The 144,179-nt window shown below is 41.3% G+C and overlaps 1 protein-coding gene across 2 annotated transcripts; it reads left to right on the forward strand.

Annotated features, from left to right (window-relative positions):
• Positions 1-1,168: 1,168 nt before the first annotated feature.
• On the forward strand, positions 1,169-82,007 carry LOC135556279 (BMP/retinoic acid-inducible neural-specific protein 3-like). Of its 2 annotated transcripts, XM_064989352.1 has the most exons (13): positions 1,169-1,624; positions 15,795-15,837; positions 16,057-16,121; positions 16,854-16,925; positions 17,125-17,205; positions 49,270-49,625; positions 62,014-62,204; positions 66,156-66,346; positions 75,567-75,672; positions 76,057-76,293; positions 78,471-78,693; positions 79,622-79,964; positions 80,688-82,007. In XM_064989352.1, the coding sequence occupies exons 6-13, from the start codon at positions 49,414-49,416 to the stop codon at positions 81,474-81,476; spliced, it is 2,292 nt and encodes a 763-aa protein (XP_064845424.1). In that variant the 5' UTR covers positions 1,169-1,624; positions 15,795-15,837; positions 16,057-16,121; positions 16,854-16,925; positions 17,125-17,205; positions 49,270-49,413; the 3' UTR covers positions 81,477-82,007. The 2 variants fall into 2 exon arrangements, with proteins under 2 accessions (XP_064845424.1, XP_064845425.1); XM_064989353.1 differs by lacking the exon at positions 16,854-16,925.
• The last annotated feature ends 62,172 nt before the right edge of the window (positions 82,008-144,179 follow it).

The raw sequence follows: 144,179 nt of genomic DNA on the forward strand, positions 1-144,179 counted from the left end.
ATTGAAGACACCACAAAGCTGACCATATTGGGTGGAGATGGAGACCTTATTATAATAATGTAAGCCATTTAGCAGACGCTTTTATCCAAAACGACTTAGTCATGCTTGCATACATATTACATTTGGGTGGCCCTGGGAATCGAACCCACAACCCTGGCGGTGCAAGCACCTTGCTCTACCAACTGAACGTTGGTATGTTAATTATTCCAACAAGGTTCATGTTGATTGTAGTTGGCATACTATTGCACACAAAGGAAATAATATATATGGACCAAGGGATAGGATGCAGATGAGTTTAGGTTCTTAAACTCAGGTCTCTAAGCTTAGGTTAGAACCTTAATTTAGAGAAGATGCAGTTGCATATGATCACTTCTAACTGAAATGCTGATGCATGTGTGTTGATGTATTCCTTCACATTCACTGTTAAATGCCAGCATTCATTCGTTGTCTGGAGTCTCATTTGGTGCTGTTAGCTGCCTTTGCAGTGCTGTGATGCATGGCTTATGCACAGACATATGGGGACTGAAGACAAGGGAGAAGAGAAGCAGTCACTGAACCGTCCTCAGCTCCCATCCCCTGCTCAGACAGATAGAGCTAAGTATGACACTAAGACAGGTATGAAGACTAAACTAATGGCTGGCTCACAGACAGTGTGCTTTAGCCTACAGGTATTTATTTTGGTGAGATACATTCGCTTATTCATCAAATGTTGCCTATTCATCTGCCCTTCCTGAAAGAGATCACATCAGTAAAATGAATAATAGATTTAAAACGTAATGAGAAAATAAAGACTTAAATATCCTCAGACAATAAATCTAGGAATCCATAGCTGTAGGCTATTTCACTGTGATAAGGGAGCCGCTGTCTCCAACGTGCTTGTTACCATTCGCGCCACGTCAACGGTGACGGTCATAAGTATATCCTCCTTTCGTAGCTATTACAGAGGGTTACTTGTGTTTTAAACATGTGACTGGGTGAGAAAGGGGGAAAAAGGGAGAGAGGAGAGCTAAAAAAGACCGTGTCTGCTGTTTCACCTATTGAAATTTGGCTCTCCCTTTCTCTGACAGCGCTGCGGAGTAGGCGGGTCAAGCAGAGCCCGGTGCTGGCGTGGACTTTATTAAAATAATATTTAACCACTGGCCAGAGATACTTAAACATCCGGTGAAGCAATACCCACCTGCATTCCTCCGTAGTTGCCTTCCTGCCAGTCGCCCACTGGTGTTTCTAACCCAAGGCGCGCACGCATTCCCCCACCAAGCGGAATTGCGCCCGCTCTCTCCGTGGATACTTTAATTTAGTAATTATCCCCGGAAAGGTCAAAAACTCTGCTTCCAGGAAGGTTAAAGTATTCCCGGATAATCGTACCTCTATGAAAAGCTTTTTTCTACCGAACTTCCTCAGTGGGCCGGAGCGATAGGAAGGATTGCTAAGGCGCAGCGCAGCCCGACTTGTCGAATCGTTTTCCTTCTATTGTTCATCGGATGTTGTGGAGTTTTGTGGGTCTCGTCCAATTCATAACTCACTCACACCGATGAACGTTTTGGCAGTTCTATGGGCATATCCGCTGATTCAGCAAGATAATGGGAGACGCTGAGTTTAACTTTGTCTGCTGTTCTGAATCGCGGTGAGTTGACATATGCATCTTTCATAAGACCTATTGTTAGTAAGCCTGGAAAGAGCTTAGTTTTTTGTTACGTAATGGTTTGCATTTTCCTAAAATTGCATGAACACTGTCACGCAATGTAGGGACAGATTGGTTAGACCTATAACTGAATTTCAGAGGGAGCCAAACCTTGAAAATAGCATGATGTCCCCTCTCTTACACACACACACACACACAAACAGTGCCACCTCTGCCTATAGCCAGACTACGTGCTGCACTTAGGGCCCGGGTGGCAATAGTTGGCCACCCACTAAAGCATTCATAAAAAGAAACTTACCGTTGAGAGATAGCATAGCAGAATACACAACGTGCCATTTCAAAAGTTTTTTTTTACCTTGTCAGTCACTGACATAAGGAGGTGGCTAGAGATGGTTCTACTCACACACTCTCTGTCTCCTTGCGCACACGCTGACATACACAACATTGGTATGCACCTTTACATGCATGCACACTGATTCACCCCCCCACCACCACCACCACCACCTTCTCTTTTTTCTCTCCCTCCTTGGCACCAAGTCTATATCCCTGAGGGTGTATTGGCTTGTCTGCAGAGCAGAGCAAAGCAGAGCTGGGGATCAGATCTCTAACACTGATGTGGGGTGAGCAAGTCTACCAAGTGCTAGCCAGTCAGTCAGGCAGAACCAGCAGCTTCCAGACATCCACAAACAATTTTCCCTCTGATTTCATAATTATACACTTCACCCTCAAGCTTTTCAAAACCTGCATTGATTCCCATGGCTTTGAAAGCAGGGAAAGAATGTCATGAAAGCCAAGCACCCTCAATCCACAAACACCACTGTAAATGTAGCTCCTAAATCAAAATATAATAACTTGGCATTGATAAATTGAATGAACCCAGTAAAACACAATGACATAACATTATACATTTGTGCTGCTCTTGAATAGGGGATATTGTGGTCATTGTGGATTTAGAGTATTTCGATGTATTGAAATGGTTTATATAGTCAATTTGATCCCTTTCAAATAATTATACTAAATACTGCATACCAAATACATTATACTATTGCATATCCATCTTGCGCTAATCCTGACTTGACGTAACATAAATCAATGTTTGGTAAATATACCAAAATAATAGACATTCACTCATCTGGCAGTTGTCAAACAGACAATGGTCGACGAATCTTGTTTCAAAGAAATTAAATGGTGTATCTTTGCCTATGGAGAGTCTATGAAAGTGATGAGTGAACTTGGTTAATACAGGAGTCATATCTGAAGATATTGTAGCGATAGATCTATATGATGGAGATGTAGTGATGTCTCTGGTTAAGGCTCCATTGGGTGAACTTATGTCAGCTTTGGTTTATCACTACAATTGGAGGGAGTCAGTACTGTCATAGTCTATGAGTCTCTCACATTAGCTGTTAGCTCAGAGAGCCCCAGAGTCAAATCATTGGATGATTTTTAGCACTGAGTGCTAAAGCCTCTGTATGTACAGTATGTGACCTGCAAGGGAATGGGCTCTATGAACCATCTTCAGGACGTACCACGTTAAAGTGTTTGTGTGTGTGACTGCGTATGAATATGTGTTCATGTAACTTCTCCATAGAATTGGTGCAGGCCCAGCTCCATAAAGGGTTCAATCTCTTGTTCCTTTGTGGAGGCCATGGGGTAATTTATCTCCAGAGACTGTATAAAGAGTGAGTCCATTGCCACGGCCAGACTTAAGAGCTGAATGCTGCATTCATGTCCTGTGGTGTATAGTGAGAGAGCTTGGTGGCTCAGCTGTACCCCGTCAACATTATATACAGTGCCTTGCAAAAGTATTCATCCCCCTTGGCGTTTTTCTTATTTTGTTGCATTACAACCTGTAATTTAAATGTATTGTTTTGGGTGGGATTTCATGTAATGGACATACTCAAAATAGTCCAAATTGGTGAAGTGAAATGAGAAAAAAAAACAGAAGAGTAGTGCGTGCATGTGGTGTAACCACACCAGCCCAGGACCTCAACATCCAGCTTCTTCACGTGGGGGATCATCTGAGGGAGGGTGCTGGGGAGTATTTCTGTCTGTAATAAAGCCCTTTTGTGCGGAAAAACTCATTCTGATTGGCTGGGCCTGGCTTCCTAGTGGTTGGGCCTGGTTCCCAAGTGGTTGAGCCTATAACCTCACAGGCTCACCTATGGCTGCACCCCTGCACAGCCATGTGCAATCCATAGATCAGGGCCTCCTGAATTTAATTAAATTGGCTGATTTCCTTATATGAACTGTAACTAAGTAAAAATCTTTTAAATTGTTGCATGTTCATGTTTTTAATTTATGTTTTTGTTCAGTATAGCATTAGCAAAATCAACAGCTATTGTTTCAATTCAACCTCTGGTTCATCTCAAATGTAATGATATTTAGTGATATTGATTTGTGTTTGGTTGCCAACACAACCAAATATCAACATTTGAAGTGGATGTACAGTTGAAGTCGGAAGTTTACATACACCTTAGCCAAATACATTTAAACTCAGTTTTTCTCAATTCTTGACATTTAATTATAGTAAAAATTCCCTGTCTTAGGTCAGTTAGGATAACCACTTTATTTTAAGGACGTGAATTGTCAGGATGATAGTAGAGTGATTTATTTCAGCTTTTATATCTTTCATCACATTCCCTGTGGGTCAGAAGTTTACATACACTCAATTAGTATTTGGTAGCATTGCCTTTAAATTGTTTACCTTGGGTCAAACGTTTCGGGTAGCCTTCCACAAGCTTTCCACAATAAGTTAGGTAAAATTTGGCCCATTCCTCCTGACAGAGCTGGTGTAACTGAGTCAGGTTTGTAGGCCTCATTGCTTGCACATGCTTTTTAAGTTCTGCACACAAATGTTCTATAGGGTTGAGGTCAGGGCTTTGATGACCACTCCAATACCTTGACTTTGTTGTCCTTAAGCTATTTTGCCACAACTTTGGAAGTATGCTTGGGGTCATTGTTCATATGGAAGACCCATTGCAACCAAGCTTTAACTTCCTGACTGATGTTTTGAGATGTTGCTTCAAAATATTCACATAATTTTCCCACTTCATGATGCCATCTATTTTGTGTAGTGCACCAGTCCCTCCTGCAACAAAGCACTCCCCACAACATGATGCTGACACTCCCGTGCTTCACGGTTGGGATGGTGTTGTTTGGCTTGCAAGCCTCCCCCTTTTTTCCTCCAAACATAACGATGGTCATTATGGCCAAACAGTTCTGTTTTTGTTTCATCAGACCAGAGGACATATCTCCCAAAAGTAAGATTTTTGTCCCCCATGTGAGTTGCAAACACGTAGTCTGGCTTTCATCTCTAGGAGACAGAACACATTCCTTCCTGAGCGGTATGACAGCTGTGTGGTCCCATGGTGTTTATACTTGCGCACTATTGTTTGTACAAATGAACGTGGTACCTTCAAGGGTTTGGAAATTGCTCTCAAGGATGAACCAGGCTTGTGGAGGGCTACAATGTTTTTTCTGAGGTCTTGGCTGATTTCCTTTGATTTTCCCATGATTTCAAGCAAAGAAGCACTGGGTGTGAAGGTAGGCTTTGAAATACATCCACAGGTACACCTCCAATTGACTCAAATGTTGTCAATTAGCCTACTACAAGCTTCTAAAGCCATGACATCATTTTCTGGAATTTTCCAAGCTGTTTAAATGTACAGCCAATTTAGTGTATGTAAACTTCTGACCCACTGGAATTGTGATTCAATGAATTATAAGTGAAATAATCTGTCTAAACAATTATTGGAAAAATTACTAGTCATACACACAGTCGATGTCCTAACTGAGTTGCCAAAACTATAGTGTGTTAACAAGAAATTTGTGGAGTGGTTGAAAAACAAGTTTTAATGACTCCAACCTAAGTGTATGTTAACTTCCGACTTCTTCAACTGTATTCACCCCATTTCCTATGAAGCCCAAAAATAAGATCTGGTTTACCTTCCAAAGTCACATAATTAGTTAGATTGCACACAGGTGGACATTATTTAAGTGTCCCGTGATCTCAGTATATATACACCTGTTCTGAAAGGCCCCAGAGTCTGCAACACCACTAAGCAAGGGGCACCACCAAGCAAGCAGCACCATGAAGACCAAGCAGCTCTCAAACAGGTCAGGGACAAAGTTGTGGAGAAGTACAGATCGGGGTACTAAAATCCAGACTGCATCATATCCGGCCGTGATTGGGAGTCCCATAGGGCAGCACACAATTGGCCCAGCGTCATTGGCCGGGGTAGGCCGTCATTGTAAATAAGAATTTGGTCTTAACTGACTTGCCTAGTTAAATAAAATAGTTGGGTTATAAAACAATATCTGAAAAAATGTAAAGAATATGGCACCACAACAAACCTGCCAAGAGAGAGCCGCTCACCAAAACTCACGGACCAGGCAAGGAGGGTATTTATATCTAACACTGAAGGAGCTGCAAAGCTCTACAGCGGAGAAGGGCATATCTGTCCATAGGACTACTTTAAACCGTACACTCCACAGAGCTGGGCTTTATGGAAGAGTGGCCAGAAAAAAAGCCATTGCTTAAAGAAAAAAAAGCAAACACATTTGGTGTTCTACAAAAGGCATGTGGGAGACTGCCCAAACATATAAAAGAAGGTACTCAGGTCAGACAAAAATTGAGCTTTTTGGCCATCAAGGAATACACTATGTCTGGTGTAAACCCAACACCTCTCATCACCCCGAGAATACCATCCCTACAGTGAAGCATGGTTGTGGTAGCATCTTGCCGTGGGGATGTTTTTCATTGGCAGGGCCTGGGAAACTGGTCAGAATTGAAGGAATGATGGATGATATACAGGGATATTCTTAAGGGAAACCTGTTGAAGTCTTCCAGAGATTTGAGACTGGGATGGAGGTTCACCTTCCAGCAGGAAAATGACCCTAAGCATACTGCTAAAGCAACACTCGAGTGGTTCAAGGGGAAACATTTAAATGTCTTGGAATGGCCTCGTCAAAGCCCAGACCTCAATCCAAGTAAGAATCTGTGGTATGACTTACAGATTGCTGTATACCATCAGGAACCTATCCAACTTGAAGGAGCTGGAGAAATTTTGCCTTGAAGAATGGGCAAAAATCTCAGTGACTAGATGTTCCAAGCTTATAGAGACATACCTCATGAAACTTGCAGCTGTAATTGCTGCAAAAGGTTGCTCTACAAAATATTGACTTGGGTGGGGGGGTGAATAGTTATGCACCCTTAAGTTCAGTTTTTGGCCTATTTCTTGTTTGTTTCACAATAAAACAATATTTTGCATCTTCAAAGTGGTAGGCATGTTGTGCAAATCAAATTATTCAACCCCCCCCCCCAAAAAAATACATTTTAATTCCAGGTTGTAAGGCAACAAAATTGGAAAAATGCCAAGGGGGTGAATACTTTCGCAAGCCACTGTAGACTAGTCTGACTGTCTCCTCGCTATTTAGAGGCCTATAATAGAACAATGCAGATTGGAGAGAGCATAATAAAGCTCACACACACGTAATCCCACAAACCCGTACACAGATTTGCACAGACACGCGCACGCACACACACACACACAAACAAGACATCAATAACTGATGCGGATTTCTCAATGGTCTGTTCATCTGCTCCTGAGATATTTTCATAGATCAGATGAGACATGTGAGTTGGCACCGTGTTCAAATGACCGTGTGATGCTTCAAGGGTGTGTCTTCCTTAAAGAACCCACATCTTCTTTTCTGTACAGCACTTTGATATATCAGCTGATGTATACTATATACTATATACTGTAAATACATTTGATTTGATTTCTTTAAGGCCTGCTGCTAACAAGCACACAAATTAATTAATGAATCACACGTGAAACACTGCTGAATCAATTTTATCACATCAAATATCCACAGTGGAGATAAAAAAGAGAAGATGGAAACAGGAGAAGGAAGAGAGAATCAAAGAGACTTAAAGAGAGAGAGAGATACAGGAAGAAACAGTGGACAAACAGGCAGCAGGCAGGCAGGTTTTGGCAAGAACATGGGGTTTTGTCAGGGTTGGGTAGGTTACTTTCTAAATATAATCTGTTACAGTTACTAACTGTAATCAGTAACGTAACATTTGGATTAACCAAACTCAGTAACATAGTCTGATTTATTTTTTTGATTTCTCTTAAGAGGCATCAAAAGGCACATTTATATTACCAATTCAATAATATCTATTGCAGGATAAATCAATGCATAGCTGGCCATAAATGGATTTGCATTTTACTTTATGGGTTGGTTATGTATATGCTTCTTCAAACCCATTTGTTTTCTACTACTAAATCTGTCAGATTGTCAGTCATTCCATTTAATTGAATAGCCATTGATCTTCAAGAATATAATTTGGAAATATCGATCAGACAAATTATTTTACATGAGCATATCCCAAAAACGAAGGATTTATTAGCCTACTCTGTTGTTTATTCTGTCATAGAGGACTGATTAGCCTCATTGCTGCAAGATGAAAAATAAATGCTGCTCTCATAGAATGTCATGCTTTGAGCCCTTCCGAAAAGTGCTATTTGCATGTGCAGAATGTATGCCATGTGCTGCATTTGTTAAAGGCATATTGTTTGCGTTTTTGTTGGTGACACTTTGATATTTCAATAATTTGCAGCTGTTGAAGTCTATCAAAGTGGGCGAGTTTGAACATGTGTCCGTTTGGCCTATTGAAACACTTTTTTATCAGCACAAATTAGATTGAGCACTAAAAGCCCTACTCATGCTCTTCTTAAATTAAACTTGCTTTTGACAGTATGGAGCACAATACAACGGATGAGTTTAGATGGGAGGAACGTCCTCAAACTTTTATTCCATAGGCATGAATCCGCACTATGCAGCTGTTGCAAAAGCTCATTTTTCACTGACTGTCCACTGGTTGAAAAAATGATTGATAGGCAGCTTAAACTTCTTTAAATTCAACCATATATATAGGATTAAAATACACATAAACATTTGTGAACAGCCATCCACAACAGCCACAATCCATAAAGCCAAAATAGCCAAATGAGAGAGCAGCAGTGTGATTCACATCAATGCGCTATGTAGATCAATCTGATTGTGGACTTCAGGAAACAGCAGAGGGAGCACACCTGACCTCCAGGACAACTACAGCACCCAATGTCACAGGAATGCCAAAAAGATCATCCAAGGACAATAACAATCTAAGCCACGGCCCGTTCACCCTCCTGTCATCCAGAAGGTGAGGTCAGTACAGGTGCATCAAAGCTGGGACCGAGAGACTGAAAAACAGTTATCTTAAGGCCATCAGACTGTTAAATAACCATCACTAGCCGGCTTCCACCCTGTTACGCAATCATGCACCTTAGAGGCTGCTGTCCTATATACATAGACTTGGAATCACTTGCCACTATAATAATGGAACATTAGTCATTTTTTAATAATGTTTGCATACTGCATTACTCATCTCATATGTATATACCGTATTCTATTCCACTGTATTTATTCAATGCCACTCCGACATTGCTCGATCTAATATTGATATATTTCTTAATTCAATTATTTTACTTTTGATGTGTGTGTATTTGTTGTGAATTGTTTTTTTAGATACTACTGCACTGTTGCAGCTAGGAACACAAGCATGTCACTACACCTGCAATAAAATCAGTTAAATATGTGTATGTGACCAATACAATTTTATTTGATTTAGACAACAATAATAAGTGATATCTGTATCACTTGTTGACTACACCACTGCTGTCGTCCTTACGTCCAAGCGTTTATTCAAGTTGGATAATCTTTGGATGTCGACAGCGGTCACACAGTTGGAATATATACAGTAGCTTGTACTGTAGCCTACAAAAACCTATCCTGCTCTTTTCCTGCCATTCATCAAACACATTTGATTTCAGTCGTCTTTGACATGTGGTCAGACTCTCTCTGGTAGAAAAAACGTAAACCTACGCCTTTTTCAATGCTGATTTGAATGTCATTGAGAAAACAATGATGTGACAGTTTTTTCATAAACATTGTTTCTGAATTTAAAAGTAATCCTAGAAGTAATCATTTTATTTGAAAGTAATCTGTAATCTGAGTACAATATTTTTGCTGGAAAAGGGTTACAGTTTACATATAAATCGGTTACTCCCCAACCCTTGGCTTTGTGGTGTATACCCACGGCCCATTATTTTATTATAATGAGCTAACTGGTGGATCAGTGGTGTAGCGGCCCTAACTCGTATCCGAGCCTGACGGAGAGAGAGGACAACAGAGAGAAAGGAAGACAATGGGAAAGATAGAGAAAATGTGAAGTGGGGAGAGAAGGTAGGAAAGAAGAGAGGAGAGCAGGGCACAGAGCGATTGACTGATTAGGGCATTAAAACAAAGACGCCTCCAAGAATGCTTGGTAATTGAAAAGATATATGATTCCAGGCAATGATGGGACATGTACAGTCACAAACCTTGCCTCAATAACACAAACAAAATTATATTAGAAACGGGTGAAAAAGACAGGTAGCATGTGTTCTTGTAAATGCTGACGTTACTGGTCAATCCCCAAATATGTTATTCTCCCTCTCTGACCTTCTCATTTTACATTTACAGTTTATATACACCTTAGCCAACTACATTTAAACTCAGTTTTTCACAATTCCTGACATTTAATCTAAGTAAAAAATCCCTGTTTTAGGTCAGTTAGGATCACTACTTTATTTAAAGAATGTGAAATGTCAGGATAAGAGTAGAGAGAATGATTTATTTCAGCTTTTATTTCTTTCATCACATTCCCAGTGGGTCAGAAGTTTACATGCACTCAATTAGTATTTCATAGCATTGCCTTTTAAATTGTTTAACTTGGGTCAAACATTTATGGTAGCCTTCCACAACCTTTCCACAATAAGTTGGGCGACTTTTGGCCCATTCTTCCTGACAGAGCTGATGTAACTGAGTCAGGTTTTAAGGCCTCCTTGCTCGCACATGCTTTTTAAGTTCTGCCTACACATTTTCTATGGGATTGAGGTCAGGGCTTTGTGATGGCCACTCCAATACCTTGACTGTGTTGTCCTTTAAGCCATTTTGCCACAACTTTGAAAGTATGCTTGGGGTCAATGTCCGTTTGGAAGACCCATTTGCAACAAAGCTTCAACTTCCTGACTGATATCTTGATGTTGCTTCAATATATCCACATAACTGTCTTTTCTCATGATGCCAACTATTTTGTGAAGTACACCAGTCCCTCCTGCAGCAAAGCACCCTCACAACATGATGCTGCCACCCCCGTGCTTCACGGTTGGGATGGTTGCCAGCCTCCCCCTTTTTCCTCCAAACATAACGATGGTTATCAGTTCTACAATATCAGTTCTACGATGGCCAAACAGTTCTATTTTTGTTTCATCAGACCAGAGGACATTTCTCCAAAAATAACAATCTTTGTCACCATGTGCAGTTGCAAACTGTAGTCTGGCTTTTTTATGGCGGTTTTGGAGCAGTGGCTTCTTCCTTGCTGAGCAGCCTTTCAGGTTCTGTCGAAATAGGACTCATTTTACTGTGGATATAGATACTTTTGTATCTGTTTCCTCCAGCATCTTCACAAGGTCCTTTGCTGTTGTTCTGGAATTGATTTGCACTTTTCGCACCAAAGTACGTTCCTCTCTAGGAGACCGAACGTGTCTCCTTCCTGAGCGGTATGACGACTGCGTGGTCCCATGGTGTATATATTTGTGTACTATTGTTTGAACAAATGAACATGGTACCTTCAGACGTTTGGACATTGCTCCCAAGGATGAACCAGGTCTTGGCTGAGGTCCATGAGGTCTTGGCTGATTTCTTTTGATTTTCCCATGATGTCAAGCAGAGGCACTACATTTGAAGGTCGGCCTTGAAATGCATCCACATGTAGATCTCCAATCGACTCAAATGATGTCAATTAGCCTATCTGAAGCTTTTCTGGAATTTTACAAACTGTTTAAAGGCACATTCAACTTCGTGTTTGTCAAATTCTGACAGACTGGAATTGTGATACAGTGAATTAGTTAAATAATCTATCTGTAAACAATTGTTGGAAAAATTACTTGTCATGCACAGAGTAGATGTCCTAACCGACTTGCCAAAACTCTAGTTTGTTAACAAAAAAATTGGGGAGTGGTTGAAAAACGAGTTTTAATAACTCCAAATTAAGTCTATTTAAACTTCCAACTTCAACTTGACATTTTGGTCAATTAGCGGACTCTCTTATTCAGAGCAACTAGGGTTAAGTGCATTGCTCAAGGACACATTGTCAGATTCTATACCTAGTTGGCTAGGGTATTCGAACCACACACACATACAGTGGCCCAAGTCTGTCGCCCTCAACCATACCAAGTATTGTAAAGGGAATACCTATTAGCCCAGTTTCATCGGTTATTTTTACAGCTATTCACTTAGCAGAAATAATGCTTTTATTTAGGAGGAACCTTTTGGGCCTGCTTGTACCCGGCCACTGGCTCTCTTTTCAGAAGAGGCCTGTGTGCTTTACTGAGATTTATAGATGCTTTTGCCCACTCTTCTCCCAGCCTCCCAGTGATATGCAACCAATTGAGCACTTACGAGCTGGATAGCCACAATTAAGATTGTAACCCTCGGTGTAAAATAGTAAATAATGGCTACTTCTCAGAAAGTATTAAACTGTCAAGAGTAGTAAAAGAAGGCTGTCCACTATTGGCACGTCTATTAATTATCAAAATGTTATCTACTAAAATCAGATCCAACAATAATATCAAGGGCCTAGAAATCCAGGGCTTAAAAACAAAAGTGTCATTGTACACGGATGATTCATGTTTTCTTCTCTGGATTACAACCAAATTATGATGAAAGTACTATATTACATATTAAATTACAAGAAAATAAAATGTTATATTATCGTGTAGTTTAACAATAAAATGGTCTGAAGTTTTTTGTTGTTGTTGTTTTTTTACCTTTATTTAACCAGGTAGGCATGTTGAGATTTTTTTTTCTCATTTTGTCTGTCATAGTTGAAGTGTACCTATGATGATAATTACAGGCCTCACTCATCTTTTTAAGTGGGAGAACTTGCACAATTGGTGGCTGACTAAATACTTGTTTGCCCCACTGTACCTGCTGGAGCGTGTACTGCTATGGTGACCAGAAATATATACCTGCTGGAGCTGCTATGGTGACCAGTGAGCTGAGATAAGGGGGGACTTTACATAGCAGGGTCTTGTAGATGACCTGGAGCCAGTGGGTTTGGCGCCGAGTATGAAGCGAGGGCCAACCAATGAGAGCGTACAGGTCGCAGTGGTGGTTAGTATATGGGGCTTTGCTGACAAAACGGATGGCACTGTCATAGACTGCATCCAATTTATTGAGTAGGGTATTGGAGGCTATCTTGTAAATGACATCGCCAAAGTCGAGGATCGGTAGGATGGTCAGTTTTACAAGGGTATGTTTGGCAGCATGAATGAAGGATGCTTTGTTGCGAAATAGAAAGCCAATTCTAGATTTAACTTTGGATTGGAAAAACATTAATTGACATTATTTTAACATATTCTATCAGAAGAGGTATAACTAATAAAAGACGTATAACTAATAACAAATGTATAATGGTCTCATACCATATCCATAGAGCGCCAGTTCTTGAATCCGTACATTTTCAGCCCTGTAGCCCTTCTTGTGCCGGGTTGATTCTGCGTAATGCACTTGGGTCACAGTTGTGCGTTGGTTGTTGGGGCATGGAATGTGTAGCGAGTGGGTTGAGGTTCCCAGGGGAGTTCTCGGGACGTTTCAATTCTCTGTTCTTGGAGTGTTTGGAAAACCTTTCAAACAAAAAAGGCAGAATACTGTCTGTTTCATCGGTTCCTCCGATGTCGTTCAGAGTGCCTAATGCATCCAAGTCACCCGTTGTGTCAGTTGTCCATCATACCTAAAAAAAATTCATTGTACCCCGTTTAAAACACAAATAACTCGTGTTTAATATTACAATAATATCACGATAATATTCAAACAAAACTTAAAATATATTTTTCACTTACTCACCTCCAGAAATATCCATTAGGAGGGCTTCACAGACTATGTTATCTGTCCTGGAACTGCTGCCTGGTGTCTTACCAAGTTGTTCAGAGTGCACACTTTTCGTTTTTTAACTTCATGCGACGAGCAATCCCGGATCCGGGATCCTATTTATAGCCTCAAGCTCATTAGCATAACGCAACGTTAACTATTCATGAAAATCGCAAATGAAATGAAATAAATATATTTGCTCTCAAGCTTAGACTTTTGTTAACAACACTTTCATCTCAGATTTTCAAAATATGCTTTTCAACCATAGCAAAACAAGCATTTGTGTAAGAGTATTGATAGCTAGAATAGCTATAAGCCTAGAATTCAGCCAGCAACATTTTCACAAAAACAAGAAAAGCATTCAAATAAAATAATTTACCTTTGAAGAACTTCAGATGTTTTCAATGAGGAGACTCTCAGTTAGATAGCAAATGTTCAGTTTTTCAAAAAATATTTTTTGTGTAGGACAAATCGCTCCGTTTTGTTCACGTTTGGCTACGAACAAAATCTGTATCCAGTTATAGCCTCAAGCTCATTAGCATAACGTAACGCTAACTATTTATAAAAATCGTAAATGAAATGAAATAAATATGCTCGCTCTCAAGCTTAGCCTTTTCTTAACAACACTGTCATCTCAGATTTTCAAAATATGCTTTTCAACCATAGCAAAACAAGCATTTGTGTAAGAGTATTGATAGCTAGCGTGCATTTAGCGGGCAACATTTTCACAAAAACCAGAAAAGCATTCAAATAAAATCATTTACCTTTAAAGAACTTCGGATGTTTTCAATGAGGAGACTCTCAGTTAGATGGCAAGTGTTCAGTTTTTCCTGAAAGATTCTTTGTGTAGTAGAAATCGCTCCGTTTTGTACATCACTTTTGGCTACCAAAAAAAAAACGAAAATTCAGTCACCAAAACGCCAAACTTTTTTCCAAATTAACTCCATAATATCGACTGAAACATGGCAAACGTTGTTTAGAATCAATCCTCAAGGTGTTTTTTCACATATCTCTTCATTGATATATCATTCGTGGAAGTCTGCTTTCTTCTCTGAATTAAATGGAAAAATACTTGCAGCTGAGGTTTACGCACCAATTTCGACGCAGGACACCGGGCGGACATATGGTAAATGTGGTCTCTTATGGCCAATCTTCCAATGATATGCCTACAAATACGTCACAATGCTGCAGACACCTTGGGGAAACAGCAGAAATTGTGGGCTCTCTCCTTGCGCATTCACAGCCATATAAGGAGACATTGGAAAACAGAGCTTCAAAAATTTTGCTCATTTCCTGTTTGAAGTTTCATCTTGATTTCGCCTGTAGCATCAGTTCTGTGGCACTCACAGATAATATCTTTGCAGTTTTGGAAACGTCAGAGTGTTTTCTTTCCAAAGCTGTCAATTATATGCATAGTCGAGCATATTTTCGTGACAAAATATCTTGTTTAAAACGGGAACGTTTTTAATCCAAAAATGAAATTCTGCCCCTAGAGTTCAAAGAGGTTAATGTATAAATATTCTTTGGTATGTGATTATTTGGACTTACGCCGAAAATTGATCGCTTCCCAATCACTTATGTCCAGTAGCCTTCAGAAATATCCATTAGGAGGGATTCACTTATTCACATCTCTTTTTTAATCTGTCCTGGCAGCTAAATATTCGGGCCTGTTTGTTTGCGCTCAAGCAAAGGTAACATAGTGTTAAAGTATATGCTCCACGTTCTGTCCCTAACTAGCGAAAGTACGGAATGAGTTTATAGGGCCGTGGTGCCATTTCTTCGGGAGATATCATGTATGCAACACCCTGTATATTTGGCGGTGAATTCAAACAACATGAGGGGATGTCGAGACATTCAGTCTACAACCGGGGTGGGGGGCACCGGGCGCTGATTAGAGATATCAATGTTTAACCCCGGCGGGGTCGGCAGATATCTGGTCATGCCGTATGCATGATAGTGCAAACATTTTGTTTCAAACGATTCTGGCGCTACATGGTTGGGCCCTGTTGAACACACACACACACACACCCCCTTTTGTTTTTGAAACGCACACACACTCCTGCTGCTCCGTCACACGCACACTCACTCACTCACCCTGATTTTCCGTGTCTTTTTTTGTTTGTGACAGACCGGGGTGATGGCTGGAAAGGACATTTTCCCATCGTTAAAGGGTGAGATACTGTTTTAAAACCATTGATTTAATTCCAAAATATATAGTACAAACATTTTTAAAGACATGTTACAATTAATTACCAAATTGTACTACAATTTAAACATGCATCATTAGTGTTTTTATGTAAAAACATTGGAGGCCTACAGTTGTACATTATTACAAACTTTATAACATACCATTGTAGGAAAGACTATAAAATAATACATGTTTTTTTCAGACATTACATTTCTTCGTGACAGACCGTGGTGATGGATGGAAAGGACATTTTCCTGTCATTAAAGGGTGAGATATTGTTTATTCTATAATAATTTAAGGTCCATAAATATTTGATGCAAAATAATGAAAGCTTAATGTAGTTCAGATAGAGCACGTTCGGCAGGGCTGGCGATAGAGTACACAACTGTATCAACGGCTTGAATTTCTGACTAAATAATATTATCAATGTATACAATATATTTGTTTATTAGACCTACCAACATATAACACAATATTGAGATACTAAAAAATGTATATGCAACCTGTGGACTGATCTAGACTTTGTTGAAATAATCGAAATGAATGCAGCGACCACTTAATTAAAAACTATAGATGCATTTGACCGTAGACCATTTTGTTTTATGATGGTTACATGTTCAGTACACACCCCTGCATTCTATATTATAAAGTAGGCTGTTGGTCTTTGAGGTCCGTTATGTCAATTTGCCTTTATACATCTCATTGACATACTGTCAACTCCCTCAGTTGTAAACATCTACAATAATCATTAGACGTACGCGTCAGTCATCATACCCCGTGTTGGGGTTTGTACAGAGTTGGGTAAATCCATTCTTTGCTCCCCACTGACATGGGTAATAATCTCCAAGCTGCTCTAAACGTTGATGTTTTGGTGTCTCTAGGTTCATCTCTAGACTGTTGAATGAGGCCTGTTACAACTTTCTTACAAAACCTTTAAAGGGAGTTTGTGAAACCATTCAGTCGTGGATGTATATAAAACATATTTAACACGTATTGCAGGTTACAGAAGACTCCTGTTGTACTATGAATCACCACTCATCCCTGTCAGATCTTGATGTGTTGGCTCTCTATGTATGTACATGTTTATAATCCACATAGTGTGAATATTGTTTTCCATAAAGTTAATAACCCCCTAAACCAAAATATGAAATAATCGCTTCCCCTATCGTTAAAGTGTGAGATACATTTTTAAAAACAGTGATTTAATTCAAAATATTTAGTACATACATTTTAACACGTTATAATTCAAAATGTTTACTATTTCTTACAGATAAAGGGTCCGGTTAGCCCTGACCATTATCCGTTTCGAATTCACCATCGCAAAGACGGTTGCCCGCTCCATCAAAACTCCGTAAGTTTTCCCTCCATGTGTAGATCAACCGTCCTGCATGTAAATCCTCGGTATGCCCACATCATTAATTAATAAGATGTGTAGAAAACTGTTTAGCCATAAGTAAAGGCCTTTCATAAAGAGGCTGTCATGATTGCCTGTGCCACATATTTAACACGTATTGCTTGTTACAGAATACTACTGTTGTACATTTAATATCCACTAGCAGATTTCGTCGCATTTGCACAAATTCTGTCATGTTACTGTGGTCTTTTTAAAAGTTAATAAATGTGTGTAAAGTGTACATGTTTGTTTCACTGTAGATTTGTTTAAGCCCTCCTAGAAATACCTAATTTTATCCCACAGCATTAATTAATAAGCTGTGTAGAAGCTGTTTAGCCATAAGTAAAGGCCTTTCATAAAGAGGCTGTCATGATAAACCTGAATCTGAAATTACCTTTGGGATCTTTTCTTTGGGGTTCTAATCTCCCCAGGTGTACATGCACTGAAAATCCATAGGCTGGAGCCATCTGGAAGCTGTGCATGTACAGTGCCTTGAGAAAGTATTCGGCCCCCTTGAACTTTGCGACCTTTTGCCACATTTCAGGCTTCAAACATAAAGATATAAAACTTTATTTTTTTGTGAAGAATCAACAACAAGTGGGACACAATCATGAAGTGGAATGACATTTATTGGATATTTCAAACTTTTTTAACAAATCAAAAACTGAAAAAATGGGCGTGCAAAATTATTCAGCCCCCTTAAGTTAATACTTGTAGCGCCACCTTTTGCTGTGATTACAGCTGTAAGTCGCTTGGGGTATGTCTCTATCAGTTTTGCACATCGAGAGACTGAAATTTTTTCCCATTCCTCCTTGCAAAACAGCTCGAGCTCAGTGAGGTTGGATGGAGAGCATTTGTGAACAGCAGTTTTCAGTTCTTTCCACAGATTCTCGATTGGACTCAGGTCTGGACTTTGACTTGGCCATTCTAACACCTGGATATGTTTATTTTTGAACCATTCCATTGTAGATTTTGCTTTATGTTTTGGATCATTGTCTTGTTGGAAGAAAAATCTCTGTCCCAGTCTCAGGTCTTTTGCAGACTCCATCAGGTTTTCTTCCAGAATGGTCCTGTATTTGGGTCCAACCATCTTCCCATCAATTTTAACCATCTTCCCTGTCCCTGCTGAAGAAAAGCAGGCCCAAACCATGATGCTGCCACCACCATGTTTGACAGTGGGGATGGTGTGGTCAGGGTGATGAGCTGTGTTGCTTTTACGCCAAACATAACGTTTTGCATTGTTGCCAAAAAGTTCAATTTTGGTTTCATCTGACCAGAGCACCTTCTTCCACATGTTTGGTGTGTCTCCCAGGTGGCTTGTGGCAAACTTTAAACAACACTTTTTATGGATATCTTTAAGAAATGGCTTTCTTCTTGCCACTCTTCCATAAAGGCCAGATTTGTGCAATATACGACTGATTGTTGTCCTATGGACAGAGTCTCCCACCTCAGCTGTAGATCTCTGCAGTTCATCCAGAGTGATCATGGGCCTCTTGGCTGCATCTCTGATCAGTCTTCTCCTTGTATGAGCTGAAAGTTTAGAGGGATGGCCAGGTCTTGGTAGATTTGCAGTGGTCTGATACTCCTTCCATTTCAATATTATCGCTTGCACAGTGCTCCTTGGGATGTTTAAAGCTTGGGAAATCTTTTTGTATCCAAATCCGGCTTTAAACTTCTTCACAACAGTATCGGACCTGCCTGGTGTGTTCCTTGCTCTTCATGATGCTCTCTGCGCTTTTAACGGACCTCTGAGACTATCACAGTGCAGGTGCATTTGTACGGAGACTTGATTACACACAGGTGGATTGTATTTATCATCATTAGTCATTTAGGTCAACATTGGATCATTCAGAGATCCTCACTGAACTTCTGGAGAGAGTTTGCTGCACTGACAGTAAAGGGGCTGAATAATTTTGCACGCCCAATTTTTCAGTTTTTGATTTGTTAAAAAAGTTTGAAATATCCAATAAATGTCGTTCCACTTCATGATTGTGTCCCACTTGTTGATTCTTCACAAAAAAATACAGTTTTATATCTTTATGTTTGAAGCCTGAAATGTGGCAAAAGGTCGCAAAGTTCAAGGGGGCCGAATACTTTCGCAAGGCACTGTACATATAAAGAGAACTAAATAGGAAACTAGGCTGAGAAACATTATTTAGATGGCTGTTTAATTGATGTTGAAAGCTTGAAATGGACACAATGCCAAGGGACCTTGTTTCTAACACACACACACACACACACACATTCCTGCTTCATAGATTGCAACCATAAGGGCAATAAAACTGGGGGGTGGGGGGCCATACACTTTCAAAAGTTCAAACACAGAACCCCCCCAGTTCAACCAGGTCCCTAGACATCAATCAGCATGACAACTTCAAAGGATGCAATATAGATATAAAATAACACACCTTCTAACACGTGACCACAGGAACAGGATGGCCTGGCCGGAGGCCCATATTTGGATATGTACACGTCATCATGGACACAGGGTCATAAATCTAAATTTTGACCCGTGCCGTCTACTTTATTCTCTCTCTGGTTGCAATTTCAGTTTAATCCACAAGAAAGAACAGAACAAATATTACAAAAAATATTACGGTTAAACTAAAATATACTAATTGATTAAAAAAAAATGTTTGAAAAAATGTGTAAACGGTATCTTTGCAAATATCATTAATAGGACTGTTGGAATTATGTCACACATTGCAGCTATAAAAATATTTGGAAATGTCTGCTCTATTCAACATTACCTCACGAATGGAAGAGGCAAGTGGAAGGGGGAGAAAGGAAGGAACTTGTCAGTCGGCCCTGCGTTAAAGACCAGAATTGGTTAAAGAAAATTGAGATAATTAAAAAAGTAAGTAAAAAAACAGTTTCATTTCAGGACCCCAAAAATGGCAGTGGTGCCATACAAATACATTTTCTATGTACTGATTCCATGGCACATGGTTTATGAACTGATTCAAAAAACAACGCTATAGTCAAAATGTAGGGTTTTTCAATGTAAATTATCATTCAAAATTCTTGCAACCAATAGATTGTAATAATATAATAACACTCTTAGCAAAGATCTTTAATTTACAATATGTATGAGTCTATGAGAATAGAAATGTTAAGAACTTTTATGAAATATCCCAGCACACTTGAAAAATATATGGTAAATATAAATCAAAACTGGATGGTGTTCAGAGATCGATGGGAAGGGTTGTGTGAAGCAGAAGGATGGGACTGAAAACAAACAAAATATAATTATTTTAAAATATGCTGTGTCTGTAAAATATATAAGCTCGAAATAGAAGCCTAAGTGTTGTTTATTAGTGTACTCCAATTAGGTGAGAGGTGGTAGGGTTAAGCAAAAATAATGAAGGAACATTTATTTAAAAATATACAGTACCAGTCAAAAGTTTGGACACACTTACTCATGGTTTTTCTTTAATTTTACTATTTTTCACATTTGTATAATAATAGTGAAGACATCAAAATTAAATAACACATATGGAATCGTGTAGTAACCAAAAAGTGTTAAACAAAACAAAATATATTTTAGATTCATCAAAGTATTCACCCTTTGCCTTGATGACGGCTTTGCACACTCTTGGCATTCTCTCAACCAGCTTCATGAGGTAGCCACCTGGAATGCATTTAAATTAACAGGTGTGCTTAATTTGTTGAATTCATTTCCTTCTTAATGCGTTTGAGCCAATCAGTTGTGTTGAGACAAGGTAGTGTTGGTATACAGAAGATAGCCCTATTTGGTAAAAGACCAAGTCCATATTATGGCAAGAACCGCGCAATTAAGCAAAGAGAAACGACAGTCCAACATTACCTTAAGAAATGAATGTTTTCCAATGTGAAAAATGTCAAGAACTTTGGAAGTGTCTTCAAGTGCAGTCACAAAACCGCTATGAGGAAACTGGCTCTCATGAGGACCGCCACAGGAAAGGAAGACCCAGAGTTACCTCTGCTACAGAGGATAAGTTCATTAGATTTACCAGCCTCAGATATTGCAAATAAATGCTTCACAAATCTCAACATCAACTGTTCAGAGGAGACTGTGTGAATCAGGCCTTAATAGTAGAAGATCTCTGCATGTGTGGTTCCCACGGTGTTATTTAATAGTTTTGATGTCTTCACTATTATTCTACAATGTAGACAATAGTAAATATAAATTAAAACCATTGAATGAGTAGGTGTGTCCAAACTTTTGACTGGTACTGTATTTCCCTACAAAATATATGGGTGATTGGAAATTATGCAGACAATTACATTGATGGAAGCCACAATCTATCTGCAAATTTTAAAGGTGATCTACCCTCTAAAAAAAATCTAATGTATCCCATAACTGCCTATTCAAGTGGGCTTTTTATGTGGGTTTTAAATCAATTTGGTGGTGTTGTTTTTTCAACGTGGAAAGGAAAAGCGCTCTACCTCAAACCTTTCAGTAGAATACACACACACACACACACACACACACACACACACACACACACACACACACACTGAGTACACAAAACATTAATCATTCCATGACATAGAATGACCAGGTCAAACCAGTTGAAAGTTAAGATCCCTTATTGATGTCACTTGTTAAATCCACTTCAATCCTTGTAAATGAAGGGGAGGAGACAGGTTAAAGGAGGATTTTTTTAAGCCTTGAGATAATTGAAGATCTATTGTTTGTGCCATTCAGAGGGTGACTGGGCAATACAAAATATCTAAGTGCCTTTGAATGAGGTATGGTAGTAGGTGCCAGGCGCACTGGTTTTTGTGAAGAACTGCAATGCTGCTGGGTTTTTCAAACTCAACAGTTTCCCATGTGTATCAAGAATGGTCAACCACCCAAAGGACTTCCAGCCAATTTGACACAACTGTGGGAAGTATTGGAGTCAACATGGGCCAGCATCCCTGTGGAATGCTTTCGACACCTTGTAGAGTCCATGCCCTGACACATTGAGGCTGTTCTGAGGGCAAAAGGGCTGGGTGGTGCATCTCAATATTAGGAAGGCGTTCCTAATGATTGATATCTCATTTTATACACACACACACAAACCTGCCACCATATCAAGTATCTAAAAGGAAATAGCTGTTAGCCCAGTTTTTACTTTTATATATATGACTATTCACTCAGCAGAACTAATGCTCTTTATTTAGGAGGGACCTTTTGGGCCTGCTTGTACCCGGCCACTGTCTCTCATTTTCAGAAGAGGCCTATGTGTGCTTTACTGAGATTTATAGAAGCATTTGCCCGCTCTGCACCCAGCCTCCCAGTGATATGCAGGTAAATCAAGTGAGAACTTTACAAGCTGAATAGCCATAATCAAGACTGTTTTTTTATCATTCCTTTCCAGAATTGACTATTCAAGTGGGATTTTTGTGGTTTTACATCGATTTGGTGATTTTTATTCAACGTAGAAAGGAAAAGTACTCTACTTCAATGAACCCTTCAGCAGAACACTCACTGACTCACTCACTCACTCACTCACTCACTCACTCACTCACTCACTCACTCACTCACTCACTCACTCACTCACTCACTCCACTAATTGATTAGATCCAATTGAAATCTTTAAGCCCCCACACACACACTTCTGCATAATACCTCCTGTTGAGCCAATTAAAACTGATGCTCATTTCAAATTGATTTGGGGCTGTAAGAACTGGGAAAAAAGCATATTTTAACAGCACTCAGGTTTTTCCTTTTCCAGTGAGTTGTGCCTAATGTTTCAAACAGAAAGATAAATCAGTCATGTGATGTGTAACATACAAGCTAAAGCACTGACCAACATAATGTAACTTCACATGTTTGTTCAGTTAATGAATTATTCCTTCAAAGCAGTAAATAACAAGCTGTAGTCCATGTTAGCTTACATGTAATAGCATCCACTAGCCTACATGGTGCTCTGATTTCATACTGTATTAGACCGCTGGCCAGGCAGTCATCTATCGTCCCCTAAAGCATCAGTCTATACTCAAACAGTCCATTACTCAAAGTGACAGCCATATTAGAAAGGATATTTCATTCTGTCTTCCACCACCTGACACTGTCTGCCACTGTTTCTAACACCCCAACTGAATCTCTTCTTTTTAATATTGGGTTTGAAATGCTTTCAATGGGAAACCTTCTCTTTGATGCTCTCCCACACCCAGAACCGCCTCTTCCTATACGCTGCACGTAGTAGTAATGCACGGGTTTATTCACCCGCACTCACCCGCAATTGCCAATAGCTCATCCGCGACCGCCCGACTATGTGATAAAGTGAAAATCTGTGGCCTGCACCCAACCCTAACCCGCAAAAACAGAAGATGCGCTTTATTTTACACAATTTTTAACGTCTAATTTAGATATGTTTCTGCTTATAATTTCTGACATTTTGGTAGGCTATTTGTTAGTCAACTTATTTTGTAGTCTATAATTAGAAACATGCAGTTTCTCTTCCGTCATTACTTGTCACCCTAGGCTAAATAAACCCTTGTTCACCAGGATAATGTCATAAATCAATAGAATGAATTCTTCAATCTAGTTGACTTTGGTAAACTTTTCTCTTTTGTCTCTGCTTACATTTTTTTTTAAATCATTTTGATCCGTTTTAAGGAAATTAAAAGCTGAGACTACCCAACATATTTCTGATGAGATTTCAGTTCTGCTTGGATGCATATTTTATGTGGTCGTTAAAATACTATCAGCTTTTATGATGCTAATAAAGATAGAACTTTTTACAGTCCCTAACTGCGCATTCACATTCTCTCAAGATGCTAAAAGAAAAAAATCATGTTTCTCCACTTCTCCACTCATTTTACTCCACTCATTTTGCCTTAGACCACTGTGCCACTCGCTGTGTCACTTGTGAGACTTTGAGGAACAATTGCAAAGCAGATCATGCAGACCAGGCTGGGGTTTGGGATTAGATAAGTCAATGAGAGAAATAAGAGATTCATACACACTTGGTTTTCTTGGTTTTCTTGAATTGGTTTTCTTGAATTAGGTATCTCCAAAATGCAGGTGTTTAGCCTAGCTCAGTGCTTTATGTGGTGGTGGGGCAGCCAGCAGAATGTGTAATGGTAATGTTCTCTAGTTGCGCTGTGATTGGCTCAGTGTTCTGTCACTAATGGGGTCACTACATCACCGCGAAATCTACAGGTCGAGCTAGAAAATTCAAGCCCCTTGGGTGCTGCCATAGAGTTACATTAAAAGTGCCTATCCATGAAGGCTCAAGGTCATTGGCCACAGGTAATATGAGGTAAAATAACAAATCTACAGTAGCTTTGATTGGACTTTCAAAATCTTAGTTAGCAATCTACCAGCTCAATTCAGTCTCATGTAGCAACATATGAAATTGTGTTTTTTACATTGAATGAAAATGCAGACTCCGAGCTAGAAACTGGCATATCATTCACTACAGTTCAGGAACAATGGGAAAGTAATTTTGAAAGTTGATAAACTTGTAAACTCACTTGAGAAAATGTCCTTAGATTTTTTAATACTACTACTTTAGAGCCCTTCTTTGTCTACATCCATTCAGCATTGTTCACGGTATCCCGTCCGCGGGATGGTTGAGCTAACGTAGGCAAGTGTGATTAGCATGAGGTTGTAAGTAACAAGAACATTTCCCAGGACATAAACATATCTGATATTGGCAGAAAGCTTACATTCTTGTTAATCTAACTGCACTGTCCAATTTACAGTAGCTATTACAGTGAAATAATACCATGCTATTGTTTAAGGAGAGTGCACAATTTTGAACATAAAACGTTATTAATAAACAAATTAGGCACATTTGGGCAGTCTTGATACAAAAATGCAATGGTTCATTTGGATCAGTCTAAACCTTTGCACATACACTGCCATCTAGTGGCCAAAATATAAATTGCACCTGGCCTGGAATAATGGCCTTTCTCTTGCGTTTCAAAGATGATGGTACAAGAAAAATACAAAAGAACAGTTGGTTTTTCTTTTCTATTATCTTTTACCAGATCTATTGTGTTATATTCTCCTACATTACTTTCAATTTCCACAAACCTCAAAGTTTTTCCTTTCAAATGGTACCAAGAATATGCATGTCCTTGCTTCAGGGCCTGAGCTACAGGTAGTTAGATTTGGGTATGTCATTTTAAGCGAAAACTTTTAAAAAGGGGCCGATCCTAAAGCTTTATCCCCACCCATCTCTTTAAGGGTTGATCTGAGAATTCTGTACTAACAGCAGTCAATCACCCAAGCTAACTTGCTAACTATTTCCAGAAACAAGTGAGAGAACAGCTCACTGAACATTACTCTCTCTAGCAGAACTGGTTAGGCTGTTATGTTATCCAGAGCATTGGTGACTGCAACTATGCTGTCAGATTGTCCATTCGTATATTCAGAGCATTTCACTCTCGGAGCATTCAGAGTGTACACTGGATGCTCTGGCTGAGGAGTAGAGTTGATCCGAACATTCTGACCTCACAACGGCAGTCAAGCACCCAAGCTAACTGGCAAACATTGGCTAGCATGCTAGCTACTTCCAGACACAAATGACAGAACACCCAACTCTGACCATTTTCCTCGCCTTAGCAGAGCTGCATAGGCTGTTTTAATGTTATCCAGAGCGTTGGTGACTAACTGTGCTGCTGGCAACAATTTAATTATGCTAGCTAGCTAGGTAAATAATGAAAGCTAGCTAACATTAGGCTAAACTAGTCAACCAAATGGCTCTGCAATACGAATAATAAGATCACACACTTTACGTTAGCTAGCGAGCCTGCCAGCTAACATTAGCTATCTAACAATACACTTTAACTTGAAATTAAACCACTTTCTGTCAATTAGGAACGTGTAATATCTGAAAATGTAGCTAGTTAGACTATCTTACCCGTATACATCATGGATGGACGTGTCTCCTGTCGGATGCCATGGTTTCCCTTAGTTTGAAGATGTAATACAGAGACAGGTGTTGTTTTCCATCTCCTTAGCTATCATACTCGAATTCCACTGATTTCAAAACTCGGCCCTCCAGAAAGTGGAGAGCATCAATTCTGCAATTTTACTATGCAATACATTATTTATAAAAGCCGCGTTAGGAAGGATTACCTGGACATAATGACCAGCTCAAATAGACAGAAGTGTGCTATATGGCAGACCAAAACAAACTCATCCCTCGGCATGTCCAGCCCACTCATTATCTCAGCCACTCATGGCTAGCGGGAAGGTTACTCACTTTTTCTCTGGCTAAATCAACTTGGCTCGTAATTTTAATAATTTTAATAATTTTACTTTTAAAGTGAAAGTTCACATTCGAGAAGGCATTTCTGCCAACAAACGCATTTTGATAAAATGTGAATTAGTGACCCGCAACATTTACGCATAATTTCCTGAAATGGGTCACACACATATCCTAAAAATCCAAAACAAATAGCTAAATGATCCATAGTATGACCATAGTGCATATATAATAAATCACCGTGTTCATTTAATGAAAATATTTGCCTCTTTTGGGTCTTGAAATGTCTGGTCAATGATATTTACATACACAGCCCCGAATGGCTGATAAGACAGTCTAGAGCCCACCCCCTTCTACTATTATAATCAGATTACATTGTGACATCATGATGTCGGCCAAAGGCTGAAATTCCAGGATTTCTTTTCAAACTGCTCATACACAAAAATGGTATTAACTTTTTCACCATTTCGGAGTGTTATTTCAACTTCATATTGTGGAAATATCATTAAACAAACAGCAACATCAGGCTCTTAGCTGCCAAATGGGTGACACTAAAACATTTTTCAAGCAAGGTCGGGTGTCCCCCCAACCAAATCTCGCCCACACCTCTTACTATTCCTTTGCATAACATAGCAGCTTTTCTTTGGGTGTTGATGTGTAAGACATCTGAATAGCAGAGCTGTAGATCTGCAGACATATTATTATTTCACAATGGCTTTGCGTCCCCCCAGCGCCTGTATGAAAGCCATTGTTGACAGTCATACCCGTAGGAGGGGCGATAGTGTATGTGGGTTAATTAGGGCCAAAAACCTTTTTTAGTCAGCACCCAAGGGGAGATTGTAAAGTTTATCACTTCGTGCTTTCACACTTTGAAGATGCTTTCGGGGATGGCTCGCAGACAAGTTTCAAAGTGGACCAGTTACTTCCTCCCCTCCTCCTCTCTCCCTCCTTCCCTCACTCCCTCTGCCTTCAAGTGTATTCAAAGTTGGGAGATATCACAAAGTGAGGGCCATCCCCACATTAGCATAGTTGCAGTGCCAGCGAAGGGAAGGCGCATCATCTCTATGGCTCCGGTGTCCTAATGGGCATAGTGGCTGAACAGATGTTCTGAGAAACACTACTCTCTCTCTTTTCGCACTCACTCACTCACTTACTTACTCTCCCCCCCGATCCCTCTCTCTCCTCTGAATGGGACTGGTGGAATGTTTTAGACAGATTAGGTTGGGGAGTTCCCAAACCTCATCAAGCATACAACAGTACAGTATCTCCTCTGAGCCGAGAGCCGGGAGAGTGAAGAGACTGTCTAAACACTGCGGTAGGTCTGACACTGTAGGCTAAACAGTCTCTGGATGTGTCACTCAAAAAGACCGGTGTAATCGAGACAGCCCTTTAGATCTTTAGAAGTAGCTGTAGTAGTAGTTGCATAGTAATGTCACACTTAGGGCTGGGCGATATATCAAATTAATTATGTACATTCGATTGTATGTTAACACAATATTCCAAATGCCTGTATTGCAAGAATCAAGGTTTATTTTAGTTTTAGTTTATGGCCGCTTGTTCTCATGTTGTCTTTTGGTCTCATCTCCTTCACTCCTTTTGTTGTGACTGTGCACCCTCCCATTTAGTCTCACACACCAAGTTCCTCCTCCTGCCACTCAGAATATTCACAAATTAAATGTCTCTTCTTTCTCTCTTTCAACTCACTATTTGCATTTGAGGTTTGGTCCAACAGCTCATAAGGACACAAAAACACACTGAGATGTTATTTTACTGTAATAGAGGAGAACCGACATTGTGTGAAGAGCAGACCCTACTGAAACGGGAGTATCAATTAACATTGATTCTGGAAAATGAATGATCAGTTTCTGTTGAGCGCAGCATTGTGGTACCATGTACCCCTTGCAGCATTTTAGCCACAGACTGTTATACTAGCTGTATAGTCTGTGTTTGTTAAATGTGCAAAGACCTTAAAAAAAACTATTATATAAGGATTTGGCAACTCATTCTCATTCTGAGAAATAAGTTGGGCCACTTGATATAAACATCTGAACAAAGTGGCCAGGCTAGCATACTGTTCAAACAGTTGGAGACAGACAGAAGGGTGTGTTCATAACAATTTAACTTTTATACCTAGGTCTATAACAGGTGACTGTAAAAACTCTCGAGTGTGCATAAAGGAAATATATAAAACATGAGCTCTTTGAGAAATGTTCTGTGAGAACGGAGTAGAGATTACGTGAATGAATGGCATTATTAATAATCAATATGATTATTTAGCATGGATTTAGGGCAATCCTCTGTGGGACATCTAAATGGGTCACAGAGCTATAGAACCAACCATCCCTGGCCCCTTTTCAAGGCTTTCAGCACTAGCTACTAGTCCAATCTGCTGAATGAACAATGAGAATGAAGACAATCGCAGGGTATTATAGTTTCAATATATTATAATAATGTAAAACTGAACATAATAAAACCTAATCAAACTCAAAAAAAAATACAAAAAAATGTCATTTGATTTTATATTAAAATCTGTACTTCTGTGCTGATTGGTCTATCCAGTCAGTGTAACTAGGGCTGGGTGATATGGCCTAAAAATCATATAAAAAAGTTTCTAATGAATGGGTGATTCACGATATATTGTATATGGACTTTTTAAATGTTTTCTCTAAGTCAGCTTTCCTAAAGCAAAACAACGGGCATGTTCATGACAGTCTCACCTTTCCATAGAGGGGTCATATTAGTGTGAAGCCCAAAGTGTTCGGATGCTACAGAGGTTGGCAGATCGGCAGTACCGTGTTCGTGAGAGTCTTTCCTTAAAGTGGTCATGTTTATTGGCCATATTGTAGGCCAAACAGTTCGGCTACTACAGACATTTTCATGAAAAATACTCGTCGCCAAACCCACTGGCTTCAGGTCATCTACAACATCCTGCTAGGTAAAGTCCCCCATTATCTCAGCTCGCTGGTCACCGTAACAGCACCCACCTGTAGCACGCGCTCCAGCAGGTATATCTCTCTGGTCACCCCCAAAACCAATTCTTCCTTTGGCCGCCTCTCCTGCCAATGATTGGGAACAAACTACAAAAATCTCTGAAACTGGAAACACTTATCTCCCTCACTAGCTTTAAGCACCATCTGTACATAGCCCATCTATAATTTAGCCCAAACAACTACCTCTCCCCTACTGTATTTATTTATTTTGCTCCTTTGCACCCCATTATTTCTATCTCTACCTTGCACATTCTTCCACTGCAAATCTACCATTCCAGTGCTATATTGTATTTACTTCGCCACCATGGCCTTTTTTTTGTTCCTTACCTCCCTTATCTCACCTCATTTGCCCACATTGTATATAGACTTATTTTTCTACTGTATTATTGACTGTACGTTTGTTTTACTCCATGTGTAACTCTGTGTTGTTGTATGTCGAACTGCTTTGCTTTATCTTGGCCAGGTCGCAATTGTAAATGAGAACTTGTTCTCAACTTGCCTACCTGGTTAAATGAAGGTGACATTAAAATATTAAAAGGCCGATTTCTAGGATGTCTCATGGTCTGACAAACATCGCTGTAGCTCTAGATATCTCTAGATTAAACAGACTGATTTTGATGGGAATGTTTGTATTATGCTAATTTGATTGTGGAAACACCTACTTGTTGAATGAGTAGGTGTGTCCAAACTTTTGACTGGTACTGTATGTGACTCGTTTCAGGAAACGAGCTGTATGTCACGTGTCATTACTTCACAGGATAGCTATTTGAACAAACTTAAAATATATATATATATATATATATATATGTTTTTAGACAGAAATGCCTTTTGGAACATGTGAATTTTCATGTGCCTTAATAAGAAATGTTTAGGCCATCTGTAAATACTCATACAATTGTTAAATTACGAGCCTAGTTGGTCTAGCCATGGAAAAAGACAGCAATCTTCTCGCTAGCCATAATTGGCTGAGATAATGAGTGGGCTGGATATGCTGAGAGATTAGTTCGGATCGGTCTGCCAGGTAGCACGCTTCTGTCTATAACATGAGCTGGTCAGTATGTGTGGGTAATAATTTCTAACATATTTTGAAAGATATCACATAGTAGAACTGCATAAGTGTTGCCCTCCACTTTCTGGTGGACCGAGTTTTGAAATCAGTGGATTTAGATTATGATAGCTAAGGAGATGGAGAAAATTCTGGTGTTTGATTGAAAATATGCAGACAGATTTGGAAAGAAAATGCACGCAAGGCTGTTGTATAGAACAGCTGTCTCCAGACTACTGTTACATTTTCAAACAAAGGGCAAGCATGGCATCCATATGACAAAGAGGGAGAAGCGTCCACCCATGTATACTGGTAAGATAGTCTAGCTAGCTACATTTTTTGATTTTACATATTCCTAATTTTGTCAAGGTTGTTTTCATTTCAAGTTAGTTTACTATTAGCTAGCTAGCTAACGTTAGCTTGCTGGCTCGCTAGCTAACGTTATGTGTATGATCTGTGTGGTAATATTATTCCTATCTCCATCATTTACATTGCTAGTTATAGGCTAATGTTAGCTAGCTAACATTGAACCTGGTTGGCTACCAGCCGATTCATGCAGGGTAGTAACATTATGAGTTGGGATTATGGTTCATTGTTTACCTAGCTAGATACATGTCTAAACAAAAGACTCCACTATGCAAGTAACCATTTCAATAGAATGTTCATGATGTTACTGCGACAACTGTCGATAGCCAGAGTGAATTTACCACCTACGTCTATCTACTCCGATTTGAAAGCACTCTTGTCTGAGTGTGCCAGAGTGCAGAATAACTGACCAAATTACGAACGCTCAACACCCGTTGAATGTGGCCGGCGTCAGTAAACATGAGCAAAAAAGCATAATTAAATTGTTGCCAGCAGCACAGTTCCAGTCACCACACTCCGGAAAACATAAAAACAGCCTAACAAGTTCTGCTATTCTGAGTAAAATGGTCAGAGTGAGCATTTCTCTCATTTGTGTTTCTAAGTACTTAGCAAGCTAGCCAACATTAGCCAGTTAGCTTGGGTGCTTGACTGCAGTTGTTAGGTCAAAACGCTCGGATCAACCCTACTCCTCGGCCAGAGCATCCAGTGTGGGCTCTGAACACTCTGAGAGCGAAACACTCTGAATTTACAAATGGACAATCTGACATCTTTATGAACACCCAGAGCACACTCTGGCATTCCAGATTGAATTTACAAACACACTTGTAGTATAAACCAGCCTTTAGCCTTGAATTCTTTGGTTGTTTAGTATATGGCCTCATGTGAATCCTTAAAGAGATGGGTGGGGCTAAAGCTTAAGAGGGTGTGAAGATGCTGAGTGGGTGTAGACAAAGAGCTCTCCAGTAGGTGTACCAAAACATTCAAGGACCATTTTCTCAAAAGTGAGGTTACAAGTTTATCAACATTCAAATAATTACTTTCCCATTGTTCCTCAACTGTAGTGTATGATATACCCCTTTCTAGCTCTGAGGCTCTACTTTTAGCCAATGTAAAAAAAAAAACAATTTCAAATTTTGCTACGTGAGACCAAATCGAGCCAGTCTGCCACAGATCATTCACATTCTATCCCAAAAGTTGGATTCCATAAGATAATACATCTGATAATAAGTTCTTGTAGAAATTTTTGAGAATTTTAAGTCGTCGACTTCAAGTTGTTTTTGCAAATAACTAAATAAACCTGACACGAGTCGAATTAAATGCAAAATGCTTTGAAAATAAATAAAAATCTTGCTCAGTGTTCTATTGACATTTCACAGATAAGCTGGTTTGTGTTTCGAAATCTTTGAAAAATAACAGGAACTTTACATTTACATGTCATATCTCAAAATCGAAATCTATCATACCTCTGTTTAATGTCCTCCGGATTTGAGAAGAGAGATGACGAGTTCAGTGATAAGCCTGTGAGGTATTCTTAATTCTCGCACAGCATCCAGTCTTGCATGTGCAATGCTATTTTCCAGATTTTTAACCACTTTTTTTTTCTCTGGCCATTGGTTTAGTTGCCCTATTTGTTTTACCATCCTACAAGGGTTAATAACTACAATAAGTTTTGAACGGATTATGATAGAGACATGAGGTTGGACCATTTGTTTTCTCAGAGGACTATCTACACAAGTAACATATTTATTATTTTACCCATTGGTCAAAAGATGCGTTTTTGATTGGACACCCTAATCATAGGCATTCTTATCACCCAGAGCACTTCACACATACATTGCCTAACAAACATACACCCATCTCTGGCCTTTGTGCGGTGGCTACAAACAGCCCTGGGTTAATAGCTGGCCCACATTGTGTACTGTATAATAGTATTTGAGTGGCTATATAATAATATTTCAGTGGAGCCACCAGGGCCTTTGTTCTCTCTCTTACGGCTGGTAATAATTAAACTGGCTTTCACGCCACAGCCACGGCCTTGGCTACGACAATCCTTGTTGTTTCTATATATATATGGTGGTGTTCCAGGTCACCTACATTGCAGTCACGCTGTGCAGAGCAGTAGATTGCTATATTGATGTTGTTCCTTGGATAAATACTTCTCCAGGCATTATGACATCCCAAACAGGGAGTATTCTTGCAGGCCTAGTATCTACATAATATAAAGAATGTGAACAACAATCTCACTTCCTATTGAATGCAGAACGAGGGAGAGCTGTTTGTTGTTTTGAAAGTCTCTAAAAAAGTGTTTTATTGAAAAGGTTTGGTAACTAGTTACCTTTTTGAGTTTGGTTCCAGCAACATGGTTGGCATCAGTTGCTGGGACCACTGCCACATGTCCAGGGATCCTGCTGACTAAGGCTCCGATGAGCTGCTTGCAATAGCAGATAGGCAGCTTACAGTGGCAGCTAGGCTATCAAGCTGGTGGGGTTTCCTTGAGGGCTTGAACGCAGCTTGTCTCGGACTTGTGACTGTCTATATCCCTGCTGTTTGTTGCTGTTTCTATCTTCCTTGCTACTTGCCCTGTCTGGAACTGTGAGGAGTAACAGCATAGCTTACATTTTTAACATGACAAATACCATGGTAAAGGACAGTGGTGTCTCTCTATCACATTTGAAGGATCTTTTAAATAAACAAAAATAGTTCTACAAGAAGTTGTTACAACAACAACAAGAAAATAGCTTCAAGTGTTTTGTCCAAATACTGGTGGAATCATCTAATAAAATAATAGATTACATGACCAGAGAGATCCAGGACCCAAAGAACAGTTTGCAGTTCTCCCGGGGTCAACTCGATTTAGTGTCAGCAGGAAAACGCCAAGATGACAGCAATCTGTAAGTCACTCACTGAGGACATAAGTTCTGTATGTGAAAGCATGATAACAATGACAGAGAAATCAGACTCAAGTGACAATTAAATGTGGAAAAACATTGTTTTGGATGAAATTGAATAATCTCCACATGAAACCTGGACCAAAACTGAGGACAACATGAGGGAAATGATCTTAGAGAAACTGAAGATGGACCACAGGAAGATGTAGGTGGAGCACTCCCACAGGATTGGGAAAACCCACCACTGGCCCAGATGACCGGCCCAGGCCGATCGTGCTCAGGTTCAAGGACAAGGTAGCTGTTCTGGAAAGAGCCAAGAACTTGAGAGGAACAAGGACTATCCTGAAGTTGTGCACCCGAAGAGAAAATAACTTATCCCAGCCATGAAAGCTGCCAGAGTGCTTGGGGACATGGCTTACATCCACTATGACAGGCTCATTACCCACCCTCCCTCCCAAAAGCCTGGAAGGAATGAGAGAGGCAAGCCTATGGGTTCAAAGCTTCAACCCCGCAGCGGCGCACACACACACACACCAACTGATTAATGGACTGCTGAATGTTTTTTTCCCCTCATGCTTTGTTTTTTCTTTTCCATACGTGACTGTCCATCTTCTTATGTAGAAACATTTGAGATTGTGTTTTTTACATTGGATTAAAGCAGAGAAACATAAATACAAAATGGTATATCATACACTGCATTTGAGGAACAATGGGAAAGTAATTCTGCTTTGAAAGTTGATAGTTTAAAGTAACCTCAGTTTTGAGAAAATGGCCTTTGAATGTTTTGGTACCTCCTGGAGAGCTCTTCTTTGTCTACACCCATTCAGGATTGTTCACACCCTCTTAAGCCAACCCCACCCATCTCTTTAAGGATTCACATGTGAGGTCATGTTTATTTTATTTCTTTATTTTTCACCTTTATTTCACCAGGTAGGCTAGTTGAGAACAAGTTCTCATTTACAACTGCGACCTGGCGGTCAGCTAATTAGGCTGTTTTGTGCTAAACAGTGAGTAGTATAGTAAAGGTTAAGACTAAAAGTGGTAAACGTAGTAGCCTAAAATAAGAACAAGTTCCAGGTAAACAAAATATCCAGATAAAAATATGTTATAAATATTAGATGACGCTTACCCAGACACACTTGATTGATGGGTCATGTGAAATAAATGCTATAACCTCCAGCCACATCTTGCTAAGTGGATGGGTCTCTACAGAAAGTTTAAACGGTATAGTGAAATTATTACTTGCATAGTACCAATATCAAAAACAAGTCGGAGCATACAATCAGGGGGTCAAACGGCTGAGCAGCAGAATAAAAAAAAATATCAGCAACATATGGTGTGTGTGTTAGGAAAGAGTCATTTGAATAGAGGCACTGCAGAGAGTGCTGATGACTGGGAACTCACCCCCGGTGATGAACTGGTCCGTCCGAACCACGCATAAACAAGATAATATATAATCGGAGAGCCTGTTTCTGTCCTGCACTGGACTTTGGTGCAGGGCATGTGACGTCCATAGCCTCTTCGTCGCAAAATTCCCTGATCTTCTCAAAGATATTTGTCTAGCTGTGTCCAGTCCAGGTGATGCTTGTACAGAAAGACCATCTTTGGGAGAAAGGATTTCAGTGTTGCGCACCAGCTGAAACCTGGTTCCGACTTGAGTCCAAATGCTCCTTGTCGACAATGACACCAGATTCCAGAGCATCGAAGTTGTAAAACAGAAAATTACAAAAGAAATTATGCGAGATCAATAAAAGGAGCGCCACTCATGTTGGAGGTAAATTAAATAATCAAAATGTGTTTATGCTTTACATACCAAGTTTTGTCATCGATTCCTTGTAGAGACTCCACACCGCTGCTTTTTTCATATGGGATGGTGGCAGCTTTCCATCAAGTGTTTGTGTCCTGGGTGGCATCCTCGTAATACCATTGCATTATCCTTTGCATAGTTGTTGATGAAGTTCACAACTTGCTGCAAGTCCTCATGCTTCAGGTGTAACCTGTGCCTGCTTGGGCCAGCTCTCTTTTTGACTGGAGGCATTTGACCATTCTCCTTGTGTGACTGGTGAAGGAGTGTCCTACTGATGCTGAAAGAGAAATTCCAGATACAAATATTTTGGCATTATTATACAATAGATAGCCGTCAGATAGACCTGGCTAACTTGATGGGTCATGTAATCATCTGGTGAAGTGGAGTCTTTTGTTTAGACATGCTAGCTAAACAACAAACCATAATCCTAATGCATAAAGTACTAGCAATACAAACCGATTTTTCATATCTAGCTAGAGTTCACCAAATAGGTTCGATGTTAGGTAGTTAGCTAGCTAACATTAGGCTATAACTGGCAATGCGAAATTGTATTCTGAGAACATTACTACACACAGATCATAAACGTAATGTTAGCTAGCGAGCCAGCCAGCTAACATCCGCTAGCTAGCTAATAGTAACCTTTTAACTTCTCTAGGGTAGGGGGCAGCATTCAGAATTTTGGATGAAAAGCATGCCCAAATTAAACGGCCTGCTACTCGAGCCCAGAAGATATGATATGCATATAACTGGTAGATTTGGATAGAAAACACTCTAAAGTTTATGTGAGTATAACAGAACTGATTTGGCAGGCGAAAACCTGAGAAAAATCTATTCAGGAAGTATTTTTTTGGGGTTTTGTAGTTTTCTATTCAATGCCATTACAGTATCCATTGATTTATGACTCAATTTGCAGTTCCTATGCCTTCCACTAGATGTCAACAGTCTTTAGAAAAGTTTTCAGGCTTGTATTCTTATAAATGAGGGAGTAAGAGCAGTCTGAATGAGTGGACCCTGACGTGTCACAGAGCTTTTTCATGCGCAATCCCGAGAGAGTGCATTTCTTGTTTACCTTTTATATTGACAACGTTATTGTCCGGTTGAAATATTATAGATCATTGAGGCTAAAAACAATCTGAGGATTGAATATAAACATTGTTTGACATGATTCTATGAACTTTACGGATACAATTTGGATTTTATTCTGCCTGTTTTGACTGCGTTTAAGCCTGTGGATTAGTGAAGAAAACGCGCACACAAAACAGAGGTTTTTGGATATAAAGAGTCTTTATCGAACAAAAGGAACATTTATTAAGTAAATGAATGTCTTCTGAGTGCAACCATATGAAGATCATCAAAGTTAAGGGATTCATTTTATCTCTATTTCTGAGTTTTGTAACACTTCTGCTTGGCTGGTTACTGTTTGTAATAATTTCTCAACTGGGCTATGTTCTCAAATAATCGTAAGGTATGCTTTCGCCGTAAAGCATTTTAAAAATCTGACACCGTTGTTCGATTCACAAGAAGTTAATCTTTAAACCTATTTCACAAGAAGTTAATCTTTAAACCTATGTAAAATATGTTTTTGTTTTCTGAATTTTTATAATGAGTATTTCTGTATTTGAATTTGGCTCTCTGCAATCTCACTGGATGTTGGCCAGATGGGACGCTAACATCCCATATACCCTAAAGAGGTTTTAACTTAAAATTAAAACAACTTTCTGACAAAATTAGAAAGGTATAGTATATGAAAATGTAGCTAGACACTTACACTTACTCCACTTCATACATGGAGGAATGCTTCACGGCAGACTGCAATCCCTTTCATTAAATAAGACGTCCTGTGTTGTTTCCGTTTTGTTTGTACAGCTTGCTTGGCCCGTTATGTCAAGGCAATCTGGTTCACACTGACCGTGTACAATGCCATAAGAATCATCTTAAGCTTGAGCTCCGACCCAAACTTTGACCATTTTACTCTCTCTAGCAGAGTTGATTAGGATGTTTTCATATTATCCAGAGCATTGGTGACTGTAACTGTGCTCCTGGCAACAATTGAATTATGCTTTTTTGCCAACATTTACTGACACCAGCCATATTCAACCGGTGTTGAACGTTTGTAAATTCATCATTTATTCTGCGATACAGCAATAGCAATACAAGGATATAACATCTATAGAAGAGACAGGAACGCTTAAATGGGAGGTGTTGCTACAGTGTACATTTCTAGTACCAGTCAAAAGTTTGGACACACCTACTCATTAACCTTTTCTTAATTTGTACTATTTTCTACATTGTAGAATAACAGTGAAGACATTACAACTATGAAGTAACAAATATGGATTAATGTAGTAACCCAACAAATCAAAATATATTTGAGATTCTTCAAAGTAGCCACACTTTGCCTTGACAGCTTTGCCCACTCTTGGCAATCTAATTCATGTTAATAACAAAAAAATCCATCCTCAAACTTATCCACTTTTGATAGACTTAATGGGGCAATCTGTAGTTGCTACATCCATTTTTAGACCTATAAATATTTTCATTGATTCTTGAAGAATATGATATAATAAATGCCTCATGAGCTTAGTTCAACTGTCACACTTTATGAGAACCCAAACATAAGGATCGTCAGTCCATGTATCCATTGCTATGTCTATTAATCTGAGAGTGGTTACATTTCACCAAGCCCATCCCTCAGCTTTTTGTCAAAACAGAGGCAGGGTGGCCATTATTATTTAATCTGTGGATTTGCCCTTTAAACAGCTGCATATTATTGAAATATCAGTGTCACCAACAAAAAGGTATACAATAGGCCTATAGCAAATGCAGCATATGGCATTCATTTTACACATGTAAATAGCACTTTTCAGTTGTGCTCAAAGCATGCCATTCCGTGATGAACTCGAATCCATGAGCCCAATCAGTTACCCATGACAACAGTGTAGGGCTGGCTAATAAGTCCTTAGTTTTGGGGTCATGCTCAGGTAAAATAATTAGGCTAATCTATATTTCCATATCTCCAAGTCCTATTCTTAATTGTCAAAGTGGGCAAACTTAGGCAGGAAATGCCAACAGCGAACAGTGAGCCATCGTATTCATGCATCAAAACAAATTAAATAATGAAAGAAAGGCATTGTAAGTTTCAATTATTTAAAGTTAGTGTGGGAGAGGTGGATCTTTTTTGTTGTTGTTCAATGATGACAAACCTTCTGGCATTGACGACTTAGATGGAAAGCTACTGAGGATGATAGGAGTGGCCATAGTCATCTATCTGTCATATATTTAATCTGAGTCCAGAGGAAGGTGTTTGTCCTCAGGCCTGGAGGGAAGCCAAAGTCATGCTGCTACCCAAGAGTGGTTGATCAGACCTTGCCAGCTCTTAGTAAGCTGTTGTAAAAAATGGTGTTTGACCAAATGCAATGCTATTTCTCTGTAAACAAATTGACAACAGAAGACAATCTGTAACCGGAAAAATGGCGGGCGGAAGACAGGGTGGTGCGGCAGGTGCCGCTTCTCATTCGAATGCTGTAATTTTATCTAAACCATCAGGTGTACGCCGATCCCAGCTAAGTAACTCATGCAAAGAGTTAAAGCGCAATTATGTGTTTTATCTCCAGTACTCTGCCATGATTGTCAGTTATGTAGCTGCTCTACTGATAATCTCAGTGCGTCCTTGCTGGGATGACACAATCAGTCTACTACCGGAGAATATCAACACCAAACACATTGGTTCACCGTTCCACGTGAGCGGACAGTACACAGCATACCATAATGTTCTGAATAATGGCCAAGTCTACCTCGCTCCTTATCCTACTGAACCGCTTAGGCGTAACAAACACAAGTCCAACATTTATCGGAAACTGTTAAACTACCTGTTCACTACCCTCCTGCTCTCCGGGGATGTACAACTCAATCCTGGGCCCAATATCAACGAGCCAGTGATACGCACCGGAGTGGAGAGCGGTGGATGGCCTCGTCCGCTGGTCGTCGCCGCTGTGGAGGTGGGTGAGTGCTATGGTCCTATGGTTTCTCTCGACTCACCCGACTCCAGGATAGATTTTGACTCTTCAAACATACCAGAGTCGCAATATGCAATCCCTGACTCTGCTTCTGGTACGCAAGCTATTTTAATTAGTTTCCCGCATCCAGTGCAGGCGGGAGGGATTGTTAATTGCGCTACCGAACTGCCCCTAATCAAAACGAAACAAAACGGCCTAAACCCAGCCGTCAGAAAACACAGAAAATTTAACTTTTTTCAGTGTGTCAATCACTCTCGAGTCATCTGGGACCCACGAGCTAAGCCCAAGGGACTACTAGGGGGGCACTTGAATATTCGTAGTGTCATTCCAAAAAGTGGTCAAATTCAACATCTACTCACAGACTCCAACCTTGACTTTCTCTGCCTCTCAGAGACATGGCTCCATAAACACTCTCCATATGCTGCTTTGATTGTGCCTGGCTACAATGTTTTCAGGAGAGACAGGATTGAAGGAAGAGGAGGGGGTGTGATGATTTACATTAAAGAACATATCCGATGTAAACAAATTGAGTGGTCATGTGATAATGAACTAGAATGTATCGGCCTGAAAGTTACACTCTCTCCCCAAATGTCTTTTACCCTCATTGGAATGTATAGGCCACCTTCCACCAAAAGTGTGTTTTTTGATCAGTTTAAATACCATGCTTAGGGAATGTGATTTTGGGAAAGAGGTCATCTTAATGGGAGATTTTAACATTAATTATGAAGACAAGTGTTGTAGGAAAACCCTCAAACGGATCACTAATACCTTTGACCTTACACAGCTAGTTAAAGAGCCAACCAGGGTGACTTGTTGCTCTAAAACACAGATTGATTTGGTGTTCAGTAATAAACCAGAGAGAGTGACTAAATCATTTGATGTGGTTACTGGGCTGTCTGATCATAATCTGACACTTATAGCCAGAAAGCTGTCTAAGAGCAGGTTTAACCTCTCTACTGTTAGAAAGCCAGATCAACTCAGAATACCTAAGAGTGAATTAAACTATTTTGAAAAAGCAATTAAGGGAATAAACTGGAATGATCTCTTGTCCTATACAGACGTGGAAGCTGATAGTCAGGTTTTTCTATCCACAATCCAGACTACAATAAATGGCTTCCTAAAGAAAATCAAATCCAAACCTGGCCAAAAGAGCACTCTTCCTTGGCTAAATGGAGAAATCTGGAAATTGATGAAAGAACGAGATTATGCTCTAAAAATAACACTAAAATCTAAATTAGAGCATGACAGACGTAGGTTTACCATGTTGAGAAATAAGGTGATGAAAGAAATCAGACAGGCCAAGGCAAACTTTTGTATTAACATAATTGGTGAAGCAAAGGGAAATTCTAAATTGATATGGGAGAATCTAAAAAAGTTAACAGGGAAAGACCATAGTAACACTGCAAAAAGACTAGAAATCATGGTGAATAACAATCTAACACAGGATGCAGTCGAAATAGCAATAGCCTTCAATTCCTACTTTATTGACTCTGTCAGGGCACTGACACAGAACCCCTCCACCGGTTTCTTGGGCTCAGTGCTAGTGAATGACACTCAACCTGTCTTCATCATAAGGGAGGTTTCTGAGTCAAAGGTGAACAAGGTGATTAGCTCACTAAAGAACTCTAAAGCCAAAGATGTGTTTGAGATGGACTCTACCTTTCTTAAAAACTACAAAGAGTCACTCATTGGCCCCATTACTAAGGTCACCAACACATCTATTGGTCTCGGTGTGTTTCCAAGGGTATGGAAGTCGGCCATAATAACCGCCATCTTTAAATCAGGCGACCCTGCTGACGTAAGTAACTACAGGCCCATTAGTATACTACCTGTGGTGTCAAAGGTTGTTGAAAAGTGTGTAGCAGAACATCTGATTGCCCACCTCAACAACAGCCCCTTCACATTACACTCCATGCAGTTTGGCTTCAGAGCGAAACACTCTACAGAAACGGCCAACTGCTTTCTTCTGGAAAATGTGAAGTCCAAGATGGACAAAGGGGGTGTTGTTGGGGCTGTGTTTCTGGACCTAAGGAAGGCTTTTGATACTGTCAACCATGAGATTCTCATCACAAAATTGTCAAAGTTCAACTTTTCCCCTGATGCCTTGAGATGGATGAAATCATACCTTGAAGGCAGAACTCAGTGTGTCAGAGTGAGCAATGAGCTGTCGCCCTATCATAGCTATGATGTGGGCGTGCCCCAAGGGTCAATACTGGGGCCCCTCCTGTTCAGCCTGTACATTAATGATCTGCCTTCTGTCTGTACTGGGTCTGAAGTTCAAATGTATGCAGATGATACAGTGATATATGTGCATGCATAGATCAAACAACAAGCTGCACAAGAACTCACTACTGTAATGGTCCAGGTTACAAAGTGGCTCAGTGACTCGTGTTTGCATCTCAATGTGAAAAAACTGTTTGCATGTTCTTCACAAAGAGGGCAACAGATGCTACTGAGCCAGATGTATATGTGTCAGAGGAGAAGCTCCAGGTGGTATCCGATTTTAAGTACCTTGGCATCATACTTGATTCCAACCTCTCTTTTAAAAAGCATGTGAAAAAGGTAATTCAAATAACTAAATTCAACCTAGCTAATTTCGGATTTATACGAAATTGTTTGACTACAGAGGAAGCAAAACTGTACTTCAACTCTATGATACTCCCCCACTTAACATACTGCTTGACTAGTTGGGCCCAAGCTTGCTGTACAACATTAAAACCTATTCAGTCTGTCTACAAACAGGCTCTCAAAGTGCTTGATAGGAAGCCCAATAGCCATCATCATTGTCACATCCTTAGAAAGCATGAGCTCTTGAGTTGGGAAAATCTTGTGCAATACACCAACGCATGTCTTGTATTCAAGATCCTTAATGGCCTGGCTCCCCCTCCACTCAATATTTTTGTTAAACAGAAAACCCAGACATATGGCAGCAGATCCACAAGGTCTGCCATGAGAGGTGACTGTATAGTTCCCCTAAGGAAAAGCACCTTTAGTAAATCTGCATTCTCTGTGAGAGCTTCCAATGTCTGGAATACACTGCCATCAGACACACATAACTGCACCACATATCACACTTTCACAAAATGCTTGAAGACATGGCTAAAGGTCAATCAGATTTGTGAACATGGTCCCTAGCTGTGTGTTGCCGCTTTCCATGTTGTCTGTTGTCTGTAGCTTGTGAGGTGTGGACACACTTTGTTGCTTTTATGAATTTTATCTTGCTGCTTTTTGCTCTATGTTGCTCTGTCTGTATGCTACGTCTTGCTTGTCCTATGTTGCTATGTCTTGCTTGTTCTATGTTGCTGTTGTCTATATTGTAATTGTTTTTAATAACCTGCCCAGGGACTGCGGTTGAAAATTAGCCGGCTGGCTAAAACCGGCACTTTTACTGAAACGTTGATTAATGTGCACTGTCCCTGTAAAAAAAAGACTTTCAGCATGCTTATAGAGAAGGGCACTCAACATGTAGTGCACTGACAAAAAGGACTGATGATTGGTTGAAATAAATTGATAATAAGATGATTGTGGGTGCTGTACTGTTATATTTCAGTGCAGCCTTTGATATTATTAACCATAAACTGTTGCTGAGAACTTACATCTTATGTCTTTTCAAACTCTGCCATATTGTTGATTCAGAGCTATCTATCGAAAATAACTCAGGCTTCTATGAAAGCAAACCCATCTAATGTTAAACATATAGGGTGTGGTGTGCTGGAGGGCAGCTCTCTAGGCCCTCTATTCTTATTTTATATTTACCAATGACTTGCCACTAGCATTAAACAAAGCCTGTGTGTCCATGTATGCAGATGATTCAACCATATTCAGTTGAAGTCGGAAGTTTACATACACTTAGGTTGGAGCCATTAAAGCTAATTTTTCAACCACTCCACAAATTTCTTGTTAACAAACTATAGCTAGAGCAAGTCGGTTAGGACATCTGCTTTGTGCATGACACAACATTTTTCCAACAATTGTTTACAGACAGATTATTTCACTTATAATTCACTGTATAACAATTCCCGTGGGTCAGAAGTTTACATACACTAAGTTGACTGTGCCTTTAAACAGCTTGGAAAATTCCAGACAATGATGTCATGGCTTTAAAAGCTTCTGATAGGCTGATTGACATAATTTGAGTCAATTGGAGGTGTACCTGTGGATGTATTTCAAGGCCAACCTTCAAACTCTGCCTCTTTGCTTGACATCATGTGAAAATTAAAAGAAATCAGCCAAAACCCCAGAAAAAAAATTGTAGACCTCCACAAGTCTGGTTCATCATTGGGAGCAATTTCCAAACGGCTGAAGGCGGGACCATGCACAATGGGACCACGCAGCCGTCAGACTGCTCAGGAAGGAGCCGCGTTCTGTCTCCTAGTGATGAACGTACTTTTGTGCGAAAAGTACAAATCAATCCCAGAACAACAGCAACAGACCTTGTGAAGATGCTGGAGGAAACAGGTACACAAGTATCTATATCCACAATAAAACAAGTCCTATAGCAACATAAACTGAAAGGCCACTCAGCAAAGAAGAAGCCACTGCTCCAAAACCGCCATAAAAAAGCCAGACTCCGGTTTGCAACAGCACATGGAGACATAGATCATACTTTTTGGAGAAATGACCTCTGGTCTGATGAAACAAAAATATAACTGTTTGGCCATAATGACCATCGTTATGTTTGGAGGAAAAAGGGGGAGGCTTGCAAGCTGAAGAACACCATCCCAACCGTGAAGCACGGGGGTTGCAGCATCATGTTGTGGGGTAGCATTGCTGAAGGAGGGACTGGTGCACTTCACAAAATAGATGGCATAATGAGGCAGGAAAATTATGTGGATATATTGAAGCAACATCTCAAGACATCAGTCAGGAAGTTAAAGCTTGGTTGCAAATGGGTCTTCTAAATGGTCCATGACCCCAAGCATACTTCCAAAGTTGTGGCAAGACAACAAAGTCAAGGACAACAAAGGCAAGGTATTGGAGTGGCCATCACAAAGCCCTGACCTCAATTCTATAGAAAATGTGTGGGCAGAACGGAAAAAGTGTGTGCGAGCAAGGAGGCCTTACAATCCTGACTCAGTTACACCAGCTCTGTCAGGCGGAATGGGCCAAAATTCACCCAACTTATTGTGAGAAGTTTGTGGAAGGCTACCCAACACGTTTGACCCAAGTTAAACAATTTAAAGGCAATGCTACCAATACTAATTGAGTGTATGTAAACTTCTTACCCACTTTGAATGTGATAAAATAAATAATGGATTCTAAAATGGATTTAAAAATAAATAATCTCACACAATACCCCATAATGACAAAGCAAAAACAGTTTTCTTTAAAACATTTTTGCAAATGTATTAAAAAATAGACTGAAATGCCTTAATTACATAAGTATTAAGTAAGTACATCAGTAAGACCCTTTGCTCTGAGACTCGAAATTGAGCTCAGGTGCATCCTGTTTCCATTGATCATCCTTGAGATGTTTCTACAACTTGATTGGAGTCCATCTGTGGTAAATGTAATTGATTGGACATGTTTTGGAAAGGCACAGACCTGTCTATATAAGGTTCCACAGTTGACAGTGCAAAGGCATTATCATGTGCCCCACTAAGGATATTTATCTTACAACTTGTCCTTGTGATAAAAAATGATGTGGGTAAAACAAAGTGCAAATTAAACGTACAAATCTTGGAGCATTATAACACCATTCGGGTGCAAAAACTCAACTTACCCAGTTGCGGCCCACTTTGTGCAAACAAACCACTCGATTTCATCCCTACTTTATATCGGCATCTACCATGTCACCCTCGCAAGGAGAGGGGGTGACCTCAACAATTTGTTAAAATGAGAGGCTGCCTGGATCTTTAATTTAAAGACCCTCACTCCCTTCGGTCTCGACATAGACTTCGATCTGAAGCCATTCTTGTGATTTTGCTATTGTAAATGTTTGTATCTACGATCGTATGCTATCCTTTAATGTTTTTGGTATGTTATTTTTTATATCTGAGAATTAACCAATGATATCAGGCCACACCCAGCCATGATTACAGACACACGTGTGTTCTTTGACACTATAAACTAGTCACCCTGTAGTGTTTGTCATTATACCCTGATGAAGACAGCTTGTCTGTTGAAACGTTGGTTATTAGGTTATTCAATTATTGCATTGGACCTCCTAGAGTGTGCAGCTCCTCCTTTAATTTTTCATGTGTTCTATTCCGCTAGCCTGCACCTCGCCTAAATAGTTGTCTATTTATTCCTCCTCTAGTGCAATAACCAAGCCATGAGGTCGAAGGAATTGTATGTTGAGCTCCGAGACAGGATTGTGTCGAGGCACAGATCTGGGAAGGGTACCAAAAAATGTCTGCAGCATTAAAGGTCCCCAAGAACACAGTGGCCAACAAAATTTTAAATGGAAGAAATTTGACACCACCAAGACTATTCCTGGAGCTGCCTGCCTAGCCAAACTCAGCAATTGGGGAAGAAGGACCTTGGTCAGGGAGGTTACCAAGAACCCAATGGTCACTCTGACAGACCTCCGGAATTCCTCTGTTGAGATGGGAGAACCTTCCAGAAGGACAAACATCTCTGCATCATCCCACTAATCAGGCCTTTATGGTAGAGTGGCCAGACAGAAGCCACTCCTCAGTAAAAGGCACATGATAGCCCGCTTGGAGATTGCCAAAAGGAACCTAAAGGACTCTCAGACCATAAGAAACAAGATTTTCTGGTCTGATGAAAACAAGATTGAACTCTTTGGCCTGAATGCCAAGCATCACGTCTGGAGGAAACTTGGCACCATCCCTACGGTAAAGCATGGTGGGGGCAGCATCATGCTGTGGGGATGTTTTTCAGCGGCAGGGACTGGGAGACTAGGCAGAATCGAGGGAAAGATGAGCGGAGAAAAGTACAGAGAGATCCTTGATGAAAACCTGCTCCAGATCGCTCAGGACCTCAGACTTGGGGCGAATTTTCACCTTCCAACAGGACAATGACCCTAAGCACACAGCCAACACAGTGCAGGAGTGGCTTTGGGACAAGTCTCTGAATGTCCTTGAGTGGACCGGCTAGAGCCCGGACTTGAACCCGATCAAACATCTCTGGAGAGACCTGTCCATCGACACTCCACATCCAACCTGAGAGCTTGAGAGGATCACCAAGCTTGTAGCGTCATACCCACAAAGAGACAAGGCTGTAATCGCTGCCAAAGATGCTTCAACAAAGTAAAGGTCTGAATACTTATGTAAATGTGATATTTACGTTTTATTGCAAAACATTTTAAAACCTGTTTTTGCTTTGTCATCATGGGTTATTGTGTGTAAATTGATGAGGGAAAAAATCTATTTAGTCCATTTTAGAATAAGACTAATGTAACAAAGTGGAAAAGGTGAAGGGGTCTGAATACTTTCCGAATGCACTGTAAATGAAAATATCAATGAAAATATTGTATTTCTACCGGTAAATGTGCGCGTATCACATGATGTTGGTGGCACCTTAATTGGGGAGTACAGGCTTGTGTTAAAAGCACATTGGTTCCATTTGTTTGATGACATTCCATTCACTCCTTCCCAGCCATTATGAGCAGTTCTCCCCTCAGCAGCTTTCAATGGAGCTTATAGTATTATTTTCTTTGGCAACTCTGGTATAAGCAGGATAAACAGTTTATACATACACAACAAAATAAAATGTGTGACCGTGTAGCAATAGTTAGTTGGTTAGCTGGCAGCAAGGAATGGATAAGAACGTTGCCACTGAGCATGGCAATGGAACATAAAGGACGAACGACTGGGTCGTGTCCATAAATATGGAACTAATTGAACGAACAATTAGTTCTATGGCAACCAAAAGGTGAGAAAGTATGAATTTGCTCATACATTTTTCAAATATTAATGTAGAAAAAGGTATTTATACCACTAAATGTGTACTTTCATATTGTTTATTTGGCCATGGTGGTATAAGTGGGATAAATGCCTCTGTATGTTACCTTGGAAAAATGAACTCCGCAAAGGGACTCGGCTCTGCCTCATCCTGCGCCATCGTCCATTATTTCCAAGGTAATGTACCTAAAATCAGAGTTTATTCCTTATGTATCATGTCATGTTATGTGTGGACCCCAGGAAGAGAAGCTGCTGCTTTCGCAACAGCAAATATGTATCCTAATAAATTACCAAAATAAGATATTTATTGCAGCTCAAGGATGGCATTTTAACCATGTTTGAAAATGTAATGTTTATGTTTGCGTATGCAAGCACATATGTGATCCAGTAATGCCCTTGTAAAGTGGTAATGGTGTGTACCGGATATGATTCAGACAGATAATAATCTGGTTAGTTGGGTCTGTGTTGTCTGTTAATGTGATTATAGAGCTGTTGTTGTCTGAATCTGTGGACAGATACATGTTTACATACTGGACTTTTACATTGAGCAGGTAGAGAGAATAGAGATGATGATGATGATGAGTGAGAGAGAAAGTCAGCTAGAAAGAGAGAGAGAGACTAAATAGTTTCTCTTCCTGCATCAGTGTTTGTTTTTGTCCTATGCCTGTTGGATGATAAAATAAAGCGTCTTTTAACATGACCCCTGTACTCTTTTCTAATATTAACAGGTTAGACAGTCCCCTCACTGTAAGCGAAGGTCACTTTTACACAATGTTTACAAAAAGCCATGTAAACCCTACGTGCTGCAGGGGGTCCAATTGACTTGGTGGAAATAGTGTTGCATGAATGTTGTAAAAGCTGAAAGGCTAACTCCCTGTTTAACATTAACAACAGCCACAAAAACAAAGTTACTGAGGATAGCAATGGTTGCAGTGTTTCATGGCTTCCCTACCTCCCTCACTATGTGGAACACCACTGTGCTAAAATGAACTGCTCTCCATTGTTGGCTCCCTGCTGTGTACTTACTCAGATCCAACCACCCCACCCCTAACACACACACACACACACACACACGGATACGGACATGCACATACACATCTCATCAATATGTATTGCCATACACAGATGTCTGCAGTGAGGAATTAAATGTCAGGCAGCAAAACCGGAGCTTTTGAATCTGGTGTGATCACATTGTGAACCAGATAAAGCCTCTGTTTGCATTGGTGAGGGATATTCACTTTTCTGTGAATAACACCCAGTCTGCAATTCATTATAATCACAAACATGATGCGTGCACACACCTTCTCTCACACTTCTCTCTTTTTCTCTCTCTGCTCTCTTTCTAGCTCTCATTTTCTCCATATTTCACTCTTTCTCCCAGTCTCTCTCTCTTTCTCTCTCTCTCATCTCTTTTTCTCTCTCCATACCGCTCTTTCTCTCATCTCCTAGCACCTGCTCCCATGTCCACCCCCCACCCCCTGGTGTCTTGTGCTATTGTTTGAGAATAATGATTTCTGAAACACTCCCACACACATGGTCACATGGCTGAGTTCACTTGACAGATTGTCATCAGAATACAGTAATGGGACTTAATAAAAAAACAAGCATCTGGTTTGGTCACGGCTGCAGGGAGCATTGACAACTCTTAGGAGGAAGATGGGAGGCTTGGTCTAGAGATGGAACAGCAGGCTAGTCTTAAAACAGATGTCTAGTGACTTAATCCATAAGAGCTAAAGAGATCAGATTTTTTTTGTTACTTGTCAGTATGGGATCTCTAAAATTATGAAGGTTCTTGATGATTATAAGAGCATTCATTTCTCACGTGACAATAATGTCTCTCACTCCCAGGTCATCCGGGGGAGGTGAGGGAATGCAGATCCACCTGTCATCCCAGAGGAGGTGTAAGCTCACGTGTGGGAATCCCTTCCACTGCTGATCCCTTCCCTTCCCTCTTTCCCTCCCTCCCTCCCTACCTCCCTCCCTCAACCTCTGATGGCTCTATGGGGCTTTCTGATCCTGCACTGCTGGGTCTGGTTCTGGCTCTTGACCGGGGCCCCTGCATTGGCCAGCCTGCCCCAAGACCGCCCTGGGGGGCCCCTGGACTGGCTGCTGTCCGACAAGGGCCCCTTCCACCACTCCCAGGAATACACAGACTTCGTTGAGAGGAACCGGCAGGGCTTCTCCACCCGCTACAAGATATACAGGTTAGTCTCATATCAGGGTTTATACGTAGGGGGTTTACAGTTAAAGGGGTGAGTCTCCATAGCAGAGTTCTCTTACATACAGGAGAGTCAGACCACAGGTAGTCTGACGGGGTGATGGGAGAATCTAAAGTTAAATCAAATTGTATCAGTCGCATATTTGGTATAATGAAATGCTTGTGTTCCTAGCTCCAACAATGCAGTAATATCTAACAATACACCACAATAAACACATCTAAAAAGTAAAATAATGGAATTAAGAAATTTAGAAATATTGTATGTTTTTTAAATTAATATATATATGAAATGTGTTTGTGATGGTACAGTATGTAGATAGAATATGTAGTATATCTGAATAATACTATATGTACAGCAATGGTTAAACAGGATAGGTCTTGGCTAGAATGCAGTATATACAGTGCATTCAGAAAGGATTCAGACCCCTTTACTTTATCCACATCTTGTTAAGTTACAACTTTATTCTAATTTTGATTAAATCGTTTTTCCCCCCTCCTCAATCTACACACAATACCCCATAATGACAAAGCAGAAACTGGTTTATAGAAATATTTGCACATTTATTCAAAATAAAAAACTGATATCACATTCACGTAAGTATTCAGACAATTTACTCAGTACTTTGTTGAAGCACCTTTGGTAGCGATTACAACCTCGAGTTTTCTTAGGTATGATGCTACAAGCTTGGCACACCTGTATTTGTGGAGTATCTCCCATTCTTCTCTGCAGATCATCTCAAGCTCTGTCAGGTTGGATGGAGAGCATTGCTGCTCAGCTATATTCAGGTCTCTCCAGAGATGTTCAATCGGGATCAAGTCCGGCTCTGGCTGGGCCACTCAAGGACATTCAAAGATTTTTCCCGAAGCCACTCTTGTGTTGTCTTGACTGTATGGTTAAGGTCATTGTCCTGTTGGAAGGTGAACCTTTTCCCCAGTTTGGGGTCCTGAGCACTCTGGAGCAACGTTTTCATCAAGGATCTCTCTGTACTTTGCTCTGTTCCTCTTTCCCTCGATCCTTACTCGGGTCCCAGTCCCTGCCGCTGAAAGACACCCCCACAGAATGATGTTGCCACCATGCTTCACCGTAGGGATGGTGCCAGCTTTCCTCCAGACATGACGCTTTGCATTTAGGCCAAATAGTTCAAACTTGGTTTCATCAGACCAGAGAATCTCGAGTCCTTTAGGTGCCTTTTGGCAAACTTAAAGTAGGCTATCATGTGCCTTTTACTGAGGAGTGGCTTCCGTCTGGCCAATCTACCATAAAGGCCTGATTGGTGGAGTGCTGCAGAGATGGTTGTCCTTCTAGAAGGTTCTCCCATCTCCACAGAGGAACTCTGGAGCTCTGTTAGAGTGACCACCGGGTTCTTGGTCACCTAACTTACCAAGGCCCTTCTCCCCAGATTGCTCAGTTTGGCCAGGCACCCAGCTCTAGGAAGAGTCTTGGTTGTCCCAAACTTCTACCATGTTCTTGGGGAACTTCAATGCTGCAGAAATGTTTTTGTACCCTTCCCCAGATCTGTGCCTCGGCACAATCCTGTCTTGGAGTTCTGCAAACATTTCTTTCGACTTCATGGCTTGGTTTTTGTTCTGACATGCACTGTCAACTATGGGACCTTATAAATCATGTCCAATCAATTAAATTTACCACCGGTGGACTCCAATCAAGTTGTAGAAAGATCTCAAGGATAATCAATGAAAACAGAGGCTACTTAGGTAAATAAGGTATATCTGTTTTTATTTTGCAAAAATTCTCAAAACATGTTTTCACTTCGTCATTATCTGGTATTGTGTGTGGATATTGTTTTTATTTAATCAATTTTAGAATAAGGCTGTAACGTAACAAAATGTGGAAAAAGGGAAGGGGTCTGAATACTTTCCGAATGCACTGTAGATATGAATGGGTAAAACAGTGTGTAAACATTATTAGTGACCAGTGTTCCTTGACTATAGGGCAGAATACTCTAAGGTGCATGGTAGAGTAACCGGGTACTAGCCGGCTAGTGACAATGACCAAAGTTCAGTGCAGGGTACTGAGCGGAGGCTGGCAAGTATTGACTATTTTACAGTCTGATGGGCTTGAGATAGAAGCTGTTTTTCAGTCTCTTGGCCCCAGCGTTGATGCACCTGTACCGACCTTCTGGTTGGTAGCAGGGTTAAAAGGGTGTGGCTTAGGTGGCTGAGGTTCTTGATGATCTTCTTGGCCTTCCTGTGATAACGGGTGCTGTAGATGTCCTGGAGGGCAAAAAGTGTGCCACCGGTGATGCGTTAGGCAGACCGCACCACCCTCTGGAGAGTCCTGCGGTTGTTGACGGTGCAGTTGCCCTAGCAGGCGCTGGTACAGCCTGACAGGGTGCTCTGAATGGTACAGTTTGAGGGTCTTAGGGGCCAAGCCGAATTTCTTCAACCTCCTGAAGTTGAAAATGTGCTGTGGGGCCCCTATGTTGAGGATCAGCGTAGTGGGGGTGTCAGTGTCTACCTTCACAACCTAGGAGCGGCCCATCAGGAAGTCCAGGACCCAGTTGCACAGGGCAGCGTTCAGACCCAGGCTTAGTCCGAGCTTAATGATGAGCTTGGAGGGGACCATGGTTGAAGGCTGAGCTGTAGTCAATTAAATGCATTCTTACATATTCCTTTTACATATTCCTCTTGTCCAGATGGGTTGGGCCAGTGCGATGGCAATTGCGTCATCCCATGGATCTATTGAGGCAGTATGCAAGTTGCAATGGGTATAGTGTCGGGTAAAGTTTAGGTGATATGATCCCTCACTAGCCTCTCAAAGCACTTCATGATGACTAAAGTGAGTGCTACGGGGCAATAGTAATTTAGTTCAGGTACCTAAGCTTTTTTGTTTGGGTACAGGAACAATGGTGGACATCTTGAAGTAAGTGGGGGCAAAAGACTGGGATAGGGAGAAATGGAATATGTCCTTAAACATTCCAGCCAGCTGGTGGTCTGTGCATGCTCTAAGGATTCGGCTAGGGATCCCGTCTGGGCCGGCAGCCTTGTGAGGGTTAACACACTTAAATGTCTCTCACGTTGGCTACGGAGAACGACAGCTCACATTCAACAGGAGCAGTGTTTTCCTCGATGCGTGCAAAGGAAAGTTGTTTCTCTTGTCTGGGAGCAAGACTTCTGTGTCCGCGGCGTGGCTGGTTTGCCCTTTATAATCCGTGATTGTCTGGAGTCCCTGCCACATACGTCTTGTGTCTGAGCCGTTGATTTGCGACTCCACTTTGTCTCTGTACTGACGTTTTGCTTGCCTTACGAAGTGCATAATTGCACTGTTTGTTCTCAATCATATTCCCAGTCATCTTGCCGTGGTTCGCACTTTCAGTTTTCTACGAATGCCGCCATCTATCCACGGTCTTTGGTTTGGATAGGTTTTAATCGTCACAGTGGGAACAACATCTCCTATGCACTTCATGATAAATTTAGTCACTGTGTCAGTGTATAGATCAATGTTATTCCCAGAGACAACCCGAAACATATCCCAGTCCGTGTGATCAAAACAATCTTGAAGCATGGATTCCGATTTGTCAGACCAGCGTTGAACAGTCCTTACCATGAGTTCTTCCTGTTTGAGTTTCTGCCTATAGGAAGGGAGGAGCAGATTAGAGGTGTGATCTGATTTGCCTAAGGGAGGGCAGGGGAGGGCATAGATGGACAGAGTGGACCACAAGAGCCATATGCATATTCTGAAATGCATCAAAGCCAGATGAATGTTTTATCCACTTAAGTATGTTCAGTCTCATGTGGGGTTTAACCTCTAGCGTCGAGCAATCCCGTATCCGGGAGCGTAATCATAGCCTCAAGCTCATTACCATAACGCAACGTTTCCTATTCATGAAAATCGCAAATGAAATGAAATAAATATATTGAAACACAAGCTTAGCCTTTTGTTAACAACACTGTCATCTCAGATTTTCAAAATATGCATTAACCAAAGCTACACAAGCATTTGTGTAAGAGTATTGATAGCCTAGCATAGCATTAAGCAGGCAACATTTTCACAAAAACAAGAAAAGCATTCAAATAAAATAATTTACCTTTGAAGAACTTTGGATGTTTTCAATGACGAGACTCAGTTAGATAGCAAATGTTCATTTTTTCCAAAAAGATTATTTGTGTAAGAGAAGTAGCTCCGTTTTGTTCACCACGTTTGGCTAAGAAAAAAAGCGAAAATGCAGTCACTTACAACGCCAAACTTTTTTCCAAATTAGCTCCATAATATTGACAGAACATGGCAAACGTTGTTTAGAATCAATCCTCAAGGTGTTTTTCACATATCTATTCGTGGTGGCAGCTGGCTTCTCATCAGAAGAAAACGGAAAAATACTGCAGCTGGAGATTACTCAATAATTGCGACGGAGGACACCAAGCGACCACCTGGTAAATGTAGTCTCTTATGGTCAATCTTCCAATGATATGCCTACAAATACGTCACAATGCTGCAGACACGGAAACATGGCTCACTGGAGAGACGCTATCTGAAGCGGTGCAGCCAACGGGTTTCTCCACGCATCGCGCCGACAGAAACAAACACCTTTCTGGTAAGAAGAGGGGTGGGGGTGTATGCCTTATGGCTAACGAGGCATGGTGCGATGAAAGAAACATACAGGAACTCAAATCCTTCTGTTCACCTGACTTAGAATTCCTCACAATCAAATGTAGACCGCATTATCTACCAAGAGAATTCTCTTCGATTATAATCACAGCCGTATATACCCCCCCCCCCCAAGCAGACACATCGATGGCTCTGAACAAACTTTATTTAACTCTTTGCCAACTGGAAACCATTTATCCGGAGGCTCCATTCATTGTTGCTGGGGATTTTAACAAGGCTAATCTGAAAACAAGACTCCCTAAATTTTATCAGCATATTGATTGCGCAACCAGGAGCGGAAAAACCTTGGATCACTGTTACTCTAACTTCCGCGACGCATATAAGGCCCTGCCCCGCCCCCCTTTCGGAAAAGCTGACCACGACTCCATTTTGCTGATACCTGCCTAGAGACAAAAGCTAAAAAAATAAGCTCCCACCCTGAGGTCTGTCCAACGCTGGTCCGACCAAGCTGACTCCACACTCCAAGACTGCTTCCATCACGTGGACTGGGACATGTTTCGTATTGCGTCAGATAACAACATTGACGAATACGCTGATTCGGTGTGCGAGTTCATTAGAACGTGCGTTGAAGATGTCGTTCCCATAGCAACAATTAAAACATTCCCTATCCAGAGACCGTGGATTGATGGCAGCATTTGCGTGAAACTGAAAGCGCGAACCACTGCTTTCAATCAGGGCAAGGTGTCTGGTAACATGACTGAATACAAACAGTGCAGCTATTCCCTCCGTAAGGCTATCAAACAAGCTAAGCGTCAGTACAGAGACAAAGTAGAATCTCAATTCAACGGCTCAGACACAAGAGGCATGTGGCAGGGTCTACAGTCAATCACGGACTACAGGAAGAAATCCAGCCCAGTCACGGACCAGGATGTCTTGCTCCCAGGCAGACTAAATAACTTTTTTGCCCGCTTTGAGGACAATACAGTGCCACTGACACGGCCTGCAATGGAAACATGCGGTCTCTCCTTCACTGCAGCCGAGGTGAGTAAAACATTTAAACGTGTTAACCCTCGCAAGGCTGCAGGCCCAGACGGCATCCCCAGCCGCGCCCTCAGAGCATGCGCAGACCAGCTGGCTGGTGTGTTTACGGACATATTCAATCAATCCCTATACCAGTCTGCTGTTCCCACATGCCATTGTTCCTGTTCCCAAGAAAGCTAAGGTAACTGAGCTAAACGACTACCGCCCCGTAGCACTCACTTCCGTCATCATGAAGTGCTTTGAGAGACTAGTCAAGGACCATATCACCTCCACCCTACCTGACACCCTAGACCCACTCCAATTTGCTTACCGCTCAAATAGGTCCACAGACGATGCAATCTCAACCACACTGCACACTGCCCTAACCCATCTGGACAAGAGGAATACCTATGTGAGAATGCTGTTCATCGACTACAGCTCCGCCCAGCTCGGCATTCAACACCATAGTACCCTCCAAGCTCGTCATCAAGCTCGAGACCCTGGGTCTCGACCCCGCCCTGTGCAACTGGGTACTGGACTTCCTGACGGGCCGCCCCCAGGTGGTGAGGGTAGGTAACAACATCTCCTCCCCGCTGATCCTCAACACTGGGGCCCCACAAGGGTGCGTTCTGAGCCCTCTCCTGTACTCCCTGTTCACCCACGACTGCGTGGCCACGCACGCCTCCAACTCAGTCATCAAGTTTGCGGACGACACAACAGTGGTAGGCTTGATTACCAACAACGACGAGACGGCCTACAGGGAGGAGGTGAGGACCCTCGGAGTGTGGTGTCAGGAAAAAACCTCACACTCAACGTCAACAAAACTAAGGAGATGATTGTGGACTTCAGGAAACAGCAGAGGGAACACCCCCCTATCCACATCGATGGAACAGTAGTGGAGAGAGTAGCACGTTTTAAGTTCCTCTGCATACACATCACAGACAAACTGAATTGGTCCACTCACACAGACAGCATCGTGAAGAAGGCGCAGCAGCGCCTCTTCAACCTCAGGAGGCTGAAGAAATTCGGCTTGTCACCAAAAGCACTCACAAACTTCTACAGATGCACAATCGAGAGCATCCTGGCGGGCTGTATCACCGCCTGGTACGGCAACTGCTCCGCCCTCAACCATAAGGCTCTCCAGAGGGTAGTGAGGTCTGCACAACGCATCACCGGGGCAAACTACCTGCCCTCCAGGACACCTACACCACCCGATGTTACAGGAAGGCCATAAAGATCATCAAGGACATCAACCACCCGAGCCACTGCCTGTTCACCCCGCTATCATCCAGAAGGCGAGGTCAGTACAGGTGCATCAAAGCTGGGACCGAGAGACTGAAAAACAGCTTCTATCTCAAGGCCATCAGACTGTTAAACAGCCACCACTAACATTGAGTGGCTGCTGCCAACACACTGACACTGACTCAACTCCAGCCACTTTAATAATGGGAATTGATGGTAAATGATGTAAATATATCACTAGCCACTTTAAACAATGCTACCTTATATAATGTTACTTACCCTACATTATTAATCTCATATGCATACTTATATACTGTACTCTATATCATCGACTGCATCCTTATGTAATACATGTATCACTAGCCACTTTAACTATGCCACTTTGTTTACATACTCATCTCATATGTATATACTGTACTCGATACCATCTACTGTATCTTGCCTATGCTGCTCTGTACCATCACTCATTCATATATCCTTATGTACATATTCTTTATCCCCTTACACTGTGTATAAGACAGTAGTTTAGGAATTGTTAGTTAGATTACTTGTTGGTTATTACTGCATTGTCGGAACTAGAAGCACAAGCATTTCGCTACACTCGCATTAACATCTGCTAACCATGTGTATGTGACAAATAAAATTTGATTTGATTTGACACCTTGGGGAAAACGTGGAAAAGGTAAGCTGACTCCTAACTCCTCCACAGCCATATAAGGAGTCATTGCCATGAGGCGGTTTCAAAAAATGCGGCACTTTTTTTTATCTGGGTTTTTTCTGTAACATCAGTTCTGTGGCACTCACAGACAATATCTTTGCAGTTTTGGAAACGTCAGTGTTTTCTTTCCAAAGCTGTCAATTATATGCATAGTCGAGCATCTTTTCGTGACAAAATATCTTGTTTAAAACGGGAACGTTTTTCATCCAAAAATTAAAAGAGTGCCCCCTATATCGAAGAAGTTAAAGGTGTGAAGTAAATACCACTGGAAGGAAGGCCTTGAACACTTATGTGGAAAGACCTCACCTCACCCCTTTTATAATGATCTAGTGGAAACATTATTCACTTTACCTCGTTTGACTTCATTGCGGTTCCTTCAGTTCAATAAAGGCCCTTGGAGAGGAGTGAAGAACTTTCCTTTCTCTAGCAAGTAAACTAGAATGACAAAATGGCACCTACTTGTGTAGCAATTGTGGAAATGTTCTTATCTATGTAAATACATTTTTTTAAATCTATGCACCTAGACACCTACATTAATATAGCTATTGTGGGTGATTTAAAAAAAAATATATATATTTTTTAAGTAGATCAAGGTTATTACAAGCAAGGGCCCATATGCATATTCTGAAATCTGATCAGGTAAAATATGTTGATTACTTTAGTGCAGGGAAAGTAACTGATGATTTGTCACGCTAAACACAATTTCATATATTGGCTTGTTATATGAAATTAGTGGCAATTATGCCATAAATACCATTCATCATGGCTTGGAAGGGTATTGAACATGCACCAGGAAACTGCAGACGGGACTATGAAATCTATGGATTTGTTTTGGGTGTTTAATGCGCTATGGTGATCGGCTTCCCGCGTTGAAGTTTTTTAAAATATATTTCTCCCCTGGCTAGTGCGGCCCAACCTAGCTCTGTGGCCTGAGCTTCATGGGTGGTAAGATTAATAGTCTTATTATGTGGCCAAGTGATTAGTAGGCTCTTAATACTTATTACTCTGCATTATCAGACAGTCCCCTGAGAGGCTACTGTCAGCCTCAAGGTTGTGTCTGAGGCACGCTAAATTACAACCAGTCCGTGTTTAATGGGGGGAATTTCCTGTAATTCTACAGCAAAATCTGTAGAATTACAGGAAATGAGCATTAAAACTGCCACATTTCCTCTCTGCCAAAAAAAAAAAGGAGTGTGAACAGTTTGGGATCACATGGGATGCGAGGTGGGGGTTTGTTACTACGCAGATAAGTGATAATATCCATTTGGACCAATGTCACCTAGGAGATTTTGTGTGACCGGACCTTCTCAAATAGTACTTGACTAGACTACCCCTGCCGTGTAGACATTGCTTTGCCGACTTTGCCAGACAACTTTTGGTTTTATTGTGGAATTGTGTGGTGGCCATTTTGTATTAAAGTGCATGCAGGTTGTACTAATTGCCTCTGTTAATATGTGGCATGCTGACAAGCATACATCCAATATGTCCACTCTGTTGCCAATTCCCAGAGATTGCAGCATAGCCAAACAGTCCACCACACTGTTTGTTGGTTTTCAAATGACCTCTCATATCTGACAATCTATTCCCTGGCCCATAACAGATAATTTCACAGCAAAAGAGACTTGAGGAGATGGAAAGTGACAATATTATTTTCCTGCCCAGTTCTGCTCCTGCAGAGTTTTGGATCTCTGCTAAATTATCATAATCCTCACTGACAGAGAGAAGATGAATTACCACAACTGGGTACTTCTAGTTACAGTGGTGGCGTGTTTCTACACTGCAGTAATGAAATCGCACCATCTCCTCCTGATTGAATTTGAAATAATTTTAATGAGTCCTATAACAGGTAAATGAAGGCTGTTTTCCTGTTTGGGGAATCACTCAGTGATTTAGCGAGTGAAACAGTGTTTCCCTCAGTCAACATGAGTAGAGACGGGGTTCCGCTGCACCACCTGTCCTAGACATCCATTGCCAAGTGACAGTTGCCATAGACAACAGGGTGTAGGCAACCGTAGGCTATGTGTGTGTATCTCCTTGTTTTTGACATATTGCATTTGAATAACATAAGTGGGTGTGTTGGTGCCAAATTGCATAGAGAAAGTCACAGGGTGAAGGACATATTTAGTTAAGGCTGCAATGCGTCAAATTTTAAACTGTCTTTTGGAAACCTGAAAAAGACCTTGGTTTTGATTTCATACCCATACACTCTTACAAAAAGGGGTTTCCAAAAGGGTTCTTTGGCTGTCCCCATATGAGAACCCTTTTTGGTTTCAGGTAGAACCCTCTGTGGAAAGGGTTCTTCATGGAACCCAAAAGGGTTATACCTGGAACCAAAAAGGGTTGTTCAAAGGGTTCTACTATGGGGACAGTTGAAGAACCATTTTAGGTTCTAGATAACACCTTTTTGTCTAACGGTGTTAGTGAGAAGGCTCAGTGCATATGTGTTGCTTTTAAATGAAAACCAAGGTAGATTCAGTATGCAGGCCAAGATACAGTATCCCAGTTCTCAGAAATCTCAGCTCTTATAATCTCCACTCCCAGAAATAGTCCAACAATGAGATGTGTGAAAATGAATTAACGGTATCGCAAATGAAACCAGTGTAGCTACGTACAGTACAGTGATGAGAGAAAGATATAAATAATAACTGCATGGTCTAGTATAAGGAAAGACAGCAGAACGCCGAAAACTGCACCTTGGTGAAATCCATTTCATCTCACTTCCCGGTGGACATGCCATTAGGTCTATGGGGGGTTAAGATAAGACAAAGGGGACAGAGGGGATTTGAGGCTACACTTTCCTTACCTGTTCCTTTGCTCCCTCTCTTTTCTCACTCCTCTCTCTCTCTCCTCACTCTTTTCTCACTACTCTCTCTCTCTCGCATCTCTTTTCTCACTCCTCTCTCTCACGCGTCTCTTTTCTCACTCCTCTCTCTCGCTCCCCTCTCTTTTCTCACTCCTCTCTCTCACGTGTCTCTTTTCTCACTCCTCTCTCTCCCCTCTTTTCTCACTCCTCTCTCTCTCTCTCTCCCCTCTTTTCTCTCTCTCCCCTCTCTTTTCTCACTCCTCTCTCTCCCCTCTTTTCTCACTTCTCTCTCTCTCTCTCTCCCCTCTTTTCTCTCTCTCCCCTCTTTTCTCACTCCTCTCTCTCCCCCTCTTTTCTCACTCCTCTCTCTCTTTTCTCTCTTTTCTCTCTCCCCTCTTTTCTCTCTCTCCCCTCTCTTTTCTCACTCCTCTCTCTCCCCTCTTTTCTCACTCCTCTCTCTCTCTCCCCTCTCTTTTCTCACTCCTCTCTCTCTCCCCCCTCTCTTGCGTCTTACGTGCAATACCTTTGAACTGGCGAGTTGGTGAGGGATACAATAGTATGCCAGTTGAAGAGGAATTTATATGTATGGAGTGAAAAGAGGTCAGGATTAATGGTTATGCTAGGTGTAACTGACTGACAAATTACTCAAGGGCCATGTCTAAAATTAGAAGTATATGCGTATATACTGTATATTTATTACACTGGATGTTTCATGTATGTATTTCAGAAAGCTTTTCCATAAATGGACACATGCAAATTTATATTATACAAAGTAAATGTATTGCTACATTACTGACTATACAAGAGCAGCTTGAAATTATTTGACATAATTCCACATTGCCCCATAAGAAGCAGGTTGCACTCAGGGTTTTTACCATGATTGAATCCATCAAACATCTGGGTGTGATGCTTTCCCTCATTACTCTTGCTTTAATGTGATATATCTTCCATCAAAAGGCCATCCTCCCTCCATCCATCACCTACAGCCCAGGATGTCCAACCTATTCTGATTATAGCAGACAAGCCTCCACTTCACACGGCAGTGCATCATTTAGTGCTAACCCGTACCTGTGAGAGTAGTTAGGGAGTGTGTGTATGTGTGTATTTTTTGTGTGTGTGGTGGAGGAGGAGAGAGAAATACATTGAAGTATAGCAATTCAAGACAGAGGGATGGACAGAAGAGGAAAAATAACTGTCAATAAGGCCTATGCTTTCCTACATGACATAACTTCTACTGTAGCCTCCAGCTAACTGACACAGCTGCATGTTCATTTCAACCTGACTCACGGAAATATTATCTGAACCTGTCAGAGCCAATTAAAATACTAGATACTAAGATTATTTAAACACAGCAGATTACTGCAAACAAAGTCTGTCAAGGCGTAACGGCATACGAAGCTCCCATCTCTAAGGTTGCATTCAGAATAATTTAGTAATGTTTGTCAATGTAAACAGAGGAGGATGTCACATCTACAGACAAATATTTCATGAGAAATATTTTGTTCAGCCGGCTTTCAGAACTTTACAGCCGCCTCCAGCATTTCCTTTGCTGCGCTTTTCTTTCTTCCCTCATTATGAGTTGTATTGAGTGTTAGAGATGGGCCGATGTCTATGGGTTTCACTGTCACTACACATTTCTGTCATGATGTGGTTATTAAGGAGAGCACCTGACAGCTGCTCGCTTTGAGAGCAGTCTCCTCCCCAGCAACATTCATCTTCCAAATGGTACCTGTTTTGGAATAACTCTCTATTCTCTCTCTCGCTCTCTTTTGCTCTCTCCTTTCTCTCTCTCTCTCTCTCTCTCTCTCTCCCCCCATCTCTCTGTCAGAACTTAAAGCTAATGATGCAGTGAGGCGAGGCAATGTGGTTGATGGCTGCCCCCGTAGATTCACCTCTCCCCTACTCTTCTGCCAGACAGACAGGACAGACTGACAGAAAATCATTAATACCATCACGTAATTAGTGAGTCTTATTTACCAAACAGCATCTTCAATGGCGTCTTATCCTCCCTGTCATCTCCTTTCCAGGGAGTTTGGGAGGTGGAAGGTGAACAACCTGGCTGTGGAGAGGAGAGACTTCCTGGAGTCGCCGTTGCCCCTGACACCAGAGTTCATCCGTAACATCCGTCTACTGGGGCGGAGACCCACCACCCAGCTTATCACTGACAACCTGATCAGGAAGTATGGGACTCACTTTCTGCTGTCGGCCACACTGGGAGGTAAACAAACCACTGTGGGAATTCTGTGGAAATGCAGGAGGAGGTATAGCTGTAAAAGTTGACCCCTATTAACTGATACAGTGTCATCTTTTTTCATCCCCCTAATGGTTAGGATAGGGGGTACGGTAATCTGATAATCTTTGTGTAATCTGTGAGTAAATTCCCAGAACCACAAAAATGCTGATGTTTAACAGATCTGTATCTAGATCAATTCCACTGACGGCAGGACATGCACAATATTGGTACAGCAGCCTATACGAATTCAGAAGAAGACCTTTCAAGAATGTGTTATCTACATCAATAAAGCCCATTTTAAAAACCTCAATACATGTACACTATAACCCTCAGCGACACTGCATTGTTGTGCTTTGATAGACATGTGGACAATGCCGTGAGGGTGGTTGCTCTTTACAGGAGAACAGCTTATTTCAGCTACAAAGCAATGGGGATGTCGGGGCAGCCAAGGGAATGGGTTTCCTGTTGGAAAGCAACACTTGTCGATTACCTCAGCCGGGCTCCTGGAAAGGTCGTAGTTATGAGTGGCTCCGTAAAATGCCCACACACACAAACACATACACTGCTGTGCTGGCTGATGCAATGTAACCTCCATGCTCTGGCACACAACCAAGTCAGACTAGTATGAGGAGAGGAAGATGAGTGCTTGGCCATGAGCCAGAGATGTGCTGCTCGCTGCTGACTGGGGTTATAAATTGATTGCCTGTCCGTGTTCTGGAACATGGGATATTAAGGGCACCTTTCTGCAACGGAGGAAGAAGAACACATAATACGGATTACGCCCTGCCTTTTCTCTGAATCTGAATGTATATTTAAGCAATAAGGCCAGAGGGGGTGTGGTATATTTAAGTAATTAGGCACGAAGGGGTGTGGTGTATATGGCCAATATACCACAGCTTAGGGCTGTTCTTAAGAATGATGAAACAATATACCACAGCGCTTAGCCGTGGTATATTGGCCATATACCACAAACCTCCGAGGGACCTTATTGCTATTTTAAACTGGTTACCAACGTAATTGGAAAAGTAAAAATAAACATTTTGTCATATCCGTTGCATTCAGAGCTTGAACCACCCAGTTTATAATTTACTACTATTCCACAGCATTGTTGAATAATAGTTTCTGATTGGCTAGAAGGGCACTCTAGAGTGGGCATTAAAACCAGATACTGTATACGCAACAGTTAGAAAAGATAGGAAAAGAAAAGATAGGACACCTGTCACTTATGCTCCCTCTCCGACCTCTAGGTCACCAGGCTGCTCGTTATGGCGCACACTTGTCACCATCGTTACGCGCACCTGCAGTTCATTAGACTCACCTGAACTCCATCACTTCTCTGATTACCTTCCCTATATGTCACTCCCTTTGTTTCCTTCCCTAGGCATCATTGTTTCCATTCCTGTGTCAGTTCTGTAACGTTGTACGTGTTTCTGATTATGTTGTGTTTATTTATTTACCCTGAGCTTGCTTCCTGACTCTCAGCGCACATCTTTACAACACCTCTGAAGTAGTTCCAACAATAGGCGCCTTTTTATCTTTCTTAAGCACTACACCATGCAGACCATACTTGCTACAAAGTTACAGAAAGCTAAACTAACAACCACACATACTGAAATTAGATCAAATCAAATGTATTTATATAGCCCTTCGTACATCAGCTGATATCTCAAAGCGCTGTACAGAAACCCAGCCTAAAACCCAAAACAGCAAGCAATGCAGGTGTTGAAGCACGTTGGCTAGGAAAAACTCCCTAGAAAGGCCAAAACCTAGGAAGAAACCTAGAGAGGAACCAGGCTATGAGAGGTGGCCAGTCCTCTTCTGGCTGTGCCGGGTGGAGATTATAACAGAACATGGCCAAGATGTTCAAATGTTCATAAATGACCAGCATGGTCAAATAATAGGTCTGGGACAGGTAGCACATCCGGTGAACAGGTCAGGATTCCATAGACGCAGGCAGAACAGTTGAAACTGGAGCAGCAGCATGGCCAGGTGGACTGGGGACAGCAAGGAGTCATCATGCCAGGTAGTCCTTGGGCTCAGGTCCTCTGAGAGAGAGAAAGAAAGAGAGAAAGAAAGAGAGAATTAGAGAGAGCATACTTAAATTCACAAAGGACACCGGATAAGACAGGAGAAGTACTCCAGATATAACAAACTGACCCTAGCCCCCCGACACATAAACTACTGCAGCATAAATACTGGAGGCTGAGACAGGAGGGGTCAGGAGATACATTGTCAATGCAGGTCCAATAAGGACAAATCAAGCTAAATAGCAATAATTTGTTTCTGCAGAGACTTATGATGTGTTTGTAAATTTCCACCAGTGTGTCAGAATGTGTTCTGGGTTGTTTGTTAATTCAGAGTGTTGTCAGATTGTCTGTTCGTAAATCCGGAGCATTCAGAGCACACACTGACCCTCTGGCTGAGGTGAAGGGTTGATCCGAGCGTTCTGACCTTGCAACGGCAGTCAAACACTCAAGCTAACTGGCTAAAGTTGGCAAGCTCGCTAGCTACTTCCAGACACAAATAAGAGAACACCCCACTCTGATAATTTTACTTACCCTAGCATAGCTTGTTTGCTTGTTAGCTTAATTTATATAGAGCCTAAGTGACTTTAACTGTGGTGCTGGCAACAATTTTATTAAATGTTTTTTTTCCTACATTTATTTACACTGGTGATATTCAACGAGGGTTGCGTGTTAGTATTTTTTGTATTTATTCTGCGCTCTGGCACACAGACGAGAGTCTCTGAGAATAGAGTAGATGGCCATAGTGCATTTACGAACGCACTGTTATTATTTTGCAGCAACTTCTGATGACTTAACGTGGCGAGTGATGAACCTGTATTTCTCCGGACCTTCAATGTTACAGTCATGACGCAAGTGGCGCTATGCTATCAATTCCTCTCATTTCTCTAGTTTGACCAGCTTTTTTCGGCAACTGTTGTTGAATTGGGTTGTTTTTCTATGCCAGGCGAAATTGTTATGGATCTATCCAAATAAATGCCAGTAGAAAACAGCCTAAACTAACGCAAATGCTACTTTGCTGATATTGTGGCTGTATTGTTTGTTAGCCATAGGCATTGTTTAACGTGACTGTGTTAGCCATAGTTAGCTAGCAAGCAAGGGAAAATAACATTGCCAACCAGCATGGCAATAGAATTAAAAAAAATGACCAACTGGGCAACAGACTAACAAGCAGGGTTTGTGGGAGGATGAAAAAGTATGAATTTATATAAATGGCATTTCTATTCTATACCAGTAAATATTTGCTTTAGTATTGTTTTCCTTGACTGTGGTATAAGCGGGATAAATGCTTCCACTCTGTACATTACCTTGGAACGAATGAAGTCTGCAGAGGGACTCTGCTTATGCATCGGCCGTCCGACTGAGTTTCCAAGGTAATGTACAGATCGGGAGCCTTTATCCCTTATATATACCACGGCTAAGGGCTGTGATGTGAAGCAGGGTGCCTGTATGCAGTTCTTAGCCGTGGTACAGTATATTGTCTATATTTCACAAACCCTTGAGGTGCCTTATTGCTATTATTAACTGGTTACTAACAGAAAAAGATCAGGAAACAAGTGTTTTTGAATCGTACTTGTGGTATATTGTCTGATATACACACTGCTGAAATGTTATTTCTCCCAATCAACATCCAGGACCCAAACTTCCTGGTTTATAATTGTTCATATACTACCAAATAGCACCTGGTAAATAGTCATAATCACTGGCAGTGAATAATACATTGATATTACATTTTATTGCCATTATTACTAACAGTTGGTTATGTAGTTCAGACTGTCTAAATAACACCAGCTGACATTTGTATAAACTGTTTCAATCATGTTAGCCATCAAACTTTTTCCCAACCTTTGTAACAAAGCCTGTTTAAACACCGTCAGCAAACATTGTCCCAACGCTGTCTTTCTGTTTGCAGGGGAAGAGGCCTTAGCGATATTTGTGGACAAGAGGAAGCTGAGTAAGAAGCCCGAGGTGAGCGACTACTCTGGCAACTCGTCTAGTGTTACTCTGGAGGTTCTGCACCAGTTGGCTGCCTCCTACTTCATCGACAGAGAGAGCACTTTGCGCAAGCTGCACCACATCCAGATAGCATCCACAGCCATCAAGGTAATCCTACAAGTTGCACTACATGCAGATCACATCAGACATACACACACAAACATACAGTACACACCCTGATTTTCAGACAGATTCACAACTGCAATCAGACTTCTGCAATCAGCTATTTCCCAACAATGCAGTAATATGCAGTAATTATAATAATATAGATAATAAATAAATCAAAAATAATAAAATAAAATATATGTTAAACAAATCAAAAACACAAATATGGGTTGAAAAACACGAGAATGTGGGTATTAGAAACACTGCTTATTAGAAACATTAGGAACACCTTCCTAATATTGAGTTGCACACCCCCTTTTTTCCCTCAGAACAGCCTCAATTCGTCAGGGCAGGGACTCAAGGTGTTGAAAGCATTCCACAGGGATGCTGGCCCCTGTTGAATCCAATACTTCCCACAGTTGTCAAGTTGGCTAGATGTCCTTTGGGTGGTGGACCATTCTTGATACAGACGGGAAAATGTTGAGCGTGAAAAACCCAGCAGCGTTGCAGTTCTTGACTCAAACCAGTACACCTGGCACCTACTTCCATACCTAGTTCAAAGGCACATTCTTTGTCAAAATGCCACACCTACACAATCCATGTCAACTATCTCAAGGCTTAAACATCCTTCTTTAACCTGTCTCTTCCCCTTCATCTACACTGATTAAAGTGGATTTAACAAGTAACCTCAGTCAGGGATCATATCTTTCACCTGAATTCACCTGGTCAGTCTGTGTCACGGAAAGAGCAGATGTTCTTGATGTTTTGTATACAGGTCAGTACCAGTACCTTAGTGCAGTGGTTGAGATAGGTTAATACATAATAACTGACTGGTAGTAGGATATACATGTAAAGAGGGCTGAAAAGTGACTGGTAACAGGAATGTATCAATACTACTGTTAATACATACAGTACCAGTCAAAAGTTTGGACACCTACTCATTCAATGGTTTTCCTTGCTATTTTCTACATTATTACTTTACAGAATAATAGTGAAGACATCAAAACTATGAAATAATACATATGGAATCATATATTGACCCCAAAAAAAGTGTTAATTAAAGTAGCCACTCTTTTCTAGATGACAGCTTTAAACACTCTTGGCATTCTCTCAACCAGCTTTTCCTTCACTCTGCGGTCCAACTAATCCCAAACCATCTCAATTGGGTTGAGGTCAGGTGATTGTGGAGGCCAGGTCATCTGATGCAGCACTTCATCACTCTCCTTCTTGGTCAAATAGCCCTTAAACAGCCTGGAGATGTGTTGGGTCATTGTCTTGTTGAAAAACAAATGATAGTCTCACTAAGCGCAAATCAAATGGGATGGCGTATCGCTGCAGAGTGCTGTGGTAGCCATGCTGTTTGTGTGTCTTGAATTCTAAATAATTCACAGACAGTCACCAGCAAAGCACCCCAACACCATCACACCTCCTCCTCCATACTTCACAGTGGGAACCACACGTGTGGAGATCATCCGTTCACCTTACTGCGTCTCACAACGACACAGAGGTTGGAACCAAAAATCGGATATCTGGACTCATCAGACCAAAGGACAAATTTTCACCGGTCTAATGCCCAATGCGTATGTTTCTTGGCCCAAGCAAGTCTCTTCTTCTTATTGGTGTCTTTTAGTAGTCATTTGATACTACCCATCCCGGATCCGGGATCGTGAATACAGCCTCAGGCTCATTAGCATAACGCAACGTTAACGATTTCTGAAAATCGCAAATGAAATGAAAATAATATGCCTGCTCTCAAGCTTAGCCTTTTCTTAACAACACTGTCATCTCAGATTTTCAAAATATGCTTTTGAACCATAGCAAATCAAGCATTTGTGTAAGAGTATTGCAAGCTAGCTTAGCATTTTGCGTAGCATTTAGCACGCACCATTTTCACAAAAACCAGAATCTTTGTGTAGGAGAAATCGCTCCGTTTTGTATATCACATTTGGCTACCGAAACGAACCGAAAATTCAGTCACCAAAACGTCAAACTTTTTCCGAATTAACTCCATAATATCGACCGAAACATGGCAAACGTTGTTTAGAATCAATCCTCAAGGTGTTTTTTCACATATCTCTTCATTGATATGCCGTTCGTGGAAGCCTGTTTTCCCCTCAGAATCCCATGGAAAAATACCAGCAGCTGAAAATGAAGCACCAATTTCGACGGAGGACACCGGGCGGACACCTGGAAAATGTAGTCTCTTATGGTCAATCTTCCAATGATATGCCTACAAATACTTCACAATGCTGCAGACACCTTGGGGAAACGATAGATAGGGCAGGCTCATTCCTGTCACATTCACAGCCATATCAGGAGACAATGGAAAACAGAGCCTCAAAAATCCTGCTCATTTCCTGGTTGCCATTTCATCTTGGTTTTGGCTGTAGCTCCTTTTCTAGGGCACTCACAGACAATATCTTTGCAGTTCTGGAAAATTCAGAGTGTTTTCTTTCCAAAGCTATTAATTATATGCATACTCAAACATCTTTTTGTGACAAAATATCTTGTTTAAACCGGAATGTTTTTCATCCAAAAATGAAATAGCGCCCCCAGAGTTTCAAGAGGTTAAGGCCTGATTCATGCAGTCTCTTCTGAGCAGTTGATGTTGTGATGTGTCTGTTACTTGAACTCTGTGAAGCATTTATTTGGGATACAATTTCTGAGGCTGCTAAGTCTCGTCTTATTATGGATAGTCTGTGGGAAAAGGAGAGGAGTTGTTAGGCATTAAACAGTCTTATGGCCAGGGGATAGAAGCTGTTTAGGAGTTCAGGAGCCTTGATGTGCCAGTACCGCCTGCTAGACGGGAGCATGGAGAACAGTCCATATCTCGGGTGACTGGATTCTTTGGCAATTTTCCGGGCCTTTCTCAGATACCGCCTGGCATGTACGTCCTGGATGGCTAGAAGCTTGCAGAATGTTGATCAGTAGGTGATGTTGAACTCATCTGAACTGAGTAGCTGATGAGATGAATGTTGTGACATGCATGCCATACCGGTAGATCACTGAAAAGGTATTCTGTTGCTACCTTGCTTTCCAACCAAGGTACATGAATAGACATATGAAAGATATTCAGGCACAATAGAAAAAATACACAAAAAACAAAACCTGATATGGAGGTACTGTATATACAGTGGGGCAAAAAAGTATTTAGTCAGCCACCAATTGTGCAAGTTCTCCCACTTAAAAAGATGAGAGAGGCCTGTAATTTTCATCAGGTACACTTCAACTATGACAGAAAAAATGAGAGAAATCTAGAAAATCACATTGTAGGATTTGTAATGAATTGATTTGCTAATTATGGTGGAAAATAAGTATTAGTAGTCTTTCGGTATTGACGCTTTGCCTTTTTAATTGTTCGTTTGAGGACAGCGGGATTTCTTATAAGTGTCCGGATTAGTGTCCCTATCCTTGAAACTAGTGAGGACGTTGCCTCTAATCCATGGCTTCTGGTTGGGATATACAGTTGAAGTTGGACGTTTACATACACCTTAGCCAAATACATTTAAACTGTTTTTCACAATTCCTGACATTTTAATCCAATTAAAAATTCCATGTCTTAGGTCAGTTAGGATCACCAATTTATTTTAAGAATGTGAAATGTCAGAATAATATTAGAGAGAGTGATTAATTTCAGCATTTATTTATTTCCTCACATTCCCGGTGGGTCAGAAGTTTAAATAGACTCAATTAGTATTTGGTAGCATTGCTTAACTTGGGTCAAATGTTTCCACAAGTTTCCCACAATAAGTTGGGTGAATGTTCAATTTTCAAATGTTCCATTCCTCCTGGCAGATCTGAGGTAACTGAGTCAGGTTTGAGGCTTCCTTGCTCGCACACGCTTTTTCAGTTCTGTCCACACAATTTCTACAGGATTGAAGTTAGGGCTTTGTGATGGCCACTCCAATACCTTGATTTTGTTGTCCTTAAAGGCACAGTCAACTTAGTGTATGTTAACTTCTGATCAACTGGAATTGTGCTACATGGAATTATAAGTGAAATAATCTGTTTGTAAACAACTGTTTGAAAGATTACTTGCCATGAACAAAGTAGATGTCCTAACCGACTTGCCAAAACTATATTTGTTAACAGGACATTTGTGGAGTGGTTGAAAAACGAGCTGACGATTAATGATTCCAACCTAAGTGTATGCAAATTTGCGACTTCAACTGTTTATGTACGCTCGTTGTGGGGACGACGTCATTGATGCAATTATTGAGAAAGCCGTTGACTGTGGTGGTATACTCCTCAATGCCATTGGATGAATCCCAGAACATATTCCAGTCTGTGCTAGCAAAACTGCCCTGTAGCGTAGCATCCCCGTCATCTGACCACTTCCATATTGAGTTAGTCACTGACACTTCCTGCTTTAGTTTTTGCTTGTAAGCAGGAATCAGGAGGATATAATTATGGCCAGCTTTTCCAAATGGAGGGCGAGGGAGAGCTTTGGAGACGTCTCTGTGTGGAGTAGAGGTGGTCTAGAGTTTATTTCCCTCGTGACAGAAATTCGGTGAAATTGATTTAAGTTTGTCTGCATTAAAGTCCCCGGCCACGAGGAGCGCCGCTTCTGGAGTAGCATTTTCTTGTTTGGTTATGGCCTTGTACAGCTCGTTGATTGTGGTCTTAGTGCCAGCATCGGTTTGTGGTGGTAAATAGATGGCTACAAAAAATATATATGAAAAGTCTCTAGGTTGATGGTCTGTCTACACTTTTTCATGAAGTACAAAGTGCGAGCAAGACATCGCGCACCAGCTGTTATTGACAAATAGACACACCCCCACCCCAGACATAGCTTACCAGACATAGCTTACCGGACATAGCTGTTCTGTCCTGCCGATGCATGGAAAACCCAGCCAAATGTATATTATGTGTCGTCGTACAGCCACAACTCTGTGTAACGTAAGATATTGTAGTTTTTAATGTCCCATTGGTAGGATAGTCTCGAACGGAGATCATCCAGTTTATTTTTCAGTGATTGCAGGTTGGCCAATAGAACAGATGGTAGAGGAAGTTTACACACTAGCCAATGAATTCTAGCCAGGCACCCCAATCTCCGCCCCCTGTATTTCCGTCTTTTGTTCACGGAAATGACGGGGATTTGGGCCTGGTCTACCCTTCGCGTTAGACTCGTGAAAGAAAAATCTTTGGAGTTGGATGTGGGTAATCGCTGTATTGATATCCAGAAGCGCTTTTCAGTCATAAGAGACAGTAGCAGCAACATTATGTACAAAATAAGTTACAAACAATGCAGAGGAAAAAATAGCACAGTTTGTTTGGAGCCCGTAAAACGAAAGCAATCCCCTTCGGTGCCATTGTAATGATTTACATAAGTATTCAGACCCTTTACTCAGTACTTTATTGAATCACCTTTGGCAGAGATTACAGCCTCAAGTATTCTTGGGTATGACGCTATAAGATTGGCACACCTGTATTTGGGGAGTTTCTCCCATTTTTCTCTGCAGATCCTCTCAGGCTCTGTCAGGTTGGATGGGGAGCGTCACTGCACAGCTATTTTCAGGTCTCTCCAGAGATTTTCAGGTTCAAGTCCTGGCTCTTGATGGGCCACTCAAGGACATTCAGAGACTTGTCCTGAAGCCACTCCTGCGTTGTCTTGGCTGTGTACTTAGGGTTGTTGTCCTTTTGGAAGGTGAACCTTTGCCGTAGTCTTACGTCCTCAGTGCTCTGGGGCACGTTTTTATCAAGGATCTTTCTGTACTTTGTTCCGTTCATCTTTCCCTTGATACTGACTAGTCTCCCAGTCTCTGCTGCTGAAAAACATCCCCACAGCATGATGCCGCCACCACCACCATGCTTCACCGTAGGGATGGTGACAGGTTTCTTCCAGACGTGATGCTTGGCATTCAGGCTAAAGAGTTGAATCTTGGTTTCATCAGACCAGAGAATCTTGCTTCTCATGGTCTGAGAGTATTTTACATGGCTTTTGGCAAACTCCAAGCAGGCTGTCATGTACCTTTTACTGAGAAGTGGCTTCCGTCTGGCCACTCTATCATAAAGGCCTGATTGGTGGAGTGCTGCAGAGATGGTTATCCTTCTGGAAGGTTCTCACATCTCCACAGAGGAACTCTGGAGCTCCGTCAGAGTGACCATTGGGTTCTTGGGCACATCTCTAATCAAGGCCCTTCTCCCCCGATTGCTCAGTTTGGCAAGGTGGCCAGCTCTAGAAAGAGTCTTGGTGGTTCCAAACTTCTTCCATTTAAGAATGATGGAAGCCACTGTGTTCTTGGGGACCTTCAATTCTGCAGACTTTTTTGGTACCCTTCTCCAGATCTGTGCCTCGATACAATCCTGTCTCTGAGCTCTACGGACTATTCCTTCAACATCATGGCTTGGTTTTTGCTCTGACATGCACTGTTGACTGTGGCACCCGATATAGACAGGCCTTTTCGAAATCATGTCCAATCAATTTAATTTACCACAGGTAGACTCCAAGTTGTAGAAACATTTCAAGGATGATCAATGGAAACAGGATGCACCAATTTCGAGCAAAGGGTCTTAATAATTATGTAAATAATGTATCTTTTATTTTTTAGGAATTTGCCAACATTTCTTAAAACCAGTTTTTGCTTTTTCGTTATTGTGCAGATTGAGGGGGGAAAAACATATTGTATACATTTTGGAAAAGGCTGTAACGTAACAAAATGTGGAAAAGGGAAGTTTTATTTTACCTTTATTCAACAAGGCAAGTCAGTTAAGAACAAATTCTTATTTTAAATGATGGCCTAGGAACAGTGGGTTATCTGCCTTGTTCAGGGGCAGAACAACAGATTTGTACCTTGTCAGCTTGTGGATTTGAACTTGCAACCTGTGGTTACTAGTCCACTGCTCTAACCACTAGGCTACACTGCTGCCCCTCTATGTTGTCTGAACATTTTCCAAATGCACTGTATATTCATTTATTTTGAAATGTTTCTTACCCTACACCCGAAAATGTGCATATACCTTTTGAAAATAGGAAAGAAAATCCTTCCCTATCCTTCATGTTTCTATATAGTGAAAGTCACAGCTGTTTCTGACAGAGCAAACTATGAATAACTACTATCAAAGTGCTCTACTACCTCAACCATAGAGCTTGTTGGGAGGTCAGCCATTTTGTATCACAGTCGATGTAATCACTCCTCATAGAGCAAGACGCGCTGCTTTGTCTGTTCTGTTGGGAGTAACTTTAATAGTGTGTATGTATGTGTGAGTGCCGGATTTCATATTTCAAAGGCAGAGATTAGTTCAGAGTGTCAGGTGAGAGCAGAGTGGCAGAAAGGTTGAGCAGAGGGAATGATTGACAATTTCCCTGACTAAATCAATGGTGATATCCCCACCTGACCCAGACCATGGTTGGCAGTGTGTCTGCAGAATGATGAACAATGAGAAAACATTTCTCGGCAGCGGGGCTCTCACAACGCCGTGAGGATTCATATTTATTTCCACTCAGAACAGTATTGCATTATATTCCCATTATGGCAGCATTGAATTTTTTATGTTTCCGCCCTGCTACTCAATCGATTGCTCTTTTTTGTCACACGTGCACTGTATCCCAGCAGTCTTAAAGCTACAATCTGTACCTTTCATTTTCAGTCTAAAGTCCTGCCCCGGCACTTGCCAGTAAGTCTTGGGCAATTGAAAAAGTGCTTACCACGTCATTTAAATAACCACCTTTCCTCATATCTTCCTCACCTTTGCTTCATCAAGCTACTGTATCATATACCTATCTATCTCCTTACCCTCTAGTGGTCATGAAGAAAAGCAGAAAAATAAGCTCAGCAGACTGTACTGGAACACAGCCCCTCTCTGTACTACATGTGAAACCTCCTCCAGCAGCAACACAGAGATACAGCTCGCCAATAATGTGCATTAAGCATTTAGTAATATACCAGAATGTATCTGCAATAAAAAGCAGCTGCTATCCATAGAGTAAATGGATTGCCGTGCTCATCAGTCAACATTATGCCATATGGGCTATCATATATGTCATTTCAAGTAATACTCTTAATAGATTAAATATTCAAGTGTCCCAAAACATTGTTCCTCATTTCTACAGTCTTACCAGCAGTAAAATCCCATAAGAAGGAAATTTGTGATTTACAATGTGCTGTAAATAATAATGGCAAAACCATTCCACACAGATTCTCCCCTTTCTCTGATTAGCATATTCTATTCATTTTCCTAGACACCCAGGTTTTGCTAGGTTCAAGGTTTGATTTAATAGCTCCAGAAGTTTCCCTGTATATAGTATTATCATCAGGTCCCTCTCTAGTTTTTCTCTCTGTCAGCACTCTGGGATTGTGTTTGATTGTGTAACTGATGGACTGACCCTTGTTTTCTCGCCACATTCATCTGTCTCTCTGCCTGTCCTGTGACAGGCCAAACCTGGTCATGTCTCTGGGCTGACAACACTGTCCCTCTACCCCAAAGGGAGACAAATGGCAATCAGTTAATGTGCTCTCCACCATGTAACCTCAAACAGAAAGAGAAAAGACATCTCATGTTGCAAATGAGGTAGAAAGGATGATCAGGTCTGGCAGATATGTTTTGCCATTGAAATGTCAGGAGAGATGTCTCAGTCAATACGACAGAAAAGACCAGCCACGGTTGAGTTGTTTGAGGCCCTCCTTCAACACCACTCTGATGTTTCTCTTTTCTTTGAGTGGGAAGAAATAAGAACAGCAACGCTGCCATTTTCTCTGCGGGTGCATAAGAATGAATGTAATGAAGGAATCCATGTAATCAATTCAGTGTCTGTGGGTGGAAGGAAGGAGAAAGAGAGCGGAGGAGAGGAGAAGGCGTACTGTAAATGTGCTCTACCACTGTGCAATGTTCAGCGTCTCTCTGTTAGCTGTGATTCAGTATCTACTCAGAGCTGTGGGTGATGGTTATTAAGGGGCCTGTGTAATGTGTGTAATAGGGGCTTGGCTACAGGGGCACAGGAAGAAGGGGCACAGAAAGCAGAAAACCATGGCTAAACACTCATCTCACCAGGGAACTCACATTCTCATCACTTCATTGCATTTTCCCAGCAGAGAGCAACCTCTCTCAGAAGTGTTTCCTTTGTCACATACAGAAGTACTGTAGAAGTAGTGTTTTTCCTCCATATTTTTAGTTTGATATTTCATTTGCACATACTGATGTAATAGTATGGCAAAGCATACAAATGTTGCTGTGATGTTATAAGGAATGTGCATTAAAAGCTTGTATGTTTGTTGTTGCCAAGGTAACAGAGACCCGGACAGGCCCTCTCGGATGCAGTAACTATGACAACCTTGATTCTGTCAGCTCTGTTCTGGTTCAGAGTCCGGAAAACAAAGTCCACTTGCAAGGTCTGTATTATATATTTTCTTGATTACGTATTCCTAGAATGCAAATCCTGTACACCATTGTCACGCTCCACATCAGTGCTTTGGAATCAACCACAAAAAAGCAAAAAATAATTATGAAATATGGTTTATAGCACATCCTATCATAAATTCCCATACAATAGCATCTTCAAAGAGATCCACACATCCCATTATAACAATTGTATAGAGTAAAATACATTTATTGGTATGCTCTTACATTGTTAGTCTTCCAAGGATAACAACTACACTTGCACTGCCTTGCAATTCACTCACTATAGATCACAAATTGCTGTCCTCTTATACAGTACCATAACAGTACACCTTAATGGTGGTTTTAAATCCTGGCTATGTTGTGCTGTTTTACAGGCCTACAGGTTATCCTGCCAGACTACCTGCGGGACAGTTTTGTCCAGGCTGCTCTCAGCTACATCGCCTGTAACGTGGAAGGGGGCTTCATCTGTAAGGACAATGACTGCTGGTGCAAGTGTGACCCCAAGTTCCCAGAATGCAACTGTCCCTACATGGACATCCAAGCCATGGAGGACAGCCTGCAGAGGATCACTGAGACATGGGGGACACTTTACAAGGAGTTTGAGGACTCAGGTGAAGATAAACGTTTTGGATCCTCTTTGATCTTTAGATGCTGAAACTATTAAACTTTTAATTTGATATATGAAGTGTCCAGTGCAACTCAGTTGTCATGCAGCATTTACGAAATGTCTTCAGCTAGCTTAGCTCTAAACGTAGTCGCTGAGCATGCAGTTGATAGTTTATAAATTCACATGTGGACAATCTTTGGATAGTTTTTGTAGGGAACTATGTGAGCTGAGTAAAAGTGTTTTATCATATGTCATGCAATTAAAGGTGGAGGGCTGTTCCTTGATGTGTACCCCAGGCATTATGATTTACGGTGTAAACCGTAATGAGTCACAGTGAAACCTCGGGGACTTGGCACACAGTCTGTGTGCAGCAAATCACAACCTGATAGGATTGGATAAAAAAAAAACATCTCGAGCAGATTAATCATCCATGAAACACGTGTATTACCATTCCAGCATTTTCACATCGGTGTAGTAACAACGTATGAATGAGAGCACTTAACATAATGTTGGGATATTATTGCCTCTCTAGGTCACCCTGTAGTGGCCACTATTTCTGAGGTGAATTCAGAATGGATGGGCCTTTTTTCTCTTCAAATATTTTTGGTGTGTGAAATATCTATAAGTGCAATTACTTTTAAAGTAGATGTTTTAAGAGCAGAGAGGAGAGTGCAGGCGTGTGAGAGTGCCAGGAATAAAGAGTTTCTCAGGTGAGGTCGTAAACATGTCCTTCGGTAAAGGATATCAAAGACGTTTCAACATTCAGCAGAATGGGATGCCAGCAGGAAGAAAATAAACCTGGAAACACGGAGCATGGCAGTACTGGAACCAATGGCATTGTTCTCCTTTGGCCTTGAGGAATGTGGCAACATGCATGAAGTGATCTTATGCTCTTTCTTTTCAAACATACAGAAAACATTTTTCCAAAATAATTCTTTGGCCATCCCCATAGGAGAATCCTTTTTGGATCCTATTACCCACTGGGTACACACTGGTTGAATCAACTTTGTTTCCATGTCATTTCAAATGACGTAGATCCAAAGTGGAATAGACGTTGACTGAACGTGTGTGCCTCATGGGTAGCCTTTATTGAAGGGCTATTTTGTTTCAATCAAAGCATATATACTGCCTAATGGCGCACGCTGTAGATTATTAGCCACACGAGGGGGAAGAAATGTGACTCCTCAGCTTCAGATTAGAAATGACTGAGGTGGTGTTTCTGGTGTAACATATTATACTGTAGGTGTCTATGCTACAGTATGCTATCATATTTGGTTCTGCTAGGCTATGTAAAATACTAATTCATCATCGTGTGATCTTGTGAGACATTGATTCAGCTTTTATCTAACTTTAGGCTACTAAATGAACACTATTGTGAGAAGTGATAATAATCATAAGTGATGAGAAGGATTATTAGGCATAGGCAACAGTTCTTGATTAAGGTTACTTTAAGCGGTTTGAGCGCCTTTGAATCATGGTGCTGAAAGGACAGCACCATAACCAAGTGGTCGTTCTGGGTTCCATTGCGCAGGAGGGGGTCTGTGGAGTTTTATGAACTTCAGGGCAGATATGCTGTGAATTTGGATCCTAGATCTTGTTGGTGTGATACGGTTCATGCAGTGGATGAGTTTGTCTGCATACGCAATTGAGGTGGTGCATTTCTGTAAGCTAAGCACATGTACAGTAGGGCGAGTTCAAATGAGTTGTACATGTGTCCCAAGTCCATAACACAATGTTTTGAGGACAAATGCTTCAGCACAGTTTCCTGTCTGTGGCTGTTCTTGTCATGGTGGATTTGGCCTGCTCAAAGTTGTCAAGCCTCTGACCGTTGGGCCTCTGCACACACGCCTACAGATATTCATCATTTGCGCCACCTCCAGAGAGAGAGACTACAGGGAAGAAACCACAATTGTCGTACCTGTAGGCTGCTATAGCCTACATATCTATTTAGTTTGTCATTATTTTGTTTTCATGGAACTTTTGCGGTGTGACATATTATTTATTTAGAGTTGACCAGAATACTTTTTTTACGTTACCAACTCCATGTATTCTCAAATTGAAAAGTGATGGAGCACGGTCCCCTCACGCTACGGCAGCACTAGATCCCTATTCACCTGGCCATATTCATGACATGTTAATTTCAAAACAATCACCTTTTAATTTTCACTCTCTTTCTGCCAGATGAGTTCAAGACCTTTCTGACGAGGCTCCCGCAGAACTTCTTCCTGAATGTGACGACAATCCAGCACCTGTGGTCGTTGGATGGCGTGTTCCAGTGGCGCTACGAGCAGCTGGAGAACAGCATGAGTGTGCTCTTCAGACGAGCCCAGAGAGTGGTGTTCAAGCTCTTCAGCCTCAGCAAGAGGTGTCAGAGGCAGCCTCACATCCGTCTACCCAGAGAACTGTGAGAGTCCCACTCTGCTCCCACATTACACCTCTTACCACTGAGCCCCAATTACACTTTAATCACCCATCCAGGAAGCTGATAGCAATCCTCTACATCTACCCCTGTGTGAGTGGGAGAAACAGGAAGCAAGCCAAGCAGTGTTTATCTACATTATTACTGCAGCTGTGAGGAAAATGTAAAGCACTATACTTATTTTGTGACTATAGACTGTGGAGAGAGGGAGTGGAATGTTTGTCATTTTGACTGGGAGGCTCCCCTACATGGCTTTAGTTCGCAGTGCTTCACACAGATGAGAGATGCGTGATTGATATAACTTCCAGGGGCCAGTTCCACTGCTGACAATTATGAAGGAATAATCTGCAGGGAGACGGCGGCTCAGTTTTATACAGCGAGTAATAATACGAATTCAGAATTGGTTTAAACTACACTTTGTGTTCAGACAGGCAGCCTAATTTTGATATTTGTTTCACTAATTGGTCTTTTGACAAATCAGATCAGCTCTGAAAAAAATCTGATGTGAAAAAATGTGATGTGATTGGTCAAAAGACCAATTTGTGGAAAAAATATCATGATTGGGCTAGTTTTGCGACCGCAGCCTTTGTGCTCAAACTTTGACCATTAGTCCAAATTATGCAGGTTTACTTTCTGCATGTCTATTTCACAGATGAAGCAATACGTTTGTCTCTTTGTAAAGATTTTTTACAATACTACAAACAAACAAATTGCAGAATGCATTAATGGTATATGTTTGTTTAAATGAACTCAAACATGCATTATTAGTTCCTGGTAAGAGTAACTGTTACTAAGTACAATTGCACAGATTTTTTTAATACAATCAACCAATTAAATTCACAGCAATTTTCATTCACCTACTGTATTGCCATCCTATGTTATATTCCATTGTGTCTCTCTGTCTCCGTCCCAGGCCCCAGTCCTACTGGCTGAGTCACTTTCAGTCTCTCCTCTACTGTTCTGAGAACAACCAGCTGGGTTCGTTCTCTGAAGAGCTCCACAGCTGTACCTGTAACTATGAGCACAGCCCTTGCCAGCTGTCCCCGCCATGTGCTATCGGAGAGGGCCCTGCCTGCGCAGCCTGCGCCCTAGACAACCACACCCGCTGTGGAAGCTGCAACCCTGGATACGGCCTAACCCAGGGGGTCTGCAGACCCATGGTGGCTGACTCTACAGAGAACTACCTGGGCTTTGAGACAGACCTACAGGACCTGGAGCTGAGATACCTGCTACAGAGGGCTGACCGTAGGCTGGAGGTAAATACAGTGCCTTCAGAAAGTATTTATACCCCTTGATTTATTCCACATTTTGGAATAACACATTTTGTTGTGTTACAGCCGAATTTATTAAATTAACGTTTCGCGCACATCAACACACAATGTAAGCAGCTTTGGGAGTGATTACAGCTGTGAGTCTTTCTGGGTAAGTCTCTAAGAGCTTTCCACACCTGGATTGTGCAGAATCTGCCCATTACTGTTTTCAACATTGTTCAAGCTCTGTCAAATTATTTGTTGTTTATTGCTAGAAAACCATTTTCAGGTCTTGTCATATACTTTCAAGTAGAGTTAACTCAAAACAATAACTTGGCCACTCAGGAAAATTCACTTTCTTGGTAAGCAACTACATTGTAGATTTGGCCTTGTGTTTTAGGTTATTGTCGTGCTGAAAGGTAAATTTGTATTCCAATGTCTGGTAGAAAGAAGACTGAACCAGGTTTTCCTCTAGGACTTTTCCTGTGCTTAGCTCCATTCTGTTTCTTTTTTATCCTGAAAAACTCCCCAGTCCTTAACGATTACAAGCAAACTTAACACTTTGTGTTCAGGACATATAGTAAATTGCTTTGTCAAATATTTTGCAGTATTACTTTAGTGCCTTATTGCATACGAGGATGCATGTTTTGTAATATTCCGTATGACCTTGAGAAAGTAGATAGACATATTGTCCTAACAACTTAAACAACCATGAATATGTCCTTCCAGGTCCACGCCATCTTCATCAGTAATGACATGCGTCTGAACAGCTGGTTCGACCCGTCCTGGAGGAAGAGGATGCTGCTGACTCTGAAGAGCAACAAGTACAAGTCCAACCTGGTCCACATGCTGCTGGGCGTGTCTCTCCAGATCTGCCTGACCAAGAACAGCACCCTGGAGCCTGTCCTCACCCTCTACATCAACCCCTTTGGAGGCAGCCACTCTGAGAGCTGGTACATTCCCGTCAGTGAGAACAGCTTCCCAGACTGGACAGCCACCAAACTGGACCTGCCCCTGGAGTGCTTTAACTGGACCCTGACGCTGGGCAACAAGTGGAAGACCTTCTTCGAGACTATCCACATCTACCTGCGGAGCCGGATAAAGACGCAAGGCGGTGGAGGCCCGGCAGGGGCGGTGAACGACAGCCTCTACTATGAGCCATTAGAAATTCTGGATTCTTCTCGGAATCTGGGCTACATGAAGATCAACAGCATCCAGGTGTTTGGCTACAGTATGCACTTTGACCCAGAAGCGATCCGCGACCTGATCCTGCAGCTGGACTACCCGCACACCCAGGGTTCCCAGGACACGGCCTTGCTGCAGCTGCTGGAGATCAGGGACCGGGTCAACCGACTGTCCCCTCCAGGTCAGCAGAGACTGGACCTGTTCTCCTGTCTGCTCAGACACCGGCTCAAACTGACCGCCAGCGAGGTGGTCCGCATACATGCCTCACTGCAGGCCTTTAGCAACCGCCTGCCCAACTCTCTGGATTACGAGACAACCAAGCTGTGTAGTTAACAGTTACTAGGGGACGACTGGGGGACGTTACAGATAAATGGCTACAAGGGTGAACTATTGGACAGCAGAATGGTGTACTGGTACAGTATTTTGGCTTTCAGTGGTTTGTTGATTCTCTGGATTACAAGACTGTAAAACTATGTACTAAATGGAGCAGTTGGATGAGAAGGACAACTGAATAATGTTGTTTGGCTTTCAGTTGTGTGGCGACTCAATGACTTGGGAGGTGCTGATAGCCGGTGCATTTTGGTCGAGAGAAGTCACACGCAAACTCCTGAAACAAAAGCAGATCTAGAAATGGATATATTTAAAACTCTCTCCACATCCATTTGACCATCTTGTTTAAATTCAACCCTTCTCATTTATACAGTATATACTGAAGCCAACTGGAGGAAGAAACATGGTACAGTCTGTTTGTTTGTAACTCTTTTATATGTTATTTTGCTTATGTGACCGTGCACTTTCCATCATGACCAGAATACAGTGGTGTCAGTCAGTTTTGTAGATGACTTGTTATTAAAACATAATGGATTAACAACTGGGGATATTTTTTGTCAAACTCACTTAGAGCCGAGGAACAGCTGTTATCACATCTCATTGTAAGACATTCAACACATTAATCGCAGGAATTGAAACCACTTAAACTGAGTGAATGAAATTAAACGTGATAGAGGAGTTTGATCAAATCATCAGGAATCTCTATTACTCTCATTTATGTGGTTCGTGTATGGCTTGTGATCAAGCTTCTTTATCCTAATTGATTAGTAGACTTTGTTAAAGGAACAATTGAAGCCCTAATTATTTTACAAAAAACTATAGGTTATGTACAGTGAATGTGCACACACACACGGACACACATACTACAGATGCGGAAAGAAGTGAACAAAGCTGAGTTTGTCGTAAGACTGGTTCCATTTGGGTCATGGCTAGAAACACACAGGGTGAATTTTTGTATTTATTTATCTGAAAGCAGATTGAATTGGAGCAGATCAGTAGATGCTCCAACTGCCCTCTAGAACCAGGAGTGATGCCCCTCTACTTTACTTGGCCACAGATCCATACCTGCAGTATTAAAGGTCAGGACTATAAGGTGTCAGATCTCATTTACTAACATGGCGTGTGTCTCATGGCTTGTCTGTCCAGGGGAGCGGTCACACACCTATGAAGGTCAATGGCTGCGACCTCCATTTGTCTGCTCCTCTTATCAAATCCTTCTCATGTCATAAGATAAACTCCAAGGAGGGTAACACGGATGAACATGGATTGATGCTGAGGTGTGTGCTGGATGTATAAGTGAATTTCAGGGTGTCATTTGGATGCAGGAGTGTCAGAACATGGCCACTGTGAAGAGATGGAAAAAGTAAGGTCCGATTGTTTTTTTGGTCTTTACAAGTAAATTATTTCCCCGAAAACCATCAGAACACTTTATCCACCCACTCCTGGTTAACATGTCCCATTTAAAGGTGAGACAGAGAACAGACGAAAACTTTACATCCCATCATCTCACATCAACCCGCTAACAAATTAAACCTTTTAATCTCACAGTAAGTGAGCTAGGGACGCTGGAGTAAAAGGAAAAAACAGAGGAAAATTAATTCTGTCTGCCCATTTATTCTTTCTGAAGTAAAAATGAAAAGATTACCAGGTAGGTGACTATAATTATGATGTTTAACAGCCCTCTGCTCGTTCTGCAATTACCAGGCTCAGTTCTATAGCCCATCCTGGCGAGGCTGGCCATAATTAATTTTGTGAGCTTTTAAATTGTTTTTATCCGTACTGTGGAGTCCCGCCATGTCCCTTATGAGACACTGAGTGGGCAGAGAAGAGACAAGGCTTTGATGAAGGAAGGTCTGACCTTTACTGAGATGTCAATCAAAAGTGTCAGATAGAATAACTTTTCTCATGTACTGTATGACTGTACTGTTGCAACTAGATTGCATACTTTTATGCTTTTACTGTTCATAACGCAGTTCTTTTTCTAAACTGAATGCCTTAATAAGACACGGCTGCCCATAGAAGAGAGACATTTAATTATTCTGAAATAGGTCATTATGATGTTATGATAAATGTAAAAGAAAGACGTGTTACCCCTGTCACAGACACAATCATAACATTTGCGACACTGACCAATTTTCTTGCACTCCACATTATACCATGTTGGAAATGCATTCACACATTCAATTATACATTCAAGTAATTTAGCATAGTTGAATTTCTAATGTAAGATCAAAGAGTGTAATAATGAAGTGAACGGTGCTGCTTGGTCTGTTAAATTAAACATATTTAGTATTTTTTTAATTAGTCTATGTATTTATGATGGTGCCACATCATCCACATTCCCATTATGAGGCAAAATGCATTTTGCATCATCATCATGATGATGTGGCCAGAGGCACTTAGCTTCTTGAAAGTCCAGTATCTTGACAACTTGACTGCTGACATGGAAAACATTTTGGGACTGTATCAACAGTGGACAAAAGAAAAACACATTTTAAAACCATTGTACGATTATACAGGAAGTAAGATCCCAGGTTTCTCTTTGAAAAAAGTCCCCTCGTGGGGACTTTGCAGTTAACTGGGAACAGCAAATACAAGAGGAGGCAAAAGGTAACCGTCACCGACCGATAAATCAATAGTCTGCTTCATTACCTGGGAGAACAAAAGGCTCTGCAAAGAGATCGATAATACTTCTGAGGAGGCTCCTCTGGCATTTTGTCCCCCATCCGATCCCCCGTCTCCCCCACCTGTCCCCCGGACTAGACGAGACTAGATCAGCACCCATTTACTGAGATGGCAGTTTCCGCCCGGCAAGGTTTGTATAATCACAAATCAATACTGACTTTTAGTTCCAACGATGATGCATTGTAAAATGACATTAGTTCAGGTGTCTGGCTAGCAATCGCCATTGCTTAGCCACTCAGGCTGTGAACACAAAACCCTCAGACGTGAGGGATTCTTAAAAGTTGGGACAATCATTTTCCAGCAGGGAAACGTATGTTTTATGGTTGAACATTTTGTTGCATTTCGTAGCATTATTTGAGAAAAAATATGAGTGAGGGGAAAGATTGGTTAAGGATTGTTCTAATGTTCAACATTATTAATTTCCATGGTGGCTCTGTGAAATGTCTGGAGCAAAGGATCACAATTTCAACCCCCCCCCCAAAATGTCAATTCTAAAAACTGGCAACAATGAATATGAACTTAAACAAGGGTATTATGTAGCATCTTTCAGTAGCCCTTTCTGACTTAAAGGAATATTTCTCTCAAAACTGTGATTCCTAAAAAAATGGTGGTTTGTGGTTACTATGTCAGATTTGTCTAAACTCCTGGATGAATCAAGTTTGAGCAGGGTCAGATACAGTATAAGGACCCGTTCTTCATGTCCTCATTACATGTAGTGCAACAAGACCACTCATGGTCTGTAAAGTTGTCTACTTTCGATAGATTTAAACAAACTGATTGAAATCACTATTGTCACATCCATAAACTGTCAACTCCATCTCCCTGACAGTTTAAGATAGGTTTTAGTCATAAAGCAACTGAGGAAAAACTAAATTGCAACTGTTTATACCACTTGAATGAAGAAAAACATAATGATATTCAATTCTGACTGATTTTTGTCAAACATCAACTCTGAGTGCTGTAAGATCTAACAGAATTGTTGTTTTTATTGGGAATTTTCAAATTAAAAAAATATATTTAGAGGCAAAATATGTCTGTTTTAAGTAGTTGTTGTCAACTCCGTCAGTCGCTTGTCAACTATAGTGGAGCAGGTCAAGAGCTTCAAGTTCCTCGGTGTCCAGATCACTAAGGAATTATCATGGTCCACACACCGACGGTCGTAAAGAAGGCACGACAATGCCTCTTCTCCCTTAGGAGGCTGAAAAGATTTGCCATGTGCCTTCAGATTCTAAAATATTTCTACAGCTGCATCGAGAGCATCTTCAGCTTCTACCTCCAAGCTACAAGATTGCTGAATAGTTAACCAATGGCTACCCTCATTGACCCTTTTTGCACTAATTCTTTTGACTCATTACATACGCTGCTGCTACTGTTTATCTGTCCTGATGCCTAGACACTTTATCCCCACTTACAGTGCCTTCAGAAAGCATTAATGCCCCATGACTTGTTCCATGTTTTGTTGTGTTACAGCCTGAATTAAAAATGGATTCAATAATGACAATTTTACTAATTGATCGAAAGTTAAATACAGAAATATCTAATTTACCATTGAGACATTACATGTTAGAATCACGTTTGGCAGTCATTCTGGGTAATTCTCTAAAGAGCTTTGCACACCAGAATTGTATAATATTTGCATATTAATTATAAAAAAAATTACTCAAGTTCATTGTTGATCATTGCCAGAGTGCTATTTCCAAGCTTTGCCATAGATTTTCAAGGCGGCATAAGTCAAAACTATAATTAGACCTCTCAGGAACATTCAATGTCGTCTTCTCAAGCAAATCCAGTGTATTTTTGGCCTTTGGGTTTTAGGTTGTTGTCCTGGTGAAAGGCAAATTTGTCTCCCAGAGTCTGTTGGAAAGCAGACTGAACCAGGTTTTTCTATAGGATTTTCCCTGTGCTTAGCTCTATTCCGTTTCGTTTTATTAAAAAAACTCCACCGTCCTTGCCGATGACAAGCATAGCCATAACATGATGCAGCTACCACCATGTTTGAAAATATACAAACGCTATTATTGCCCACAATGAGTCCATGCAGCTTATTATGTGACTTATTTATGACATTTCTACTACTGAAATGATTTTGTCTTGCCATAGCACATTTGTAAAAACATCTAGAAACATTATTCCATTTTGACATTATGGTGTATTGTTTGTGGGCCAGTGACACAAAGTCTCAATTGTATCCACTTTAAATTCAGGCTGTAACACAACAAAATATGGAAGACGTCAATGGATGTGAATACTTTCGGGAACACACTGTATATGTGCATATCTACCTCAATTACCTCGTGCCCCTGAACATCGACTTGGTACTGGTAACCAAGTGTAGCCATGTTATCGTTGCTTATTTTGTATTTATTCCTCATGTAATTCTTTTTTCTATTTATCTTTTTTCTCTCTTTATTCTTGGGAAGGGCGCATAAGTAAGCCTTTTACTGTTAGTCTACACCCGTTGTTTACAAAGCATGTGAAAAATTCAATTTGATTTACAATTGGACTGCGTCACTGATGGCTAACCATCTTAAAATTGATTTTTTTTGTAAATAATCTGAAATAATATTTTAATCACTGTTCTGCAACATATGCTTCAACTATTTAAGTATTGCTGTGCTAGATCTAAGGTAGATAATGTTTTATTTATACACTTTGTTCTATGTTCTGAATCTAAAAAAAACATGCCAAAATGCTAACAAAATTAGCCCTGGAGCATTATATAACATTATATAAGTTACAAATAATCAATCAAGGCCTAAAAACACTTATTGGACAATAAATGTACAAATTAAATCCTTATTATGGTGTCCTTACATGGTATGACGTGATTAATCCATTGTAAAAAGGTTTCATTTGGGCTATGGTGGGTTAGTTTTTCAATCAGGTCACATGGTTTTAAAAACTCCAGGAAAAACTCCTGGCCTTTGGGAGGATGAAAACCTTGTCAAACTGCAGCAACCTTGTACTTGTTCATTTTAATGATATTTTAATGAAGAACTAGGGGGTTTCCTATATACAGACACAGAGACGCTAATGTTTAGGTGTATGGGCTGCTATATTTATGTAAGAACTTTTGCTTGTATCTGTCGGGAGTGATGTGTTATCACGCTTGCTAAATAAATACCGGAGGAAAGTGGAGAGCACACCTTGAGCTTTTTTGTGTTGTGCATGACCTGCGATTTCCGTGAATCTGATTGGTCAAGACACGCAAAGAGGCTGCAGCAGCACACCGTTGTGAAGGACAGAGAAATTGTGTGCAAGTTCACAATCATGAGGCAAATCAGAAAATAAACAGCACTTTGCCCCTCTTTTAACAATTTACTTCAATATGTTTTATTAAACTAAATCGAAAGTGGTGTGGAGCTGCAACATCTGATTGAAAAATGTTGTGGCAAATGTTGTCTCACAACATTTTATCCAGTGGTCCTGCTAACGAAGTTGACATAAATCCAGTTAGTTGCCTTTTATGAAATGTAAGAATTAGGTTGTTCCTTTGCATGGTCTGATAGCTGATACTTTGGTCTATCAAAATATACATTTCAAATGTTGTTAATATTAAGAATAAGATTTGTGAAAAAAATTGATTGTTCCGTTTTTCAAGAATCCCTGAGCTACAGGTAACTTCCAACATAATGGAAACACGTGATTAAATGAGGAATACAAAGTATATTGAAAGCAGGTGCTTCCACACAGGTATGGTTCCTGAGTTAATTAAGAAATTAACATCCCATCATGCATAGGGTCATGTATAAAAATGTTTGTCAGGCCATTTGGCCATTATTTTGGGTACCATAGCTATGCACCCACAGGATGATAATGCCTCAATCCACAGGGCACGAGTGGTCACTGAATGGTTTGATGAGCATGAAAACAATGTAAAACATATGGCACGGCCATCTCAGTCACCAGTGACGTCCGTGGCATTTGAATATTTATGGGAGATTCCGGAGTGGCGCCTGAAACATAGTTTTCCACTACCGTTAACAAAACACCAAATTATGGAATTTCTAGGCATTCCTCCAATAGAGTTCCAGACACTTGTATAATCTATTCCAAGGTGCATTGGCACTGTTCCGACTCGTGGTGGCCAAACGCCCTATTAACAAACTTTATGTTGGTGTTTCCTTTATTTTGGCAGTTACCTGTACATAACTTGACAATGCTGTGAGAAAAATAAACCTCCAACTAGAATATAAAGTTTCGGACAAGAGAAGTATTGAGTATTTCTGATTAGAGAATATGATAATCATAATAACTTCGAAGTGAGAAGTTCAAAAATATCCCTTCGTAGTTTCTGCCTGTGGGGGGGAAAGTGTCTTGGGACCCAGAGCAAAGTGCCCTTCAAAATCAAACCTCAGTGAGGGGGAGAGCAGCATGGGGTCAGTAATGCAGATAAAAGGATGACTTTGACACCTCTAACGTTTTCATCACCAGAAAATAATTACACCACTACATCTAGACCTCTTACCAAAGAGTTCCACAATAACAAATACATAGCCTATAACTCTTCAACATCAAATAACACCCAAACTGTTATTGTTGATATTTACATTTGCATTAAAAAAGTGAAAATGAAAGAAAAATGCAAAGAAAACAAAGTTAACCCTCTTGAGTCGATTGACACACTGGTGAATCAATCTATACTATATGGCAAAAGTATGTGGACACCTCTAAAACTTTGTTGATTTGGCTATTTCAGCCACACCAGTTGCTGACACCTGTATAAGATCAAGCACACAGCCATGCAATATTTTATTTTACCTTCATTTAACTAGGCAAGTCAGTTAAGAACAAATTCTTATTTTCAATGATGGCCTAGGAACAGTGGGTTAACTGCCTGTTCAGGGGCAGAATGACAGATTTGTACCTTGTCAGTTCGGGGATTTGAACTTGCAACCTCCCGGTTACTAGTCCAATGCTCTAACCACTAGGCTACCCTGCCGCCCCCTGTAATCTCTACAGACAAGCAATGGTAGTAGAATGGCCTTACTGAAAAGCTCATTTGCATTCAACGTGGTACCTTCATAGAATGCCACCTTTCCAACAAGTCAGTTCTGCCCTGCTAGAGCTTCCCCAGTCAACTGTAAGCGCTGGTTTTGTGAAAATGTCCAGGAAGCAACAATGGCTCAGCCACCAAGTGCTAGGCCACACAAGCTCACAGAACGGGACCGCAGAGTGCAGAAGCATGTAGTGCATGAAAATTGTATGTTCTCTGGTTGCAACAATCACTACCGAGTTCCAAACTGCTTCTGGAAGCAACGTCAGCACAAGAACTGTTCGAATGGGATCTTCATGAAATGGTTTTCCATGGCCAAGCAGCCGGACACAAGCCTAAGATCACCATGTGCAATGCCAAGCGTCAGTTGGAGTGGTGTACAGCTCGCCACCATTGGACTCTGGAGCAGTGGAAATGCATTCTCTGGAATGATAAATCCCGCATCACCATCTGGCAGTCTGACAAACGACAATGCATGACAGCATGACAATGCCCCCTTGCACAAAGCAAGGTCCATACAGAATTGGTTTGTCAAGATCGGTGTGGAGGAACTTTGACTGGCCTGCACAGATTCCTGACCTCAAGCACATCGAACACCTTTTGGATGAATTGGAACGCCAACTGCGAGACAGGCCTAATTGCCCAACATCAGTGCACAACCTCACTAATGCTCTTGTGGTTGATTGAGAGTTAACTGCACCTCAGATTGCAGCCCAAATAAATGCTTCACAGAGTTCAAGTAACAGAAACATCTCACCATCAACTATTCAGGGGAGACTGCATGAATCAGGCCTTCATGGTCAAAATGCTGCAAAGAAATACTAAAGGACACCAATAATAAGATGAGACTTGGTTAGGCCAGGAAACAAGAGCAATGGACATTAGACTGGGAGAAATGTGTCCTTTGGTCTGAAAATTTGAGATCTTTGGTTCCAACCGCCGTGTCTTTGTGAGACGCAGAGCAGGTGAACGGATAATCTCTGCATGTGTGGTTCCCACCATGAAGCATTGAGGAGGATGTGTGATGGTGGTGGGGGTGCTTTGCTGGTGACACTATCTGCATTCTGCAGCAATATGCCATCCCATCTGGTTTGCACTTAGTGGGACTATAATCTGTTTTTCAACAGGACAATGACCCAAAACACACCTACAGGCTGTGTTAGGGCTATTTGACCAAGAAGGAGAGTGATGGTGCTGCATCAGATGACCTGGCCTCCACAATCACCTGACCTGAGCTGGACTGCAGAATGAAGAAAAAGCAGGCAACAAGTGCTCAGCATATGTGGGAACTCCTTCAAGACTGTTGGGAAAGCATTCCTCATGAAACTTGCCGAGTTAAATAAATGTTAAATAAATATAAATAAATAAAAAGCTGGTTGAGAGAATGCCAAGAGTGTGCAAAGCTATCATCAAGGCAAAGGCTTGATACTTTTGGTCACTACATGATTCCATATGTGTTAATTAATAGTTTTGATGTCTTCACTAAAATTTTACAATATAGAAAATAGTAAACATAGAAAAAGCCTTGCATGAGTAGGTGTGTCCAAACATTTGACTGGTACTGTTTATTTGATGAGTTTTTCATAACTCCTAGATTTAGGACAGACACTTAAAAACCTTGTTTCTTATGATTTATTTTTTAACTGTAATGTTTGCCAATTATGAGTCTGTTATTTAATGTGTTTCTATGGGCTTTAGTAGTAAAGGCCAAAATCTATATTTTATCCCAAACCAATTTAATATATTTTGTTATAACTAAAGGAGTTCTAAAATTCAAAATCAAATAGCTAAATGATCCATATTATAACCATCTTAAAACAATATTCAATATATCAGCTTAGTTTTCTCCCTCTCCCAACGTCTTAGACTCTAAAAAAGTAAAAGAACATGCAGAAATGTCATGAAGCTAACAAGCAGAGTCATTCCTTCAGGAGGATAAACACCTATTCAGAGGCAGGCTGTTAGTTGAGCCTGGCTGTAACCAAGAGACACTGGAACCACATTAGCATTCTATTCCTAGAGCGCACCCAGCAAACTGCTTTATAAATGAACAAAGTTAGGGAAGAGAGAGAAAAGGAAGAGAGAGAGTGCTCCAAGCTGCTATTTAACTGTGACTCCTTTATTTTAAAAAAAAGTTGAGGGAGAGGTAAAGGGAATATGCTTGTCCATGTACAGTACCTTTCCTCAGTTCATTAGAATGCATTACAATGCATTCAATATACTGTATATAGAGGTTGTTTGATATTGAAAGCAGTGTATGGATAATGGTCTTAAAGGTCTAGTTCACCAAAAATTACAAAATGACTCAAATGTTTCCCTACATAAAAAGCAGAGTGTAGACGATAGGATAATTTAATATGAAGCTGTAACTCTTTCTGGTGAGTTGAGTGTTTGCGATTCAGACAGAAACAAAGCCAACCTAATAATCCCAGGCCTACAGAGAGCCATTTTATGCAATACATATTACAAAAGAATTGCTTTGGGGATCTTCAGGCCAGATTTTCAATGCACCTCTAATTAGACAATCCTTTGCTGCGGCATGTACTCATCAGGGGATAGTGTCTTGTGACAGGTCTGGACTGTCATTTATGAACTGTTTGGATTCCCAGCACATTTTTCAAATATTCTCAGTCAACTGAGACTGTCTCAGATGATGAGTCGAGGCTGGTCGGTGCAAACAGGTCTCTCAACTTTCACCGTAGATGTTTGTTGTACTGCTGTGTTATTCAGTCTGATGTATAATTTACCTGGTATCTCCAGTATTTTCTCAATTATTTCAAGTAAGGAAGTACACCTGAATCTTTGTAGTGACTAGGTGTATTTATGCACCATCCAAACTGTAATTAATAACTTCACCATGCTCAAAGGGATATTATTTATTTATGTATTTATTTTACCCATCTACCAATAGGTGCCCTTCTTTACAAGGCATTGGAAAACCTCCCTGGTCTTTGTGGTTGAATCTGTGTTTGAAATTCATTGCTCGACTGATGGACCACAGATAATTTGATGTGTGGTTGTACAGAGACGCGGTCATCATTCAAAAATCATGTTAAACACTATTATCTCACACAGAGTGAGTCCATGCAACTTATGTGACTTGTTAAGCAAATATTTACTGCTGAACATGTTTAGGCTTGCCATAATAAAAGGGTTGAATTCTTATTGAGTCAAGACATTTCAGCTTTTATTTTTGTCAATTTATAAATGTATAAATGTGTCCAAACATAATTCCACTTTGGCATTATGGGGTATTGTATGTTGACCAGTGACATACATTTTAAAAATGTAGGTACATATAAGTGTTGTATATTGGCTGAGAGCTTACATCTAACTGCTTACATCTAACTGAGCTGTTCAATTTACAGTAGCTATTACAGTGATAACATGCCATGCGATTGTTTGAGGACGGCGCCCCACATCAAAATATTTTTCCACCGGCACAGGTTTCATACATTCACATATAATGATTAAATATTCACTTTGTTTTTGAAAATCTTCCTCTGATTTGTCATCCAAAGGGTCCCAGTCATGGCCAAAGGTTTTGAGAATGACACAAATATTAATTTTCACAAAGTCTGCTGCCTCAGTGTCTTTAAATATTTTTGTCAGATGTTACTATGGGATACTGAAGTATAATAACACGCATTTCATAAGTGTCAAAGGCTTTTATTGACAATTATATGAAGTTGATGCAAAGAGAATACTTACAGTGTTGACCCTTCTTTGTCAAGACCTCTGCAATCCGCCCTGGCATGCTGTCAATTAACTTCTGGCCACATCCTGACTGATGGCAGCCAGTTCTTGCATAATCAATGCTTGGAGTTTGTCAGAGTTTGTGGGGTTTTGTTTGTCCAACTGCCTCTTTAGGAGTGACCACAAGTTTTCAATGGGCTTAAGGTCCGGTGAGCTTCCTGGCCGTGGACCTTAAAATATCGATGTTTTGTTCCCCGAGCCACTTAGTTATCACTTTTGCCTTATGGCAAGGTGCACCATGTTGGAAAAGGCATTGTTCGTCACCTAACTGTACCTGGATGGTTGGGAGAAGTTGCTCGCGGAAGATGTGTTGGAACCATCCTTTATTCATGGCTGTGTTCTTAGGCAAAATTGTGAGTGAGTCCACTCCTTTGGCTGAGAATCAACCCCACACATGAATGGTCTCAGGATGCTTTACTGTTGGCATGACATAGGACTGATGGTAGCACTCACCTTGTCTTCTCCAGACAAGCTTTTTTCCAGATGCCCCAAAAAGTTGAAAAGGGGATTCATCAGGAAATTGACTTTACCCCAGTCGTCGGAAGTCCAATCGCTGTACCTTTTGCAGAATATCAGTCTGTCCCTGATGTTTTTCCTTGAGAGAAGTGGCTTCTTTGCTGCCCTTCTTGACACCAGGGCATCCTACAAAAGTCTTCACCTCACTGTGCATGCAGATGCTCTCACACCTGCTGCCATTCCTGAGCAAGCTCTGTACTAGTGGTGCCCCGATCCTGCAACTGAATCAACTTTAGGAGACAGTCCTGGTGCTTGCTGGACTTTCTTGGGTGCCCTGAATCCTTCACAACAATTGAACCGCTCTCCTTGAAGTTCTTGATTATCCAATAAATTGTTGATTTAGGTGCAATCTTACTGGCAGCAATATCTTTGCCTGTGAAGCCCTTTTTGTGCAAAGCAATGATGACGGCACATATTTCCTTGCAGGTAACCATGGTTTACAGAGTAAGAACAATGATTCCAAGCACCACCCTCCTTTTGAAGCTTCCAGTCTGTTATACGACTCAATCTGCATGACAGAGTGATCTCCAGCCTTGTCTTCGTCAACACTCAGTCCTGTGTTAACGAGAGAATCACTGACATGATGTCAGCTTGTCCTTTTGTGGCAGGGATGAAATGCAGTGGAAATGTTTTGGGGGGGATTCAGTTCATTTGCATGGCAAAGAGTGACTTTGCAATTAATTACAATTCATCTGATCACTCTTCATAACATTCTGGAGTATATGCAAATTGCCATCATACAAACTGAGGCAGCAGACTTTGTGAAAATTAATATTTGTGTCATTCTCAAAATTGTGTCAGTCTCTTCTTTTGGCCATGACTGAAGTGTTGTTTTGTTAGATAAAATCCTTCTTTAAATCCTAAAAGTCTGTTTAGTTGGTGCCATCGATTTGACCAATCCACTCGTTCAACTCGTTCAACTTGCAGAGAAAGGAATCTGAAAATCTACCCCTAAACTTTCTCTGCAAGTGTCAACAAGTCAAAATATGTTTATATTTACTCCTCAGATACCCTATATTTAATCAAACTATAATATTTATTTGCGGAAAGAAGTATGTTCAATAGGAAACCGATTTTAGAAAGTTCGTAATTTCTTCATGGCGCGCAAACAGGGATTTCCAGGACTATGTCCTTCTACAAAAACTGTTATTTCTTATTTGTTTTTGACGTTACAAGCCTGAAACTTGAACATAGACTGCTGACATCCTGTGGAAGCCATAGGATTAGCATCCAGGGAGCTAATATACAATATGACCTTTCTCTTGCATTTATTTCTAAGAGGATGGTCTCTCTCCAAAAAAGTTATTCTGTCTGGTTTGTCTTTGGATTTTCTCCTACCATTTCTATTGTGTTATATTCTCCTACACATTTTAACATTTCTAAAAACTTCAATGTGTTTTCTTTCCAATGGTACCAATTATATGCATATCCTGGCTTCAGGGCCTGAGCTAGAGGCAGTTTCCTTTGGGCACGTCATTCAGGCAGAAATTTAGAAAAAAGGGGCCAAGCCCTAAGTTAAAAGCACATATTGTTCTGATGATGTTTAAACTTATTTTTGATTGCATTTGCATTGATGTCTGAGTTGTTAGAGGGACTATAGAGCCCCGAGTTCAAGGCCATTAGTGACCTGACGATCATTAGAAAGTTGGGTACTATTAACACATGCATAAAAGGAGATTACAATTGTCACATAGAATTTTACTGAGGTCATGACACATGACTGCCGGTGTGGCGGTAATACAGTCACCGCAACAGGCCTGTTCGATGCATGTGGCAAGGATTAATTAAAGTCTATAACAGATTATAAATGAAGACGCAGATGTGAACTGCCTAACGATGCCTTCCCTACCAGACGAAATTACAGTGCCTTGAAAAACTATTCACCCACCTTGGCATTTTTCCTATTTTGTTGCCTTACAACCTGGAATTCAAACATATTTTTGGGGTGTTTATATCATTTGATTTACACAACATGCCTACCACTTTAAAATTAAAAATATTTTTTTATTGTGGCCACTCTTCCAAAAAGCCCAGCTCTGTGGAATGTACGGCTTAAAGTGGTCTTGTTGACAGATACTCCAATCTCCGCTGTAGAGCTGTGCAGCTCCTTCAGGGTTATCTTTGGTCTCTTCGTTGCCTCTCTAATTAATGCCCTCCTTGCCTGGTCCGTGAGTTTTGGTGGGCGGCCCTCTCTTAGCAGGTTTGTTGGGGTGCCATATATATTGGGATATTTAAAGTTTCTGATCTATTTTATAACCCAAACCTGATCTGTACTTCTCCACAACTTTGTCCCTGATCTGTTTGGAGAGCTCATTGGTCTTCATGGTGTCATTTGCTTGATAGAGACCCTTGCTTACTGGTGCAGACTCTGGGGCCTTTCAGAACAGGTGTAATATATTTTTAATTTGACCTTTATTTAACTAGGCAAGTCAGTTAAGAACAAATCTTACTTTCAATGACGGCCTAGGAACAGTGGGTTAACTGCCTTGTTTAGGGGCAGAATGACACATTTTTACCTTGTCACCTCTGGGATTCAATCTTGCAACATTTCGGTTACTAGTCCAACGTGCTAACCAGTAGGCTACCTGCCGCCACATATATACTGAGATTATATGACAGATCATGTGACACTTAGATTGCACACAGGTGGACTTTAATTAATTAATTCACTTCACCAATTTGGACTATTTTGTGTAGGTGGTGAGGGTAGGCACAACACCTCTGCCACACTAACCCTCAACATGGGCCCCCCTAGGGGTCTGTGCTTAGCCCGATGCTGTTTACCCATGACTGTGTGGCCACGCACAAGTCCAACTCCATCATCAAGTTTGCTGACGACACTACGGTGGAAGGCCTGTTTTATTCAAACAAGGAGAGTTATAGTGCTGAGATGTATCTCTAGTGGTGTTTTTAGAATTTGTATTTGTTTTAAATTAAACATGAGCTGGTTAAAAAGAGCTGGTTAAAAAAGAGGAAGACCATGTTTCGCCGGTCACTGGAAAAATAAAGGTTGTGAAACGCTGTACTATACATTATTATTATTAGTGGTGACTCGAGGAACCCTGGAGCTCCTCAATGAACCCCTGGAGTTCCTTAAGGTAATAGCTAGTCAATAACCACATTTCCATCCATGCAAGGTAGAATATCTGAGAGGAGAGGAGTGGAGCTGGAGCAGAGCGTGCCCAATTTGACTGGAGCGCGGAGTGAGATTCGCAAAGGTTGGAGCGTCGGCCTTCTCACCCCTCCAATTTGATTCCAGTACCGCTCCATTACTGCTCACTTCACGAGCTCAGGGCATGATCAGCCCAGAATGCATTTGTAGTCTTCTTGTGTGCTGCTATAGCCTCTTGCTTTAGCTATTGTCATGGAGTTCGCTAAATATTTTCATATATAAACTGATAAAACACACAGGTGCAAAATCAAGGTGACTTACAAAGATGAGAAGTACTAAGAGCAATAGAGGGAGTGATGTAGTGTCCACAACCAAATAATCATTGTGGAATCTGGAAAGACACGTATCCCGAATGGATGAGGGTGTACATATTACTTGCCCATACTGCCAGAAAGGAATGAGGTGGGTAGTTAGCTAAATGTGTCATTGTAGCAAAGTATTTATAACCCCAGGGGGTTCACTACATGTAACAACAGATAGTTCCCCTCAAAAAATCTAAAGGAAGATTGTTTAGGTAGCAGAGCAAAAAGGAGAACACCATTGTGTTCATGAGGGTCTCCCCTTTCCATAGAGTGGTCGTAATAGTTTGTTGCCAAACCGTTTGGACGCTACTGACATTTTTCGTGAGAAGACAGATTTTCTGGATGTCTCATGGTCTGACAAACGCTGTTGTAGCTCGGCTAACTTCCACCGCAGATGTGGAAGCCTGCCTTAGTCAGACGGGGTGGATTGTCTGATAACTCTTTCTTAAATTGGCAGATTTTGATGGGAATTGTTTTATTATGTTACTTAGATTGATGCACCGGTGTGTCAATTGACTCTTAAGGATTAAAAGTTATATTATCTATACAATAGACTATAATTTATAATTCCCCAATAGGCCTGACATACACTGGAAAAAAAAATAACACACCATGCAACAATTTCAAAGGTTTTACTGAGTTACAGTTCATAAAAGGAAATCAGTTGAAATAAATTCATTTGGCCCTACCTAATCTATTGATTTCACATGACTAGACATGGTTGGCCTGGGAGGTCAACTCACTTGGGAGCCAGGGCCACCCACTGGGGAGCCAGGCCCAGCCATTCAGAATTATTTTTTCCCCACAAAAAGGCGTTATTAAAGACAGAAAACCTCCTCAGCACATGATACATCTGTGGAATTGTGTTGTGTGACAAAACGGCACATTTTAGAGTGGCCTTTTAGTGTACCCAGCACAAGGTGCACCTGTGTATACGATCATGCTGTTTAATCATCTTCTTGATATGCCACGCCTGTCAGGTGGATGGATTATGTTGGCAAAGGAGAAATGCTTATTAACAGGGATATAAACACATTTGTGCATAACATTTGAGAGAAATAAGCTTTTTGTGCATATGGAACAGTTCTGGGATCTAATATTTCAGCTCATGAAACATGGAATCAACACTTTTCATGTTGCATTCATATATTTGTTCAATATATCTTCCAAGGAGCTTTCCGCTTTGATAGGGTTATTTTGCCCCAAAAACTTTAGGCCTACTTATTGAAAAATAAAAAAGCAACTCTGCATCTCTTCCCTGGCATGAGTGGCCTGAAGTGTGTTTATGCCCAGTGGTTTTGCAAGTCCGGAGACGGTATTCTCCGCTGCTGGCCTGCTCTCCAGGCATCGTCGCATGATATTCTCCGCTGCTGGCCTGCTCTCCAGGCACCGTCGCATGAGTCTGAAGCCAGACGCTGGCCAAATTCGTTGTTCTAAAAATTAATTCAAAGGTGCTGAGCCTAATAATTAAATTGTATTTAATTCTAAGTCAGAGCCTATATACGCAATTTCTTAGCTATAAAGTTTTAATACAAGGAAATGTTTAAATGCTGAGCGCATAATGTGTCACGTTCTGACCTTAGTTCCTTTGTTTGTTTTTTTTTGTTTTAGTATGGTCAGGGCGTGAGTTGGGTGGGTTGTCTATGTTAGTTTTTCTATGATTTTCTATTTCTGTGTTTGGCCTGATATGGTTCTCAATCAGGTAGCCTGTTTTCCTTTGTGTTTTGTGAGTAGGTTATTTTCATTCTTTGTGTGTCTGCACCAGACAGAACTGTTTCGGTTTTCACTTTGTTTTGTAGTTTTCATAGTGTTCAGTTTCTTATTAAAAAGATGAACACTAACCAAGCTGCGCTTTGGTCTGATCCTTCTTCCACCAATGACAACCGTTACAGAACCACCCACCAAAAAAGGACCAAGCAGTGTGGTAACAGGCAACAGGAGCAGCACTATAAGAAGGAATGGACATGGGAGGACATTCTGGACAGCAAGGGTTGCTACCTGGCTGGAAGGGATCGCCTCCCATGGGAACAGGTGGAGGCAGCCAGGAGAGTGGAGGCAGCAGCTAGAAAAAGGTACAGTAGGTAATGGTTAAATGGTGATTTTAATGAAATTAGTGATTTTTTTTTCTTCCTGTGAACGAGGAGTGTTTATTAGCGGAGTGGTTAGACAGGAAGTGGAGCTCCGGAGCAGTGCAACCGGGGCCTTTATAGAATTTACAGACCAGGAGAGATAATTGCTCCATGACTTAGGAGATGCTGATTCTTCTAGGGCCAACACACTTCATCCACGTGAGTGTGTCTGAGATGGTAGGGGAATAAACTGAAATCATTCAGAATTTAAAGAGCAGGGAACTGTTTCAGAGCAGCTGCAGTGTGAAATTGATAATAATTTAAATTGATTGCACAATCTGGCATACATGGATCATTAATTTCTAATCTCTTCTCAATAAATACTATATCCTTTTCTCCGACGCTGCTTTTGGTAACTTTTGTTTATGAATAAAAATGAGAACAACAATGGTGTTCATTGTTTAATTAAAACAAAGGGTTCCCTCAACACTTCCACAGCAAAATCATTACTATCCTCTGTCTGGGGTGGTTTTACATTGGAGGGAAAGTACTGCCTTCTGTCACACTCATATTTCTCAAGTTAGGGTTATTTTCTCAATATTGTTGTCTATACAAAGCAAGAGTGGCATTTCATTACATACTGTATACCTATTTGATGATGTATGAAACAGGAGGACTCAAATTTAAAGTGTCTTTAAAATATGTTCCTTCTTCCACCCACTTCTCACCTCTTGCTTCAGGAAACAATAACACTCTTCAGACATCCTCCTAAGTTTATTAGAATATGCAGTGGTGCTTGTGTGATTGAGGTATGTGTATATACATGTCAAAAGTGACTGTGAGCAGGATAAATGCTTATTTTTTTGTAAGGGTGAAACGAGATGACGATGAGGTGCTCTCGTGTGTGTTTGTATGTGCACGTCTGTCTGTGTGTGTGAATATGGTACATTTAGTACGTATCCATCTGTCTTGAGAGCTCTAGAATTGATGTTGAAACCAAATTGAATGGATGTGGTGGTTGCCCGGCGAGAGCAGCATTGTGACATCTCAATGGATATGCCCTTATCAGGAATTAAAAATGTTCTTTCAATACCCAAATTAAACCTGCATAGCTCACCAATCAGAACAACATTTTTTAACTGAATCGTATCAGAGGATTTGCATATATTGCTTGTCTAAAATATATCAACAATGTCAAAAGTAGATCAAAATAACTTTTCACTCAATATGAGTGTTCCTTGATCAGTCTGACTAAATGTGACAATTGTGACAAACGTTTAACCTGTAGACATGCATCACCGTCAAGACATGCAGTATATCAGACATAGCAGTATATCAGACATAGCATCACTAACTTTCTCTTCCCAATTCGTTTCACTCGGACTAGTATAAAGAAGTAATTGACAGACATATGCCATTACATGATTATCCATTTTTTTTCCTGTTAGAAATATGATATTTTTGAGAAATGAAACAAAACTGCTCATAAAACATTTTTTTAAATTACTCTTTGCTCAACTCAAATAATTTATAAGCCAAAAGAATATACTGAGCAAAAATGTACCTTTTAAAAAATATATATATTTCACTGAGTTAGTTCATAAGGAAATCAGTCAAATAAATGACGCTGTAATTTATGGATTTCACATGACTGGGAATACAGACATGCATCTGTCAGTCGCAGATACCTTAAAGGTTGGGGCATGGATCAGAACAAGTCAGCAACTGGTGTGACCACAAAAAGCCTCATGCAGTGCCACACGTCTCCTGTGGAATGTTGTCCCACTCATGTTCAATGGCTGTGCGAAGTTGCTGGAGATTGGCGGGGAACTGGAACACGCTGTCATGTTGTTCCAGAGCATCCCAAACATGCTCAATGGGTGACTTGTCTGGTGAGTATGCAGGCCATTGAAGAATTGGGAAATGTTCAGTTTCCAGGAATTGTGTACAGATCCTTGCGACATGGGGGCTGTGCATTATCATGCTGAAACCTGAGGTGATGGCGGCGGATGAATGACACAACAATGGGCCTCAGGATCTCATCAATGTCTCTGTATTCAAATTGCCATTGCAAAAATACATTTGTGTTTGTTGTCCGTAGCTTATTGTAACTGTTTTCCTCTTCTGACGAGAAGGATCGGACCAATGCACAGCGTGGTAAGTGTTCATGTTATTTTTTTGGAACAGAAACAATAAACAAAAAGTGAAAAGAAAACACAACAGTTTTGTAAGGTACAGCAACAGAAAACTACCCACAAACCATAGTGGGGAAACAGACTGCCTAAGTATGGTTCTCAATCAGAGACAACGATAGACAGCTGCCTCTGATTGGGAACCATTCCAGGCCAAACGCATAGAACAAAAACATAGAATGCCCACCCCAACTCACGCCCTGACCAAACTAAAATAGAAACATAAAGGAACTAAGGTCAGGATATGACACTTATGCCTACCCATACCATAACCCCATAACCCCACCGCCATCATAGGGCATTGTTCACAACATTGCCTACACGACGCCATGTGGTCTGCTGTTGTGAGGCCAAATTCTCTGTAAGAAAGTTGGAGACGCCTTATGGTAGAGAAATTAAAATGTAACTATCTGGCAACAGCTCTCGTGGACATTCCTGCTGTCATTATGCCATTTGCACTCTCGCTCAAAACTTGAGACATCAGTGGCATTGTTGAGTGATAAAACTGTACATTTTAGTGGTCTTTTATTTTCCTCAGCACAAGGTGCACCTGTGTAATGATCATGCTGTTTAATCAGCTTCATGAAATGCCACAGCTATCAGGTTTACTGAGTTTATTTTATTTTTACAGGGAGAGTGCACATTAATCAACGTTTTAGTAAAAGCGGCGGTTTTAGCCAGCCGGCTAATTTTCAACCGCAGTCCCTGGGCAGGTTATTAAAATCAATTACAATATAGACAATCATTGAGCAGTGATCACACACAGAGCAACATAGGACAAGGAAGACTTAGCATACAGACAGAGCAACATAGGACAAGGAAGACTTAGCATACAGACAGAGCAACATAGTACAAGGAAGACTTAGCATACAGACAGAGCAACATAGGACAAGGAAGACTTAGCATACAGACAGAGCAACATAGGACAAGGAAGACTTAGCATACAGACAGAGCAACATAGGACAAGGAAGACTTAGCATACAGACAGAGCAACATAGGACAAGGAAGACTTAGCATACAGACAGAGCAACATAGGACAAGGAAGACTTAGCATACAGACAGAGCAACATAGGACAAGGAAGACGTAGCATACAGACAGAGCAACATAGGACAAGAAGACAGATACAGACAGAGCAACATAGGACAAGGAAGACTTAGCATACAGACAGAGCAACATAGGACAAGGAAGACGTAGCATACAGACAGAGCAACATAGGACAAGGAAGACTTAGCATACAGACAGAGCAACATAGGACAAGGAAGACTTAGCAACATAGGACAAGGAAGACTTAGCATACAGACAGAGCAACATAGGACAAGCAAGACTTAGCATACAGACAGAGCAACATAGGACAAGCAAGACGTAGCATACAGACAGAGCAACATAGGACAAGCAAGACGTAGCATACAGACAGAGCAACATAGGACAAGCAAGACGTAGCATACAGACAGAGCAGCAACAGGACAAAAAGCAGCAAGACAAAATTCATAAAAGCAACAGTTTCCCCACCTCACAACAGACAACATGGAAAGCGGCAATACACAGGGATTATGATCACACATCCGATTGACCTTTAGCCATGTATTCATGCATTTTTTTGAAAGTGTGATAGGTGGTGCAGTTATGTGTGTCTGATGGCAGTGTATTCCAGACATGGGAAGCTCACACAGAGAACGCAGATTTACTAAAGGTGCTTTTCCTTGAGGGAACTATACAGTCACCTCTCATGGCAGACCTTGTGGATCTGCTACCATATGTTTGGGTTTTCTGTTTAACAAAAATACCGAGTGGAGGGGGAGCCAGGCCATTTAGGATCTTGAATACAAGACATGCGTCGGTCTATTGCACAAGATTTTCCCAACTCAGGAGCTCATGCTTTCTGAGGATGTAACAGGAAGCCCAATAGCCATCATCACTATCAAGCACTTTGATAGCCTGTTTGTAGACAGACTGAATAGGTTGTAATGTTGTACAGCAAGCTTGGGCCCAACTAGTCAAGCAGTATGTTAAGTGGGGGACTATCATATATTTGAAGTACAGTTTTGCTACCTCTGTAGTCAAACCATTTTATATAAATTGGAAATTAGCTAGGTTGAATTTGGTTCTGAATGACCTTTTTTACATGCTTTTTAAAAGAGAGGTTGGAATCAAGTATGATGCCAAGGTACTTAAAATCAGATACCACCTGGAGCTTCTCCCCTGACACATAGACATCTGGTTCAGTAGCATCTGTTGCCCTCTTTGTGAAGAACATGCAAACAGTTTTTTTCACATTGAGATGCAAACATGAGTCACTGAGTCACTTTGTAACCTGGACCATTACAGTAGTGAGTTCTTGTGCAGCTTGTTTGTTCTTTGCATGCACATATATCACTGTGTCATCTGCATACATTTGAACTTCAGACCCAGTACAGACAGAAGGCAGATCATTAATGTTCAGGCAGAACAGGAAGGGCCCCAGTATTGACCCTTGGGGCACGCCCACATCATAGCTAAGAGTGGGCGACAGCTCATAGCTCACTCTGACACACTGAGTTCTGCCTTCAAGGTATGATTTCATCCATCTCAAGGCATCGGGGGAAAAGTTGACCTTGGACAATTGTGTGATGAGAATCTCATGGTTAACAGTATCAAAAGCCTTCCTTTGGTCCAGAAACACAGCCCCAACAACGCCCTCTTTGTCCATCTTGGACTTAACATTTTCCAGAAGAAAGCAGTTGGCCTTTTCTGCATGGAGTGTAATGTGAAGGGGCTGTTGTTGAGGTGGGCAATCATTTCTGCTACACACTTTTCAACAACCTTTGACAACACAAGTAGTATACTAATGGGCCTGTAGTTACTCACATCAGCAGGGTCGCCCGATTTAAAAGATGGCCGTTATTATGGCCGACTTCCATACCCTTGGAAACACCCCGAGACCAATAGATGTGTTGGTGACCTTAGTAATGTGGCCGATGAGTGACTCTTTGTCGTTTTTAAGAAAGGTAGAGTCCAGCCCAAACACATCTTTGGCTTTAGAGTTCTTTAGTGAGCTAATCACCTTGTTCACCTTTGACTCAGAAACCTCCCTTATGATGAAGATGGATTATCTTGGCAAAGGATAAATGCTCACTAAAAAGGAGGTAAACAAATGTGTGCACAAAAGTAGAAAGAAATAAGCTTTTTGTGCGTATGGCCTACGTATGGCCTAATATGTAGGCCTACAGATGTAGGATCTTAATTTTAGCCAGTTCGCAGAAGCAGGAAAATAATTCTGCAGAAACAGGAAATTATGTGGATTATAATCAATGGACATTTTTTGTAGGGGTTGATACATTTCTTTTCAGGGAATATCAAGTCTGAAATTTCAAAGTGGAAATCATAATTATAATTATAATAAATAAAAATTATAATTAAAATTTGCCTTGTTAAACATCAAATATGCTATGCTAGTTTTACATTTCCTGCACTGCAGGACACAGCTCCTGCAACAGGGTGATTAAATGATCCTTTGATTCTATACACCATTCTTAAAATGCTTCAATGAAGGTCAGAACTACTGAAACCTCAACATTTTAAATTTGGTTTTCTACTGGTAATGTTTTGGATTGCTGGCTTCTCCTGGACCTGTGGTGGTTAATAAAGCTCTTTACACCACCTCCATGTTTCTGATGACTCTGATTGAACTCCACCATATTGTTGCCTATCCATGGTGAAGATTTTCCAAGGCTTGAGTTTCCCAATACTCTCTTCCATCCATGGTGAATATATTGATGCGGATGTTCTTTCAGTAGATACTCTTTCAGGTTGAATCAAGTTTCTCAAAGTCATCTAGACTGTAACTTTAAATACAGCAAGTGAGGCTCCAGACAGATCAGCATCATGCAAGCAGCTCAGATAGCAGCAGAGGGAGCCCTGTCAGCCCCTCTCTCTGCTTTCGGAGATGCCAGCCGGATGGTCTTTAATGTCAAGTTCCTTTGACACTTAAGACAAATGATGCTCTCAGCCCGATGGGGAGAATATGAGAACCATACCGAGGATGGATGAATGGATGTCAGACAGAGCAGAGCTGAAATCTGAGTAGAGCTGTTATCATCACCATCATCAACATCATCATCACCATTATTATCGTTGTCATCAAAAGCCCAATGCCATCTGAAAACTTACAAGCATTAATTATAAATCCATTAAAAGAACAGATTAATTAGAAATGTAGTCATTACCCAATGACATTCCATTATTTTACCCTCGGTAGTGCTCTGTATGCGAGGGCGGTAGCTGGCGTTTCCTTGGGCCTTATGTAAAGACAGCACGAACAGCCATCTGCTTGTGGCAGTTTATGGCTGAATTTTTATCAGGCCTATCAGTGTCCTATGTAATGCTAGAGTGTCAACTCACTGCTCATAGCAATGGGCTCTGCCAGTAGGGTGCCATGTTCCGCACTCAATGTCAGTCTTACGCAAACAGCCAGACAGAGTTGTCTGCAGGCTGGTAAAAATCATGAATACTGACATGATCAAATGTGTTTGCTCTTTGTATTATGCCTTAAGGATGGCATTAATATTATATAGCGGAAATGGGGTGTGTGTTATGGATCGTGTCTCATCCATGGTGATGCATGGTATGAAAATATTAAAGTGTGGATGTAATGTTTAATGATATTGAAGTGAAATGCTTGACATTCTCACCAAGGCTGAAAAGGGATTATTCTATCCTCAAAATACACTGAGTGCATTGATTTTCGGATATCTGTGTGGGCATCAAACTCACATTTGGGCATCGGTCAATGAAAGTTACATATCGAAAGGTGAACTCCTGACTACAGGTAGCCATTCATAGACCAATTATTTTGGATTTCAATAGGGCATATTTCTGGCTCCCCTCCAATAATGCCTCTCTGTATTATAAAGTCTGCCCTGAACAATAGCAAGGTTATTTTGAATGTGAAAGATAAGATGTTGGCTGCACATTGTGAACTTGTTCAGGTTTTTCTTTTGACCTAATGATTTTCTCTCAAGGTGATTGCTGTTCTGTCTATTCAATATATGAGTCTCTACTGTCTGGTAGGATCATCTTGAATGGAGGACCATTGGGACATTTACAGAAGCCATCAAGGTCTTAATGCCACTGTCCTATTGAAGAACAAGTTAATTTGGAGTCCATGTGGATACATCACCTTTGAGTCCCGGCCGTCAAAAGGTCAGAGTAATAAATAAGTCAGCTGATAGGTCAAATACTAGATAGTGGTCCACAGTGGATTGTAACACATGGTGTTACACAAGGTAATAACAGCTCGTCTGATCCCTCCCCAGCCGCTCATTAAGAAATCAAAGAGTGGGAGAAAAAAAGCAGAGCAACAAGATTCCGCTGAAATCGAAATTAACCAATCTCTCTGGAATGGACCTTCAGTGTAGCCACTCTTAACCCACAACAGCAACATATAGTTACAGTTGGGTTCCAATTCAACCAACTGTCGACAAAGGAAAAACATACTGCGGGGTCATTCAGAAAGTTTTCTCTGGTTTGGTTTCCCATCAATATCCAACAACAATTCCATGGAGAGGAACATATTGTTGGATGTGTTGGTTTTAACATGGTTAACTCCAATACAGCATGAAGGGTAGCCTAGTGGTTAGAGCGTTGGACTAGTAACTGAAAGGCTACAAGTTCATACCACCAAGCTGACAAGGTACAAATCTGTCTTTCTGCCCCTGAACAGGCAGTTAACCCACTGTTCCTAGGCCGTCATTGAAAATAAGAATTTGTTTGACTAGTTAAATAAAGATAAAATAAATAATTCTGAGTGAACCGCAATCCAGTTAACCTCCTTGTGCAATGGATTAAATTGGGGCACTACACTCAAAACCTTGTCTAATTGTGATTTATCATGTTTTCAATTTTCATGTTTTCACAAAAGCAGGTAAGAAAGAGATTTAGGCTTAGCTTCAATCAGTTATACCCATTAACCCCTGATACCCAACAATTGCACAGCAGTATTGTTGTTTTTACTCAGTAGATGTGAGAGGTGTAACTGCATTGGAGCTGTCCAATCAATGAGTGGCTGTTCTAGACTTCATTGTCACAAAAACACGTGTCCTTTAATCCCACCCATGTTAGAAGTTCAGAATGTTACAAGGCTGCATATGATTTACAGTGCATTTGAAAAGTATTCAGACCCCTTAATTTTTCCGCATTTTGTTACTTTACAGCCTTATTCTAAAATGTATTAAGTATTATGTTTTCTCATCAGTCTACACACAATACCTCATAATTACAATGCAAAAGCAGAATTTTGGAAATGTTTGCAAATGTATAAAAAAACTACAGAAATATTACATTTGCATAAATATTCAGAGCCTTTACTCAGTACTTTGTTAAAGCACATTTAGCAGCAATTACAGCCACAAGTCTTCTTGGGTGTGAAGCTACAAGCTTGGCACACATGTATTTGGGGAGATTCTCATGTTCTTCTCTACAGATCCTCTTAAACTCTGTCAGGATGGATGGGGAGGGTCGCTGCACAGCCATGTTCAGGTCTCTCTAGAGATGTTAAGAAGGTAAAGCTTTGCCCCAGTCTGAGATCCTGAATGATCTGGAGCAGGTTTTCATCAAGGATCTCTCTGTACTGTACTTTGCTTTGTTCATCTTTCCCTCGATCCTGACGAGTCTCCCAGTCCCTGCCACTGAAAAATATCACCATGCTTCACCGTAGGGATGGTGCCAGGTTTTCTCCAGTTGTGACACTTGTCATTCAGGCTAAAGAGTTCAATCATGTTTCTCATGGTCTGAGAGTCTTTAGGTGCCTTTTGGCAAATCCAAGAGGGCTGTCATTTGCCTTTTACTGGGGAGTGGCTTCTGTCTGTCCACTCTATCATAAAGGCCTGATTGGTGGAGTGGTGCAGAGATGGTTGTCCTTCTGGAAGGTTCTCCCATCTCCACAGAGGAACTCTGGAGGTCTGTCAGAGGGACCTTCGGGTCCTTGGTCACATCCTTGACCAAGGCCCTTCTCCCCCAATTGCTCAGTTTGGCTGGGTGGCCAGCTCCAGTAAAAGTCTTGGCGGTTACAAACTACTTCCATGTATGAATGATGGAAGCCACTGTTTTCTTGGGGACCTTCAATGCTACAAAAATTCTTTGGTACCGTTCCCCAGATCTGTGCCTCGACACAATCCTGTCTCAGAGCTCTACAGACTATTCCTTTGACCTCATGGGTAGTTTTTTTTTTAAATCTGACATTCATTGTCAACTGTGGGACCTTGTGTCGACAGGTATTTGCGAAACATGTGCAATCAATTGAATTACCACAAGGTGGACTGCAATCGGGTTGTAGAAACATCTCAAGAATGATCAACGGAAACAGGATGCACCTGAGCTCAATTTCGAGTCTCATAGCAAAGGATCTGAATACTTATGTAAATAAGGTTTTTCTGTTTATTTTTAATACATTTGTAAACATTTCTAAAAACCTTTTTTCACTTTGTCATTATGGAGTAGTGTGTGTTGATTGATGACAAGTTAAAACATATATAGATATTTTAGAATAAGGCTGTAACGTAACAAAATATAGAAAAAGTCAAAGGGTCTGAACACTTTCTGAATGCACTATATATTTTTATTATATTTTACTGACTCTTGGAAGCAAATGGGAGAACAGTAGAAAGGGTGGAAATGGGGAATTATAACCTTGGTCTCCGGTGGGAGTTGGGCTGTATGTGATTGGCCGGGAGTGTTACTACTAGACTGCGGCTCTGCATGGGTTAAGGCAGATCTGATTTGAATCTTGCCCCTAAATGACATTAGGGCTATAATTGTGAACATTCTCAAAATGCGCATCAGCCAATTAAAATTGTTGATGTAGTTGCAGGTGATAGAACTCAACATTGTAGCTGGTCCCATCATATAACCCGGCACACGTTAATCCAATGCTAACCTCACTAGCTGACGGTGATTATTTCCTGTAACAAAATCCGCATCGGACAATAAAAAATCTTAGACTTTATATCCCCCAAAAAATGGCATATCTTAAAATATGTCCACCAGAGGGATATTTTAAACCTTCAAATTCAAGGTTTACTTACACATTAATTTGCTTTCACAGCAATAAAGATGTAGGAGGATTATACTCCATGTAAGTTTATATTCGTGCATTGTAAAAAAAAATAATAATAAATAAAAAAAAGTAGTTGTGGTAATGTCAAATAGCTCTAATTTACTGCTATCACTAATTGGTGGCGTGATCCACTAAAGGCATCCGCGTGCTTCCTATCCGAAACAATTCGGAAGAGTTTGTTCATGTATTATCAAGACATTTTGATGTTTTGTTTGGGGTTTTTCAGCTGTTTGGGCAGACAAGTATTTTTCTGGAGGCAACCTGAAGTCGGTAACGGAATACTGCATCAAACATTAGTTAGATGTAAAATTGCATGACTCACATCTCCTCTGCAAAACATCTACATTCATGACAACTCAAATCTATCTTAGATGATTCTGAGTATTTTTAGGAAGTCTATACTGGCTATGGCGTCTCAAAATGGACAAAAGCTACGATTGACACTTTTTTCTCTCTCATTTTTCAAGCCAAGGTCTTATAAGGGAGCTGTGCATATCTGGGCTTACCTAAAGGCGGTAAGCCCAGATATGGTGAGATATGATGACTGCGAGTTCAAATCCTCAACGGGCAGGGTTATTATATGAGGAAATACCATGACAAAGTAAATTATAATAAAAATGCATATAAAATGTTGTAGGCCTACATTTTGGTGTACACTTCTATGCAATATGACTATTAGCCAATATAGAATATGTGGGTCTAATTCTGAATGCTGATTGGTTAAAACCACATTTCAGCCAGTGCCTATACCACCGGTGAAATCTATGATGTTTAAAAGCCTGTTTACTCTGTTCCATCTGACTGTGCCATCCACTGTTGCATCAGCCCAGCCAGGCAATGTATAAACTTGATATCCACAATAAAAAGCATCTTGACATTATCTCACATTTCTTTTAGACTAACGTTTAGTTTTCAACGGAGGAGATTTGTATAAACATTACATTACATTACATTTAAGTCATTTAGCAGACGCTCTTATCCAGAGCGACTTACAAATTGGTGAATTCACCTTCTGACATCCAGTGGAACAGCCACTTTACAATAGTGCATCTAAATCATTAAGGGGGGGGGGTGGTGAGAAGGATTACTTATCTTATCCTAGGTATTCCTTGAAGAGGTGGGGTTTCAGGTGTCTCCGGAAGGTGGTGATTGACTCCGCTGTCCTGGCGTCGTGAGGGAGTTTGTTCCACCATTGGGGGGCCAGAGCAGCGAACAGTTTTGACTGGGATGAGCGGGAACTGTACTTCCTCAATGGTAGGGAGGCGAGCAGGCCAGAGGTGGATGAACGCAGTGCCCTAGCTTGGGTGTAGGGCCTGATCAGAGCCTGGAGGTACTGCGGTGCCGTTCCCCTCACAGCTCCGTAGGCAAGCACCATGGTCTTGTAGCGGATGCGAGCTTCAACTGGAAGCCAGTGGAGAGAGCGGAGGAGCGGGGTGACGTGAGAGAACTTGGGAAGGTTGAACACCAGAAGGGCTGCGGCGTTCTGGATGAGTTGTAGGGGTTTAATGGCACAGGCAGGGAGCCCAGCCAACAGCGAGTTGCAGTAATCCAGACGGGAGATGACAAGTGCCTGGATTAGGACCTGCGCCGCTTCCTGTGTGAGGCAGGGTCGTACTCTGCGGATGTTGTAGAGCATGAACCTACAGGAACGGGCCACCGCCATGATGTTGGTTGAGAACGACAGGGTGTTGTCCAGGATCACGCCAAGGTTCTTAGCGCTCTGGGAGGAGGACACAATGGAGTTGTCAACCGTGATGGCGAGATCATGGAACGGGCAGTCCTTCCCCGGGAGGAAGAGCAGCTCCGTCTTGCCGAGGTTCAGCTTGAGGTGGTGATCCGTCATCCACACTGATATGTCTGCCAGACATGCAGAGATGCGATTCGCCACCTGGTCATCAGAAGGGGGAAAGGAGAAGATTAATTGTGTGTCGTCTGCATAGCAATGATAGGAGAGACCATGTGAGGTTATGACAGAGCCAAGTGACTTGGTGTATAGCGAGAATAGGAGAGGGCCTAGAACAGAGCCCTGGGGGACACCAGTGGTGAGAGCGCGTGGCGAGGAGACAGATTCTCGCCACGCCACCTGGTAGGAGCGACCTGTCAGGTAGGACGCAATCCAAGCGTGGGCCGCGCCGGAGATGCCCAACTCGGAGAGGGTGGAGAGGAGGATCTGATGGTTCACAGTATCGAAGGCAGCCGATAGGTCTAGAAGGATGAGAGCAGAGGAGAGAGAGTTAGCTTTAGCAGTGCGGAGCGCCTCCGTGATACAGAGAAGAGCAGTCTCAGTTGAATGACTAGTCTTGAAACCTGACTGATTTGGATCAAGAAGGTCATTCTGAGAGAGATAGTGGGAGAGCTGGCCAAGGACGGCACGTTCAAGAGTTTTGGAGAGAAAAGAAAGAAGGGATACTGGTCTGTAGTTGTTGACATCGGAGGGATCGAGTGTAGGTTTTTTCAGAAGGGGTGCAACTCTCGCTCTCTTGAAGACGGAAGGGACGTAGCCAGCGGTCAGGGATGAGTTGATGAGCGAGGTGAGGTAAGGGAGAAGGTCCCCGGAAATGGTCTGGAGAAGAGAGGAGGGGATAGGGTCAAGCGGGCAGGTTGTTGGGCGGCCGGCCGTCACAAGAAGCGAGATTTCATCTGGAGAGAGAGGGGAGAAAGAGGTCAGAGCACAGGGTAGGGCAGTGTGAGCAGAACCAGCGGTGTCGTTTGACTTAGCAAACGAGGATCGGATGTCGTCGACCTTCTTTTCAAAATGGTTGACGAAGTCATCTGCAGAGAGGGAGGAGGGGGGGAGGGGGAGGAGGATTCAGGAGGGAGGAGAAGGTGGCAAAGAGCTTCCTAGGGTTAGAGGCAGATGCTTGGAATTTAGAGTGGTAGAAAGTGGCTTTAGCAGCAGAGACAGAGGAGGAAAATGTAGAGAGGAGGGAGTGAAAGGATGCCAGGTCCGCAGGGAGGCGAGTTTTCCTCCATTTCCGCTCGGCTGCCCGGAGCTCTGTTCTGTGAGCTCGCAATGAGTCATCGAGCCACGGAGCGGGAGGGGAGGACCGAGCCGGCCTGGAGGATAGGGGACATAGAGAGTCAAAGGATGCAGAAAGGGAAGAGAGGAGGGTTGAGGAGGCAGACTCAGGAGAAAGGTTGGAGAAGGTATGAGCAGAGGGAAGAGATGATAGGATGGAAGAGGAGAGAGTAGCGGGGGAGAGAGAGCGAAGGTTGGGACGGCGCGATACCATCCGAGTAGGGGCAGTGTGGGAAGTGTTGGATGAGAGCGAGAGGGAAAAGGATACAAGGTAGTGGTCGGAGACTTGGAGGGGAGTTGCAATGAGGTTAGTGGAAGAACAGCATCTAGTAAAGATGAGGTCGAGCGTATTGCCTGCCTTGTGAGTAGGGGGGAAGGTGAGAGGGTGAGGTCAAAAGAGGAGAGGAGTGGAAAGAAGGAGGCAGAGAGGAATGAGTCAAAGGTAGACGTGGGGAGGTTAAAGTCGCCCAGGACTGTGAGAGGTGAGCCGTCCTCAGGAAAGGAGCTTATCAAGGCATCAAGCTCATTGATGAACTCTCCGAGGGAACCTGGAGGGCGATAAATGATAAGGATGTTAAGCTTGAAAGGGCTGGTAACTGTGACAGCATGGAATTCAAAGGAGGCGATAGATAGATGGGTAAGGGGAGAGAGAGAGAATGACCACTTGGGAGAGATGAGGATCCCGGTGCCACCACCCCGCTGACCAGAAGCTCTCGGGGTGTGCGAGAACACGTGGGCGGACGAAGAGAGAGCAGTAGGAGTAGCAGTGTTATCTGTGGTGATCCATGTTTCCGTCAGTGCCAGGAAGTCGAGGGACTGGAGGGAGGCATAGGCTGAGATGAACTCTGCCTTGTTGGCCGCAGATCGGCAGTTCCAGAGGCTACCGGAGACCAGGAACTCCACGTGGGTCGTGCGCGCTGGGACCACCAGATTAGGGTGGCCGCGGCCACGCGGTGTGGAGCGTTTGTATGGTCTGTGCAGAGAGGAGAGAACAGGGATAGATAGACACATAGTTGACAGGGTACAGAAGAGGCTACGCTAATGCAAAGGAGATTGGAATGACAAGTGGACTACACGTCTCGAATGTTCAGAAAGTTAAGCTTACGTAGCAAGAATCTTATAGACTAAAATGATTGAAATGATACAGTACTGCTGGAGTAGGCTAGCTGGTAGTGGCTGCGATGTAGCTAACCTAGAAAATCGCTCTAGGCTAAACAATTGACTTAGATACAAAGACGGCTATGTAGCTAGCTAGCTACGATCAAACAAAACAAACCGTTGTACTGTAATAGTTACTACAGTGCTGCTATTCGGGGCTAGCTGGCTAGCTACGTTAAGAGAACGACAATAGCTGGCCAGCTAACCTAGAAAATCGCTCTAGGCTACACAATTGTCTTAGATACAAAGACGGCTATGTAGCTAGCTAGCTACGATCAAACAAAACAAACCGTTGTACTGTAATAGTTACTACAGTGCTGCTATTCGGGGCTAGCTGGCTAGCTACGTTGAAAGAACGACAATAGCTGGCCAGCTAACCTAGAAAATCGCTCTAGACTACACAATTGTCTTAGATACAAAGACGGCTATGTAGCTGGCTAGCTACGATCAAACAAATCAAACCGTTGTACTGTAATGAAGTGAAATGGAAAATGTGATACTACCTGTGGAGCGACGCGGAATGTTGACCGGGTAGTTGGAGTTCAATTCGGTAGAGGTTGGCTAGCTGTTGGCTAGCTAGCTAGCAGCATTTCCTACGTTAAGGACGACAAATAGCTGGCTAGCTAACCTCGGTAAATTAAGATAATCACTCTAAGTCTACACACTCTAAACTGCACAATTATCTTGGATACGAAGACAGCGAAGACAACTATGTAGCTAGCTGACACTACGCTAATCGAGTCGTTCAGTTGAGTGTAATAGTTTCTACAGTGCTAGTGGACAGTGGATGTTAGCTAGCTGCTTAGCTAGCTGCTGGGCAGATACGTTAGGACGACGAAATACGATAATATGCAATTGTCGTTGATACAAAGACGGCTATGTAGCTAGCTAAGAAGAAATTGCTAAGATAAGACAAATCAAACCGTTGTACTATAACGAAATGTAATGAAATGTAATGAAAAGTTATACTACCTGCGGACCGAAGTGTAGATGCGACCGCTCGCTCCAACCGGAACCGGAAGTCCTTGCTGTCTATCTCCCCGACATTTGCAACATTGTTTCATTATTCAAATTTGATCTCCAGCTGTCACTTAGCAATGCACGTGTCAGGACGACACAGACTGGCATCTTTTCTCAACCAGTCAAAATCATGAATCAGCTGGCATCAATTTTATGGACATATACAAAGAAATGTCAATTCAAATGTCAAGTGAAAAAAGTTTGCAGTCTTTACAGCTTCAGTTGGAAGTGATTGTGTTTGCTGTGTTGTTGGCTAGGTCCTCTGAACAACGGTGTCATGATGAGCGAGCACATTTTCTATGCCAGGCAAAATCATGCCTCATTAGCTCATTGTTATGGAGGCATCCAAATAAATGTCACTCGAAAACAGCTTAAACGCAATTGCAGCTACTGTTGTTATTCTGGCTGACTATTCATGAAAATCGCAAATGAAATGAAATAAATATATTTGCTCTCAAACTTAGACTTTTGTTAACAACACTGTCATCTCAGATTTTCAAAATATGCTTTTGAACCGTAGCAAAACAACCATTTGTGATAGCTAGCGTAGCATTTAGCGTAGCATTTAGCGGCCAACATTTTCACAAAAACCAGAAAAGGATTAAAATAAAATAATTTACCTTTGAAGAACTTTGGATGTTTTCAATGAGGAGACTCTCAGTTACATAGCAAATTTTCAGTTTTTCCTGAAAGATTCTTTGTGTAGGAGAAATCGCTCCGTTTTGTACATCACGTTTGGGTACCAAAAAAAAACGAAAATTCAGTCATCAAAACGGCGAACTGTTTTCCAAATTAACTCCATAATATCGACTGAAACACGGCAAACGCTGTTTAGAATCAATCCTCAATGTGTTTTTCACATATCTCTTCATTGACATGACACAAAAACAAGAAAAGCATTCAAATAAAATAATTTACCTTTGAAGAACTTCAGATGTTTTCAATGAGGAGACTCTCAGTTACATAGCAAATGTTCAGTTTTTCAAAAAATATTATTTGTGTAGGACAAATCGCTCCGTTTTGTTCATGTTTGGCTATGAAAAAAACCTGTATCCAGTTATAGCCTCTAGCTCATTAGCATAACGCAACTTTAACTATTTATGAAAATCGCAAATGAAATGAAATAAATATGTTATCTCTCAAGCTTAGCCTTTTCTTAACAGATTTTCAAAATATGCTTTTCAACCATAGCAAAACAAGCATTTGTGTAAGAGTATTGATAGCTAGTGTAGCATTTAGCGTAGCATTTAGCGGGCAACATTTTCACAAAAAACAGAAAAGCATTCAAATAAAATCATTTACCTTTGAAGAACTTCGGATGTTTTCAATGAGGAGACTCTCAGTTACATAGCAAATGTTCAGTTTTTCCTGAAAGCTTCTTTGTGTAGGAGAAATCGCTCCGTTTTGTACATCACGTTTGGGTACCAAAAAAAAACGAAAATTCAGTCATCAAAACGCCGAACTTATTTCCAAATTAACTCCATAATATCGACTGAAACAAGGCAAACGCTGTTTAGAATCAATCCTCAAGGTGTTTTTCACATATCTCTTCATTGAAATATCGTTTGTGGAAGTCTACTTTCTCCTCTGAATCCCATGCAAAAGTTCTGAAGATGACGCACCAATTTCGAGGACACCGGGCGGACACCTGGCAAATGTAGTCTCTTATGGTCAATCGTCCAATGATATGCCTACAAATACGTCGCAATGCAGCAGACACCTTGGGGAAACGGCAGAAATTGTGTGCTCATTCCTGTCGCATTCACAGCCATATCAGGAGACATTGGAAAACAGAGCTTCAAAAATTTTGCTCATTTCCTGTTTGAAGTTTAATCTTGGTTTCGCCTGTAGCATCAGTTCTGGGGCACTCACAGATAATATCTTTGCAGTTTTGGAAACGTCAGAGTATTTTCTTTCCAAAGCTGTCAATTATATGCATAGTCGAGCATCTTTTTGTGACAAAATATTGCGCTTAAAACGGGCACGTTTTTTATCCAATAATGAAATAGCGCCCCTATAGATTCAAGAGGTTAATCAGAGGACACCACCCATTTTTTATACAACACACTTGTCATAATTGTTTATTTGACTAAAGTAGAGGTTTATTATTATTTATTATTATTATTGCTAAAGGTACTGCATAGGTGTAAACATACTCTTTTTTTTGCAAGATATAGCTTAAGAAGGTAGCAGAAAGTACTTTTGAATGCATTTTATTGAAGGGAAACAATAACAGTCTTGAACGTTTTGGCAACATAGTGATATATTCTTATATACTGTAAAATGAGTAGTTACACTACAAAATACTAGTCTTCTCCCATTTTTTAACCATTACCCCCACCCACAATGTGTAAACACGACAACAATAAATAAGAATAAAATAAGATAATAGATACAAATCAAAAACATGAAGAACATAAACCAATCAACTCTAATTAGCACATGTAGGGCAGTATGCAAGTGTGTGTGCACAAACTTTGCAGATGTATTTCTCACATATGCAGCACATAGTATTTGTTTTACAGTCCTTCTTTGGGTGTAGAATTGGCATCTCCTCCTCTTGCCTGCCCCAGCTGCAGCCTCAGGTGGATCAGGACAAGATTCAGTCCCCTGAACAGCTTTCACACGCGCTGCAGAGGCTGCTGTGCGGGGGAGGTGCTCCCATCTTTGAATATGTGGGGTTACAAGTGACTTTCCCTGCTGCTCCAGGAACACATTCCTCTTGTTCTGCTTATCAGGCATCCAGGTAGGGTTGATCTTGTTCCATATCACAAAGGCATTGTATGAGGACACATCAATGTTGTTATGGTTGATGACCAGGGGCCAGCGGGCAGTCATCCTCCTGCAGCTGTAAGTTCCAATCACCTTGTCCAGGTTTTCCAAGCCTCCTTTGTTGTGGTTGTAGTCCAGGATGATGGCTGGTTTTCTGTCCTCATGATCACTGTCTCAGCTGTTTTGTGCAGTGTGCTCAGGAGGACCACATTTTTGTTCCTCTTTGGGAGGTAAGAAACAAGAGTGGTGGAGGGGGTGATGGCAAACTTTGATGAGAAGGTCTCTCTCCCCCTTGTTGCGAGGGGTGCAGGGGGGAGCTCAGGCTTGTTCTTTCTAACTGTGCCAACCATGGTGATCTTCCTCTTCTGGAGCTGCTGAGTTCAATCAGTAGCACACATAATATCAATGTATCATTGTGTGTGTTTATGTGTGTGTCTTTGTGGTTTTTGTGGTGTGTAAATGATTTTATAACTGCCGGGTCAAAAATGAGTCTAAGACCATCTTTGTACCCTGGTGGTGTACAGCAATAATGGAAATATGAACAAATGCGATGTTTCACTTTTTCTAATGTGGTCTCTAGGAAAAGTAATTACATTTCAAGTTGAAAAAACATCATTTAGGGGGTTTTCTCAGCTGGTAAGCATTGTGGAGGGTCAATTTTGACCCTTAAGACAACACAAGGGCTAGCTAGCAAGCAAGGGATAAGAACGTTGCCCGTCAGTATGCTAATGGTACATTTAGAACGAATGATTGGGTCGTGTCCATAGATAAAGAGCAAAAAGGCTAAAGGACTGGGTTGCGTCTCTGGAAAACGAACCGATAGAAGAACCAGCCGGCTTGGATAGAAACCCGAGATTTGTGTCTGGACTATATTTTGTGGAAGGATGAAATATAATGAAAATATTCAGAAAAGTAAAGTTTTTAATGAAAATGTCAATCATTATTTGAACATATTGATAACCCGTTGGATAAGTGTGATAATGTCCCCGAAGCCGGTGTTTGGAGGATAAAGTATTTTGGCACGGTTTGCCTGCCCTTGACTTTGTCTCGGGCCTAACAACATCCGTGCCAATTTATCCTCCAAACACCGACTTCTCTGGCATTATCACTTAATTAGGCCATAGCAGTGTGTTTGTCTGCAACACTGAAGAAAGTCGTAGCTCCTCATTGAATTCATTCTTAATATTCATTTTCAAGGTGTTGGCTGCACTTCCCTTCTCAACACAATAACACAATAGATGTAATTCTACATTTCAAAGAGGAAAAAAATCAGAATGTGTTAAGTATGCATTCAAGTGTTGGATCACATTCAGCTACGTCAATGATTTTAATTGGGATGGTTTTGCAGAAGTTCAGCATTACAGTGTGATTGATATTTAAAGCAATGTACCCACGTTAAAGGATACTGCATTCAGGGTAAACGCTACATTTAATTGCCTCAATCGTAAATTACCCTTACATTGCTATCCCACGCTTCAGAAATCCAGATTGAATAGAGCACTAAATCTCCCAGGTTATCTGATGGGAACAGCTAACAAAGTGTTTGATCACGTGCAACTACGTCAACTATTGTAATAGACTGATGCGCATTTTGAGATGGAGGTTGAGGTTAAAATGGAACTTTTTCTAATGTTGGCAAGTATGGCCCCATTATGTTTACGTATGACTGTAATGGCCTCCAAAACAAATATGAAGTTGTCAACCTGTGAAAACAAGCTGAGCGTAAAGTCTGTCTTTAATGTAATAAATGCCTGGTGCATTGTGATTGCTTTCGGAGTTATTGACCCAGACGAAAGTTAATTACTCCCCGATGTGTTATGGCCAAGCATGACAGATTGCATGGCTATTTACATCCATATTTGCAGGCCATATCACTAAAGTGTGATTGAATGCCTGGGGGTCTAATGCCAAGAGGGATATGGGGGAGGGGAGGGGTGGGGTTATTATTATTATTATATTAAAAGCAACTAGCAATGTCCAACAAGAGACCCCAGAGTCCCCAATAGACATGAATAATATAATATCAATCAAATAGTTCTGGCCACAGAGCAAATAATGTTCAGATCAATATGTCTGCTTTGTGCAGCTGAATACAGTACAGTGTTCTTTTGGGAACAGTAGCCAATTGTGTTCTCTTAACTCTTTCCGACATTTCAGGAACATTGTTTGCCCTTGCATGGCTTAGAAAATAATTATGTCTATAACAATAGCCAGAAGGGAATGACTTGCCAATAAAACATAATGCTGATGTCAGGAATGCATGGAACCCACTAGCAGATCAGCTTGGATATGGAGTTTGAAAAGCAAGCATAGTTACAGAGAATGAAGGAGACTAGAACTTGAACTGAAGTTCTAGATGAGAGCCTGAACAGTCTTTTATTATATTACATTACTAGCCTTAAGATTAAGAGTACTGCATGGATCAAAAAAACTTACTGGCATTTTTCTGGAAACTCTTTCCTCTAAAGCAGCTTACAAAAATGAAATACTCTGTCTTACACAGTAAGTGTTGTGGAAAACAAAAATAGAAAACATGCAAAGGAATAGATGTCCCTCCAATGGAACAAGAAACAACAATGGTTCTAACAGATAGCACAGAACAATGCCTTTTTATAGTTCACAATTTACATGGTCAATTTACTAACTATTGTGATAAATTCCCTGAACTGACACATATGGAAACATCATAAAAGCAACATTTTTCACATTTTATAGTCACAACTTTACAAGCTTTATCAACTCAGTTAATTCCTAGGCTTACAGCCTTACTTTACCATTAATTCCCAGTATCTATCTAATGTATCATTACATTACAGCGATACAAATACACATGGACAGATACACACCAGCATCCTTGCTCAAACATCCACACACACACACACACACACACGTCCTGAAATATTTTGATTGACAAGTTCCTTTCAGCAAAAGTGGAAAAGGAATTTTGCAGTAGAAAGAGTCTTGGAAGTATGTGGATAAAAATGTTTTTCATATTCCATCTCAAAAGCCCTGCTTTGCCATCCTTCTTAACACCCTTGATGGCCAAGGACTCAAGAGAAGTACTATGAAATACCAATAATGGCAGTTTGGAAATGGACAGTTATTACCAAAATGCCTCCATGTACAATCTTTTCAGAACAGTTCTACATGCTGCATTAATGGGAGCCACAGAGGGTGCTTGGACGACAGTCAAAGTACAGAAATTGGTGCCTCCATTTTATCGATTGTGCTATCATAATGAGAGAGGCAGCCTTTAGACTGACATGTTCCCTCTCCTAGGAACCGTCGGGGTGTTATACACTCTTTCTCATTCCCTCTCTCTCCTCTGCTCTCCTTCTCTGAGGAGATGGAAGTGGCATTTCCCAGGCGTCCAGACTGAATGGAAATAACACCCCATTAAAAGTATGAATCACAACTCTGCCAGAAAATGAAATAAAAATACAGCGTAGAAACATTTACCCTCCCTGCCTTTCCCCCATGTAATGAAATCACTGTCATTGAAGATTTCGGAGAATGTCATTTTCATTATGAATTCAGGAAATGGAGCATAAAAAAGCTGCCACGGTCTGCCACTCTTAAGGTTACCAGTCTCTGCAAGTACAATTTTTCAGAGAAAAAAACTATATTCCACTGGGCTCTTATTGGAATAAATGCATCCCATCAAGGTTACACATAACATACACTGTTAAAATGATGTGCTTTTTGTAACACTCAAAAGTATTGGCAACTGAGCTGCCACCACTTTAAAGGCTGGGCTGCTAAAGAAATAAATATGTGAGGCACGTGTGCTGTATGATGCAGCCTGTGAGTTTGCCTGTGACGTTCATTCTGGCAAAGACGCCGGTTTTACATAAAAGTAGCTAATACCCCTCGGCCTGAAGTCCTAGGATACAAATAAAACGATCTGCTTGAGGGCAGTTGTCTCTTTTATACTTGTACATGATTTTTGTTGTTGATTGTTTGATTGATTACATTTATTCAACCTTTTTTTAAATACATACAGCCGGTGACGCCTCCATATACAATTTAAGAAAATCATCAAAGATAACACAATAAAGCTATTAAAAGCTTATTTTCATTGTGGTCCTTAAGAAGAGGGAAGGGGGAATGCAACAAGGTTAACTTCTTGGATATAGGGGGCGCTATTTTAATTTTTGGATGAAAAACGTTCCCGTTTAAAACAAGATATTTTGTCACGAAAAGATGCTCGACTATGCATATAACTGCAAAGATATTGCCTGTGAGTGCCACAGAACTAATGTTACAGGCGAAACTCAGATAAAATCCAATCAGGAAGTGCCTCATTTTTTGAAACCGTCTCATGCCAATGACTCCTTATATGGCTGTGAATGGGCCACGAATGAGCTTACGCTTTCTGCTTCTTCCCCAAGGTGTCAACAGCATTGTGACGCATTTGTAGGCATATCATTGGAAGATTGACCATAAGAGACTACATCTACCAGGTGGTCGCTTGGTGTCCTCCGTTGCAATCATTGCGTAATCTCCAGCTGCAGTATTTTTCCATTTGCTTCTGATGAGAAACCAACTGTCACGACTGATATATTATCGAAAAGATATGTGAAAAACACCTTGAGGATTGATTCTAAACAACGTTTGCCATGTTTCTGTCGATATTATGGAGCTAATTTGGAAAAAAAGTTTGGCGTTGTAGTGACTGCATTGTCCGGTCTTCTTCTTAGCCAAACATGATGAACAAAATGGAGCAATTTCTCCTACACAAATAATCTTGTTGGAAATAATGAAAATTTGCTATCTAACTGGGAGTCTCTTGAGTGAAAGCATCTGAAGTTCTTCAAAGGTAAATTATTTAATTTGGTTGCTTTTCTTATTTTTGTGAAAATGTTGCCTGCTGCCAGCACAGCCTAGCATAGCATTATGCCATGCTAACCTTCACAAATGCTTGTCTAGTGTTGGCTGTAACGCATATTTTGAAATTCTGAGAAGACAGTGGTGTTAACTTCTTGAAACTCCCCATCCCGGATCCGGGTTTGTGACTAAAGCCTCAGGCTCATTAGCATAACGCAATGTTAACGATTTCTGAAAATCGCAAATAAAATGAAAATAATGCGTCTGCTCTCAAGCTTAGCCTTTTCTTAACAACACTGTCATCTCAGATTTTCAAAATATGCTTTTGAACCATAGAAATTGACTAATTTATGTAAGAGTATGCAAAGCTAGCATAGCATTTTGAGTAGCATGTAGCACGCAACATTTTCACAAAAACCAGATAACCAAATAAATAAAATCATTTACCTTTGAAGAGCTTCTGATGTTTTCAATGAGGAGACTCAGTTACATACCAAATGCGCAGTGTTTCCTGAAAGCGTCTGTGTGTAGGAGAAATCGTTCCGTTTTCTACATTGCGTCTGGCTACCGAAACGAACCGAAAATTCAGTCACCTACAACGTAAAACTTTTTCCGGATTAACTACATAATATCGACCGAAACATGGCAAACGTTGTTTGGAATCAGTCCTCAAGGTGTTTTTTCACATATCTCTTCATTGACATGCAGTTCGTGGAAGCTTGCTTTCCTCTCTGTATCGCATGGAAAAATACTGGCAGGTGACTTTTGCGCACCAATTTCGGCGCAGGACACCGGGCGGACACGTGGTAAATGTGGTCTCTTATGGTCAATCTTCCAATGATCTGCCCACAAATACGTCACAATGCTGCAGACACCTTGGGGAAACGACAGAAAGGGTTGACTCACTCCTCTTGCATTCACAGCCATATAAGGAGACCATGGAAAACAGAGCCTCAAAAATCCTTGTCATTTCCTGGATGCCATCTCATCTTGGTTTTGCCTGAAGCTCACGTTCTAGGGGACGCAAAGAGAATATCTTTGTATATCTGGACACGTCAGAGTGTTTTCTTTCGAACGGTAGCAATTATATGCATAGCCGAGCATCTTTTTGTGACAAAATATCTTGTTTAAAACGGGAACGTTTTTCATCCAAAAATGAAATAGCGCCCCCATAGATGTAAGAGGTTAACAAAAGGCTAAGCTTGTGTTTGAATATATTTATTTCATTTGCGACTTTCATGAATAGGAAACGTTGTGTTATGGTAATGCGCTTGAGGCTATGATTACGCTCCCGGATACGGGATTGCTCGTCGCTAGAGGTTAATTGAGCAGCAATTGTAATGACAACAGACAATGACAGACAAAATTGCTGTTTGACTCCAATAACAGGAGATAATTAGTACAATTACTTTTCCTAATAAACAACTATGGACAGGTCTCCCTTGTCTCACATGCCCTTAATACACTGCTCAAAAAAATAAAGGGAACACTTAAACAACACAATGTAACTCCAAGTCAATCACACTTCTGTGAAGCAACAATGATTGACAATACATTTAACATGCTGTTGTGCAAATGGAATAGACAACAGGTGGAAATTATAGGCAATTAGCAAGACATCCCCAATAAAGGAGTGGTTCTGCAGGTGGTGACCACAGACCACTTCTCAGTTCCTATGCTTCCTGGCTGATGTTTTGGTCACTTTTGAATGCTGGCGGTGCTTTCACTCTAGTGGTAGCATGAGACGGAGTCTACAACCCACACAAGTGGCTCAGGTAGTGCAGCTCATCCAGGATGGCACATCAATGCGAGCTGTGGCAAGAACGTTTGCTGTGTCTGTCAGCTTAGTGTCCAGAGCATGGAGGCACTACCAGGAGACAGGCCAGTACATCAGGAGACGTGGAGGAGGCCGTAGGAAGGCAACAACCCAGCAGCAGGAATGCTACCTCCGCTTTTGTGCAAGGAGGAGCACTGCCAGAGCCCTGCAAAATGACCTCCAGCAGGCCACAAATGTGCACGTGTCTGCTCAAACGGTCAGAATCAGACTCCATGAGGGTGGTATGAGGTCCCGACGTCCACAGGTGGGGGTTGTGCTTACAGCCCAACACCGTGCAGGACGTTTGGCATTCGCCAGAAAACACCAAGATTGGCAAATTCGCCACTGGCACCCTGTGCCCTTCACAGATGAAAGCAGGTTCACACTGAGCACGTGACAGATGTGACAGTCTGAAGACTCCGTGGAGAACGTTCTGCTGCCTGCAACATCCTCCAGCAAGACCGGTTTGGTGGTGGGTCAGTCATGGTGTGGGGTGGCATTTCTTTGGGGGGCCACACAGCCCCCCGTGTGCTCGCCAGAGGTAGCCTGACTGCCATTAGGTACCGAGATGAGATCCTCAGACCCCTTGTGAGACCATATTCTGGTGCGGTTGGCCCAGGGTTCCTCCTAATGCAAGACAATGCTAGACCTCATGTGGCTGAAGTGTGTCAGCAGTTCCTGCAAGAGGAAGGCATTGATGCTATGGACTGGCCTGCCCGTTCCCCAGACCTGAATCCAATTGAGCACATCTGGGACATCATGTCTCGCTCCATCCACCAACGCCACGTTGCACCACAAACCGTCCAGGAATTGACGGATGCTTTATTCCAGGTCTGGGAGGAGATCCCTCAGGAGACCATCCGCAACCTCATCAGGAGCATGCCCAGGCGTTGTAGGGAGGTCATACAGGCACGTGGAGGCCACACACACTACTGAGCCTCATTTTGACTTGTTTAAAGGACATTACATCAAAGTTGGATCAGCCTGTAGTGTGGTTTTCCACTTTAGTTTTGAGTGTGACTCCAAACACAGACGTCCATGTGTTGATAATTTTGATTTCCATAGATTTGTGTGATTTTGTTGTCAGCACATTCAACTATGTAAAGGGAAAAGTATTTAATAAGAATATTTCATTCATTCAGATCTAGGATGTGTTATTTGTGTTCACTTTATTTTTTGAGCAGTGTATATAAAATAATAAATCCATAAAATATACACAACAGGCACCAAAAGGTAGACCATGTGCCATCCTGGGCATTTTCAGCCACGTACTATAATCTTACAACTCATTTTTGAGACATGGGTGGCAGGTAGCCTAGTGGTTAGACCATTGGGTTTGTAACCGAGAGGTTGATAGATCAAATCCCAGACATGACAAGGAATTTCTGCCCTCGTGCAAGGCAGGTAGCCAACTGTTCCCTGGGTGCTGAAGATGTGGATTTTGATTAAGACAGCCCCCCATACCTCTCTGATTCAGAGGGTTTGCATTAAATGCAGGAAACCCATTTCAGTTGAAGGCATTCAGTTCTACAACTGTATCCCATTCCTACTATTTAGCAATGTTTTCAGTGTGAACTTGAAACTAGATTTGGAGGTTATAAGTTTCAAATTCTTAGGAAGACTATTCCAAAGAATGGCAGCTGAGCATAAACTTCTTTCTCCATACCCCTTTTAAATCTAAAAGGAACAATGTCAGTTTCACTGCTTCTAGTGGATAGTCATGGTTATCCCGTACCCCGTTAAAATAATTACATAGGTTCCTGGGGACCATACTGTAGACAATCTTACGTACAATATACAATTGAGTCTGAGAGAATCTCTCCTCCACTTTGAGCCATCTAAGGCTTTCAAAGTGGGAATTGTCAAGATTTGTAAGTGCTGGAAATATAAGAATAATCCTGAGAATGTCACGGCTTTCGTCTGTAGAAGGAGGAGCGAACCAAAATGCAGTGTGGTTGTTATTTTATTATAATAAAGAAACTATACACGATTAAACTAACAAAATAACAACCCGAAAACTGCCCTATCTGGTGCAAAACACAGAGACAGGAACAATCACCCACAAACACACAGTGAAACCCAGGCTACCTAAATATGGTTCCCAATCAGAGACAATGACTAACACCTGCCTCTGATTGAGAACCATATCAGGCCAGACATAGAAATAGACAAACAAGACATCCAACATAGAATGCCCACTCAGATCACACCCTGACCATCCAAAACATAGAAACATACAAAGTAAACTATGGTCAGGGTGTGACAGAGATTTTTTTCTGAGATCTGCAATCTTGTTTTTTATTATCTTGGGGGCACTATTGTACCAGGAAGAGCACGTATAGTCAAAGTGACACTGAACAAGAGCCCCTGGCAAAGGCCCTATTGCAATGTTATTCAGATATTTTGGAAGTTCATGCCAGAAACCACATTTTATGGTTCACTTTGGAGATAACGTTTTGTGCCACGCTGTCGGATGGTTATCAAGCACACATCCAAGATAAGTTTCAGTTTCACTTTGGACCCGAACAAGATGGACTCTCTTGTTTTCCAAGGTGAAGAGACGGCTTATTATCATATAGGCATCTACTGACATTCAGAATTTCAGCACTGAGGGCTTTCTCAACCACATTTTTTGTCTTTGTGAGAAACCAACAGTGCAGAATCATCTGCATAGAAGAAAAGGTCACATGTACAGGCAGGTTTCAGATCATTTATATACAATAGAAAGAGAAGTGAACCCAGCACACTCCCTTGGGCTACTCCGCAGTTTAAAATGTTGGGTTTAGACAGGGTCCCACCCACATCCACTATCTGTTGTCTTCCTTGCAGATAAGAGCTGACCGATTTTACTGCTAAGTTGTTAAAGCCCATGGCTCTTAGTTTGATTTTAACAATAGTATGATGACTGGAAGGCAGATATGTGTTTTTTTGTGTTGTTTGTAACAATATTTTAAACTTATTTTGTACATAATGTTGCCGCTACCATCTCTTAAGACCGAAAATAACTGCTAGACATCAGGACTGTGATTACTCACCACCGACTAGCATAATATTTTTTTCCTTTCGCGACTCTGACGAGCCCGACGCGAAGGATATACTGCTTCCTCGGAACAGGGCCCAATCCCTGTGATCTGCATGAAGAGGAGGTGGAGAAAGAGGGGCCGAAGAGCAGGCTGCCTTCTGAGAATTTGTAGGCGATCGAATAAACCCCCACTTTCCTCCATTCTGTTAGCAAACGTGCAATCCTTGGAGAATAAAATCAATGAGTTATGCAGAAGATTAAACTCCCCCCCCCGGACAATAAAAACTGTAACATCTTGTGCTTCACAGAAGTCGTGGCTGAACGACGACAATATCAACATTCAGCTGGCTGGTTATACGATGTACCGGCAGGATAGAACAATGGCTTCTGGTAAGACAAGGGGCGGCAGATTATGTATTTTTGTAAATAACATCTGGTGCAAGAATTCTAAGGAAGTCTCAAGCTATTGCTCACCAGAGGTAGAGTATCTCAAGATAAACTGTACACCACACAACTTATTGAGAGAGTTTTCACCTGTATTCTTCATAGCTGTTTACATACCACCACAGTCAGAAGCTGGCACTAAGACAGCATTGAATGAGCTGTATTCTGACATAAGCAAAAAAGAAAACGTTCACCCAGAGGCGGCACTCCTAGTAGCCGGGGAATTTAATGCAGGGAAACTCAAATTTCTATCAGCATGTTAAATGTGCAACCAAAGGAAAAAGTACTCTGGACCACCTATACTTCACACACAGAGACACAAACAAAGCTCTCCCTCGCCCTCCATTTTGCAAATCTGACCATAATTCTATCCTCCTGATTCCTGCTTACAACCAAAAATTAAAGCAGGAAGCACCAGTGACTAGATCAATAAAAAAAGTGGTCAGATGAAGCAGGTGTTAAGCTACGGGACTGTTTTGCTAGTACAGACTGGAATATGTTCTGGGATTCCTCCGATGGCATACACCACACCAGTCATTGGCTTCATCAATAAGTGCATTGATGATGTCATCCCCACAGTGACCGTGCATACATACCCCAAACAGAAGCCATATATTACAGGCAGCATCCGCACTGAAATAAAGGCTAGAGCTGCCGCTTTCAAGGAGCGGGACTCTACACAGAAGCTTATAAGAAATCCCGCTATGCCCTCTGACGAACCATCACACAGGAAATGCGTCAATACAGGACTAAGCTCGAATCGTACTACACCGGCTCTGACGCTCGTTGGATGTGGCAGGGCTTGCAAACCTTTAGACTACAAAGGGTAGCACAGACAAAAGCTGCCCAGTGACACGAGCCCGCCAGATGAGCTGAACTACTTCTATGCTCGCTTCGAGGGAAATAACACTGAAACATGAATGAGAGCACCAGCTGTTCGGGAATACTGTGTGATCACGCTCTCCGCAGCCGATGTAAGACCTTTAATAAATCTACCTACATGTACATACAACCCCAACTAACCGGTGCCCCCGCACATTGACTCTGTATCGGTACACCCCTGTGTATTGTCTCGCAATTGTTATTTTGCTGCTGCTCTTTAATAACTTGTTACTTTTATCTCTTATTCTTATCCATATTTTTGGGGGGGGGTTTGTTGTGGGCTCGTAAGTAAGCATTTCACTGTACACCTGTTGTATTCAGTGCAAGTGACTATTAACATTTGATTTGAGAATTTAATGATCCACTGTATGAAATGCCTTTTGGAGATCTAACATAACCATACCACAATTTCCCTCCGTCTATTTACTTCCTTATGTGGTCAGTTGGATATAGTAGGCAAGTGTCGGTGGAATGCGATTGTCTAAGTCCAGATGGAGCTCCATATAATAGGTTTTGAAAGGAAATATAACTGTCAATGTCATCGAACATAATCTTTTCCTTGACCTTTGATAAAACACCCAGGATTGAGACAGGCCGATAGTTTCCATGATCTAACTTATTCCCTTTTTTTATAAAAAGGAAGGAATGACCCTTGCAAGTTTTAGTCCACTGGGAAAACACCCTAGTTCAATAGACATATTTACAATTTTATACAGGGGATGATAATTACTGCAGCATCCCTTGGAAATCTGGCAGGAATGTTGTCAAGACCAGTTGCCTTGGAATGGTCAATTTCTTTCGGCTTCTTTCGCACCATTGACTCAGACACCTCTTCAAATGAAAATGCATCTACTGAAACCCCTGCTGTGAGTAAAACTGCTGGACATGTCAATCAGGTTGCTATGAGGAGTCAACATAACTTGCTAACTAATGTATTAGCTATAGTGGTAATATAGCTATTCAGACTGTCTGCAACCATGGTCTTGTCTGATGTAACCATTCCTCCAATGTCCAAGCTAAGATTTCGAGCACAGGTCTTTAATCAGTTACTGTAACCTAACAGTTTCAGACACTTCCATAATTTACTCGGATTGTTCCTATTTTCAACTATTTTGTCATTCAAATAATCTCTCTTCGCCTTTTTTATTCATCCTTTTGACCTCATTTCTTAATTTATTAGTCTATAAATAAATAATCTGCCCTGGATTTCCTGAACTCCAGAAAGCATTAATTTCTATGCTTAATTGCCTTTAAAATGTTATCGTTTATCCATGGTTCTGTTCTTTGCTTAATTCCCCCCAAAATCTGGAGCCTGTGCTTTCTACAGCATCTACAAACAATGATTTAAAATTACCCCAGGCATTGTCCACCTCATTGCATTTCAATACAGCAGACCAGTCCAATTTGCTCAAAACATTAATAAAAATATCTGCACTATAATTCTTCATAGACCTCATTGTAATTGATTTATAACAATAAACAAATGTTTTCTGAACCTTCCTACTACAAATAATAGAATGATCACTGAGCCCATAGTTCACAACCCCACTGTTTGATATACTTGATCGATCCGACACCAACACAAGGTCAATGATGGTTTGGGTAGAAGGACAGACCCTGGTGGGCTCATTAATCAACTGGTATAAGGCAAACAGATTACAACAATTCTTAAGATATTTAAAAGTAGCATGGTTCTTTTTGATCATATCTGTATTAAAATCACCAGTATCTACAACTTCGGTTTTACCAAAATCTAAACTGTCTTCTCATACAATTCATAAAACTTGTACTGGTCTGGCGGTCTGTAACAGGTTCCAACTATAATGGGTTTGCATTCTGGTCATAAAATGTCCGACCACACAGCTTCAATCTCGTCATGGCTTTTATCTGATCATAACTACAAACCGCCCCACCTTTTCAATTGCGGTCTCTTCTAATTACTACATAATTTGCAACTTCAATCTCAGCGTTTTTTATCGAACCATCTAACCATGTTTCAGTAAAGCAAAGCACTCCCACCTTACAGTTACTGGAGAGTAGGTGAATATCCAATCTTGAGAAGAAGACTTCTAACATCGAGATGAAGGAGGTGTAGTCCTCTCATAGAAAACACATATTCTAGAGTCAAGTTCTCAATGGAAATTGTTCACTTGAGATAAGTGTTGTCTCCCTGCAGTCCAATCCCAGCAGTGAAGCTCCATCCAGGGTTCAGGCTGGCATCAGACACGGGGTTTGCCTTTCCGATCCCCTGCCCTCTGTTTATTATGCATACCTGAAAGAGAGGGTTGTTGCTCGATCCCTTCTGACCATCTCTATTATAGGATGCAGGTGCTCCAATGGATTTATCGCTAGAAAATGGTCCGGAGTAATAGCTACTTGATTGTAGAGCATGTTTGTTCATCCTACTTTATTAGTAACTGGCAAGGCAGCTTTAGATGCGTGGGAAAAACTAATGGCTATATTTGCTAAGCTATTCATCGGAATGATAACGTTGATAAAATTGCCATTGGGTAGCTAGCTAGAATGAAAGTGCTGGGGGAAAGTTAGCTAACGTCACCTAACTCCCACCATCAGTCTGAGTTCACCACCTTAGCTAGCTAAATGGACTGTAGCTGGGAATCTAGAAAATAAAAACTATATTATACAGTATATTTGCTAGCTTTAATACTGACTAGTATTGTAAACACTTTTTGTCAAACTACTTTGTTCCTCTGCCTATTTATTGATGCACTGGTGACTGAATAATTTGGCACGAAAAATACCGCTCTTGAATCTACTTGATTTCACTGTTTTTGTATAACTTGGTTGAATGGGCTTATGCACATTTGCATGTGTTATTAGTTAAATAAGTTACTGACTGAAAAGGCAAATTCTTATTCATGTTTTTGGCATTGTTGCATTTCAGGTGAAGAGGGAGTTGGATCACACAAAGCAGCATGTAGACAGACCAGGGCCCATATTCACAAAGCATCTCAGTGTCACAAATCCCGTTTCCTGAGTCTGTTTTTTGCCTGTGTTCTGTCCTGGAGTGTTTTTTCCGGCGTCCTGGAACGTACCCTGTCTGGTTGCCGGGCAAGGTAGCCAGTTGGGGGTTCTGATTACCCGCACCTGTATCCCATCAGCTATCTGCACACCTGGTCCTGATCATCATCTGTCCTCTTCATAAGCCCGGACCTGACATCCATTCCCTGCTGGATCGTTAGCCATGAACAGTATGTTGTGCCATATTATCAGCCTCAAGTTGGATAGCATTTGTTTTGTTGTTTTTTACGTATTGCATGCCTTAAACTCACCTCCGTTTGTTCTGTCTTCAGTTACTCACCCGGATCATTTACCCCATTCCCGCCTGGTCGTTGGAGGATTCCGCTACCCCATTGGATCCACCTATTTACTCCCATCAACTCACTACCGCTGCCTGCTACGCCACCTGGATATATCTACCCATTCATATTCACTTGTAAATAAATACTCACCTTCTTCCTACTCTCCTTGTCCTGGTCTGCTTCTGGGTTCGATTTTGAAAAAACGTGACACTCAAGAGTGGGAGTACTGATTTTAGGATCAGTTTAGCCTTTTATCTAACAATTAATTCTTAAATTGACCAGGGTGGTGCTGGTCCTAGATCACTATTCCTACTCTCAAGATGCTTTGTGAATATGGGCCCGGGAAGAAAGCTTTTGTCCAATACCTTGCACAGCAGTATTTCGGTCCACATGACCCTAGAGGTACTACAGTCAATGCTTATAAACTGAATATTTGCATGTGAATTTCCATATCAATGACTCAAACAAAAGGGTTGAATTGTTCAGCAACATATGCAGTGAAAGGTACATAATGCATTTATTGTCATCTCCCTATCAGGACACAGCATGCTGTGACATGGGATTGGATGGTGACACCCATCTTCTTCAAGCTTCCTGAATGAATACTGGGGTCTTCAGTGGTCCCAGAAGCAAGGGTCTTAGCTGGGAGTACAGCAACAGTCTCTCTGTCTCGCAGCCATTCTGTCAACATGTATCGTACTGTATGTAACCACTCAAATTCAATAAAACTGTGAGGGACGCAAGAACCGACTCATATTCACTTTGTCCCATTCTTTAATCTATATATTTTAGGTGAGACACCTGTATGATATACAGTACATGATTAAAAATGTATTCACTTTGAACATGAAACCTGCTGTTATTTTATACCTTTTTATTCGTAAGCTCTAAGTGTATTTGGCTTGATTTTTAAGTTTCACAGAAGTTTATAAAAATGTTAAGACCAACATGACAAACATGTTATGAAAAAGTTGAAAATTAGTTGAATGAGTTCTTTATACAAAACTTTATTGCATTTGGTCATCCCCAAAATGTGGCCATTGAACGTCTGTGGATAGCTGACAACAGGGTGGCAAGTTTTTGTTGGTATGCTGCTCTAAGGCAGGGTTATAAACTCAGTCCTGGGGCCTCCCCTTGGTGCATGTTTTGGATTTTGCTCTAGTACTACAAATCGGATTCAAATAATCAAAGCTTGATGTTGGATATTTGAATCAGAGGTGGAGTGCTGGGGCAAAATGGGCATGCTGGGGGGACGTATTGGACAGGGCTTGGGAAACCATACTCTAGAGTTTTTTCTAAACCTTTATTTAACTACTCTAGAGTTCCATAAAGCCCAGAAGACTCACCTAGAAGAAAGGGGGATGGACACATGTTGTTTTTGGCCCTGGATAATATACTAGCATCACACAAGCAGACTGTCAAAGTGAAGGAGGATTACATATTGCATCAAGAATACTGTTATGAGTGGAGTTTACTTTGTGCTCTGGAGAGATTGCAGGTTGTTGATCAGAAAGGCTTTAGAGATCCTTGGACCAGTCGGTCTCTGTAGCACCTGGAGAGAGACGGATAGAGGTAGTGAGTGTGCTTGAAAGAGCGAGCCCTCACCCCTGACCTACTTCTGGCCCAGGGCCTCCTGCCTCACCCTCTAATTGCAGTCTTTCTGACAGGGAGTTAGTCCAGGAGTAGACCATTGTATGGTGCATAGGACTTTGCCACTTCTTATATGAGTCTAGTACTAGCTCTTGAAATAGTATAATGTAAAGGAAAAAATTATATAATGACTTACTGGCTGACAGCAAGCCTCAATCTAGATGCAAAGACATTTCCTACCTTAGAGTATGGTTGCATCTATCTCTGCCAGGGTCCAATAAATCAGATTACAAACCTGCAGAGTTTAACAATCAAAATTGCTACCTGTAATTAGGATTCATGTATCCGTTTGCCTACTTCATGATTCAAACCTGTAACTGACAACAGGTTGTCACTAATTACCACAGCTACAAAGTCATACATCCCGCCTATTTCTACAATTTATTTTCTTTAAAAAATATGGAAGCCTTTTTGTGATAATGGTTACGAAAAATTACATGGCATCCATGTGAATTTATAGCTGAGCTATTACTTGCATTATGTCACCACGTATCATTTCACTAACAACTGCTATCTCAATTTATTCCATCATGACGTTAAACAACATGCTCATTATTTGACTAGTTATCTGCTAGCTTAGCCAGATGCAGCCTGTGCCACTCAATATTAGGAAGGTGTCCTTAATGTTTTGTACAGTGTGTATATACAGTGGCAATAAAAAGGATGTGAACCCTTTGGAATTACCTGGACTTCTGCATAAATTGGTCATCAGATTTGATCTGATCTTCATCTAAATCACTACAGTAGAGAAACATAGTGTGCTTAAACTAATAACACACAAATTATTGTATTTTTCTTGTCTATTGAATACATCATTTAAACATTCACAGTGTTGATTGGGAAAAGTACAGTATGTGAACCCCTAGGCTAATAACTTCTCCAAAAGCTTATTGGAGTCAGGAGTCAGCTGACCTGGAGTCCAATCAATGAGATGAGATTGGATATGTTGGTTAGCTACCTTGCCCTAGAAAAAACACTCACACAGTTTGAATTTGCTATTCACAAGTAGGATTGCCTGATGTGAACCATCCCTCGAACAAAAGAGATCTCAGAAGACCTAAGATTAAGAATTGTTGACTTGCATGAAGCTGGAAAGGGATACAAAAACATCTCTAAAAGCCTTGATATTCATCAGTCCACAGTAAGAAAAATTGTCTATAAATGGAGAAAGTTCAGCACTGTTGCTACTCTCCCTAGGAGTGGCCGACCTGCAAAGATGACTGGAAGAGCACAGTGCAGAATGAGGTTTAGAAATCTTTGGAACATGCAAACATCTCTGTTGAGTCTACGATACGTAAAACACTAAAAAAGGATGGTGTTCATGGGAGGACACCACGGAAGAAGCCACTGCTGTCCCCCCAAAATATTGCTGCTTGTCTGAAGTTTGCAAAAGTGCACCTGGATGTTCCACAGCGCTACTGGCAAAATATTCTGAGGACAGATGAAACTACAGTTGAGTTGTTTGGAAGGAACACACAACACTATGTGTGGAGAAAAAATGCACAGCACACCAACATCAAACGTCATCCCAACTGTTAAGTATGGTGGGCGGAGCATCATGGTTTGGGGCTGCTTTGCTGCCTCAGGGCCTGGACAGCTTGCTATCATCCATGGAAAAATTAATTGAAAGTTTATCAAGACATTTTGCAGGAGACTGTTAGGCTATCTGTTTGCCAAATGAAGCTCAACAGAAGTTGAGTGATACAACAGAACAACGACGCAAAACACAGAAGTAAATCAACAACAGAATAGCTTAAACAGAAGAAATGATGCATTCTGGAGTGGCCCAGTCAGAGTCCTGTCCTCAACCTGATTGAGATGCTGTGGCATGACCACAAGAGAGCAGTTCACACCAGACATCCCAAGAATATTGCTGAAATGAAACAGTTTTTAAAAACGAATGGTCCAAAATTCCTCCTGACCGTTGTGCAGGTCTGATCCGCAACTACAGAAAACGTTTGGTTCAGGTTATTGCTGCCAAAGGAGGGTCAACCAGTTATTAGATCCAAGGGTTCATATTCTTTTTCCACCCTGCATTGTGAACGTTTACACAGTGTGATATATAATGACTTGAAAAGGTATAAGTTTTGTGTGTTATTAGTTTAATAACACTCTAATGTACTTGTCCTCTTGCTCAGTTGTGTACCGAGGCCTCCCACTCCTCTTTCTACTCTGGTTAGAGCCAGTTTGCTCTGTTCTGTGAAGGGAGTAGGACACAGCATTGTACGAGATCTTCAGTTTCTTGGCAATTTCTCACATGGAATAGACTTAATTTCTCAGAATAAGTATATTCTGAGACTGACGAGTTTCAGAAGAAAGGTATTTGTTTCTTGCCATTTTGAGCCTGTAATAGAATCCACAAATGCTTATGCTCCAGATACTCAACTAGTCTCAAGAAGGCCAGTTTTATTGCTTCTTTAATCAAGACAACAGTTTTCAGCTGTAATAACATAATTGCAAAACGGTTTTCTAATGATCAATTAGCCCTTTAAAATTATTAACTTGGATTAGCTAACACAACGTGCCATTGGAACACAGGAGTGATGGTTGTGATAATGGACCTCTGTACGCCTACGTAGATGTTCCATTAAAAATCAGCCGTTTCCAGCTACAATAGTCATTTACAACATTAACAATGTCTACACTATATTTATGATCAATTTGATGTTATTTTAATGGACAGAAAATGCGCTTTTCTTTCAAAAACAAGGACATTTCTAAGTGACTCCAAACTTGTGAACGGTAGTGTATGTTTGTTGAAGTTAACTATTTGGTCCCAGATTCCTTGCATGCAATGAATACATCAAGCTTAATACTCTCCAAATGTGTTTGATGCGTTAGCTGTTTGTTTTAGTCGGGTTTCATATAATTTGTTCCAAATAGAAATTATGTTAAATAATATATGGTGTCATTTTGGAGTCACCTTTATTGTAAATAAGAATAATATTTTTTTCTGAACACTTCTACATGAATGTGGATGCTACCATGATTATGAATAATCCTGAATGAAACGTGAATAATGATGAGTGAGAAAGTTACAGACACACAAATCATGCGCTCGTAACTTTTGTCCCAATCTTGGGTTTGTAAGCATCTAAAGAAATGGGCATTTGTAATTTTGAATGTATTTCAAATATATTTTCAAATGATGCAAAAGGTGCCATCTTTGTAGTGGCCATGAAGTGGTTTCACACCTTTGTGTCTTCATACGCCCCTAATTAACCATTTACAGTGCAGAAAGTATACAGACCCCTTTTTTTCCACGTTTGTTTTATGTTACAGTCTTATTAAATTGTTTCCCCCCCATATATCTACACACAATACCCCATAATGACGAAGCAGACGAGATTTTTTTTTAAATGTTAGCAAATTTATACAAAATTCACAAAAGTATTCAGACCTTAAACTCAGTACTTTGTTTAAACAACTTTGGCAGAGATTACAGCCTTGAGTCTTCTTGGGTATGACGCTACAAGCTTGGCACACCTGTATTTGGGGAGTTTCTTCCATTCTTCTCTGCAGATCCTCTCAAGCTCTGTCAGGCTGGATGGAGAGCATCACTGCACAGCTATTTTCAGGTCTCCGGAAATGATAGATGTGGTTCAAGTGCTGCAGAGATGGTTGTCCTTCTGGAAGGTTCTCCCATCTCCACAGAGGATCTCTGGAGCTCTGTCAGAGTGACCATTGGATTCTTGGGCACATCTCTGACCAAGGCCCTTCTCCCCTGATTGCTAAGTTTGGCCGGGCGGCTAGCTCTTGGAAGAGTCTTGGTGTTTCCAAAACTTCTTCCATTTAATAATTATGGAGGCCACTGTGTTCTTGGGGAATTTCAATGCTGCAGAACCTTTTTTTGTTCCCTTCCCCCTTCTGTGCCTCGACACAATCCTGTCTCGTAGCTCTGCATACAATTCCTTCGACATCATGGCTTGGTTTGTGCTCTGACATGCACTGTCAACTGTGGGACCTCATATAGACAAGTGTATGCCTTTCCAAATCACGTCCAATCAATTGAATTTACCACCACAAGTTGTAGAAACAACAAGGATGATCAACGGAAACAGGATACACCTGAGCACACCTGAGTGTCATAGCAAAGGGTCATAGCAAAGGGTCTGAATAATTATGTAAATAAGATATTTCTGTTCCTAAAAACCTGTTTTTCGCTTTGTCATTATGGCGTGTTGTGTGTAGATTCATGAGGGGAAAAAACTATTGAATCCATAAGGCTGTGACGTACAAAATGTGGAAAAGTCAAGGGGTGTGAATACTTTCCGAATGCACTATATGGTCAAAATCATCCTTCTTAAGGTGTGGGGAATAAACAAAGCATGCCATGAAATACAATGTTGTAACCAAAAAAAAACATAGAAAAAAATAAGTTTACGAGACTGAGGAGCTACTGTCTGATAGAGGTGCTACAAATAGAGGTGCTACTGTCAGAGATTGAGTACAACCAAAAGGTGGTAATAGTCTTGCTCAGTTGTGGCTGGACTATTAAGACAATTTGTTGGCAAATATACGTCAAATGAGTAGGCAAACACACCAATAAGCCATCCATCCTCAACAGCTCCCTCCTGTAGATGTAAAGAACAACATTGCTGTTCTGCATGATTAACATGATTAACATGATTAACAAGATCACATAACTTATCACCTGCACATTAAGAGTGAAAGCCAATTCTGCTCACATAGTTAAACTTGTATTGAGATTGTTCTTTTATGGCGATGTGGGTGCCGTCTCCTTGCTCCTTTTCATATTTGGGAACCCATTGACAGCAAAAAAAACTTCTTGACTTCAGCCTATATTGGAAATTGTATGTTACAGTTAGTTTTGTTGATGATTGCATTCAAACCATTGGCTCATTGAGGACTGAGATGCCTGATCAGCAAGCTCCTGCTGCCAAAAACCAGAGGGTGGATAGCACCAGAATGGCATGTTTGCCTTTTTAAAGTAGATCTTCAATCCATACATCCTAAATTTACACACACTCTCTAGGAAAAATTCATATTGATAAATCTCAAACTTTGTGTGGAAATGATTCCATGCAGGGTTTATGCACATATTTGTGCCTATGCGTGATTGTTAAATGAGGCCCCAGATCTTTCACATTTTTATGTTGGTAAATTTAGACAATTCAAAGATCTGTAAGGTATTATCAATATTAATATTCTTCAAAATCAACAGAAATATAACATTATATTTAACCTTCATTGAAACATAATTGATGAAACACTTTATACAGTATGTACATACTGTATCCTTGGCACAGCTCATAAATGGTTTTGGGAACAGTAATTAAAAGTTCAACATTTGACATGTTGCATTATTTAAGTTTGTGCAGCAAAAGTGGTGATGCAGCCCAGACTCCCAACGAGTTCAGTAGTTCCTCATGGCAGGCTAGAGTTAGCAATGACTAAGTGGCGCAGGCATGGTGCTCTCGTGCTATAAGGGGACATCGGCTACGCTGATGGACAGACTTGATCCTTTCTCAGTCAATAGACAACATGAGACACATTTGAAAGAAGTACTGAAAGTCTTTAAAAAAATCTTGTACGGAACAATTTTTCATGTTCTAGTATTCAAAAAGTACCAAAGCTTTGTAACGATTCTCGTCCTCCTCTTCGGAGGAGGAGTAGTAAGAAGGATCGGAGGACCAATGCGCAGTGTGGTAAGTGTTCATTATATTAATTTATAACTCAGAACACTAAATAATAAAACAACAAAGAGAACAAATTGAAACCGAAACAGTCCTGTACGGTGCATACATAAAACACAGAACAGAAAATAATCCCCCACGAAACACAATAGAAAAAAGGCTACCTAAATACGGTTCTCAGTCAGGGACAAAGATTGACAGCTGCCTCTGATTGAGAACCATACCAGGCCAAACAGGGATAGCAAATCATAGAAAAACGAACATTGACAACCCACCCAACTCACGTCCTGACCATACTAAAACAAAGACATAATAAAAGAACTAAGGTCAGAACGTGATAGTACCCCCAGGCCCAAAAGTGCGGACTCCGGCCGCAAAACATAAACCTATAGGGAAGGGCCTGGATGGGTGTCTGTCCGCGGTTGTGGATCTGGCGCGGGAAGTGGACCCTACTCCACCATAGTCCTTCTCCGCCTCTTTACCCGCCTCCGTGGCCTCTTTAACGAGGCGACCCTCGCCGCCAACCTCGGACTGGGAACCCAAGCCACGGGTCCCGAATGGACGGGAGATTCCAGCAGCACCGGACAGACGGGAGATTCCGGCAGCACCGGACAGGCAGAAGACTCCGGCAGCTCCGGAGTGAAGGGCGATTCTGGCAGCGCCGGCTTGACAAGCGATTCTGGCAGCTCCTGGCTGAGGGACAGCTCTGGCAGCTCCTGGCTGACTGACGGCTCTGGCAGCTCCTGGCTGACTGACGGCTCTGGCAGCTCCTGGCTGACAGGCGGCTCCTGGCTGGAGGGCGGCTCTGGCGGCTCAAGACAGACGGGAGACTCTTGCGGCTCATGGCCAACTGGCGGCTATGGCGGCTCATGGCCGACTGGCGGGTCTGGCAGCTCATGGCCGACTGGTGGCTCTGGCAGCTCATGGCAGACTGACGGCTCTGGCAGCTCATGGCCGACTGGCGGCTGTGGCAGCTCATGGCCGACAGGCGGCTCTGGCAGCTCCTGGCTGACAGGCGGCTTGTGGCAGCTCCTGGCTGACTGGCGGCTCCTGGCTGGAGGGCGGCTCTGGCGGCTCAGGACAGGCGGGAGACTCTGGTGGCTCATGGCCGACTGGCGGCTATGGCGGCTCATGGCCGACTGGCGGGTCTGGCAGCTCATGGCCGACTGGTGGCTCTGGCAGCTCATGGCCGACTGGCGGTTCTGGCAGCTCATGGCCGACTGGCGGCTTTGGCAGCTCATGGCCAACTGGCGGCTCTGGCAGCTCCTGGCCGACTGGCTCCTGGCTGGAGGGCGGCTCTGGCGGCTCCTGGCTGGCGTGCGGCTCTGGCGACTCAGGACAGACGGAAAACGCTGGCAGCTCATGGCTGACTGGCGGCTATGGCAGCTCATGGCTGACTGGCGGGTCTGGCAGCTCATGGCCGACTGGCAGCTCTGGCAGCTCATGGCCGACTGGCGGCTTTGGCAGCTCATGGCCGACTGGCGGCTCTGGCAGCTCCTGGCCGACTGGCGGCTCTGGCAGCTCCTGGCTGACAAGCGGCTTGTGGCAGCTCCTGGCTGACTGGCGGCTCTGGCAGCTCCTGGCCGACTGGCGGCTCTGGCAGCTCCTGGCCGACTGGTGGCTCCTGGCTGGCGGGCGGCTCTGGCGGCTCAGAACAGACGGGAGGCTCTGGCGGCTCAGGACAGACGGGAGACTCTGGCAACTCAGGACAGACGGGAGACCCTGGCAGCTCAGGACAGACGGGAGACCCTAGCAGCTCAGGACAGACGGGAGACCCTGGCAGCTCAGGACAGACGGGAGACCCTGGCAGCTCAGGAAGTTTTATACCGGAAGGAGCTACACATATTACGCACAGCATTGTTTTGGTCAACGCGCAGATTCAGCTGTTTATATATCAATCAGTATGGCGACTAAGTCAGAGAAAGCTAAATCTATGTCTAGATATACAGATGTACACACAATTTTAGAAGAAAATGATTGGAAAAGTGAGACAGAGATTGTTGTAGGACGATTCATTTAGCGATTCCCAAGTGGAGGAATATTTTTTTTGAACGGAGAGGACATCGTTTTGGACTGGTAAGTTCTTCTCAAAATTAACCTCTTGAAGCTAGGGGGCACTATTTTTATGTTTGGAAAAATAACGTTCCCAAAGTAAATGGCCTATTTCTCAGGACCAGATGCTAGAATATGCATATAATTGACAGATTAGGATAGAAACCACTCTAAAGTTTCCAAAACTGTCAAAATATTGTCTGTGAGTATAACAGAACTGATATTGCAGTCAAACACCTGAGGAAAATCCAATCAGAAAGTGCCCCTGTTTTTGTTATTTTCTTATGCATCCCTGTTGCGCTTTTAAAGGGATGTCAACCAGATTCTATTTTCTGTGGCTTCCCTAAGGTGTCAACAGTCTTTAGACATAGTTTCAGGCTTTTATTTTGAAAAATGAGCGTGAAGGATCACATTGCGTAAGTGGAGAGGTGGGGGCTCTCAGAGTGAGATGGTGCGCAATTGAGTGAAGCGGACATTGTTCCTCCCGCTGTTATGGAAAAAGCTACACACTCGGTTGATATATTATCGAATATATATTTAAAAAACTTCCTGAGGAATGATTGTTAAAAAACGTTTGACATGTTTATGTGGACATTATGAAGACTATTTGGAATTTCCGTCTACGTTGTCGTGACCGCTCTTTCCTGTGGATTTCTGAACATAGGGAAAATGCCAATGGGGGTGTATATTTTCATAAGCCACTGTATACATACAGTGCCTTGCGAAAGTATTCGGCCCCCTTGAACTTTGCGACCTTTTGCCACATTTCAGGCTTCAAACATAAAGATATAAAACTGTATTTTTTGTGAAGAATCAACAACAAGTGGGACACAATCATGAAGTGGAACAACATTTATTGGATATTTCAAACGTTTTTAACAAATCAAAAACTGAAAAATTGGGAGTGCAAAATTATTCAGCCCCTTTACTTTCAGTGCAGCAAACTCTCTCCAGAAGTTCAGTGAGGATCTCTGAATGATCCAATGTTGACCTAAATGACTAATGATGATAAATACAATCCACCTGTTGGTAATCAAGTCTCCGTATAAATGCAACTGCACTGTGATAGTCTCAGAGGTCCGTTAAAAGCGCAGAGAGCATCATGAAGAACAAGGAACACACCAGGCAGGTCCGAGATACTGTTGTGAAGAAGTTTAAAGCCGGATTTGGATACAAAAAGATTTCCCAAGCTTTAAACATCCCAAGGAGCACTGTGCAAGCGATAATATTGAAATGGAAGGAGTATCAGACCACTGCAAATCTACCAAGACCTGGCCGTCCCTCTAAACTTTCAGCTCATACAAGGAGAAGACTGATCAGAGATGCAGCCAAGAGGCCCATGATCACTCTGGATGAACTGCAGAGATCTACAGCTGAGGTGGGAGACTCTGTCCATAGGACTACAATCAGTCGTATATTGCACAAATCTGGCCTTTATGGAAGAGTGGCAAGAAGAAAGCCATTTCTTAAAGATATCCATAAAAAGTGTCGTTTAAAGTTTGCCACAAGCCACCTGGGAGACACACCAAACATGTGGAAGAAGGTGCTCTGGTCAGATGAAACCAAAATTGAAATTTTTGGCAACAATGCAAAACGTTATGTTTGGCGTAAAAGCAACACAGCTCATAACCCTGAACACACCATCTCCACTGTCAAACATGGTGGTGGCAGCATCATGGTTTGGGCCTGCTTTTCTTCAGCAGGGACAGGGAACATGGTTAAAATTGATGGGAAGATGGATGGAGCCAAATACAGGACCATTCTGGAAGAAAACCTGATGGAGTCTGCAAAAGACCTGAGACTGGGACGGAGATTTGTCTTCCAACAAGACAATGATCCAAAACATGAAGCAAAATCTACAATGGAATGGTTCAAAAATAAACATATCCAGGTGTTAGAATGGCCAAGTCAAAGTTCAGACCTGAATCCAATCGAGAATCTGTGGAAAGAACTGAAAACTGCTGTTCACAAATGCTCTCCATCCAACCTCACTGAGCTCGAGCTGTTTTGCAAGGAGGAATGGGAAAAAATGTCAGTCTCTCGATGTGCAAAACTGATAGAGACATACCCCAAGCGACTTACAGCTGTAATCGCAGCAAAAGGTTGCGCAACAAAGTATTAACTTAAGGGGTCTGAATAATTTTGCACGCCCAATTTTTGAGTTTTTGGTTTGTTAAAAATGTTTGAAATATCCAATAAATGTCGTTCCACTTCATGATTGTGTCCCACTTGTTGTTGATTCTTCACAAAAAAATACAGTTTTATATCTTTATGTTTGAAGCCTGAAATGTGGCAAAAGGTCGCAAAGTTCAATGGGGCCGAATACTTTCGCAAGGCACTGTATATATATCCCAGACTCTGACATTGCTTGTTCTGATATTTCTTAATTTCTTGTTTCTTATTATTTTTTTGTATATTACTATTGTACTGTTTGACATTTACTGCACTGCTGGAACAAAAAACACAAGCATAACACCCCACCTGCTCTACCATCTGTTAATCTGTGTACGTGACTAATAAACTTTGATTTGATATAGAGCCTATGACTGCTAATGTTAGCAGTGCACTTAAACAAAACCCGTAGAAAACCAACCCATGGCACAATGAGATCCACAAGTCATCTGTTATGCTATTGTTTCTGACCTTTTTATTCCGATGATGGTCCATGGTATGGAAGTTGTTCAGATTAATTGAATAACAGTATAGTTGAGTTAGATGATATCATTGAAAGTTGACAACTGAGTTGGTATTAGTCTGTAATTCTTGTCTTGATTGGCTTCGGTCAGGATTGGTCAGCCAGTGGGTATCGTAGTTTGTATGTTTTTCTGCAGGGAGACAAATAAATAGCAAATAATAACAAGCTATAAATGATAGTACATGAATGCAAAGTTAGGTTATTAAATGCTATGATATTAATACATTTCAATATGAATATACAACTATAAAACATATCAATAGTGATATACAAAATACATACCTGATTAAGCTTAGCAAATATAGCAACAAGATAACAATATAAATATCCAAAGTTGGATGCAATACCTTGTGGTGTAGTAGGCCAAAGCTAGAGTAGGCTATTGTGGCAATTAAATGAAGAATATAACATATAACCTATATGTCAAACTATACATACAGCTTATTAAATTAGTAGGCTTTCTAGTAGTATTAAAAACCTCTTAAGGATCAGACTTTTTTTTCCATTTCTGCCTAAAATGACATACCCAAATCTAACTGCCTGTAGCTCAGGACCTGAAGCGAGGATATGCATTTGTTTGATACCATTTGA

The sequence above is a fragment of the Oncorhynchus masou genome, chromosome 15 (assembly GCF_036934945.1).
Source record: "Oncorhynchus masou masou isolate Uvic2021 chromosome 15, UVic_Omas_1.1, whole genome shotgun sequence".
Classification (NCBI taxonomy): domain Eukaryota; kingdom Metazoa; phylum Chordata; class Actinopteri; order Salmoniformes; family Salmonidae; genus Oncorhynchus; species Oncorhynchus masou.

Bases quoted from the DNA above. Each gene is read 5' to 3' on its own strand.
- LOC135556279 (XM_064989352.1), top strand. From the start codon at position 49,414: ATGGCTCTATGGGGCTTTCTGATCCTGCACTGCTGGGTCTGGTTCTGG. The intron at 49,626-62,013 runs GTTAGTCTCATA...TCTCCTTTCCAG, and splicing joins ACCCGCTACAAGATATACAG to GGAGTTTGGGAGGTGGAAGG. The intron at 62,205-66,155 runs GTAAACAAACCA...TTCTGTTTGCAG, and splicing joins GCTGTCGGCCACACTGGGAG to GGGAAGAGGCCTTAGCGATA.